Below are 132,417 nucleotides of genomic sequence, written 5' to 3'. Positions count from 1 at the left end.
CAAGGTCAAACAGCAGGGTATCCAGTAGAGGTATCTAACACACAACAACGCTCAGTTGAGTACAAGAAACAAGAAACGATACCTCACGATGAGGCAGTCTTTAAAAAGCTTTTGGCTAATTAGCTAACAATCATCAGGTGTAAGTATTCAGGCGTTAATATTCAGGTTTTAGTAGGCTATTCAGGTGTTAGTATTCAGGCGTAAGTATTCAGGTGTTAGTATTCAGGTGTTAGTATTCAGGTGTTAGTATTCAGGTGTTAGTATTCAGGCGTTAGTATTCAGGTGATAATTCAGACGTTAGTATTCAGACGTTAGTATTCACTATTCAAGCTGGGCAGGACTGGAGTGGGCGTGGTTGTAGTGGCTGATTGGGCAGAGAAAGAGGAGATACTGATCAGTTGTTACAGTACAAAAGTAGCCTACTGACACGAGTTTCTGTCATATCAACAGTAAGAGATATTTAATATTAGCTGTGTCCCCACTTAACAGATGAATTACCACACAAGTCTATTGGAATGGCACATAGACGAGCTGAAGATACAACTTTATGCAATACAATGCAATAAACAAGTATAACGACACATGTGAGTCCATGTGGGTTGGGCAGCACACATCAGTTTTGATTAGTTGGGATCAGGATCTTGAATCTGTTTTGGAAATACTTGTTGCCAAATGTTGCCAAAAGTTGTTGCACCGTCAAATGGAGTTATAGCATATTTGGTGCATTCCACCCTAAGTTGCTAACTTGCTACCTCAACTAATAGCATGTTTCATTTGGTGACCATTGACCAGTGTAATATTAGTCAGATACTGGGCCTACCGATAAAAACCTGTGCACTATACTATCGCAAAGGCGTCTGTTTAATGAATTGCCTGGCTATGTGTACTGTGAACTTAGAAGCCTCGAATAACCTCAGCCAACAAAATAGACAGGGTGCTGGAATCACTGAACTAAGCTAATTAGAGGTCACCAGTGGTTATAATGAGAGATACGTGTAGTCCTTTACCATAGCAAAGCCTGAGATTATTCTTTTTTTATTTATTTTTGTGCCATATTGTCACCTCAGTGTGACTTATTTCCTGCCACCCAAGTGCCATGTTATTGATCATGCCTTATGTATGTTTGTATCTGCTTGCATACTATACTTTAGTAGAGGGGAGGCTTCCTGCAGCGCATACTTCTGCTGAATGGTGAAGCCTGTCTGGAGGTGCATGGAGTCTGACTGGAGGTGCATGGAGCCTGACTGGAGGTGCATGGAGCCTGACTGGAGGTGTATGGCGCCTGACTGGAGGTGCATGGAGCCTGACTGGAGGTGCCTACACAGAGGCTGCTGAGAGGTACCTGCTGCTAATAGTCTGTGCTGTCCACAAGAGGCCATTCAATGTCATCTTAAATATTTATGTTGTTTATGTTTGGGTGTTGTGATTAAACTGAAAGTCCCCCTGAAGACCTACTCACGCTGCCCCTTGACGTGTCCCTCCCCCCTCCTCCCTGGACGTGTACCTCCCCCCCTCTTCCCTGGACGTGTACCTCCCCCCCTCTTCCCTGGACGTGTACCTCCCCCCCTCTTCCCTGGACGTGTACCTCCCCCCCTCTTCCCTGGACGTGTACCTCCCCCCCTCTTCCCTGGACGTGTACCTCCCCCCCTCTTCCCTGGACGTGTACCTCCCCCCCTCTTCCCTGGACGTGTACCTCCCCCCCTCTTCCCTGGACGTGTACCTCCCCCCCTCTTCCCTGGACGTGTACTTCCCCCCTCCTCCCTTGACGTGTACCTACGTCCCTCTTCCCCTTCTCACTGGACGTGTACCTCCACCCCTCACCCCCTCCACCCTGGACTCACTCACTCACTCCCCCCACCACATACCTCACTCACTCACTCACTTCCCCCTAACCCCCCCCCCCCCCACACACTTACCTCACTCACTCACTCCCCCATCCCCCACCACATGCCTCACTCACTCACTCCCCCCTAACCCCCCCCACACACACACACAAATACCTCAATCACTCACTCACTACTGCTGCTATTGCTAATGATCAATAGAGAATTTGTGAATTAAAGCTGAGATTATTATTTTTATTTATTTATGTGCCATATTGTCACCTCAGTGTGACTTATTTCCTGCCACCCTTCTCTCCCTGTCAAGCTTCATGTTATGGCATTTTTATATGGAGCAACATCACTGGAGATAAACACAGAAATATAACCACATAATCACAGTCTGAAACCTGAATCTTTCCTCTTCAGACATAATTTGTCTACCTTTTCCACTTAAATGTGTATCACAGCAAATTCATTTCTGTCTCTGTTTGTATTTGTATTTGTCTTAAATGTGTGAATCACACTGGGTTGGCTCAGACATCTTTTCCATCAAAGATAAGTCTACATACATCACTAACATATCATCATAAGATGATGTTGAGTGTGTATTTTTTCTTTGGTATTCTGTCTTCTTTTCAGAGGTTTGTTCTAAATCATCTTGACCTTTGTTCAACTTTTATGTTGACTAGCTTCATAATATGCCATGTGTTTTACTACAATGCGTTGTCTTTGATACAGATTGAGACCACCTACAACCTCTGTCAATCATTGCACAGTTCCATGCAGCAGTGCCTTCAAAAGAGATTTCACACAGAATTGAAACCTGTATTAGTATTTATAGTATACATTTTTCTCTCACATTCTCCAGCGTTTTCTACAGGCTAATTTGGGCGTGGTATTTCATCCAACACCACCGAAGCCATGCCATCCTCCCTGGCAGCGTTTCATCATAGTACTGTGTAGTTACCACACAATCATTACTCATTGCTCTAGTTTCTCTTTAAAGGACACATTCACTTCATCTTTGGAAAAACACGATTGCATCTATGAAATCTACAGTTAACTAACAAAGATTCGTATTATGTTACATACTGTAACCTTTTTTTTTTCAAATAAAATGTTTATTGGACTCATTATGTTGATTCCTCCAAACAATGATTATTCTACAGTTCATGAGGAAAACATGCAGGCAATTCTGGGGACGGGTGCTTCCATCCTCCTGTGGCAGCCTATGAGGAGTGCACTCCTGAGGCTGCACAGGTTGGAAAAGGACTCTGACTGGGGACTTGTGCTTCTATCCTCCTGTGGCAGCCTATAAGGCGTGCACTCCTGTGTCTCCCTTTTTCCCCATTCACACTTCTTAGTGCCCCTCCCTCAAGTCAAATTATTCCAGATGTTGCGTAACCAAATATTCTTGTTGGATTTTCCATAGTTATTCTTGGGGGCATGAACTCTCACAGGTCTTCTGAGGTTATTCACACATGGAATTCTATATGGAATTCCCTATGGAATTCCCCTTCCCCCCGTCCCACCTTCCTGTCTCCACCCGGCCGACCTTAAGCAGATGGGTCCCCCCCTTATGTGCCGTGGTTCTGCTTAAGGTTTCTTCCTGCCTAACAGGGAGTTTTTCCTTGCCCTTGTTGCCGTTGTGCATGCACTAAGGGGGTTTAGGCTCTGGGCTCTGTTAAGCGCCTAGAGGCAATTGTAATGTTATGGCGCTATACAAATAAAATTTAATTGAATTGAATTGAATTTGAAGCTGGAGTTTTTTTTTACTACACTGCAGGAGGTGATACACTAGAAATTGTGCCAAGATAACATTTTAGGGAAACAAAATTCCCCTAAACTATGTACATGGCCAATAACCTACTGGATATTATGTAAAAGCCTGGCAGCCTTTCATTGTTTGGGGTTTCATCCAGCTTTAATTTAGATGACATCCCAAATTAACTTCTCATTCTGAAGCCTGAAGTAGATGTAGTTTGCCATCAATATTCAATATTTTTTTGACTGACAGATCTATCAATGCCCTTAAGCTTAAGCTTAAGACATCCATAACGTCTGTAAGCTCAAGTTCTTCTTTAAGAGGGAACAAGAAGGTTTAGCTGTGATGATCCACATTTAGTCGTGTTTTTTGGTCAGAATCATCCTACCACATTTGTAAAACGAGCACTTCACGTTAAAAAGCATGAACGCATATGCGGGTCATAAAATGCTTGAGATACTGAATTCACGCCATCAACACAGTCATTTAAACATCTCTTTATCAACAGGCAAAAGTTCTTGCTATGTCATGTTAGCTTGTCACATATTTTGTTTTTTTAAAGTTGTGCTCAAGTCAGTAGCTTGTGGAACAGAACAGCTGTAATGAAATATTCTCAGCAAACCTAATTTGGACACAACCTATACATAAATATGTATATGTGTGATGCACAGCCATCTGTGTTTAGCACTTGAAAAAGCTGTCGTGCTGGGAAAGACTGAGGTGAGCTGACAATACCAATTAACCCCCCCGCCATCTCTTCTGTGAGGAGAACAGGAGGAAACTCATGTCATTATGATGAGCAAACAAAGAGAAATGTGTGCACTCACTCACTTCGTTTCTATCTCAGTGTCTTTCACACTGATTAAACCCCACATAAAAAGCGTTCACAGATTCACAGGTTTTGTGACAACCCCACTGAGTAAAGATCACAAGATGACCTGAGTTTGCTGAGATTTTATTTATTCTTCTGCCATTTCATTGGTGCAGGGACACAGAAGATGAGATTTGACCTGCTGCCACATGTAAATCAGTCATGTCGCCCACCTGACATGACAGTCTGATGTTCTTACTCCATCTACTCGAACTGACATGACTTAGTCTGGTGTTCTTACTTCATCTACTCCAACTGACATGACTTAGTCTGGTGTTCTTACTTCATCTACTCCAACTGACATGACTTAGTCTGGTGTTCTTACTTCATCTACTCCAACTGACATGACTTAGTCTGGTGTTCTTACTTCATCTACTCCAACTGACATGACTTAGTCTGGTGTTCTTACTTCATCTACTCCAACTGACATGACTTAGTCTGGTGTTCTTACTTCATCTACTCCAACTGACATGACTTAGTCTGGTGTTCTTACTTCATCTACTCCAACTGACATGACTTAGTCTGGTGTTCTTACTCCATCTACTCCAACTGACATGACTTAGTCTGGTGTTCTACTCCAACTGACATGACTTAGTGTGGTGTTCTTAATGTACTACTCCACCTGACATGACTTAGTCTGGTGTTCTACTCCAACTGACATGACTTAGTGTGGTGTTCTTAATGTACTACTCCACCTGACATGACTTAGTCTGGTGTTCTACTCCAACTGACATGACTTAGTGTGGTGTTCTTAATGTACTACTCCACCTGACATGACTTAGTCTGGTGTTCTTCTCCATCTACTCCAACTGACATGACTTAGTCTGGTGTTCTTCTCCATCTACTCCACCTGACATGACTTAGTCTGTTCTTACTCCATCTACTCCACCTGACATGACTTAGTCTGTTCTTACTCCATCTACTCCACCTGACATGACTTAGTCTGTTCTTACTCCATCTACTCCACCTGACATGACTTAGTCTGTTCTTACTCCATCTACTCCACCTGACATGACTTAGTCTGTTCTTACTCCATCTACTCCACCTGACATGACTTAGGCCGGGTTCACACTAGACTTCTTTTTTTAGAAAAAAGCGCCGCCTTCTGCGCCTTTTTTACATGCAACTCTATGGGAAAAAGCAAAAAGGCGGACGCCTTTTCAGAAAGGCGCCGCCTTTTATAAACTTCTAAAAAAGCGCAACCTCCAACGCCTTTTTGAGTTCAATTTTCTCAACTTTTCAGAAAGGCGCCGGGTGACGTCAAGCGCCTTTTTGACAGCTGACCTATCAGGACGAGTAGAGTAGGTAGTCGCGTACCTTCCCTAGTAACCTTCTATCTTAGTTTAACCGACCAAACGCCGTAGACCATCGTATTTGAACCTAGAAGTTTCTAGTTTAACTTTTTTTTGCTTAGATTTTTAGAAAGTTACCGAGAAATAGACACTGTACAATTTACAAACCACATTATTGTAACTGAAAAATACGTCTGACGGTGGATGCCCACGGGACACGACATCGTGTCGCTCTCATTGGGATAGAATGGAGGCGACTTGTCGACTGCTGTCACCTGCTGAGGAAAAAGTCGGCTCTGCTGCCTGCTAAAAGTTGGGGATTTTTTAACTCTATGCAAATGAAGGCGACTTGCTGCCTGCTGAGAGCCAATCAGTTCGGCGTGTGTGTGATTTGGAAGTCAACGTAGCTCATAGGGGCGGGAGTACTCAAAAAATTTGAAACAAGATGGCGGACATCGGGACTCATTTACCATGACATACTTTATGTGAATAAAGGTTATCTACACGACTTGTATACGTCTAATCGACTCGGTTTGTTGTTTATATGCTACACGAATACTGTGAGGTCAAACTGAAATATTGTAGGTCTTAAATTAAGCTCTCAACATTTAGTTAGCTTGTCGCTAATACTATGAGCGAAAACCCATTGTAGCATTGTAGCTAGCTAGCTGCTAAATATGTTACATACAACGTTTTCGTGATTGAACTGGCTGATATGGTTTAGATGGTTTGGATAGAATAAGTACACAAATTATAAATTAAAGTAATCAGCACAACATCTAAACTGAACTCTGAACTATTACTGTTAGCTTGCGCTACAACTTTAACCGAAACCCCATTGGAACACAAAGTGGCTAGCTAGCTGGCTGCTAATAAGTTTCATATAACATTACATTGATTGTTGATTACTTTTCATATGAGCAGATTTTGGGGCGAATGATCCACTCCAATATTAGCGATCTCAGTCACTACGTGGAGTTTGAGTTTTTAATTATGTATTTTAATGATGACTTTATTGGCAGCACAAAATAGGCGGTTATAACCTCGGCTACAACACGTACTGTGTTGGGTGCTTCCAAAACCACGAGCGCTCAAAAGCTATCCCTATCTGACCACTCCCCCCAGCCGACTTTTCGCGTACCGATTAAACGCAAGACATATCTACCGTGGGCATCCAGCGTAACGGATAACAGCGTGCTCATATGAAAAGTAAACAACAATCAATGTTATGTTATATGAAACTTAATAGCAGCCAGCTAGCTAGCCACTTTGTGTTCCAATGGGGTTTCGGTTAAATTTGTAGCGGCAAGCTAACAGTAATAGTTCAGTAATAGTTCAGAGTTCAGTTTAGATGTTGTGCTGATTACTTTAATTTATAATTTCTGTACTTATCTAAACCATCTAAACCATATCAGCCAGTTCAATCACGAAAACGTTGTATGTAACATATTTAGCAGCTAGCTAGCTACAATGCGTTTTCAATGGGTTTTCGCTCATAGTATTAGCGACAAGCTAACTTAATGTTGAGAGCTTAATTTAAGACCTACAATATTTTAGTTTGACCTCACAGTATTCGTGTAGCATATAAACAACAAACCGAGCGATTAGACGTATACAAGTCGTGTAGATAACCTTTATTCACATAAAATATGTCACGGTAAATGAGTCCCGATCTCCGCCATATTTTTTCAAAATTTTTGATTACTCCCGCCCCTATGAGCTACGTTGTATTCCAAATCACACACACGCCGAACTGATTGGCTCTCAGCAGGCAGCAAGTCGCCTTCATTTGCATAGAGTTAAAAAATCCCCAACTTTTAGCAGGCAGCAGAGACGACTTTTTCCTCAGCAGGTGACAGCAGTCGACAAGTCGCCTCCATTCTATCCCAATGAGAGCGACACAAAGTCGTGTCCCGTGGGCACCCACCGTAAGAGGATTTGCGAGGTGTCTGAGCTACCTAACTAATGTTAGCATGCTACTAGCCGTTAGCGATTAACTGTGTTTTTGCAAAGCATCTGCCCCAACTTTCTTTTCCCGACATTGACATGTATCTTGTACATAATCCACTCCCATAAACCGGAGATTTCAAGCATACAGAAACTCTTCTGAGCAGGCAAGAGTGCCAATATTGGCTAACGAGTTGTAGCCAAATTCCTGGGGGACGGGCTAAATAGCTGGCTAGCTTCGAAGATGTAGCTTTGATAATACACAGCCATTACTACGACTGTATCAACGTGCTGCGTTTCACTGAACAGGTCAGTCATTCCCTAAATCTTTAGCAATTGTATATTTAGGTTGTCACATTCAACAGCGCAACATATTACCTAGCGTTTTGAACTTTCTGTGAGTTGTGACCGTATGTTATGACCGTAATGTGTTTGCATCAGACACAAATATGGCGGTGCTTAAAAGACAGTGACCACACATAATATCCAATGTGTTTGCATCAGACACAAATATGGCGGTGCTTAAAAGACAGTGACCACACATAATATCCAATGTGTTTGCATCAGACACAAATATGGCGGTGCTTAAAAGACAGTGACGTCACATAATATCCATGAATTCTGAAGCGCTCAAAAGGCGCTGAAGGCTGCGCTTTTTTCTTAAAAAAGAAGTCTAGTGTGAACCCCGCTTTAGTCTGGTGTTCTTACTCTAAGTCTACTCTACATCTACTCCTGGCCATGGAGTCAGACTGGGTTTAGATGACTCAGGCAGTATGGAACTGCACTTATTTTACAGGACAAATCCATAAAATACCCTCAATCTAAACCATCTTGGTCATTAAAGAATAGATCAGCTGCTCCACCCCAGGTTCAGCATTACTCTGTTTTACCAAAGCATGCAAAGAGAAGAGTATAACTGGAGAGGAAGAAGCATGCAGACACTGTAACACTCTCGCTCATCACTGAGGTGAGAACTACCACTTGCACACTATTTTGGGATTCACACTCTCAGGTGGTCCACATGCTAGAGTGTATCACACTGCATTTTAGCTCCTTTTATTATTAGACTTTAACAGTTGGGTGTGTCTGTGGGTGTGGTGCTGAAGTTGGAGAAATGAGCTAGATGTTATGTCTCAGTCAGTGTTGTAGTGGTCCATGGAGAAGTGGGTATGTCGGAAACATCTTATTTTCACAGCATTCTCAAAAAAAGTGAAAGTCACCTTTCTGTTTCAAAATGCACTCTGCTTGAGTTTTTTTCTTTTTTACCATTATACTAGTGGTTGGTGTAATGTGGGGTAATGTTACAACTCATATAAACTGTTTCTGTGGGTGGACTTAATCACTGAGCTGGTTTTCCCCTTAACTGTGTGAACATTTAAACATACTGATCTCCATCATGGCTCAATATTCAGTTAGCTCATTCATATGAAACAGAGGCACAGGGGAATGACCATAAATGGAGAATTTTAAGCAAGACAAGTCAAGTTTTCACACATTCTCACTTATAATGCCGGACCAGTTAGACAGTTAAAGCAAGATATGTAGCTCTACAAAACTATGGGCAGATGAAGACCATTGCATGCTAATCTGACATCAAAGCAAACTAATGAGTATGACTGAAGTAGTGAGGCTGTGTGCCTGAATATTCATCAAGCAGTATGATGCACTGCCTTCCAACGAGCTGACACGTCAGCTGATCTAAGAGAGTTATGGAGACGGTGAGATGCTTCAGTAGAGTGACTGCTCATTGGAGGCCTCCTTTATAAAATGCTCTTACTTATTTTCTTGTGGCAATTTTGGTTAATTAGAGAACAGCAAAATACATTAGTTTAGAATAATCTGATCCTATAAATATTATTCACTGTGTTGAGTTGTCTTGGTAGTAATATGAGGTATCTGGAGAAGTAGTAGTAGTAGTAGTAGTAGTAGTAGTAGTAGTAGTAGTTATCAGCAGCATGATTTGAAGTGGCAGGAGTGGTAGTGGTAGTAGTAGTAGCAGTAGTAGCAGTAGTAGTGGTAGTAGTGGTAGTAGTAATAGAGAGAGCAAGAGAGTACACTGACAATGTACATCATGATCACTATTCAGTCAGACTAGGTATTGTGCTGAGGGACGCATGATTTTTATTTGAGCCTCCCTCTCCTCTGGTGCACAGGCACCTTTGAGTAGGACATCTGAGAGCATCAATGATGTCACCGACGGTGTAACTGATTGCACCCGTATTCCCTTTAACAGACCTTCAACTGAAGGATATTTCTCTCTGTAAATAGTTTTCAATGCAAATATCCAATTCAAAATAGAATATTCAGATTTATAAAAATGTGTTTCAGTTTCTGATGGCTGAACCTCCCCTATAAAGGGGTGGTTGTGGTGGCTCCGACAGGTCATAAAACTTAGTTTAGTTCAAAATGAGAATTAAAGAGAAAGAGCTTGAGAGATATAAAGCTCACTTTGAAGATGTTGAAATATATTTCATGGTTAATTATATGCCAATATTAAATCAATTTGATGCTTGAAGGCATAACAATTGCATTGCAATTGCATGAATACTAGGTGAGAAAAAGAACATTTGCCTGTGACTTGCGGTCTTCTTTCCGAATACAGACACAGGCACAGATGATTTTGTTGGTTGCATATACAGATGGAGATGACATCATGTGCACCTGTAATGCAGAAAACAATGACCAAGACGGTTATTTATGCCTAATGCCTGGCCAGAATGGACTGGGTTGTGGCAGAGGGTGCAGCATGAACTGGTTCTTGACAAGAATAGAGATTGCCTTCCTAAAATACTAACCTAGATGTTATCCACATCTTTCACATACAATTCATGTCAGTGTTTTTCTGCATTAGAATGGACTTAAGATTGGTTATGTTTGATAACTCATGTTCAGGAGAACAGTGTCTCAAGGAAAAGAAATAGTTCCAGAAAGAACACTAGCAACCACTCACTAATTACCTAGAATTCGCTTCGAAATGAGGAGCTTCAGCCGAGGTATACTAATTGTAAGTTAAAGAGAACAAGGCGGTGTGACAGCTGATCGACAGGGTATCTCATTTGGGGGGGAAAGTGCTGCTGGTTGAGCGGAGTGCAGTGTCAGGAGACCCCCAACTGTGTCTGGGAGATAACTTCTGAGACTTAAAGCCTCACAAAGGCTGACACAGCTGAGATGGGCAAAGTAAGTAGAAGGTAAGAACTCCTCTCTGAACTTCAGGTTTCTCAAGTAACATGCCGCTTGTCATTTGTGTCTGAGTTTAAGGTCAGCATGATTAAAAACACTTTCACGTTTTCAAGTTTAAATGGCAAGTGCAAGCTTTGCCATCTGAGTTTTGGTGACAGATCCAGATGGATGTGTTCAAGTGCGTTCACTTAAGAAAGGATCCAAAAATAGGAACTTAATGCCTCTCACAATAAAGTCAGATTCATACACCGTAGGCCATTCCCACAGAAACACAGCAGTGCTCTCCCTGCATATTTGATTCTGTATGTATAGTGCATGCTAATATATGGGCTCTTTAAGCAATAAAAAGATGATTTGGTAAGACTGATACTTCCTGCCTCTGAAAAATACCAATATACCATACTGTAGTCAGTATGATTGAATGGCTCTGCAGCCTATAGGTCCATACTGGAGAAGATTTATGCTGGTGTGTATCTCCTAGTTTAATATTTACTTTCTTCATTTCATAAATACATCATGCTGCAGCCCAGGAAAATATAATTCCCTGTCTTTTTGTATCTTCCTGATGTTGCACTGAATACTGCTTCTACCACACCCAATGAGTAATATGTGTGGTGAAATATATCTTTGTGCCAGATGAATATTGTAACTGGTTCCATAGTGTGAACACCAAACAGGACCTGTTTGGAGAGTAAGAGTGGATGCAGCGCATGTATAGCATGTCTCAGCAGGACAGATACAGACATCACGTACCCCCTTAAGGACCACACATTGGGATTGTATACCTCTGTATACTTCCGTCTCTCTCTCTCTCTCTCTCTCTCTCTCTCTCTCTTTCTCTCTCTCTCTCTCTTTCTCTCTCTCGCTCTCTCTCTCTCTCTCTCTCTCTAAGCCAATGATCCCAGGGATGTGGGGATCCTCAGTGAACCATGCTCACTCTGTAATCTGTGGGCTATCTGTTATAGAGTTAATAATGTTTTGTTTTCTTGTTTTATCTGAATTTATTAAACCAGAGGTTACCTAACTTTTCATACCAGGCCCCCCTTTGACAGTGAAAAAATGCCACAACATTACTCATAAGCTACTATGCTGTAGGAGCCATACTATACAATATAAGTAGCCTACCCTGCTGTAAGAGCCATACCATACAACATTATTTGTGTATTTGGTTGTTTAAGTTTACTTATATACTTAGACTTAATTATACAATAACCAAGGTATATAATTTAAGATGGCCAAATCTGGTTACAGCAGCTTTATGCACAAGTCCAACTAGCGAGTCTCAAACTACTTCTGTAAGAATTACATACTTGCATTTATAGCATTTTAATGTAATAATGTTTTTATTTATACAGTGGCAAAACCATTAAATGGACTCAAGGCACTTGTCAGTAAAGCGCTCAAATGAGTTAAGTTGAGTGGATACCTGTGGCATTTGGCTGGCATTTACAAAGGCTGTGTTTGGACAGGAGAAATGGACAAGAAATAGGACAATTATGGACTTTATCTGGCAACCCCTCCTGGAACAAAACTGTGTTATGCAAGACTGGTTTGTCAATCATTTGCAAATGACTCACATGGAAAACTGTAGAGAACTACTGTCAGTGCCAACCATTGACATTGTGTCTGCTATACACTGCATGAGAAAGACCTTTTTACATGGCAATCCCACTGTTTTTCTTCCGTTTCTAAATTGTTGTACACATTAATGTACAATATATGAATGGAGTAACAGGTGACCATACCAGAATGTCTCATTCCTGGAATACTAAATACCATCCTGGTAAAAGTCCTGGTTGGATCAGAGCCAAGTATACCTCCTATGTAAGAATGCATTATCAATAATTGAGAGAAATGTCTCTCTCTGTTGTCTTTCCACTCAATTTAGGATGCATGTCATGAAAGCAACATTTATGTGTGTCTCCACTCATCATTTCAATTTAAATCTCCGGAGTGGTGCTGACAGAAGACTGAACTCAGCTAGGGTCGGTGTCTGGTAGTAACATGACTCATGATCTGTGCTCTTGTGCTACATTTAAACCGTTGCTAGTGGAGGACCCCCAGAGGTACAGTATACATGCTGTTGTCTATGCTATCGAGGCTTATATCATTGATCTTAGCAGGTCACTACAAATGAGTTATACACAGACCATTTAAACTAAGCAACATAATAGACCGCACTCAAATTACGGTATTAGATTCATCTGGTCAGATATTTTTCCATTCACAAAATGTTGATGAAGGGAGATTTCTCAGATATGAAAACTGAAAGTCTTTTGAAGTAATCTAAATGAGAGTGCTATTTCTGACTGCTGTCCCTAAACTATGCTGTGCTGTCAGGAAAGGACTTAGGTGGAGGTGTTGTCTCTGGTGGCAGGTAAGTGTCATTGTATCCAGTGACAAAGCCGGTGGTGTCATTTTCCCTCTGATGGGCTTGGAGCTCAGTACACAGGCCAGTGACCAATGTCTCCATGGAACAGAGATCCCTTAACAGACACTCAATTCTCCCCTCTGCCTTTTCTCTGAGTAGGTCTGATTTATTTATTGTCATGTGAGAATAGAAACCCAAGTGAAATTCCAAAGCATTAATCTTTTTATAGAGGCATCATTCTCAATAAAAGGGGGAGAAAGAAATTCAGTGGGACTTAGATTTCAAGGATGATTTGATCTCCACCAAAGCCCAATTCACACATCATGACCTCTGAACAAACATTAAAGATGAAAGAAGTGTCAAAGAAATATGTCTATGGAAGCTCTAAACAAACACTCTGAACAGCACTATGAAGCAATTGTACCCTTATCAGCTCTTGCTTTGAAATTGATTTTACATTTTAAACTGTTAGCTATCATGATCCTACCTACAATTCAGCCCATGATCCTGAGGATTGACAATGCCATGGTTTGGCAGTTTAAAAATATATCTTTCGTGGGATATGCATGTTTTAAGAGCTCTTGAGTTTGCTACAAAATATGCAGCTGAAGGCAGGGTTCTTCTGTCTGAAGGAAATAACAGCTTATCAGTTCAAAGCCTTTTAGTTACTGGCTTCCTCCATTCAGTGGCATTCCACTGGTCCAGAGTGTCACAGAAGGACTCTCATTTTACCAATAGGCCTACTGTGAAACTGTATTGCATAGGTGGCTAACATCTTATCCATTATTAATAAACCTTATAATAATCAGGCCAGTGCCACACAGCACCCTGCTGTTGGCAGGTACAGCATGAAGACAGGAGAGCATGTAGACCTCACTCAGTTTTCTGTTGGAGCCACTAGAGGCAAAAGGCATCACTTTCACATTAGCTATTTTCAGCCAATGAATATTTGATGAGATTCCGTTTGAAGATGGGTTGTTAAGGTCATGTTTGATTATCACCACACAAGCATAATATTTCCATAAAATCAAGGACCGACGCTATCACATAAAATCATACGTCATACGAAATGATTATATTCTGAAAATGAACTGGAATAAAATTCCTTCGTCAAATTACAATTATGTCATAAAGTGTCAAGGAATATGTCATATTGTTGTCATTGTTATTCATGTCCATAGGTCTTATAGTAGTAGTACGTTTAATTTATACATAAATAAATACAATTTACTTATTTTGTCTTAATTTAGTTTAATTTCTCATATTTTGATACATACTAAGCAGTTGTAAAATTCAAATAATCCTAAATCACACCAATGCTATAACTGCGAGGAATTCATACCCATTGTCACCTGAGCCCTACTTAATGTTTTGAAGAAGACTTAAAGGTGCATTAAGGATTAATAGCTATTCGCTAAAGGTATGCTAGCAGCTAAAACGAACGAAATCTCTTGAAATGTGCTGACTTTGACATTATGACAAGCTAATTACTCAACGACTGTCCTTACACAGTTAAACATCAATCATGTGCAACACAAGACTAAGCAAGACGGCAAATAAGCTACTAACTAGATCGGCAGAAGGTAATCAAAGTCAGGTCGGCGGGCATCGGCAGGCAAAACTACAGAAGGCAGTTATATAACTATCGACCCTGCTATGCCATTGGCACGGACGCAATTCTCCATATTAAAAGTAATTGTAGCGCCCCAATTTTTTTTAAGCTGTTATGGTCTTTTACAAACCTCAGCCAGGCAAAGTACAACGTTGTCCCGGAAGAAAAACTTGCTTCCTTTTGCTCTGACAATGTTCCCCAACTCTGAGATGTGTTTTTTCCAGCAGGGCAATGCTCCATGCCACACAGCCAGGCCAGTAAAGGTGTGGATGGAGTACCACCAAATCACTCAGGACCCTGTCATGGCCAGCCCAATTTCGAGACCTAAATCCCATAAAAAAACCTCTGAAATGTGATCAAGAGGAAGATGGATGGTCACGAGCCATGAAAAGAAGCCGAGCTGCTTGAATTCTTGCGCCAGGAGTAGCATAAATCACCCAACGGCAATGTGAAAAACTGGTGGAGAGCATGCCAAGACACATGAAAGTTGTGATTTTAAATCAAGGTTATTCCACCAAATTATGATTTCTGAACTCTTCCTAAGTTAAAGCATTAGTATTGTATTGTGTAGTTTAAAAATGAATATGAGGTTGTTTTCTTTGCATTATTCGAGATCTGAAGACACTGCATCTTTTTTGCTATTTTGACCAATTGTCATTTTACTGCAAATAAATTATCTAAATGACAATATTTTTATTTGAAATTTGGTAGGAATGTTGCCAGTAGGTTATAGAATAAAACAAAAACGTACATTTTACTTTAACACATACCAATAAATAGTAAAACCAGAGAAACTGATCATTTTGAAGTGGTCTCTTAATTTTTTCCGCGGCTGTATTAATACATGTAAGTGTATATGAATAAGAATATGTATAGCAATATGTTGACGAGAAAGAATATTGTCCGTTATACTTATACTATTTTGATACAATTTGGTTGTTTTGTCTGTAATTGTCTTATCTGTCATGTTGTATGTTGTGTGTGGACCCCAGGAAGAGTGGCCGATTTTCTGCATCAGCTAATGGGGATCCTAATTAAATCCATAAATCCTAAATCATTGCCATTGTAACAACATTGTCTCTGGTACTCTACATTACATATCCAGGAATGAACATTACTCCCCGGGTCAGTTAACTTGAGCACACCAGAAAGAGTAACATTCCTTAATCGTCTTAATGATGTGACACCTGTAGGAGCTGACAAGCTTCTTACTCTAAGGGCTCAGTGTTATTATCAGTTGAATGGGTTTGCTATGGTTTCCATCTAGCATTCTAAAACAAAAATAAGCAATGATGAAAGACAGATAGGTGGATAGATGGATAAAGGGAAGAAGAACATTCATTATAACACAGTTGGCATTCCCTTGGCTACCTTGGTTACCTTAATACATCTAACTAGTTAACTAATGCCATTTTAAGAATGCAAGTTGGGATACATGCATGGAGTTTTTATTGCTAAGAACGCCTGTGTTTAAATATACAGTCGGTTTTGCAGATCTCTTCTTATATTATACCATTAGTACGCAGTGGGGGATTCTGCATGAGAATGCAAACACATGTGTGTCGATGTCCTGTATTCTTCCCCTTCATTCACCGTAAACATTAAAGCCCTTTGAAATGGAAAAGTTCCACAGAAAACTGGTTTTGGACTTTTTGCATTTTCTGCACAAAAAGATCATGAACAGATAATCTGGTTACATTTTAATGTTCTTAGAGAAGCATTTCCCTTTCATGAAGTCCTTGTATTTTCCTTGCTGACAGTGACTGGTTAATCAGAAGAATATGTCCCTTGAAGTGACACACACACACACACACACACAGACACAGACACACAAACACACACACATACACACACACACACACACACACACACACACACACACACACACACACACACACACACACACACACACACACACACACATGCATATATATATATACTGTATATATATATATATATATATATATATATATAAAATGAAATGCTGCTTTGTACCAGCAAGTTGCATCTTGACATGTTCCTCTTCCACAACGGCCAATTTACCTGTCCTATGTGGAGGGGGCGAGGGGGAGTTCCAAAGCAGTGATGGCTTGTTTTTCATCTTTTCTGCTGGCTTAGCAAAAAAGGGTTTGAGTGGAGAAGCAGACGTGATCTCTCCAGGCTTTGTGAAAGCTGCCACCCTTATTGATGGCATCAGGAAAACCTGTGAATATGTGTACTGACAGCAGAGGCTTATCAGGGCATGGCAGCTCTTGTTAGAAAACTGGCATGGAATCAACTTACAGTATAAGAAAGAGCCCTGTTCATGTATGCACACAGAAGCCAAGGCTTCCCAAATCGAGCGATCTGGGGGGATGGGGAGTGATGCTGTGCATGTATTATCCCACCCTAATGGAGGTGGGCTTTAATTGAACTGTGGTCGTACCTCACTGTGTGCTCAGACGATTAAAGCAGGGTTTGGATCTCATTAGCGGATCCTCCAGAGGGAGGTGGGGCCCAGGGGAGACTGCCTTCAGGGCCTCGTTAATTTTGCATGCAAATCCAGACATCACATTTAGCAGACCTCACAACTCATAGAGACACACTCAAGCTGGAAGTGTGGAGCTGAGAGATCTCCAGCTACACGGACTGGACTGCAGACTGACCAGAGGAGATCTCCAGCCCCGCAGACTGGACTGCAGACTGACCAGAGGAGATCTCCAGCCCCACAGACTGGACTGCAGACTGACCAGAGGAGATCTCCAGCCCCACAGACTGGACTGCACACTGACCAGAGGAGATCTCCAGCCCCACAGACTGGACTGCAGACTGACCAGAGGAGATCTCCAGCTCCACAGACTGGACTGCAGACTGACCAAAGAGCACAGACCGGCCTCAGGGAACTTCCTGCTTAATTGATCAGTGTTACTCACTCTCAAGTTATGCTTTACTCTGATACTGTAGAGCCAATTCTGCATGCTTTGTGAATGATCATCCTCTTGGTTGCTCTGACATGGCTTCTCAACTCTGCTGTACCTACGTACGTATAGCCAACTGCATGATAGATAATCTGCTTAGGCTGGGTGTCCACTCCCATTGCAACACCACTCTCCAGTTGATAGTTGATCATTCCTAGTATTGATGGACAGAACAGATCAGATCAGAGTTTTATCTGTTAAGTTTATTTCCCACGTTACCAGCCTTCTATTTTTGGTAACCATGACAAACACTCAATAATTCATGAGACATGGTGCTGTAGATGAACCCTTTGTCATGGTATGAGATAAGCACCTTCATATTTTTCCTTCTAACACCAATTAAATCTGATTAGGGAAATGTAAGTCTTCAGCAAATGTACTGTAGTGGAAGGGAGATATGGAGTGGTTCAGGCATAATAAGCCCTATACTCAGCACAACCAAACAGCTCTGTGATCATCCTCTCAGTTATACCTCAGACTTCTCCATCTTATGTAACAATAAATGCAGCCTTTACCGCAAGACTTTTCTATTGTGACATAGTACTGTTGAGTAGAGCATATAGTCATCCAGAAAGAGCCAATGCTACGTATATTCCTATCCTTTCTTTGTTGTGAAAGAGGGCAATCTTTTTTTCCTCTGTACATTTCTCAGCGGAGTTCAGCACAACATAGTTCAGCTTAATTACAAATGCCCTGTGGTGTAAATCAATAGAGCACACAGTATTTCAGCAAAAAGCACCATTTTGCTACAGTGCTACCTGGGTATGAAAAGCAATGGTTTCAGGATGGTATCAGATACTGAGCTTAAATATTAACTAGGTAAATATCTGTGGAACTGCATTCCAGTTAGGGCCTCATTGTCATGGAACCATGCTCCTAGTGTCAAGTCAATGTTGTCTCAATCACACAGCAATGAGGAAAACACAAGTATGGATATCAGACCAGCAGTGAGCCATCTCAGGTAACTCGAGATCTAGGGAAAAACAAACCACTCAACTGATGCTGAACACATTAGCAAACAAGCAACATGAATATTTGTAACGATAGCATGAAAGTAATACGCCTTCTTTTGCCAGCTGTCCTTTTCCTCTGTTTTTTTTTAAACACACCCTTGAAGGTAAGGGCATGACAAACTTTTCAAACAAAGTAGAGATGGACAAACACAAAAGTACCCAAGCACCCAAAGAATGAACACAATAGCACTCACCCCAAACAACCGCAGAATATTGGCCACCATGATGGAGACAGAGCTGGTGGCAGCGCCAATCACCCCAACAACCTTGTCCGGCTTGGCAAAGACGGGCGGCTCACCATTGGCACAGTGCACGTCGGACGAGTCCCTCTCAATGAGCGCTTGCACAAATGTTAGGGACTGTTCCAAGGCATATGTGTCACGTGAGCAAGTGTCAAGGATGAGGGCACCCAATGTGACATTTGGCAGCAGCTCTGGGTCTTTGTTAATGAGGTCGATGGCGAACAGCATAGCCTCCAGTCGATGGATGCCCTTCTCCTTCTTCAGCTCCCCGCAGGCCGACCCCTGCTCACCGCGGGCATGCACAGGGAATAGCCCTCCGAGGATGATGTCACCGTCCAGACGGATGGAGTGGGCATACTCCTGTGCCTGGAGTTCAGGCTTCTCTGTAGTGGCCAGGGTCCCCAAACACACACTCACTAACAGATAGAGGTATGTGTGCAGCACTGCACAGCACACTGATGTCCTATGCATGCTGACACTGAGAGGGCTGTTTTTATGTTTATATTTACGTATATGTTTATATGTCTAAGGCAGCAAATAAAATTGTGGTCTAGACAATGGATGGCAAATGAGAGACGGCGATCCTGGTGGTCTGACTTATCAACTCCTTTTCCACAGAAGAAGACCCCCGGCCTGGCAGCCTTTTAGAGAAACTGGATTCATGTGTTCTGCACAAAGAGGAGGTACACAGTGAGTCTGTGGTACTCTGCAGCCAGTTCTCTTTAATTCCACATGCTAGATGATATCTCAGTTGTGAATAAAATGAATCACAGTATTCAGATTCAGAAAGTTCAATATAAAATGTAGTTAACGAGCAACTGAACTAAAAATAGTGGTACAATTCTCATATGCATGTGTACAATACCTGCTTTTACTCCGTGCTGTGACTAGAGCTCTTTGACAATAACTATATTTCAGATCATTGAAATCGACAACCCCCTTCACCTTCAACCGCTAACGTATAGAACTATCAATGTACCTGATATGTTTGGCATCACTGAGTCGTTAAAAAAAGCGAAATTCACAGCATACGCTATAGAATGAGGTTAGCTCTATCAATATAACTCTATCAAACTTCCGTTGACAAGATATAAAGATACAAAAGTTACATTCATTAAGTTATTATTTAAATTCCTACCGATTATTTGCTGCTGATTTAGTAGCCTGTATAGGCTGTAATCATTTGACAAACGAATCCTTTAACAAATGAAATCTCTTCACAATACAGATTGGATCGGATTATTACTGAAAGTCACGAGTAAGACCTAGTTGTCAAACTCTAGTTGTTCCAGAATTTCACCCTGGTTTACAAAATCGTTCCATTCATTTAGGTGTTGTGTAATTGGCCGAGGGGGTGAGTGCTCGAGATCGGGCACCTGTCTGTCAAAGAGCAAAGACGTGGGGTAGCCTAAAATATACATTTTTAAATAAAATAACAAAAACAAAGCGACTAGTTGTCAAATATAGCTTACACTGTCATTGTATCATAAACAGCTGCATTAAGGGCTGTACCTGACAATGGTTGATTTCGTATCTCCTCCACTTTGCCCGTAAATATAAGAAGGTCCGTTGGTGGTGCTGAAAAGGACAGCGATCCAGAGGCGCCAAGATCTGAGAAACCCTCCGAATGGAATCTCAGAAATATGCTCCACTGATACCTCCTGCGCATGGTAGCCTACCACACCTCTAGTCGCTCCGACCCCACGTTTAACCGTCAAACTTTACTCCTTATCTTTTTCTCAGGGATGCCTCTAGTGTGACTATCGCACCAGCAACAGGACAAACGCTATAGCGAATTAAACGATTTACATTCACTTTTAATTAAGAAAATATCTATACAAAGGACATTTGAAAGTGTCTTAGGAAACATCAGATACATAGAAAATATTATATACTTAAATAAATTAAAAACCATGGCAATTTCTATCATGGACTATTTCTACAGTAACCCTCTAACCCTGGTCAGTCACCCTTATTCATTGGTTTGTTGACGCGCCTCCTGTAAAATAAGCACGTTTACGCCACCCTGTGTTGGAAATCCTCAACATGCCATGTGACAGTTTCAGCAAGTGGAAGTCTTGAACTGGACGTGTAGGCCTACATGTGTTCTGCAGAAATGTGGTAGCCTGTAATCAGTCTCTATGTTTATGAACATAGCCTATAACTCAATATGAGAGTCCCGCACATTGCAATATGTAATCATCCAAAACGATTATTAATGAAAAGAAATGGATATTAGGTAGGCTATAAAATATTAAAGACTATATTTTCTTACTGTGGCCAAAAGGTAAGTATAGTGAGTATTTTTTGGAAATATATAAAATAAAATAAAATACATAGTTTCAGCTCATAACATGAAAAGACACTTGACTTATGCTTTCACACATTACACAGGCTACACATTTTCACTGTGGATAGGTTTTGTGACAAAAAATATGTATTTAACTAAATAGGCATTTCAGCTATCAAAAGACGCTGCAGATGATGCTGCAGATTCTCAAAGGCATGTTGCCACGTGACTGCCCTCACACCTATCCCCCTTAATTAAACTATTAATGACCAACAAACACAAAAACACTGCCCTCACACCTATCCCCCTTAATTCAACTATGAATGAACAACAAAACCCTCTAGAGTGGCACATTGTGCAGAAAATTGTGGAAAATGTTTTTTTTTTCCTGTAATTTAATTCAAAAAGTGACACCGGCTTAATATATTCTAGAATCATTACATATAAAGTGGCATGTTTCAAGAATTATTTGTTTTAATCGTGACAATTACGGCTTACATGGCATGGAAATCATAAATCCAGCATCTCAAAATGTTACAGTAAAGAATTTAAAATAAATGTCGACCTGTGAAGAGCTTTAATCAGCAAATGAACTGAAATCCCCCAAAGGTATGATCATTTATGCATCAATACTTGGTTTGGGCTCCTTTTGCCCAAATTACTGCATCAATGTGGCGTGACAATCAGCCTGTGGCACTGCTGAGGTGTTATGGAAGCACAGGTTGCTGTGATAGTGGCCTTCAGCTCGTCTGTATTGTTGGATCTGGTGGATCTCATTTTCCTATTGACAATATCCATATTTTGTATTGGGGGTCAGGTCAGTTGGCTGGCCAATCAAGTTCAGTAATACCATGGGCAAAAAAACAGTTACCAGTCGTTTTGGCACTGTGGGCAGGTTCCAAATCCTGCTAGAAAGGAAATCAGCATCTCCACAAAGCTTGTCAGAAGATGGAAGCATGAAGTGCCCTAAAAGACGGCTGCATTGACTCTGGACTTGATAAAACACAGTGGACCAACACCAGCAAATGACATGGCACCCCAAATCATCACTGACTGTGGAAACTTCACACTGGACTTCAAGCAACTTGGATTTTGTGCCTCTCCACTCTTTCTCCAGACTCTGGGACCTTGATTTCCAAATAAAATGCAACATTTCCACTGAGCAACTGTCCAGTTATTTTTCTCCTTAGCTCAGGTAAGACACTTCTGAAGTTGTCTCTGGTTCAGGAGTGGCTTGACACTAGGAATGTGCCACTTGTAGCCCATTCCTGGAAACATCTGTGTGTGGTGGCTCTTGATGCACTGACTCTAACCTCAGTCCGCTCCTTGTGAAGCTCTCCCAAATTCTTAAAAAGGCTTTGCTTGACAATCCTCTCAAGGCTGCGGTCATCCTATTTGTTTGGGCACCGTTTCCTATCACACTTTTCCCTCCCAGTCAACTTTTCATGAATAACTTTTGATACAGCACTCTGCGAAGAGCCAGCCCTTTCAGCAATGACTTTCTGTGGCTTCCCTCCTCATGGAGGGCGTCATTGAGTGTCTTCTGGACAACTGTCAAGACAGCAGTCTTCCCCATGATTGTGGTTGTGTGTACTGAACCAAACTGAGACATTGAAGGCTCAGAAAACCTTTGTAGGTATTTTGAGTGAATTAGCTGATTAGAGCTCTTCTTCTTTTAAATTCTTTATTCTAATATTTTGAGGTATTGGATTTTTGATTTCCATGAGCTGTAAGCAGTTATCATCAAGATTAAAATATAAAAGGCTTGAAATATGCCGCTTTATGTAAAAATGATTCTAGAGTATATTAAGGTGTCACTTTTTAAATTAAATAACGGGAAAAACATTACTTTTCCACGATGTTCAAATTTGTTAAGATGCACCTGTACATTACAGCTGTCTCTTTGCTGCTTGATGACCCAACACACACTTTTAGTGTTACGCTGACATTTTTTATTATTGTTATCCTCTTCAGGAGTGATTTTGGAACAATTTAGCAACTTCTTTACTTAATCTTAGAGGCCTTTTGTGCCTGCGCTTTGTGCAGCTCATATTAAATCAAATAAAATCAAATAACTTGAAATTAAATCTCTTGGTCTAGAATAAGCATACACAAAATGGTTAAACACACACAAAAAATATTGCAACATATTTCACATGGCACCAAAGATATTAACATGATATTCATTCATATGTGATGCTCCTTTAGTGATAAAATAAAATACCAAATTCAATGTGTCATCCCCAATAATATGGTAGTGTAGGATAGGCTTCCACAGAATGCAGGTGCCCAGGCACATGTGAGAAGATGGCCCACTTAGCCCCCTTTCATCATGTCATTGTGTGCAATGTAGCAGTGGGAAATTACTGAAGAACTTTAAAAAGTGGTGTTCTTCCTATTGCCCTTCACACATAACACAGCCTAAGATGTCAACTTAGAGTCATATCAAGCTCTTGAAATAATGTACATTTTCACAAATTGGTGTAATATACTTTGTAATTTGTTGTCATTTCTTGTTAAACAAAGTTGTAGTATACATACAAAAAAAATCCATTTGAGCAACAAGTCTGTGAAATACAGCTGGATAGAACACCTTCACAGATTGGCCTCAGCAGATTGCTCTTTAACGAATGTGGCTGAGCTTTCAGATAATCCCATTTTCCTGAAGAAAAAAAATCAATAGAAAGGAGCAAGTTAATCTGAACAAAAGCATAATACTAATATATAGGCCTAAACCATGGACGTCACTGTAATTAATTCCATCAGAAATGTTAAATTATTTATTATTAATAAAAGAATATCTAAGGATACAATTTAACTTTGAGAATAAACTTACGCTTCCTTTTTAAATGTCTCTTTGGTGATTTGATCTTTCACAAAGCCATCCGGACAATCATTGATATTCTTTATCCCTAGAGTGGTGAGAGCTTCATGGAAAGCAGATATAATTAACTCTTGCAAGTATAAGTAATGTAGTGGCAGCCTATAGGATTTGTATTTAAGAGGCTCACCTTCTTTGAACTGAGAATAAGTGATGAGACCTTGATTAATAGGATCCAAGATTCCAAAAATGGCTTCCAAGTTGGCATCAGAAAATAGGCAGGGGCTATCCACCGCGGACCCTTTAGATAATTTTAGCTGTTCCAACTGTTCAATCAAGAATTCCCGTGGTCTTTCTGCGGAAAAAGAAACCAACATAGCCTAATCTATCTATAAATCCAGGAATCTCTGTGTGTCTGTCTAGGGCGCATCTCCCTGACGGTAGTTCCGTTAGTTATGAGATTTTGCATGTAGCTTACGCATGTCATGAATAATAAAGTTATACTGTCTTATACAACAACCCACTCAGTCATCCCTTAGAGACTGTCAACCTTCACTGTTGCCGTGTTGTCATCATCTATCATCCATCATCATCTAAGTTAACGATTCTTCATTCTGCCAGAATTAACTTTACATTGGCTTACATTTTCGATTTCGAAAGCAGTGCTCACCTGGCCTGTGAAAGAATACCATGCTTGTTAAATTATCCATAAGCTCGAGTATTTTGTGTATTTTAAGATATTCTGTTGCCTCTTCTTCTTTTGGGGAAGTCATGTTTTAACACGTAGCCTACTTCTACCAAAGGTTTTAGAATACTAACCTTTCTGCTTCTACCTCCCTCTCAAGACCTAACCTTCTCTACTTTGTTTTGGTCGCGTTGCTATGATACCAAAATTGAGACGGCAGAGACGTGAGACCAGAGAGCCGCAAACCTACGACCACTTCCGTGGATGCAGTTCCTTTTAAACACTAGACGTAACGCAAAGCGTTACAAAATATGACCGCCGAACTGTTCAGTATAGGTTTTGGCACAGAATAAGTCATGGTTGTCAGTGTGTTTTTATGTGTTTTGTGTGTGTAAATTGGTTTGTGTTTCATTTTTATGTATAAAGGAATTATTTGTGACAGATTTTGATGATTGTAACCCTTCCGAATAACGAGAAAATCTTATATAACTTTTAGTCGCCCATGGCTGAAGAGTAACCTGACCACATTTCAAGGCATTACCATTAAATTTGTCGGAGGAGTTCGATCAGATGCAAGGTTTGCAAACGCCGTCAAAACGCATCTTCCACTCAAAATGGCCGACTTCCTGTGGACCTGCCACCATGGCGTCAAGAGACTTTTTAGTGCGTCCAAGCATGATGAAGACGTGTACCGAATTCCGTCAAGCTACGCCAAAATAACCCAATGCACAGGTTTTTTTTGCAATGTTCTAGGGGGCGCTACAGAGCCATTTTGCTCCATCCATGGACAAAAACTCTACCGAAGATGGACGGTTACGTCCCTGGCAAATTTGGTAATTTTTTGAGCACTTTGACATATAAGCGATCGAGTTATAAGACACTTTGTGTTTTGTGGCAAGCACTAACAAGTTGGCAAAGTTTGAGGGTCTGCCACGGCCACACCTTCCGACTAATGAGAAAATCCAATATAACTTTTAGTCGCCCATGGCTGAAGAGTAACCTGACCACATTTCAAGGCATTACCATTAAAGCTGTCGGAGGAGTTTGATCAGATGCGAGGTGTGCAAATGCCATCAAAACGCATCTTCCACTCAAAGTGGCCAACTTCCTGTGGACCTGCAACCATGGCGTCGAGATACTTTTTGGTGCGTCCAAGCATGATGAAGACATGTACCGAATTCCGTCAAGCTACGCCAAAATAACCCCAATGCACAGGGTTTTTTGCAATGTTCTAGGGGGCGCTACAGAGCCATTTTGCTCCATCCATGGACAAAATCTCTACCGAAGATGGGTGGTTAAGGCTTGATGTCCCTGGCAAATTTGGTAATTTTTCGAGCACTTTGACATATATTCGATTAAAACACCTCATTTTTTCTTTTTAATTTTTAACTAGGTGGCGCTATACATGTAATGACTGGTTATGGTATGGGTTGACATGGCCCCTTGACACAAACATACAAGAACAATTTGGCCCTGCAAGGCCCTACGGTTCTCGGGATATTCGAGGAAAACTGTGTCGCGCCACCTACAGGCCAGTTGGTGTATAATCATATAAATCAATTTATTGCATGCCCCCACGTGAACGGAATTCCACGAAACTTAACGTGTAGTCAGAAGGTGTCATAATGATCCCACACCTCCGATTTCGTGCAGTTCTGACCTTGTCAACTTACAATTAAAATGTTTTACAAGACAACATTTTGTGGTGTGTTTGCTGTCGCGCGGCGGTCATAATAAAAATAAAAATAACCAGAAAAAACTCTGACTAAACCTATATGACCGCCGCAGCGCTGTCGCACGGCGGTCATAAATAGCCAGCTGACAAACATTTAGCCTAAACAACTATGTTTATATCGCATTTACAGGAGGTCTTTTTAGTGCACACACTGAACAGACAGCTAGAAGAATGTGAGGAGCAATTTTCCGGGGACGGCCCATTGTTCCGAAAGCCCACTATCCCGAAATCTCAATATTCCGAAAAATAGTCCCCCTGGCATAATTTAGAAATATTTTAAGTGGCACAAAACACGGACAGCATTTAATTTGCGCAGCGAAACGGAGACGCTCACCGGGCTATCACGCATATCACTTTTCTATGAAATATTTGTTAATTTAGCCAACTCTGGTTTTGAATATAGGGTATAGGCGGTGGGCCAGAAATCCTATCTTGCAGGTTCGTCGGAGTGATCAGGTGGCAACTTGTTTTTTGCTGATATCAGTACATAATAGTACATAAATCAATATTCTAGGTGTTGCCGTCGTCGAAAGTTGCACATTGATTTAAAAAACAAGGTTGAAATAGCGACATTTGTTAATGTGGGAATTTGACTAAAATTGGCCAGTTCAACCAGAAATGTGCACCAACTCCTTTTGGAGTGCTTCACAAAAGTGAAACTTCACAGGTAACTGTGTATTATGCCTACCAACATTTCTCTGTGTGTGAAATGGCAGTTAGGCATAGCGCCACCATGTGGTAGGTGAATGAACTGCTTGAAATCACTGCAGCTACTGTGTATTTCATATATGAAAAAAATATGAAGTTAATGTGTATATTTTATTAAACATACTTTGTGAAATGTTTGTTGATGTCTTTGCAAAATGACAAAATGGCATGGCAACAAAAGTACCACAGGTTAACAGTGAATTTGAACTCAACATACATTGCTTGACATCACTGATAATTAGCAGATTATGGCTTGTCATAACTATGAGCACATTACCACGTCAGCTATTGCATTTTGTCTTTACGTGACCCTTTGACACAAGAATGATAGACAAGGTGGAATATCCAGTAATTGCCAACTATGGGTCAAAGGTCAATTTTGGTATCAATAGGCCTACATACTGTCAATTTTATCAATATGTCATCATTATTATCCTGTGAAAGTCAGCCTCATGAAGCTCACTGTGTTTGGGGGCAGTGGGCTGGGGCTGAGGGCAGTGCTGGGGGTTAGGGTTAGTGCTGGGCAGTGCTGGGCAGTGCTGGGAGCACTGTGTGTGTCTGTGGGACCCTCAGAGAGCTTTAATAGCAGGCAGGCTTTTTTGGGCCTAAAGGAGGACAAGTGTGAGCCATTGGGGCTTGCTGTGACTTCAAACAGTACACTGGGCAGTGCTGGGAGCACTGTGTGTGTCTGTGGGACCCTCAGAGAGCTTTAATAGCAGGCAGGCTTTTTTGGGCCTAAAGGAGGACAAGTGTGAGCCATTGGGGCTTGCTGTGACTTCAAACAGTACACTGGGCAGTGCTGGGAGCTCTCTGTGTGTCTGGCTGACCTTTGGGGACCTTTAATAGACAGCAGGGTTATTAGGCCTGTCTGGGGAGGTGTTTTGGATGGTTTACCACCAAACAAAGATGCCCTTCAACTGCACACTGCACGAGCATCTTACCAGGCAGCCATACATAGGCGCTGTCTCAAGGCATGGATACAGGCACCCAGTCCAGTAGGCCATGGGTGGCAAATGGAAGGAGAGAGCATCTCATTCCAGTGGACATCAGGTCCTGTGGCTCCTCTGAGTGTGCTGCAGAGTGTCTCTTGCAAGTGTAAGAAGGGGAAGTGCAGTTCACGTACTTGTTCATGTCTTTCTGGTGAACTACCTTGCACTGACCTTTGTCGCTGTGTTGACTGTCAAAACAATGATGCAGAAGAAGATGATGCTGTGAGCAGTGGTGAAGATGACAGCGAAGATGATTTGTAGATGCGTGTAAATATGAAAGTCAGCCTCTTTATCGAATTTACTATTGACTGAGACTACCCACACAATAACTACTGTGTATGCCTTTTTTTGATTGTTCTCCGGTTATGGGTTTTACATACTGTACATGAGTGTTTTGCTTAGTTGTGACTGTTTCTGTATTGATGTCTCAATGTCAAATGAGAGATTATTTGCCCTGATCAAGAGACAAGTTAAGATGGGAACATGTGTGTTCCAATTGAATAAAATTAATAAAACTTTAATTTTCTTTAATCTTTCTTTAATTTTTTAATTAATCTTCCATTCTTCAATCCTTGAGTCTAGATTGTAATGTATATGTATGCTGTTCTACAATATAACAATCAACTGTCATGTTTGGAGAAAAACATGGCTTGAAGTAAAGAAACGGTCCAAAACCAGCATTTGAAGTCAGTTTGAACTAGCCCCCTGCACACCCCCCCCCCCCCCCCCACACACACACACACACACACACACACATACACACAGTTTTCAGTTTCATGGAAAATGTTGTTACAGAGCTATCTGTAAAATGTTATCACTGAACAGGAAAGAAAACTTTAAAACTCTGTTTCTAACCATAAATAAGCAAAAATGAATATAGCGCCCCTTGTGGTGGTCAAACGTGCAGGCTGACGCCGTGGCAACAGCCAGATTTGGATTCAGCACCCCCAAATTGATCAAGAAAACATGTTTTTAAGTTGCCACCAAACGGTCACAACGAAACTCACTTTCCAGATGAGCTATGATTTCTGGCCCGCTGCCTAGTAGGCCTACCGTTTGTGCGAAGGAAATCACCGGCAGATTGTCGCAGGATATTTCAAGCACTGATAAAGCATGCATGCGTTGGCTATCATAAAAGTATTTTTATCATCGCGATGCAAATGCCATGTGTGTATAATAATAATCTGAATTAAAGTTCATGCTTGTGAAATAAATGCATTTATGTTTATGAGTGTTCAATTCATTGGGATGTGCATGTGGGCCTTAGTGGTTCACGTTGCTGTGCTCACAATTTCAGAACAGCGGGCTGTCGGAATAATGGGCTTTCGGAACATTGTCATTGAACCCAATTTCCTGAATTTGACAAAAGTTGTAACGGATTAATTAGCTGATTCTGCCATTAACTCTGCCTCTGCCTTAATGGTAGGCTACATTTTGATTCCAAAAAGACCTGGTATGACTTAAAAAGTGCACAAGTGAAAGGATGACAAATTCTAATATATGCATTCAGCATCAATATGAGTGGTTTTCGAGGTCACTCAAAAGAGCTTTAAAGAAGTTGTCTGAGGCTGCTGAAAAAGCTAGCCAGTGACTGTGGCTGAGTTGCTCACATACTACCCGGGGTAGTGAATTAACCTGTATTAACACTAAGGTACTGTATGTGAAATCTTGTTGAGGTGTATCTTGAGGTGTATCTGTGGTAGTCTCTGGCAGTGGCATGTGTCCTAACTCCTAACCCCACAAGTGGGTGGGTCTGGGACGCCAGACACTACTGTTGAGCCTTCTGGAGGTGTCGTGGGCCTAATTCAACGAAACACTGATGGAGGAAGGTGTCTGCTTGAAACCCCCAGTAAAATGCTCACAAGAGCAACTTATTTCAACTTTTTCTTTTGTTGCATCTAGGGATGCAACGGTACAGTGTGGCCACGGTTCGGTTTGTATCACGGTTTTTGGGCCACGGTTACGGTTCGGTTTCGATATATCAATATTATCCTGCCGCTAACACGCATTAGGTTATATTTGTCTTTTCTATTTCAAGTCAACAAGGTGCTTCTACTCACACTTGCAGAGACAATGCAAGATGCAATTAAATGTAAAAAAGGGCACATATTAAGTAAAATCACAAAATGTATTTTAAACAAGGAACACTATTCTGGCCTTCTGTCAAAAACAGGCAATAATAAATATAGTAAAGTGCAGTATACTGTAAAGTAATGTGAAATGTAAACATTGACATTATTCAATAAACTCAAACAACAAACATTGTCATTCACACACTTAAACCCTAGAAAATACTTAACTGTTATAAATACACCCTTAAAGAACAACAGAACAAACCTTCTCTCTCCTAGTCACTTCGTACAGTTCTGGAATTATTTTGCTGCTGAAATGCGTGCGGGAGGGGATATTAAAACGAGGATCAATGTCAATGGTCTTTAACATGTGACGGAATCCCGTGCCTAAAACTACTGAATAGGGCTGCATGTCTTTCCCTATGAAGACGTCCATTGAGTTGGTTATTGCCTTGTGTTTTTCGGAATTATAAGCATATTGTTGCTGAAATGCTGCAGCAATGGATGGTTGTGTTTTCGGCGACAAACCGTGCTGCTCCACTTAGAGTTACAGCCGGGTGATGACGGGGCAAGTGGCTCAACATGTTGGATGTACCTGTGGAGTAGGCGATCGTAGGAAGCAATGCTTGCACACCGTGCTTTGCTTGCTGACGATCTTTTTCCCTTTGTCATCATACTCCACACTGAACCCAAAATGTTCCCATACAGCTGATTTGTAAGATGACGGTGCCTCTTCAAATTTTCTTTTCTCCGTTTCTTGTTTACTCCCCATGATCGTGCAGCAACAGGGAAAGTTTTGTTCCTCCTCAAATGGATCTCCAGCGTCTGCATTCAGAGCGCTGATTGGCTCTTGGGAAAGTCAGTACAATTCTGATTGGTTGTTGCATGGTTGTGGAGCGCAGAACTCATCCCCTGGGTCCCAAGCAGTCATGCTATCGCCCAATACATGCGTGCATTCATTATAGCCACATATTAAATTAAAAGTTTAATGTCACCCATACCGTAATATCGCGGTTCACCTGGGTCAACCGAACCGAACAGGGCGAACCGAACGGTTCGCTAAAATACCGAAAACCGTTGCATCCCTAGTTGCATCCTACTACTCAGGTTCTATGGATGAGCCATCATGTATGTTGGGACATTCAGGAAGTGGCAAAAAAAAGCTCTGCAGGCCTGTGCTATGAATGCACAGACTGGAGTGTACTGCAAGACACAAAGGGAATAGGGGAGTCACGGAAGTGGACAGGAGGGTTGAATGCTACACTGGCTACATGACATTCTGCAGGGACATGATTGTACCAGATAGGACTGTGCGCTGTTTTTCAAACAATAAACCCTGGATCACCTGTGACATCAAGAGGCTCCTGAATCAGAAAAAGACAGCATACAGAGAGGGTGACAGGGAGAGGCGCAGGCTCGTACAACGAGAGCTGAGAAGGAGCCTGAAGCAGGCCAAGAAGGAATTTAAAAAGAACGTGGAAAAGAAGCTGCAGCACAATAACACCAGAGAGGTGTGGAGGTAAATGAAGACCATCAAGACCCCTGATGTGGCCAAGGCCAATGAGTTCAACCACTTCTACAACAGGTTTGACTCAGCGGTCTCATCATCATCAGCCCTCCCGTTCCCCCTCTCAACCTATCCTCCAGCAGCAGCCTGGCCCCCTTCACCGCCTCGTCCTCACTGCTACAGCCATAACATCACGGTTGAGCCCCCTCCCCCACCAAGCCTCCCCCTGTGCCTCATAGCTGACGAGGTAAAGGTGGAGCTGAAAAAAACTGAACACAGGAAAGGTGGACTGCAAAGTGTGCCCGAGGCTGCTGAAGGTCTGTGCTGACCAACTGGCCAAGCCCCTTCAAGAGCTCTTCAACCTGAGTCTACAGTCAGGCAGGGTCCCAGTTCTGTGGAAAACATCATGTCTCGTGCCGGTACTCAAGACTAGGCACCCGGCTGTCCTCAACGACTACAGACCGGTGGCCCTCAAATCACACGTCATCAAGACACTGGAGCGGCTGGTTCTACGCCGCCTGAGACCTCTGACTGAACATGCAATCAACCCCCTGCAGTTCGGGTACCAGGAGAGTGAAGGGGTGGATAACGCTGTCCTCTACCTGCTCCACGGGGCCTACTCCTACCTGGACGAGCCGGGAAGTCAAGTGAGGATTTTGTTCTTTGACTTTTCGAGCACCTTCAACACCATCCAGCCTCTCTTACTTAGAGAGAAGCTCGAAAGGATGAGGGTGGATTCCTTTTGTACATCCTGGATTATTGACTACCTGACAGGTCGGCCGCAGTTTGTCAGACTGGGAAGCTGTGTCTCTGACAAAGTTGTGAGCAGCACTGGGGACTGTGCTGGCTCCGTTCCTGTTCACCCTCTACACGTCAGACTTTATCTACAACTCTGAGTCCTGTCACGTCCAGATATATTCAGATGACACGGCTATAGTGCCGTGTGTGAGGGAGGAGCAGGAGGGGTAGTACAGGGACCTGGCGAGAGCCTTCTGCGACAGGAGCGAGAGGAACAGCCTTCTTCTGAACACCAGTAAGACCAAGGAGTTGGTCATTGACTACTGCAGGACTAAGCCACATCTGCAGCCTATTAACAAACAGGGCGAGGACATCGCAGTGGTGCAGACCTATAAGTTCCTGGGGGTGCATCTGGATGACAAGCTGAACTGGTCGGCTAACGCAGTCTGGATGACAAGCTGAACTGGTCGGCTCTGTCCTACAAAAAAGGACAGAGCAGGCTGTTCTTCCTGAGGAAACTCAGGTCCTTTGACGTCTTTAAGAGATGCTGCTCATGTTTTACCAATCAGTGATGGCGAGCGTGCTCTTCTATGCTGCAGTCTGCCGGGGAGGCAACATGTCAAAGAGGGACACTGGGCGGCTGGACAAGCTGGTCAGAAAAGCGGGCTCAGTGGTGGGGCAGAACCTAGACTCACAGGGGACTGTGGAGGAGAAGCGGATGCGGGGCAAGCTCTTGGCCATCATGGGCAATGTCCACCACCCCCTCCCCTGGCAGGACAGTCCAGTAGCCTCAGAAGCGGGCGGCTCAACACGCTACGCTGGTCCTTTGTCCCAGCTGTCATAAAACTTTAATATCTACACTGTACATCACCGTATTGTATTGTACTGTATTGTCTGTTTGTATTGTGTCGTATTGTCTGTACATATTGTATGTAATTATTGTAAATTATAATTGAGAATTGAGAGCTGCAAGATACAAGAATTTTCCTACGGGATGAATAAAGTATTTATCTATCTATCTAGGCATGTTGTAATGGGTCTTTAAGGATCCCATGTGGCATGTTGTGTGTCGCAGCTATCACCAGCCAGTTATGCATTGTTGTTGTATCCTGCTGCTCAGGATCTTTGGTTGGTCAGTTGTTATATTGCGTAGGTTAGGTTGTTGGGTATGAATACTTGCATGTGACAGTGAGAGGACTGGCTGCTGTGGGAAGTCCCAAACCAATAGTAGCCTACAAGGAATTTAACATCGTTTCCTGTGTATAGCTAAAAAAAATGGTTCAGTCCTTTTTTGTTTTAGTATTTTTAACACATTTGTATCATTCAGAACTCTATATACAATATGTGTTGTATATTTACTAGTTCCTACCTACAAGATATCCATAGACAGTAAATGAAGAATGACACCCAGACCACAACTGAAGAGCCCAAGTCAGGTGAGCAGCGTCATAATCGAGCGACAAGTTATTTGGTTTCGAGTGCGCAGGCGCGCAACAAAGAGTCCTTGGATGCTCCGTCTGCTCTAGGTTAAGTGGACGAATGTCAAAATGCAGAGTTGGAACCAGTTGTATCGCACCCTTGCCAAGGTAAACGCTGCTTTCATGTAACGAATAGCATGTTCTTAGTGTACATTATCAGTGCATGTAAGTCACAACAACTTACATCCACAATTTGATTATTTTGTCAGTGTTCAAGTGAAGGCCCTTACGTATCATTAGCTAACGTCGGCTAGCGATGTTCCGACTGAAGAGTGTTAATGCTAAACCGACATTTGTGGCTAACAAGGAAGCAAAGTTAGATGATGTTCGACAGCATTGCTGAATGTCATAATGCCACCTTTGGCTACTTGTTTGGTTAGGCTCGCAAATGGACTGTTAGTTGGCGCGCTGTCAAGCAAGTGTATCTCCTTGTAACGTTAACATTTCAAAACCATGAGGGTACATTCTGGTAAATGTAGCTAGCTCGTAAAATAGATGTCGAAACGTTATTCTGCTAATCGACTGTCACACTAGGCCATAACGTCAAAATACATTTTGGCTCGTTAATACAAGGTAGAATACGTTATAAAACTTATATACTGTACGATTTTGCATAGGTAGAAATTGATGGTACAAAGTCGAGGAGACGGCTGGCTCAAAGTGCAAGGGTACTTTCATCAAGTAATCTGAGAAGTGATCCTGAATGGAATTTGTATTGCTAACATGATAATTGCAGCTGCATCGTACATGTCAAACGTTAACATATATGATAATGGTCTGAGGTTATTACAATTTGGTAGGGTGACTGCGATGAAGCTGCCTATTTTGATCAGAAACAGTAGGGGATGTTTGTTAACCGATTTAAGGTCTTGAAGAAATTCGATTTGATGTGCACTTGAAGCATTGCATGGCCTCCTAGGGGTTCATTTGTACAGACTTGGAGCTTTCAGGTCCTATGAAGTGGTCCAATGACAAATAGGTGTTCTGCTTTTCCCATCACTGAGTGAAGTGCGTTGACTTCTACTATAATATCTTTTTTAATCTGCTATTTCACTCTCTTTTACTAATACAGCGGGGCTCACATCTTCCATGCAAACTCCATCCAGCAACTGCATTGTCTGTAAGGACATATGCTGACAAAGCCCAGAGTAAGTCTATTTATCATCAAGTCCCAAGCAGTGAAGTCTGTTATATCAGTGGCATTAGTTCTTTTGCAAAGCCTTTGCTCCAGTTGTTTGTCATTAATTGCTGTTGTGTGGAAACTTATCAGTAGTACAGTTACCTCTTAGTCTGGGAAGTCCCGCCCCTCTTCTCCGGCCAATTTGATTTAGCCTCTGAAGGGGGTCTGGCAAACTTAGGATAGCAGTTCACTTCAAGATTTCCAGAATCCTTGGAGCCAATCACAAACTGGCTTTTGGCTACCTGGCGCGCCATTGGCGGATTTAAAATAACCACGTCTACCGTAACAAAAGCGAAACTTAAGAGAAAAGCACAGTAAACTATATACTGCTCTCGCGGCTGTCTTGGATGATTTCAAAGGCAAGTTTTCTTTGAAAATAGAACAGAAACCTGCTCTGGAACAATTCATACAGAAAAAATATGTGTTTGCTTTATTACCGATCGTTGTATCGTTGTATAGTATCGTTGGTCTGATTGGTTAAAGGCGTGTCCAATTACGTGAGTGAAGTGGACCTCCATTGAGGAGTTGGCCAGACTAACTGAGCAAATGAAATGCAGTGAAGGGGCGGGGAATTCCCAGACAAGTTACCTCTGGCAGTAAAGGGCCCTTTTGACATGACATAGGCTGAGTTTATTCTCTTGCAGTTGAAGCTGATGTAACTGTTGTGGGTTCGGGGCCTGGAGGCTATGTCGCCGCGATTAAGGCAGCACAGCTTGGCTTCAAGGTAAGGAGACATTTCTTTTAGGGAAATATCTCAACTTAAATGATTTGAAGACAATGACATGATGAAATGTGTTCCATCTTTAGACAGTATGTGTGGAGAAGAATGCCACCCTTGGGGGAACCTGCTTGAACGTTGGCTGCATACCATCTAAGGTAGTGCACATCCGTTATAACACAGTTATGATCAAATACCATCTAATGTAGTGCACTTCAGTAATAACACAGTTATGATCAAATACCATCTAATGTAGTGCACTTCAATAATAACACAGTTATGATCAAATACCATCTAATGTAGTGCCCTTCACCCTATAACAAAGTTATGATCAAATACCATATAAGGTAGTGCACTTCACTAATAACACAGTTATGATAACATGTGAAATTAAGTTTAATTTGTTCTTGGACAATATGTAAGCATTTCAAGTGATTTATGTTTAATATTTTGGTTAGTAAGAGCTGTGTCTGTTTTGCATATTTCATTTAGTCTTTCCCGGTCCAGTCCAGATGTATTACTGTTTGACATACAGCAGTAATTGTGGTCCCAAGAATCTGAATTCTTGGCATTGGTGTCATGCTTTACCAACCAAACTCCAAGCACTGTTACACGCTTGGTGTGTCATTGACAGAGTTTGGTTTTGAAATGTAGGCTGTCCCCTGAATATACTTAATGCACACTGCAAGTGGTGTTGTGAAAGTGCCTGTGAAGGGGTTTCATACTTAACCTCTTGTTTTCTGGAAATCTGTATGGTTCTCAGCGCGAGACAAAATAAGGGTCCATCAAACTAACCCTTGAATACATTGCTGAAGAGAGTAAATGTTCATGATCAAATCATTAAGCAGTTATAAGAACAGGACAGATCTGTGTATGGATTCTGAGCCACAGATTGGTGATTGACTTGATTTCATTTCTGGTTCCTTTGTAGGCACTCTTGAACAATTCTTACTTCTATCATCTTGCACATGGAAAGGACTTTGAAAGCAGAGGCATTGAAAGTAAGAATTAAGGTTATGATCTTTTCTCCTTCTAGAGGAAATGTGTTCCTTTTTGTTTTGCACTTGTTCTTCAAAGTATTAATGTCAACAACAAAAAAGCAGGGCCTGCAGCACTACAGGTGTAAAGTAGCCACCAATGGCTAATTTATTTCTAAAGAACATAGACATAAGCATGGCGACCCTTCTTAACTGAACCATCTTTTAAAAAAAAAAATGTCAATAAGTGTGGTGTAATTCCATATCGTCCTGTAGTTTCAGGGTTAACACTTAACCTGGAGAAGATGATGGCCCAGAAGAGTGGAGCAGTCAAAGCCTTGACGGGAGGCATTGCACATTTATTTAAACAGAACAAAGTAAGGTGTCCAATAGGTCTTTTTTTGTGATTTAATGCAGTTTAGACATTCATGCAGTTACGACATGCAAGACAAAAGTATATCAGAACATTAATTACATTTATCATCTGGTGTCCAATAGGTCTTTTAATACAGATATGTCAGTTGTATGTTGGTAATTTCTCATACAGAAATGTCAGTAATTAAGACATACAGTGGGGAAAATAAGTATTTGAACCCCTGCCGATTTCGCAAGTTTGGCCACTTGCAAAGAAATGTGTGATCTAGAATTGTAGTGGTAGGTGTGTTTTAACAGTGAGAAACAGAATATCAACAAAAAAAAATCCAGAAAACTGCATTTTATAAGAATTATGACTTTATTTGCATTTGATGCAAAAAATAAGTATTTGAACCCCCAAGCAAACAGCAAAAATTCTGGCTCCCAATGGCCAGTTATGCGCCCAAGAAGCACACAGATTAGTCCTCATTAGGTCTAACAAGGTATACCTGATCTCAACTGGTGACCTATCCTGTATAAAAGAAACCTATCCAAAGAATCATACTTCACACCTTCAACCTCACCACCATGGGCAAGACCAAAGAGTTGTCCAAGGACGTCAGAGATAAGATTGTAGACCTGCACAAGGCTGGAATGGGCTACAAAACCATTGGCAAGCAGCTTGGTGAGAAGCAGATAACTATTGGTGCGATTATTCATAAATGGAAGCAACACCAAACAACTGTCACCCGCTTTAGGTGTGGGGTTCCATGCAAGATATCCCCTCATGCGGTATCGGTGATCATCCGAAAGGTGCAGAATAACCCCAGAACTACACAGGGGGAGCTTGCGAATGATCTCAAGGCAGCTGGGACCACAGTCACCAAGAAAACCACTGGCAACACACTACGCCGTAATTCTTCGAAGTACTGCAGCATTCGCAAGGTCCCCCTGCTCAAGGAAGCACATGTACAGGGCCATCTGAAGTTTGCCAATGAACACTTGAATGATTCTAAGGAGGATTGGGAGACAGGATGTGTTCAGATGAGACCAAAATCTAGCTCTTTGGCATCAACTAGACTTGCCGCGTTTGGAGGGGGAAGAATGCTGAATATGTCACCATCCCCACCGTCAAGCATGGTGGTGGAAACATTATGCTTTGGGCTGTTTCTCTGCCAAGGGTACAGGACGACTCCACCGCATCGAGGGGACTATGGATGGGGCCATGTAACGTCGAATATTGGCCTCATTCCCTCCCATTGAAACGCAACCCTAAGGATTTGGAGAGGATCTGCAAAGAGGAGTGGACCAAAATCCCTCCTGAGATGTGTGTAAACCTGGTTACCAACTACAAGAAATGTCTGACGTCTGTGCTTGCCAACAAGGGTCATTCCACCAAGTACTAAGTCATGTTTTGCTAGGGGTTCAAATACTTGTTTTTTGCATCAAATGCAAATAAAGTCATAAATCTTATAAAATGCAGTTTTCTGGATTTCTTTTTTTTATATTCTGTTTCACACTGTTAAAATACATCTACCATTACAATTCTAGATCACACATTTCTTTGCGAGTGGCCAAACTTGCAAAATCGGAAGGGGTTCAAATACTTATTTTCCCCCCTGTATCTCTGTCTTTAGGCCAAAACCTTGCCATAGTAATACAGGTGCGGTGACCCAGATGGGTGTAAGGTTTAGGGGCTTGAGTGTCATGGTAGCCAACAAATAAACCTCACTCTGGACACCTTAAGAGACATGCTAGCAACAGACACTAGCACCCATGGGTTTTAGCGTACTTGCCAGCACGCACGTTTCCCATTGCCGAGGTTGCGTGTTTAAGTCTGGTGCGAGACTGTGTTTGCCTGTACAACGCAGGTTACACTGGCATTGGTATAGAATGTTGGCTTTGAACACATGATTTTTCCATATCAGAGTGTGATGTCACTCCATTCTGTGCATATCTCTAAGGACACTTTCAAAGGCTTGGCTCTCCAGGCCAGGCTGATTTCTGTGATTCATTCTGTACAGAGAGGAGAATACTTAGGAATGCAGCTGCAGAAAATTTAGCAATAGCAAGAGACATGTAGTCATTTTGGTGACACGTATGTTGTGTTACAGGTCACACACGTCAATGGCTATGGAACCATCACTGGGAAGAACCAAGTCACAGCAAAAATGGGTGATGGCACTGAGCAAGTCATCAACAGCAAGAACATACTTATTGCCACCGGATCAGAAGTCACCCCTTTCGCTGGGGTTGAGGTATACCATTCCATCATAGCCTGGCAGCAGAAATGAAATCTGGCTAAATGCAATGTCTGTTTGTAAACCACAGTTCTCTGGAACATGAAAATTCTTGTTGGTTCTGAAGAGGCAGTGAACTCTCACATTGCTCTGAGCTGGAATTGTGATGTTATCAAATACATTTGAAATGGTATTGCTAGTAGTGTAAAATTGTTCATGTAAGTTGAAGGCAATACCTCCAGTCGTCAATTTTGTTGTCTTGAGTTGAAAGTAATTTACTTGAGATTGTCAGGTGTTAAGCTTGTTGTGCGACATGCTTGTTTTCAAGAGGGTGGTATGGCATGTTTCATTTGTCCCCCCTCCCAGATTGATGAGGAGACCGTGGTGTCGTCCACTGGAGCTCTCTCGCTGAAGAAGGTCCCAGAGAACCTGATTGTGATTGGAGCAGGAGTCATCGGAGTAGAACTGGTGAGGATGTGCATTACACTAAAGAGCACAGCCATCCTCCTTATAGACTGAAGGCTGTACCTTTTTTCCACAGAATGTTCTTTAGAATTAGTTTGGCACATGACGTCTGTATCTATGTATTTGAGGAACTTTTTCATTCCTTTTAGTTGAGTCTAATCCACATGTCTGTGCACTAGGGATCTGTATGGCAGCGGTTGGGAGCCAAAGTGACAGCCGTTGAGTTCCTGGGCCATGTTGGGGGTATGGGCATCGACATGGAGATGTCAAAGAACTTCCAGCGCATCCTTCAGAAGCAGGGCATGAAGTTCAAACTAGGCACAAAAGTCATGGGAGCGACCAAAAGAGCTGATGGCTTGATTGATGTTGCGTAAGTTTATGTTATTGTTATATATTCTCATTCAGAAGGCAAGGACAGTATTCATTCATGATTTTGCAAGAGCACATTGCTGTCTGCTAATCCTTCAGAAAACAATGACCAAGTGTTGCATAAACACAAGACGAGTTTATGTTATTGTTATATATTCTCATTCAGAAGGCAAGGACAGTATTCATTCATGGTTTTGCAAGAGCACATTGCAGAGCCAGATGTGCAATGACAAATAAATATATTCTATTCTATTCTAGTCTATGTATCAGGCTTGAACAGTAGGAAATTAGTTTGAATTAAAAGACTCCGATGTGAATACTGCAGCAACATTCCATAATGAATTCTTGCGCACGTATTGTTAATTGTGTAGGCCTATTACTGCTGTAACTGAACTGTCAACATGACACTCATGCCAGTTGTATAGGAAGGGAGTTAGTTGACTGTGAATAACTGCAACTGTTTGAAAGGATTTGAATGCTACGTGAACACTGTGTGTAACGGGGTCCATGTGCTCTTCAAGGGTTGAGGCAGCAGCTGGTGGCAAGAACGAGACCATGACCTGCGACATCCTGCTGGTCTGCATCGGCCGGCGCCCTTTCACCAGCAACCTGGGACTGGAGTCTGTGGGCATTGCGCTGGACAACAGAGGCAGGATCCCTGTCAACAACCGCTTCCAGACCACAGTCCCTAGGTGAGCCTCTGACATCAGGGTACCCGCGAGGTCTTAAAAAGAAAAAGTCTTAAATTTAGTATTCATTATTTAAGGCCTTGAAAAGGTATTACATTTTGTCAACAGGTCTTAAATTCCGTTCATCAAGTCTTAATTTTTACCCTCTTTCCTTATTTGATACTGCGCCACAACATTTGTTTATTGTTCGTTGTAACAACGAATCTTAGTACACCCAAACGTTGCATCCAAAATGGTCCGTGAATTTTGTAGGTGTTAAATAAAGCGCTCTCCTTACTGTTGGGTTGCTGCTAACGCTTAGACCAGAAATCCATTGAAACACATAGTAGCTAGCTAGCCTCGCTGCTAATAAGACCGATTATTGTAATCCTGCCTTACTTGGTAACTGTTGCTATGTCACACAAACATCGTGGACATCGTGTCTCAACTGTACCCCTCTGACCACATCACGCTTTTCGCTAAATTATGCATTGACCTTGCATGACATGATAGCATGGAATATGTAGATTTATAGTGCACAGAATAACGTTTGCAATGATGTAAGTTGAGTTTGTTGATGACGTATGGTTAATAAGATATTCAATGTAGAAGGGACATGACAAAAACCAGATCTAAGCTAGGTAAACAAACTTTCGCCGATATCTCCGTACGGGAGATGGGTTAGGTGCTCAAATTTCCTGGGATCAAAGTGGACGTTAGTATGCATGTGCATAGGTACTTTCATTGTGTAAAGGAAACATAAAAAATGTTTAGGTGTATTTTTACCATGCATTATTAGCACACATCTCAGATTGATGAGAATTAAACATATTTCCTCAACTAGGATTTCTTAGGACTTTTAGTATGTTGTTCTGGACACCTCATAGAAATGATCTAAGTCTGCAACGATTACTCGAGTTACTCGAGTAACTCGATTACAAAAAATGATCGAGGATTTTTTTTTGCCTCGAGGGTTCGTTTAGTTCATATCATGCATTATTGACGCGCGCGCGCATTCAAAGATTTACGGTCTCTGCAGACAGCAGCTCCGTCAGTCTAGGTTTCAGTATGGTAGTGACCAGTTTAGTTAAGCACACAAGATACACATACACGTAGAACAATAATGATGTAAGCACTCGAAACTTATTTGTCACAGTATGGTGAAGTACTATTTTAGGCATTGTGTGCCTACCTTATGGTAGTACGTAGTTTCATGAAGTGCAGGGTACGTTATAGTAGCGATAGCGGGCTAAGCGGAAATTTAGCTATGTTCTGCTCTTATGTTGATTCGATGTAGTTCCCAATTCGATGGGTTCATCCTTATAAGTTTATATTTCGACTGTTTAATGTATTATGGATGATATCATGTTGCCTAGTGTGTCCACTATCTATTAATATTAGTTGTGTAATTGTTATCATGTAGCAATAACTCATGTTAATGTAATTCAGTGCAGTGCTGATTTGCCCAGGCTATTCTCATTGAACACACATATTGTACGATCGTACGCATTGTCATGTAATGGAAATTGATGAATTAAATGGAGATAAAGAATACTGCTTTGGTAATCGTGGGTGTTCTAACAGTCACTGCTCGAGCGATACAACCAAGCAACCTAGAACCAGCAAATACAGTTCTTTAACTCATTAACGTTAACAGTTCACCATGCAGAGCCACTTCAATGTAACGTAAATGTTGACGCTAGCTGATTTACGATTGCTAGATACTAGGGACACGAGCGTAAGTTTGAATTTACGGTGTGTGAGGTTATTTGTAGACTATACTATGAGTCATAGTGATGCTAGGCATGATGTTACAGTAAGTAGCAGAGCGAGTACAAATGCACCAAGATCTCATGTCATGCACGTCTCTCCTTCTGCACGCGCGGTCACATACACACAACTGCTGAGATTTGACCCAATTAAAGTGTTGGATTAAAAAATGTTTTCTTTTGTCAGGAATAACAGCCAATTGCTTATTATAACTAAATTATTTCAGGCTGCAACTGTCCCTAAACCCAATGTACTGGTAGCCTACATTGTCTCTATAACGCTCGCATGGTGTTTCCATGGCAGCAGTCTAAAGTTTGCAACGCAAACCAGTGAGCAGCATTTATCATAGCAAGCACACACAGAAACACACACGAACATTAGTTCTATCTATCTCAATCTGTCTGCTAATCCTTCAGAAAACAATGACCAAGTGTTACATAAACACAAGACGTTTATAATTTGAATGCAATGGGGTTAGTTACTTTGATGACATTTTGGAGGTTTTGATAACGCGATCGCGGCAACTGCGCGATGCTAGTCGGTCGGATACGTTAGCATGGCGGCTAATAATGCGAGTCACTTTTGACATGACGTTGTTGAAAACGCAAAATTACTTTAATCCGATTACTCGATGAAATTGTTGATAGAATACTCGATTACAAAAATATTCGATAGTTGCAGCCCTAAAATGATCTATGCTGAAAAAAAATATTTTACAATTAGTCTGTCGTAAAATGCTATTTTGCCTGGACTACTAGCTGCATTGTACAGTACAGTCTTCTGCGCGCGAAACGGAATTCGTCGTCGTTTGCTGTGGGCAGCACTAGGCAGATGCTGAATACCTCAGAGCATATTGTTCATTAAAGTTATTTGATTGATTGATTGAATTTCTATTTTTTTCATTCATACACATATCAGGAAAGGTGCGATGTTGGTCTTAAATTTCATTTAAAGAGGTCTTGAAAAGGTCTGAAAAAGTCTTAAATTTGAGATGAAAAATCCTGGGGGTACCCTGGACATAGCTCTGACAGCTTCTCACCAGCCATGTGTGGATGTACTCCCTTAGCTGTGAGATATGACAAAGCACCAAACAACATTTTTGTAGGATAACCGTGTGACCAAACCTGCTGTACCTGAAGCTATACTCTTGTGCCCTCTCCCAGTATCTACGCCATTGGTGATGTGGTGGCCGGGCCCATGCTGGCACACAAGGCCGAGGACGAGGGCATCATCTGTGTGGAGGGCATGGCAGGTGGAGCGGTCCACATCGATTATAACTGTGTGCCCTCAGTCATCTACACGCATCCTGAGGTGGCATGGGTGGGCAAGACTGAGGAGCAACTCAAAGAGGAGGTGAACAATCAATCAATGGATGAATGGATGGATGGATGGATGCTTTTATTCAACTCAGAAAAGGGAAATGTCATTGAAGTCAAATATTTAAGAGGGCCCAACACTGCAAATCTGTAGTTTCTTACTGTGAAAAAATCTCTTGGTTCAATGATTGAAGTCACCTGGGAGATATAAACAGGTCATTCTTAAGTAAAAATACAAGACCGTGCCTTGTGGGCACTTAATAAAATCTTCCAATCCATATAGTACCTTGCTGCAAGTAGCGTAAAGATGCTAAGATGGAAATCAATTTTGCATTTTTTAAGTTCTATTGATCTCTAAGTTAGTGATGTGTTTTATGATCTTTTCTCTTTCTTAGGGTATACCATATAAAGTTGGCAAATTCCCCTTCGCTGCAAACAGCAGAGCAAAAACCAATAATGACACTGATGGAATGGTGAAGATCTTGAGTCACAAGGAGACGGACAGGATGATGGGCGCTCACATCATAGGATCTGTGAGTCACTCAACCGACCACATGGTTCTTCCCCTCCTTCCTGAAGGGATAGTGACATTCCAATGCAATCCCTAAACCCTGCTCTCTTGTCTTGTTCTGTGATGTGTAGGGGGCAGGAGAGATGATCAATGAAGCTGCGTTAGCAATGGAGTATGGAGCATCATGTGAGGATGTGGCCAGAGTGTGTCACGCTCATCCCGTAAGTGTTCATGAAACTTCACTCTTATTATCAAGGACACTGATCCACACTCATCCCGTAAGTGTTGATGAAACTTCACTCTTATTAGTGTGCTTGCCCGAAGGTTCTTCATAAGTTTTCTTTATTTATTTATTCTCCCCGTTTTTCTTGCGACGAATCAGGCCTCGCCCTATTGGGATAGAGACGCCATTCAAACACCAAAACGTCCGGCCCGATCCAGTGCAACCTGCTATATCTTTTCGTGGCGTTACTCCTTGCCACTCTTTTTTTATTCGTCTTTTTCATCACCTTTTTTTCTCATAGACTAACATGGTGGAATGTTGAGCCATTGTGACGTCACCCACTCTAGCCAACTGAAATTAGATCAGGAAGCCTTCTCCAGTCTCTTTTAAATGCCATAAAAATCATGTAAATCGAAAACCACCATCAAGCTTTCTATCACAGCATATTCAACAGAAATCTGTCTTTCAATCACAGGGATATTCAAGGATATTTAAGTATATTTTGAAGCCATAAAAATCATGTAAATCGTAAATCGTTTTGTGCATTATTTCGTGAGCGGACAAGAGACTTTTTTCTGTAACACGGCGGGGGCATCAAAATAAATAAATGACTCGCTGGGCTGAGAGTTTCAACCTCCTCTTCCACAGACAGTAAGAGACAGGGTTAACACAACACACACAGCCATGGAAATGTAAAAAGCAAGTGAAAGTATACAAGACAGCTTGATCAACAACTCATTCGCGAACACCATTGCTACAATATGCAAAGCAACTAGCCTAGCCCCATAGCAAAACAGTTACAGGTACAGTTTATACACCTGCTGTAACAGTGTTAACCAGTATGTGAGTAACGTGGGTTTTATTAAAGCATAGCGTGTGTAATGTGTAGCTATTTCATTCCGTTTGTTAACCTTTCCGGCTGTCTGTATTTGCTAACCAGCAGCAGACGTAAAGGAAAGGGAATTAACCCCGAAGTTTAAAACATGTTATCTATTTTGGCAGCGGAGCATTTTACTCCCCTGCCATCTCGGAATGAAATAGCTACACAATACACACGCTATGCTTTAATAAAACTCACGTTTTATGAGACACCAACAGAGGCACAACAGACAAGTCTTACCATTGAAGATCTTTTTGCACGCCGACGTTCGTTCTGAAACTACATCCAACCGTCCAGGTTAATCCATGTTGTTGTGGAGAACGAGAGTTGCATCAATCATATTTCATTAAAACTTCACACTCCTTACATTGGACATATCCAACAGCCTAATTAGAATCTACATCGTCCACTAAGCAGAAATATCTCCATACAGTAGATTTCCCCTCGTTTAGTATCATTTTGAACTCTCCAGATGACTGTATTGCCCTCCGCTCGTCAAGTGAAAATCCCCGGAAACAATGCTCCTTCTTGGGGATAGCAAGGGCTAGCAAGACCTAGCATAACTGTCATTCACATCCAATAGTAATGCTACCTAGCTAGGTATGCTAACTGTCGGTATCCATTGTTAACTCATTAATCATTAATACTCATGTCACTAGCTAACGTTAGCTAACTATGAGGTAGCATATCCTAGCTAAGTTATACTAGCTATCGACATTGCAGTATGGACTATAGGACAGGCTACGCACAACATTAATCAAGCAAAAAATAAATGAATATGTGACTGGTTTGAATAGCCTTGTCTATTTGGGCAATTGTTATTATCATTGACACCACTTTCAACTGTCAAAACTATCCGTCTAGCTAAATCAGTTGGTTTTGAGATTTCACAACATTTCATATGTAGGATATGTGGTTGATTTAACTCCAAGGCCAGCTAGGCATAGTAGTTGTATTGTCCCATCACATCATTTGAATTTTCAATACTTAGACGTGATATTCTCATATATTTGAATGACAATTCTGTTAATCAAGTATTGCCTTAAATTATTATTTACATTGATTTAATTGGAATTCAGCTGTAGGCATGAGATCTGTATCTTGGAGACTAATTGACGTAATGCGGAACATTCTTCCGGGGTCCACTAGACAGACGTATCTACTTCCGGCCGTCCGCTGCTGTGGTAATTACAGACGAGCGTATTATGGCGACAGCCGGTGTTTACAGGAGCTACCATGAATGACTATTTCCAATGTACATACTATTGCCAAGCGGACGTCCAGAGCCCCGAGTACTCTGTTAGAAAAGGTTTAAGTTTTACACTTCCTCATTTATTCATAAATATGAGGGTATGTAGCTGTTATGTAGCTTTCGCTAATGGCACCCGTTAGCGTTAGCTAACTATCAGCAGTTGTGTAGACTTGTATGCGATCTGTAGTTTAGCCTTTTATTTTTGATCACAGACGGTTAACACAATCAAATGAAGACTGCATTTTAGCTGTGGCTTTATAGTTCTAACAGTATAATGAATACGATGTCCTGTTAATGCTCGTCTAATGTGTCGACTGTAGTCGCTAAGTCTACTGTCTGCTGTTCTGGCAGGTGTTTCAGATTTCTAAAACATTGCTTTGTATTATGACAAATGTGATGAATAAATGAATGAGAGAATGAATGGATGGATGGATGGATGGATGATGTATCTTCTTTTCCACCAGTGTCAAACAAAGACAGGTTGACAGTACTGTGAGTGTCAGAGCAGCAGCTTGTCACAGGTCCATGCAGAAGAATGAAAAACCCCACAGCTTTAGAGTAGGCTAATGTTCAGGGATGGGTTTGGGTAGTGTTATACTGTGTAATATATTTGTATAGTAGTAGACTTGTAGGAAGTCTTTATTCAGTGGTATCTGTTCTGTTCTGCTGTTCTGACTGTCATCCTTCGGAAAACTGGTGGAAACTTACGATAGAGTTAAATCTCCCCGACACAGAACAGCTCGGCACACAACGAAAGCTGCTGTTCAGATTTCCCCGTTTTTGATATTTTACCATTCGTGACATTTTAATTCAAACAAATGCTCTAAAGTTTGACCAGAAATTTAAAAAATATTATAATAAGCGACACTTAGAAGTTACCTCAGAGGAGATAACCTACCGCTGCTGTAGTCAACCTGAGTAAGGAAGTGAGGAGCGGTAATGAAAACATCTGTCTAAGTCTGTTTTCCGGTTGGAACGTTGATCGTTCCACATAATGTCAATTGCATCCACAATTTAAGTACTGCAAGCTAGACTACTATGCAGTAGACACAACACAGGAGGTCCCTGGGCCTGAGAAGGGAAGGGAAGGAGTTTAATGTGGCTATAATATGGAATTTTAAATGTGCCTAAAACTAGACTAAATTGTAATGAGTTTTCGAAAACTAGACTGAAACTAAGAAGGATAACTATGACTAAATGTGACTAAAACTAATATGCATTTTTGTCTCAAGACTGAATCTAAAAATAGCTGCCAAAATGAACACTGAGATAGGGGACCCCTTAATCTGCAATTCATGGTTGCTAGCTCTAATCAGATGTACTAACTAGGCTTATAAGAGAAGACTAACTTTTTATGCCAACGAACACCAATAACTAGAACTAATTTGACAGACTATAAACCAATGTGATACACGTGCTCTCTAGCTATACAGTAAAAGTGTTGTTTACGTTAGATACTAGACCTACAGTCTAACTCTAACTGCATTAAGTCTAACAAGCTATATCTTACAATAAACTTTAAGTAAAGCTGGCTATGTAACCGCATTCATTCCAATATTGTTGCAGAGATGTTTCCTTTTACCAAGATAACAATTTCAACAATTCACTTAGCTCAGTAAGTCAGTATAACGAAACTCTGGAACTATTATGACCATGACACCTGAAATGTTTGTGCTTAGTAAATATGCAAGTTTCATAATACATCTGATTTCCACCATAGAGAGACAATAAATATATTTACATTTGAAGCACAGACAAGATTTATTGCATCCGCAACCAATACAAAATCAAAACAAGCCCAAGTCTCCCTCAACAAATACCGCACAATTCAGGTGCACTCATTGATTAACACGACCTTTGGAGGAATAATTACACCCCATAAGAGATAATGTCACTTGGAGCCTATTTTAAGACTTCTCCAAGCTAAATGTAACACACTAGACCCTTTCACAATAAACAAGCAAACAAACAAACAAAAACAGAACAACAAATATATCCTCATATGTCTAAACGTCAGTGGAGCCAAAATATAATGGTTGAGCTTGGTTGCTTGCTAAAATATATTGGTTGAAAACAAAAAGGTGTATTCAGTGTCACTCAGGGGCGGAGTGGCCATCGGGAGGACCGGGATTTTTCCCGGTCGGCCGGTCGGCCAATAACCTATCGAGAACCAGCCTGCAGACCGGCCTTCGCAGCCGCCGTGTCAAATTCATGAGCGGCCCATCGAGGTTGCATGTACGTCAAATTATGGTCCCGTGAAAATCTCTAAGTTCTCTGAGAGTTGTACAGGTAGGCAGTCCAACCACTATTTATAGCACTATTTGTCTCTGTACATCACACCTATGGTGTGTGTCAAACTCCCATTAATCCAACCTTCTGATTTTTGTTTAGCCTCCTATATTGATGTAATTCTTTTTTATTCAGACACTCCATTACTTTCATGACCACAAATATAAATTGGCCAGCGATTTAATTCGTTTTTTTGTTGAATGTAGAATGGTCGGAGCAAATTGCCTCATGGGAAATGCGTATCGTTGTGCCTTTATCAAGTGAACCTAGGGAGATAAATTAGCGGCTATCAGGGAGAGAGAGCTGGTGAAGCGGACCTGATGGAAGGACATAAGAGAAAGTAGAAAGGAGGGGGCAAAAAGGCCAGACTGAAAAAGAGGCGGATGCTGGAGGAAAGTGCATCAAAATGTACAAGAATTACGGATTTATTCAACCAGCCGTCAATTAAATGCGAGTGAGTTGACAGGACACATTGTTGCGAATTAGCATAACATTTGAGCCAATACGGGACGCGATTTGTTCCGTATTTCCATAAATGTACATATACAAATACACTGTCACTGTCACTGTCATGTCTGTCACCCACACATCAACACTAAATCTAACAATAATGATCAAAAGCCGCCCGTTTGTTTGTGTAGTTGATATGGGAGGTGGAGGGGATGCGGGTTGGGCCAGTTTTGGGCACGTTGTGGGCCGGTGGTGGGCCGGTGCAGTCAGAATTGTCCCGGTGGATTTTTGTGTCCCACTCCGCCCCTGGTGTCACTGCAGATGGTCACACTGGAAGGCTGGCAGATTCATCCTACAACCTGCATTCAACGTTGTACTGAACACAGAAAACACAGTACTATACAGATTTTGTTCTCAGATATCAGTCTGTGAGGCCCCTCAAAAACATATGCGCACTCGGCCACTGCAGTTGCTTGTGCTTGATGGCCGCAACAGAGCAAGCACACTCTCGCAGTTCGTTCACGAAACGCAGTCTAGTTATCAATGACACTGATCCACACTCATCTCGTAAGTGATCACTTCACTCTTACTATCAATGTCACTGATTGTTTGTCACAGCATGATAAGGTCCATAACCTTCACAATCAGACACTTCCTCATTGGTATGCTCACTGGTGTAAACATGTCGTCTTAGTGACAATAATTCCATTTTGTCTCAAACGCTTTTGATAAAAGAAGCAGATACTTTGATACTTTCTATCCAACCTTTAACAGAGTGTCAATGTGAACTCATCTTACCTTTCTCTCTTCCCCAACTGCAGACTGTGTCAGAGGCCTTCAGAGAAGCCAACCTAGCAGCCTCATTTGGAAAAGCTATCAACTTCTAGGCCCTCATCCGATCCCATGTACTGTACATACAAGTCTGCTGTATAACCATTTTTAGCCTGTCCACACGCACACTCTGTTTACCCTCACCCCTGGGTGGTCAGAACTTTCCCACATTCATACCATGAAGATATACGTTGTATGACTTTTAGTATATTATTTAATAAATGTTTAATAAAGGGGTTTGGGTTTAATCGCTGAGTCTGAGTTTACTTTAAGTTTTAGTTGCCACCATTTCAGTCAAACTACCATCTTAGTTGAAGCAGCATGAAACACTGCTTATAAAAAGACACACCAGCTCAGACTCAAAGACATACCATGGTACCACCTCTGCACTTCAGACAAAATGAAATGTATGTGTGTATTTGTAATAGTGTAATCCTACAGTCAAACCTAGTATCAATGTTAACTTTAAAATTATCCCTCTACTACCTGACTTGTCTCACTCCCATTCAGATAGGAACAAAGAATAAAAAGTAATGTATGAAATAATCGGTAATGTTCCTCTGATCCTGCTAGCACAATGTGTTGAATGAACAGTACATACTGGTAAAATGTGTAACAAAGTATGGACCCTCCACTATTTAAAATACTCATGGGAATTCAGTATTTGCCAGGTCCCTGGTGATAAAATAACTAGTGCTATACACATTACACACACACACTCACTCCAACACAGTTTGCTGGAACACACTGGGACAAACCTGTGAGGGAAGACCCAGAAACATGATGGAAAGCCCTGTGTCATGTGATTATTAGCTTTAACAATATTAAAAGCTGACGGTTTTGGGTCATATTCAATCTGCATATGTAGGAAGAATCTTTATTCCGTTTACATTTGCACAAAACCTAACCATCACCTAAAGATCCTCATGAGTGAAAAAGACCAATTGTGTCAGGCATTTATAATTTAAACATTGACAGATTTTTCACAATTTAAAGTAAAATGTGAAAAACCTTTGGGGCATTGAGAGTTTGCATCCTCTTGCTTAAACCCATTCATATCATTGGGGAACATTTTACTTATACTTTTAAGTAAAAACTTTTTATAGCATCAGAATGAATACGTATTTCTATAAAATTGTACTTTATTTCATAAAATGGCATTCCACAATCAGCCTGTTTATTAGTGAAGGCCCCTCTTGGCGTGGTTGTTAAAACAAACAGGTGCTGTAAACTGTGACTTTATGGCTGATCTCCTGAAGCAGTTCTCGCACAGCCTTCTCTAGGTCCACCAACTGATTGGCCTTGTCCTCCATTGTCTTCTGGTTGTCCTCATAAGACTTTTCCAAGTCTGATGGTACAGAGAGACAAAAGATCACAGATCAACTTTAATACCACCATGGATACGATAAAAAAACATTTTGAAGACCTCTATGACGACATGACATTACTTTTATATTTTGCAATTATTGTTATTTTGCCATTATTCCTTGCGATGCGTCTCTTGGACCAACCTTTGAGGAGCTTCAGCTTGTCGCTAGCTTGTAGCAGCAGGTCTTTGGCCTCCTGCTGCAGCATCTGGGCCCTCTTCTTGGCGTCAGAGATCCCACTGGCTTTCTGTGTTATCAGTCCCTCCACTGTGCTGTACTTATCCTTAACGTCAGAGTCCAGGTCCTAAACAAACACATGTTCAAAAACGTATACTCCCGTGATGGTTCAGAAGTAAGAACATAGAGATTCTAGTGCACTTGGGTCTTGTGCAAGCATAAGGCATTACTCTGTTTAGCAATATACAGTACTGTATCGCTCCAAGAATGGTAAGATGAAAGAATTCCCACTGAGTATTTAACTTACTTTATGATCTACCCTAAATACACAAAATGATACGCGCAGAGCTAACATTCTTACCTTTTTGACCTGGTCGGCCACCTGGTTGATGTCCTTCATATCCTGGTCCGTCTGCTCAGCAGTGCTGCTGGTGTTCTGAGCCTTCTCCTTCAGAAGAGCCACTCCTTTCTCCAGGTGGTGCAGTCTCTGCGTGGCGTTATTCAGCCTGAACTCAGAGTCAGCTGTTTCAGATTCCACCTGGCACAGAAAACACATTACAATTCCTCATCAAGAAAATAACATACGGAACTTGTGCACCAAAAACGTATATATTTAAACTTTAAACAAACCAGTAAATGTGAAGTTCATTATAAAAGCAGTATGTAGAATTGTACTGTTTTTTTTGTATTGTAGCGTGCAAGTGAGTGTCGTGTCAGAGTATAAGACCTGCCACCTGTTTCCTGGTTATGTGTGTGCTCTTTACTATAAATGGAAGTGTCACTCTTTGATGATGACCCCGTTTCTATCCTATGAATGTGTAACAATTAATGTTGTCTTCTGAGTATTAATTTTATGTTCAAAGTTTGGCCTCTGCTTCCTTGGGTGCCCCTGGCCCTGACTGTTTTACTAGCCTACTCACAGAGACGATGAGATCCTGGGTGCCTTTGATGTCACTGGTGGCTTGCTTGATGGCTTCAGTTGCTGCGTTCTGGGCCTTCTCAGCCTGCTCCAGCGCCTCTTTCACTATCACTGCTGTGTCCCGGACATCCATGGCTTCTTTGCTGTGAATATAAGAAACTAACGTAAGTCCTAACTTAACTGCAACCAAAACGCCTACTCAGCTACGACTATTAAACAAGATGCGGTATTTCCTGTAGCAAATGATGATGTGTTCCCCAGCAAATGCAGCAAAAATACAGACGGAGCTTTGATTGGGTTTAAAATTCCAAGTTAAAAGACTCATACAGGGTATTATGTAGTTCCATGTGAGTAAATAAATAGGGACATAAAACTGTACATAGCCAACAAGATGCTTCATATTTGACAGTATTTCAATGGAAATGTGCATATAGGGGTTTAGACAATGTGCTGATCGCAGCTGCAAGTTGGCCTTCATTTGAATGCCTGTGGCCAAATCCAGACTTTGGTATGATATGGTATGGTAAAGCTATGGTATAACTTTTAGTCTGGTGGTATGGTATGGTATAAAGTTAAGATTTGAATCTCCTATCACACTGGCTATGACTCATATCCTCAAGGAAACTATGGGGTTTAACTAAAGAGAATGGGGTGACTGCTGTCCCACAATGAAGGGCGCTTTTAAAGTGTAAAACTATTTTCTGTTAACAACACCAACACCTGGGAGATTGTCTTTATCATAAAAAAACATCTTTACCCCTGCCAGGGTAGCACTGTAACTGCCCTCTAGGTGGCACCAATAGGCTGCTTACACTTTGTTTCACAAGTGCATCTGAATGATCAGATATGCCAAAGAGAGCAGTGAACGCCACACTGGTGCCAAGGCATCTCTGGCCCTGTCTCCCTGAGTCAAACCCCATGCCCTATTCTCACATCTGTCTCCCTGAGTCAAACCCCATGCCCTATTCTCACATCTGTCTCCCTGAGTCAAACCCCATGCCCTATTCTCACATCTGTCTCCCTGAGTCAAACCCCATGCCCTATTCTCACATCTGTCTCCCTGAGTCAAACCCCATGCCCTATTCTCACATCTGTCTCCCTGAGTCAAACCCCATCCCCTATTCTCACATCTGTCTCCCTGAGTCAAACCCCATCCCCTATTCTCACACCTGTTTCACTTAGCGCTACATAAATGTGATGTATTATTATTATTATATTTCTTACCTGGCCTTGCGGGCTTGTGCCAGCAGGCCCTCTGCACGCTGGATGTCGGCAGCGCTGTGGTTGAGGATGTCCTCCACATCCGACAGACTGCCCACGCGCTCACGGATCTCATTAGTCAGATTCTGCAGCTGGGCCGGCGTGGTTGGCATCTGCATCTCCAGGACCTGATTGGCCACGGCCTCAATGCTCTCCAGGTCAGCTCCGTCCTCTGGGGTCACACAGGAGAGACGTGTCATGACCAGGGGGACATAATGCAGCAGGCAGCCTCCAGATACTCTCTACACCACATTATGTACTCCAGCAAGATAATGAATCTGAGGGATGTTAATATCAACCATAACATTGTGGATATTACACCCTAAAGCTACCATGCCATATATGGATATTGGTCTCAAGCCAACATTCCAAACATAATCCCTCCCCAAACAGTCCCTTCAAGGTTGTTTCCTGAGGAGCAGTACACCACCAGACACAGAACAGACATCAACACAGTGCCATCCTCAACACAACACAGAAACACAGAGCTCAACCCCAATCCACACAGGACGAAGCACTGAGATGAAGACAAAAGAGAAGCAACGCACGTGTAAGGAAGTCGCGGATCTGCTTGATGAGGTTGCGAAGCTCCTCATTGCTCTGGTCCACACGCTGTTTGGTCTCATTGGTCTTCAAGAGAACGCCCTGAGCGCTCAGTTTGGCTTGGTCTGCCTTGACCTTCGCCTCGGAGACCTGCACACACAAGTATACCAGCATAAGAGGGCTACTACTGGTGCTTATAGACCCCCACAGACTATATTCAACTTACTTTTCAAATCTATCATGTGAATATGATGCTTATTTGTTCTAATGTAAAGGATGTTTTTAAAATATCCCACGATGTGCAACACTGAATCTGTACTGTTTAAGGAAAAGTCAGTGGAGCTATTACACGGTATTAGACCAGCAGCTGCTAGACTGCATTCGATCAGTCCGTCACTGAGTGAGAAGTTATTAGCGGATTAATAAAACAAAATAATAGCCCTTGTGGCAAACTTTACAGCTGTTTGAATACGTCAGCAACTTACCAGCTTTGAGAGCTTTTCCACCTCCTCCATAGCACTGACAATGTCTTTCTCAAAGTCCTTGGCCTTCTGCCTGGCACCGGAGGCCAGTCCCACCAGGCCATTGCAGCCCTCTCCACCACACTTCCTCTTCCCCTCAGCACCCATGCAGCTGAGACCTCCACAAGGTGAGTCTGCACAGGCCTCGGAGCCAGCAGGGACACCGCACGTCTGAGGGACAACAGTCAACACACATTAGCATGTCACTCTCACCATGGACACTCACAGGAATGAGCTATTACATTTGGAGGAGAATGTTAATTATGTATGCCAAAGAGAGCAAGATGAGGACAACTGGTATAAGATTAGAAGAAAATTTGCATTTGAAAACACTTTTACTGTATCTAATGTCACTCCGTCACCACACACAGACACACCCACTCACACCCTCAGGCAATGATGAGCCACTGCTGCCCAGGGGTGCTGCGTCCTCAGCTTCATAAATGTAGTAGTCCAGAGCAGCCAGATAGTGACCAGGAGCCGGATTACTACAGCTGAGCCCACCATGTTGGGGCGGCAAGGACACTGACCATCAACACTGGAGCACCTATATATAACCACAGGCCAACACACACACACACACCCACACACACATACACACACACACACACACACACACACACACACACACACACACACAATCACACACACACAAACACACACTCACACACACTGATGGAAGGGCAGGACATCTGTTTTCAGATTTCATACCTTTTCGCTAAGCTCTGCTAGACTGAGAGTCTCAAGCTGCCCAGCTAGATTATCCAGCCTGGTGGCGTGTTCCTCTTGCTTGTTTTTAAATTCATCTCCAGTCTCGTTCATCCTCTGCTCTACTGTCTGCCGCAGGGCAGCCGACTGCTCCACAGTGCTGTTTGCATCGCTGCTAGAGGCATTGGCCCGAGCCTCCGCTGACACAGATTGCTTGAAGTATTTGGTGATGCTGTCTGTGGCTCCTACAAAAACATAATTTAGAGTTAATCCTCCACAATCCTTAAAAATGGAAGTTAAATTAATTAGATTAAATTGCGTCAATAAACTTTGACTGAGTTTTTGGGTAGTCACACAAGAAACATCCATTTGTTATTGTTTAATTTAACATGTTTTAATTTAATTGTTCCTATATACCTAAAAATGACTGGCTCATTACTTACCACGGACGTCAGAGTTCTTGACAAACTCAACCTGTTCCAGAAGCTCTTTGGCAGTTAGCTCCAGTTTTTGGGCATCCTCTTTAAGTGCCTCCAGTTTAGTGTCCGTGCCATTGCTATCAAGGGAAATCCTGGACAGAGCCTCTTCAGTCAGGTTCAACTTGTTGGTCATTTCGGTCACCAGATCCCTGTAAATAAAAAAATGTTGGCTGTGAGTTCATTTATTTTTTATGGGCATTGCACTCTGTAAGTCCTCTATAAGAACAATTACTTAATAAAGATATTTTTTCTCCTCGTATTTTCTCCACGTACATGGCTTGCTCCATAAGGTGCTGAATTTCAGTCAGGGGCTGGGTGGCTGGATTCTGCGCCAGGAGGTTTTGGATTGAGCTGGCACTCTTCTCGAAACTGTCTATAGTCTTTTGGTAGGGTCCGGTGATGCCACTGGCCTTGATGGTGTTGACCTTCTGCACCAGCCGGTGAGTTTGGTTAGTGAGCTCGCCGACAATCCCATCCCACTCAGCAAAGCACTGGTGGCAGCGCACACAGTTGGGGAAGTCTCCAGAGAATCCCCGAGCGCAGGTATCACACCTGGGACCTGACACACCCTCCACACACACACAGTGACCTGTGGCCTTGTTGCATTGGGGCTCCGCAATGCCTCTGCGGTCACAGTCACAAGCTGAAACACACACACACACAGTCACACACAAATGGGATCATTACATTACATCACATGCATCGCTTGTTAAACAATTTACACAATTTACCCTGCTAATGTCATAAAAGCAACTACGCTAGATTCAGGGTTTAGTTCTAGCATGCTGGTTGTCTGTACAAAACTAAAGATACATGGTAACCATTCTATTCCACCAGATACATAGTAACCATTCTATTCCACCAGATACATAGTAACCATACTATTCTACCAGATACTTAGTAACCATACTATTCCAACAGATACTTAGTAACCATACCATTCCAAAAGATACTTAAGGCTGATTTATGGTCAGAGATGCGTCTTTTGCACGTCTTGCACGTCGGCCCCTTTTTCGAGACTTGCGCCATTTTTTATTGCATTTTAATTTTTTAAGCCTATTGTTCTGGGTGTGAATTGCTTGCCAACAATTGCTTGGTGTGACACCAACGCAGAACCAAGCAGCTGCCTTCAGTAACCATATTATTCTACCGGATACTTAAGCCTCGTTTACATGGACCCTAGATTGTCAATCTGATACAGATAGCTAATACAGATAGCCCTATCATTTAGACGAGCACTCTATTCGCAACGATCGAAGTCTGGGGTAGAAAGTGAGTAGATTTGAATTGGTACGGGGGCTGGTGTTTGTCTGCACGGATTCACGCGACCTGATGACTTCATTGCTCCAACCAATATATATATCACTTGTTCTCCTTCTACTTCACACTCGTGGTAGGTCTCGAATTCGCTTTTCAGACGTTACATAACTCTCATGACCACAAATATAAATTGGCCAGCGATTTAATTAGCTTTTTTCTTCATATATTAATGTAGAATGGTCAGAGCAAAGCCTCATGGGAAATGCTCAAGCCTCTCAATAAAGCAAAGGCATTTAAACAACTCACAGACATATCACGTTGCACTGTTCCAAACTCTTTATTATTAATAGAAAGTCAAATTCATTTTCACATAACCTATAGTCTGCTCTGACCACCGATTGTATTAAACACCATAATGTATTACTGTGCAGATTAAATGTAGGCTATGTGGTTAGGCTAAACGTTGCTAATTGTAGCTTGTCTACTGGCTGCTTACCCATGTCCTCTTGTCTTCTACGTTTTTTCAGTTGTCTGTGTCAGCGCTAAGGCGCCACCAACAGGCGTGGGGTATGTACTAGGGGTGCAACGGATCAAAAAACTCACGGTTCGGATCGTTACTCGGATCAGAGTCACGGATCGGATCATTTTTCGGATCAGCAAAAAAAAAAAAAAAAAATAGACAAGACAAGACAAATAAACATGTGGAGGAAGGGGCTGCTTAAATGCCGCGGTGATGAGCGGTTGTTGAGCCGCTTTCGGTTTCACTCCTGTCAGTGGAACACCGGGGTGATGTCGCTGTAAATGCGGGCCATGCTCGATGTGTTTCCACTGTTGTATGGCTTTCTTGTGCCACAGTGCCTACACACCGTCACGGTTTTATCCACCAACCTCTTTCCTTCTGCATTCAATTTGACAGGGAAGCCAAAATGCTCCCAAACAGGGGATTTAAATGTGGGGCGTTCAAGTTCTTCTGTTCTTCCGCTCGCCATGACCAGGCTGTGTTGCAGGTTTTTCTTTATGTTAGCAATCGCTATGTCAGCTACGTGTTACGTCTGTGTGGTAACCTAGGCGACAGGTTTGTGTGGCAGCGCGAGTATATGGAAACAGACGTAGCACTAGAGGCAGCAGTTATCGTTACAGTAGTCACCGAAGTCTAGCCTACTTTTCCATGCCCACTGTTTTACATGTTGTACGCTGAGGACAATAAATCACAACGAGCCATAGGACTGTTTGCTTATTGAAAAGGGAACTGTTGCAGACTTTTACCCAGAGCGTGTTAAGTAGCTCTGTCCCTGGAACTAGCAGGAATGGTTACGGCCAGGCACGGCGCCATGGGTGGGCCTGGGTGGGCCTGGGCCCGCCCATTTCTGGCCAGGCCCACCCGAATCTTTCAAAGAAGTAAAAAATATATATACAAGATTATACAATGTATTATATTTTCCAAGTCTACGATCAAAGAAATTGTAAGCATGTACGAATTGTGTGGATATAATTTGTATTAAAAAAAGTGATGCTTATGACGGTTGCGACGTGGACCAAGTCTTGTCATTAGCGTCAGTTGAATGTTTTGCCGCGTTCTACCTCAGAGCAGCAGTCGAGCTTTCGGTAGTTGGTATTTCTCCTGTGTGCAGATTTAGTTCCGTACGGTGTATTTTGATTTCAGTGCCAAACAAGTAGGCCCTATGGCTACTTTATTGCGATACTTTCAAACGCTCAAACCACAAAATGAGCCAAAAGTCAGTGAAGTCAGTGTCACAACCCAGGGTCCATCCGGATCTTCAGGACCAGCTGCTGCTAGCAATGTTAAAATGTGAATAAGTCTTTTAGCCTTCTTGTCTAAATTTGTATTGTATTTGGAATATTCTGAATGAAAAAGAAAACTAATTCATTTCAACAAACTGTATCTGTGTCGTCTTTGATTTTCTGGATAATAATTATCAACTTGCTCTTATTGCTTATTGTGAGAAGCTGCAACCTTTATGTCTCGTAAGGCACCCCGTAGAATTAGCCTGGGGTACGTTACCAAGTTCCAGTTTACTCCCGTGAGATCTGTACTGTAAACAAACAGTTGTGTTAGTTGTCAATTGTGTTAAACCGTGTCTGGATTAAAATGGAATAATCCCAAGAAGTCCTGCTATCAAGACAACGTTTTAAGGTAGGACGTTTGGTTATTAATTTTGCCCACTGCTGTGGCACATTTACCTGGGCTCATATGGTTTTGTTTTGAAACATTGTAGAAGTCTTCAAAGTGATGGAAGAGTCGCGTGATGTTTGAAAATAGATTCGGGCCGCAGTGCCACCTAGACTTGCAGTGACAATCAGACACGTTATTGGGTCAACATGTTTTTGACGACGTTATGTTTATGAAGTGCCACCTAAAAATGTTATGGCCCACCCGAAGCTGAATTTCTGGCGCCGTGCCTGGTTACGGCTGTGTGTGGACTGAACATGCGCACAATTTTTTTTTTTCATAAATCAATTCGCGGATCATGCGTGTGCCGAACCGAAATAGATGATCCGAACGGATCACGGATCAATGATGATCCGTTGCACCCCTAATATGTACTACAGTCAGTTCATCCCAAACTGGTGTGTTAGTCTTTACGCAAATCTCTCGTTACCAGGCTCCATCCTTACGCAATTAAAAGATTCGTTGGTGTGAAAAATGAACCAGATTCAGTGAAGCTAGGCTTCATGTAAAGGGCCCCTTAGTAACCATACTATTCTACCAGAAACATAGTAACCATACTATTCTACCAGATACATAGTAACCATACTCTTCCACCATGGGAGTGTAAGGCCACTGCCAGACTAAGCCGATTTTCATACTTTCCGGAACGAATTCGGGGTTAGTCAATCGCGGCCAGACAAAGCTGTGCTGCGCTGTGCTGCGGCCACACACACCCATTGAAACTGGTGAATCTGCTGTAGTACATATGCAAGGCCTGTTGGTGGCGCTGTGAAGGGTGCTACCGGAAATGGAGAAGAAGACTCGGAGAAGAAGACGACGACAAGTTACAACTAGTTAAGTTAGTGACAGTTCAGTTTGTCGCCAAGTAGTTGACCATACTGTGCCTTATACATTTCCTATGCTTAAATCATCATTGTTCGACCTGTATGTGATGCATTATGTGCATACCTAATGAAAGTAAGGGTTTTCATGAAGTTGCTACTGTGATAGGTCATGTGTATTAAATACCACATTTTGGGCTACCTTCTAGTGCTATTAGTAGTGATTAGCATGCTAAGCGGAGATTTAGCTATGTTCTGTTCTTATGTTGATACGCTGTAATAAAGATGTGTTCAATCCTGCTAAGATTTCGACTGGATGAGATATGAATGAGATCCATGTTGCCTAGTGTAATGTCCACTATTATATGTATCTAGTAATATTAGTTGTGTAATTCAGTGCAGTGCAAATTAGTCCCCATAAAGAAGACTGCTTTGGCAACTCAGTGAATAAAACGTGCCCTTCTTAGATCGTTGTTTGCCAGCCATAAACAGAACAGAAGACTTACATTTTTTGGTTTTTATTGCAATTGGGAAGATGTACGTGACTACTTGACAGCTTCCAGCGTTCACGTGGGATAATTACGTCATCAGATTCGCGAATTCAAACCCGATTTGCGGTCAGACAGGCCCTGATAGCAGGGTAGATTGCAACCTTCCCACTCTGGAGAGGGGATTCTAACCTTGACGGTAAGTGACGCTCCAAATGGCAGATTTGTCTGGCCGGGAGGCCAGTTTGTCAAGGTTACGTTCCGGAAAGTATGAAAATCGGCTTAGTCTGGCAGTGGCCTAAGTGAGTGACAAAGGGAGAGAATGGACCGGAATGTTTGCCCACTTCAAAGCCCTTTGGGCCTCTTCCACTCTTCACTGATGGATAACAAAAGGGGCCTGATTGGCCCAACTTCATGCAGCCAGACTCACAACAAACAAAACCCATTCTAGTGATGACCCACAAATAGCACAATAAGTGTTTATAGACACTGCCACACAGACAAGAGCTCCAACAACACCTCAGGGCCCAGGGGTCTGGAGGTGGGGGCCCAGAACAGGCTTAATCCTTATTGTATGCAGCAGGGACCCCAGGCACCAATGAGGCTCTGTCTAGCTGAAGGTATGCTATGAATGTGACCTTTTGTCTCTGTATTGTGAGGTTGTAGTAGGAGTTTTTTGCCATGACCAAACACACACACACACACACAAACACACACACCTTCCCCCAACTCACTCTTCTGGCAGATAAAAGCCATGTCTTGTTTACACAGAGTTGTTTACACACTGAGCTGCAAACACACTCCATGAAGTGGGGGCCAGGTGTGAAGTTCTGAATGTGTATTTACCATCCTTATCCACACTACACACTCTCCTGCCCCATCAACACAACAGAGCAAGGACACACGACAATTCAACCATTTAGACATCAAAACATACTCATGGGGCGCCAATAACTACAAAAGTAGACACCAATATAGATAATCAGATGGCATTTGCTCAAGATCATCTAGTGAAACTTCACATGTTAATTATGTCATTATTTTCTGGTGATGAATTGAAGTTTAACCTAATCTAACCCTGGGGTATGAAACACGAGAGCTCATTTAGGACGGACTCACTACACACTGCATCACTTTGCATTCACTGCACTGCATTGCAACAAGAGAACCATGGAGGATTACAGTGCATTTTTCCCTTCAGTAACATATCACCATCTGGCTGACATTCCAAGCCCAGTCACCAGCAGAGGGAAGTAAGGCATACTTTATGGCACCCCCAGCTTGATCCCAAAGCCATCTTTGTATGTCTTCTGTTAATGGATGACTGCATGTGGTGATGCCTTTCCCTAATTAAAGTTACTAAATGGCTTTTTGTCTCTGATATTTCAGTTGTTTAACAAAACATTTCTAAATTTTAACCATGTTAGTGGAAGGGATAGGAACATGACTTTGCGAAAGGACTGGTTTTCAGACAATATGAGGGAAACTGAATTCAGCTGTTTCAATACAGCAGACTGTGGCTAACACAAGGCTTTATGCGGGGGAGGCAATCTGATCCTGGAGAAACACAGGGCACTTCCTGCTTGCAGACTATCCAAACAAACAGGCAGAACCCCCGTGAGGTCAGCCAGCCTCTCCGTCAAAGAAAGCAAAAGCCTCTGCTCCCTGCTGAGAGACCCTCGCCATGAGTCCCACAGACGGGCTGAGGACACTCTAGGGTCAGACAGAGAAAGAAACACTTAAGAAAGTATGGGAGTACAGGATGTTAGGCCTGCCTTCACTTCCCAATGTGAGGCCCCTTCAGAGAGAATGTAAAATATGTCCCGGCGTCACCACCCTTTAAGAACTCTATTTTCCTCGTTGAATCAGAGCTGCAGGGGTCTAACAAGCTTTAAGCTCCTAGGTGTCAGAAAGTTCTAGATCAAACTGAAACAATGATTGGTTAATCACCGCCCACAAAAACCAAATGCTTGCTGTTGTGTAAGAATGTTTAAGACGTCACAACTTATTATGGAGGTGATGAGAGTATTCTACAACTGAATTTGGCCAGCGCAGAGACTGAACTCATTGTAGTAAAGGTCTCATACACCCAAAGAAGCCAGTGTCTCACTTTTCATGCAAGAACTTTCCACACAAGTAACCCGTTTACAGAGTCAGCATGCCCTTCAGCCATGACAGTGTTAAAAGAATCAGCCCTTTAGCCCGGGACAAAAGGCCCCTTTCTGTTGGAGGGCCCTGCATGGCCATCCCGGCCTCCTCACTGAGTCTCCATCAGAACAAAGGTGTATTGTAGCTGCACAGGATATTGAGAGGCTTAGACAGATCCCCTGCATGCCTTCTGTGCTGATGCAGTCAGCGTTAGGTGGGAGGAGCACCTCCAACCCCTAATCTGGGCCGCCACTGACAGACAGGCCATCCCAGAACAGAGATCTACAGATGGGGCTCTGCATGATGACCAGGGCTTCCAGGGGTGCAACATCTTAACAGTTCTTCAGAGTAACTCAAAATGGCCAGTGTAAGTGAATGAGTCCCCATAGACTCCATTACCCACAATTCCCTAATCACATTTCAATCCTTATCAACACCAGTGACATCACATTGGTCACATCAAAGTCATAATAAGGGTGACGCATTTTGCCACTTAAAACAGTGATAACCCCCAAAGTCTTTCTCTCTGGCGTGGGTTCACAAACCGTGAACATCATTCAATTAAGAGATACCCTCTCTGCAGAACAAAGGACAACCCACGACATCGTATTGAACTTTTGGCTGAAGTTAAGAAAATACTTTGATTCGTCTAGTTGCAACCAAGTTATACCGGTAGTATATTAATGCAGCCCAGCAGTGTTCTGAGTAGGATAAGGCGACCGGCTTCCCTTATTCATTCTTCACGTCGACAGAACAGAACTGAACATCCTTCTAAACCATCGGACCTCCAGCAAGGCCTCCGCGAGTTCGCCCGACGAGGCGCAGAAAGAAGGACAGACGGATATTCCATGAACCTACGTGCCGCGTTGTTCACGAGGATTCCGCGAAAACACAGTTGAATGCTAAGCAAGAGCGTTCTTCACAGTAAGGCTGACATCTGGGCAGAGATTAGTCTTATATGTGTGTTAATATATGTGTGAAAGTATTGTTGTTTTATTTCATTTATGATTTAAATGCTTACTTTGTAATTCACAGTGCACGGTCTGTAACCGTGCTATATCTTGCGTTTGTTTTACTGCGCTAAATAGCTAGAAACATGCACCTTTTCTCTCTCTCTCTAACTCCCTCAATCACCATCTGAACATATACACGTCACATCGCGAGTTAAGTGTTGTTGAATATCTTGTTTTGAATTAAAGCAGCTTGGATTCAGTCCTTAAGACAAGAATCCCTTTGTTCAGGCATTCTTTACCCTGTTCCCCTTCCCCCTACTAGGGTGGTGCCCTTAAGAAATATACGAGTTTAGGTCTCGGACCCGCAGCCTTATCTCCTGAATTCAGGGCTAGCGCACTCTTCACTCACAGCCTTTATCATCTGTGTGCTCGCACTCTCTCACCCCCCCTCTCTCCACTTAGCGCGTAACCGCGCATACCTGCGCACGCACGCACGCACACACACACACACATACATACACACAGACGAGCAGGCTCTCATGCCCCTCCTCTGTAATCCCAACTCCACTTCGTGCCTTGTTTCATTGTTATACTCAGTTGTTTATGTGATTAGTATTACCCATTAATTACTGTCTGTTACCTTTAATAAATTGTTTATTTAGACTTAAACAATTGTCTTGTCTGTTGTTGTTCCAATATTCCACTGAAAGCCATTTTCCGCCAATCAAGAACTACAATTGCCTTCACTTCTCTGGTTGTTTCATGTAGTGTTATAGACTTTGTAGTGATATTGTAGTATGATAGTATTGTGATACCATACTTAGACTGTAGCATAGTGGTACAACTAGAGCTTTCCATTATTTTAGTAATTTAATTATAAAATATTAAAAAGTATGCAAGCATACACAGAAATTACAGCAGGGCTATTTTGGACAAGATTTGAAGGGGCTGTATGTAATGGATTAAACATGACTAGTTTTAAATCACTTACTGCATTCTTATTAAATGTTTACATACCTCGGGCCCACATGTAAACAGCTCTAATCCAATATCACGATAAATGATGAGTCATAAATGTATACATATATCTGATTAATCTGTAATCATTTAAAAAAATAAAGGGGGCACAGAAAGGACCCTGAACTCACCATGACACTTCATCTCCGGATTTCCCCAAAATAACTCTCTGCACTCGTGACATGTTTTCCCACCAAAGCCAGGCTTGCAGGAACACTGGCCTGTGATCTGTACAGGGCACAAACACATGGGTCAGCCTCCGTATGAACAGACACATAGACCAGGGCACAAACACATGGGTCAGCCTCCGTATGAACAGACACATAGACCAGGGCACAAACACATGGGTCAGCCTCCGTATGAACAGACACATAGACCAGGGCACAAACACATGGGTCAGCCTCCGTATGAACAGACACATAGACCAGGGCACAAACACATGGGTCAGCCTCCGTATGAACAGACACATAGACCAGGGCACAAACACATGGGTCAGCCTCCGTATGAACATACACATAATCAACCCAGACAGAACACATCCATATTCCGCTGTACACAAACACAAACACACCAAACCCAACTACACACAACACACCGCTCTGTTGTCATATACTGTATATGAGATCTCAATGCAGTCAGAGGGTCAGAGACCTCACAGGTTTGTAATTCTCCCACACCACACAGACAAGATATGTACCTCATTACAGGAGGTCCCGTAGGAGTGCTCTGGGCTGCAGTCACAGTCCTCACAGCCTCTCCCGCTGGCCATGTTCCAGGTGTCAGGAGCACACAGGTCACAGTGCTGCCCCACCACGTTGGGTAGACACTGGCACTGCCCACTAGAGAGGTCACAGTGGCAGTCTCCCAATGAGGGGCAGGACTGCTGAGCAGTGCCTTGGTGATTGCAGATGCATTCTGATAAAAGGAAGTTACAAAACCCATTAAGTGACATCGAGGCCAGATATAGCAGGCCACATAATGCTGAAGCTGAATTTAGCATTTATATCACAAATAAATGTTTGATATAATATTTGATTAGCATTCATGAACATAACTCCATACACTCCAAGGGACACTGAATGGATGTGAACAATGCCTCTTGATGGATTTGACCATAATGAACCATGGGAGCTTCATGGGCATGTGGGCATGTCAAAGTGAGACTCACTTCTACAGCTGTGTGTGAGGGCGTTGCCATGGTAACCAAGTTTACAGCGACTGCAGTCTTGGCCCTCGGTGTGATAGAGGCATTTGAGACAGACCCCAGAGCTGGCGTCACAGGAGCCTGGGTCCATCATGTCAATGTTGCTGTTGCACTGGCATGGTAGGCACTGCCCTCCCACCTCGTGAGGGTTACCATAGTAACCAGGGGCACACTCATCGCACCTGGCACCTGAAAGACATGGAAGAGATGAATGAGGAGGCAGGGACCGAGAGAGGAAGAAGAGATGAATGAGGAGGCAGGGACCGAGAGAGGAAGAAGAGATGAATGAGGAGGCAGGGACCGAGAGAGGAAGAAGAGATGAATGAGGAGGGAGGGACCGAGAGAGGTAGAGGAAGCTCTTCTATACAATTCAGACAAGTTCCTACAAATGTCTCTGCAAGCGTTGCCAATGATGGCAGAGGGTTCATCACTCAGTGGGTGTTTTCCCCTACCTCTATATCCAGGACTGCAGACACAGAACACCTGGTAGGCATCAGGGCTCTTGTAGCATCCCCCAGCAAACTGGCGATTACTTCCAGGCCCATCAGGGCACATACATGGGCGGCAATGGTCCCCAGATCCAAGAACGGCATCACCATAGTAACCAGTGAGACACCTGTGGATGAGGAACAAGTTGAATGGGTACTGTATTTCAGAAGAAAAAAAAATGAAAAAGAAAAAAATGTTGCTCAGGTGTTGCACTGCACAGTAACCGGAAACATGTCACAATGCTGGGATCAAGGGCTAAACCAAACAAGCTGTAAACAGAACAAGTTATAAACTGATCAAGTGGTAAGGAAAGATAAGATTAACTTTTATTAATCCCGTGAGGGAAATTCAGTTGTTCTGAACATGTTCAGTTGGTACACAGACCTCTCGCAGTTGTGCCCAGTGGTCTGTTCCCTGCAGCCCAGGCACTCTCCCGTGTGGGCGTCGCACTGGTCAGCGTGGCCGTTACACGTGCAGGGCCGACAGTTGGGGAAGCCCCAGTGTCCAGGCAGGCAGCGGTCACACTGTCGGCCGTAAGCACCAGGCACACACTCACACTGACCAATGGCCTCATGGCAGAAGGAGTGGAGAGAGCCCTGAGGGTTGCACTCACATGCTGAAGCATGGAGGGGACAGACAAACACATAGATCAGCAGTCAGAAAACAACATAGATCAGTCAGATCATACCAGGGACAAACACATAGATCAGCAGTCAGAAAACAACATAGATCAGTCAGATCATACCAGGGACAAACACATAGATCAGCAGTCAGAAAACAACATAGATCAGTCAGATCACACCAGGGACAAACACATAGATCAGCAGTCAGAAAACAACATAGATCAGTCAGATCACACCAGGGACAAACACATAGATCAGCAGTCAGAAAACAACATAGATCAGTCAGATCACACCAGGGACAAACACATAGATCAGCAGTCAGAAAACAACATAGATCAGTCAGATCACACCAGGGACAAACACATAGATCAGCAGTCAGAAAACAACATAGATCAGTCAGATCATACCAGGGACAAACACATAGATCAGTCAGATCACACCAGGGACAAACACATAGATCAGCAGTCAGAAAACAACATAGATCAGTCAGATCACACCAGGGACAAACACATAGATCAGTCAGATCATACCAGGGACAAACACATAGATCAGTCAGATCATACCAGGGACAAAAGTGTCATTAAAGTGGCCACAGTTGTGGAACGCCTCATAATCTCACCTCTGCAGCCAGATGGTCCAAAGAGGAAGGTGGCCGGGGCACATTTCTCACAGTTCCTCCCCATCACGTTGGGACGGCACTGACACTGTCCACCATTGGGGTCACACACTGTGCTGAGCGAGCCCATGGGATCACACTGACATGCTGCGGAGCAGGAAAACAGATCAAAGTCACACAATTACCATTAAGAATCAGTCTGTCTCTGTTTAAATGTGCCAGGATTTCACAGCGTTTAACAAGACGAACATGACATAAGTTTAGGATAAAGGTTTGTTTTCTGTAACTGCCTTGTGTATCTGTATCTGTAGTGTTTGCGGGGACCTTGTCTGTATAAACTTTGGTGAAGAGTACAGGTTGGAGTGTGTTGACTTGTGAAGTCAGATATGAAAGAGAGGGAAAAAAGCTGAGGCTGGCAGGAAGAGCAAGAGCCTCTTCCAAGGAACCAGAGGACCTTCGACCCCTCAGATGTCCCCGTGCACAGAGCAGGTCGGGGCAGGCAGGTGCTTCAGCGAGGCCTCCAGCTCTCTCATACAATGTGGCTGTCTAAACCCACCCACTTTAGCCCCTATGAGGACCACTCCACAGTCTCTCTGAAGTACCCAGGTCTATGTGGAACAAACCATGTAAAGATGTCAGGGGGTGGCTCAAGCCTATGACTTTTAAAAGTTTATTGGCATGTGAAGATAATTATCAAGCTAATTGCCTGCATTTAAGACATTCAAGTTGTAATGGAACATCCAAATTTAGGCAAGAACTGTGAGAACACCCAGGAAGTCTCCTTCTTCTGTAAGCCAAAGTGGTGACAGCTGCTGCTATGGCTGACAGCATTACAAAGAAAGATCCCGACCAACATCCCGATCATATCACATTTCCACACCCATCTAGGTTTAATAGCTCTACCCTGCTCCTCTGAAGCACAGCCTTTGGGGTAAAATCTCACACATCAAACAGGAACAAAGGCACCCACAACAATAAGGTGCCAGGCAGGAACGCCAAGAGCGTCTGGAACTCTGGGCATCTGTCTATGTGGCTGATGCACTTCTGCAGCAGTTCTGCAGATTACTTAGAAATGCAGGATGTTTGACATGTTTGCTTAAGGCCAGTTTGTGACCTGCATTAAAAGATGGGTGGAGGAGTCCTATCCTACCCCAGAGCCCCCTAACACTGCCAGGAGGGCTTTTGGAGATACTTTGGTATGAGGTAGAAGTCATGAATCAGCCAAAAGCACATCTTTGACTAACAAAAATACAATACAAAACTAGTCCAACTTACAAGTTAGACTACTTACCCACAACTATCTACTAAGTCAAACTACTTGCACGCAGTTTTGTTATTGTGCTTTAGTGTGCCTTCTACCATGCTGTTAAGCCCTGTGGTTTGGGCCTCATGAATGAAGCATATTATTATTTGTATCAGACCTGTCCTTTAATGGCAGCTTGTATCCTGTGCCTCTGGGGTACATATAATTCAGTCTGACAATAGCTGGGATTTACAGCTGGCCCGAGAAAGTCTCTAAAGTGACGGAATGCCTGAGAAGCCAAAGCTCTGTAATTAAGCCAGAGGCTCTGGACAGGTTCACACTCGCATCAGAGGCCCAGCGCGGTGATGAGAGACTACAGGATACACACAACACGGAGGAAGGGCTCAGGGCAGATAGGAACACACTCCCCAGTGATAAATGACAAGTGTGTGATCTAGAGGAGTGGATGAACATGAAGTGTGAGGACAGGCCAGATTTACAAGAAGGGCTAAACGCAGTGCCTGTGATTCTGCATTCTTGTGTCTTTGTGTCTTTGTGTGTGTGTGTGTGTGTGTGTGTGTGTGTGTGTGTGTGTCTGTCTGAAAGAGTGTGCTTCAGATTACCTTTAGCTCCTGAGTGTAAGAGTGCAGACACACTGAAGATGTAGTCCTTGCAGATATCAGTCATGGGGGTCTTGACCACACCTTGGCTGTTCTCCAGACACCTGTAGCGCTGGAAGGTGTCCCAGGCATTATTGTTCACCAGGTCTCCTCCCTCGGAGCCGGAGAACATGTCCAGGTTCTTACAGTGAGGCATCAGCACAATCTAACAGGCAGAAAGAGGGTCCATGTTAGGGCTCATACTGCAATGGATTATGGACAGGAAATGATTTTTTAACCAATAATATATTGTGACTGGTGTATGAGATTGACACATGCAACTCACTGAATCTATGAGGGTGTAGGGGGATTGGATGTCACTGAGCGTGGAGTAGAGAGGGAGACTGAGGCGAACGGTGTAGTTCAGCCCAGCTTCTAGGCACACTGGCCTGGGGAGAACCACATACCTGCCAAGACCATAACATCACATGAACTCAGAGTACATTGAGAAATGCTGTTTTTGTAAATGTTCAGATCGGGCTCTGAAGACAAACATAAATACTCACTCACCCTTACAGTCTGTCTTTATTTGGAAGCGAAATAAACTTTAAAAGAGCCCATAACTGTGATCTACAAGACATTAGTGGACTTCAAAAGCACATTAAGAACGTGCTGCTCCTCTGCTGGATAAGAGGGTGAACACCCAAGAAGGTTCTCTTTCTTTGTCTTTCTCACTTCAACACAGAGAGAGAGAGAGAGAGAGAGAGAGAGAGAGAGAGAGAGAGAGAGGGAGAGAGAGAAGAATTAGGGCCCACCTGGACCCAGGATGGAGAGAGGATCGCTGGTTGTCGTCCTCTGGCATTGTGTTTGCACATCTGCTGTCTGCTGTGATCACGCTTGGCCTGATGACAGTCATCAACACCTCTTCCCACTGCTCCGGCAACTACAGGCAGATAGAAATATAAATCATTGTGTCAAATGGAAATGGATCACTCCTTAAGAGATTAACTTCTTCGAATTATCACGTGTAATTAAGTATTGAACAAATTATAGTCAAATAGGTTCTAGTGAATCTCCAATGGTTCAGAATTGTTTGTTAAACTGCTTCTTCCCAAGCGAGTCTGGTAGTGTAATTACCTGTGGTTCATAGCGGATGAGGATGTCATACTCCATGGAATGTGGTAGGTTGTCGATGTTGAACTCCAGGTAGGCCCCCTCAGGGACGTTCACAAACCCAATGCCGGTCCAGGTTGGGTTTCGGTCTAGAGGGTGGGGCCTCTGTACCACCGTCACGCCCTGAAGATAAAGGTCTCACCTCAGTTTATTACCACACTGTCTGGATTGGTGGATATAAACACAGACGAATGGAAAGCCAGACAAACAGGCAGGTAGATCAACAGATGATGTGATCTAAAACTCACAGGCCCAAATTTGGCATCCTCTGCTTCGTAAGTGTAATGGTCCAGACCGATGAAGTAGAATCCCGACTCCACCTGTTCACAGCTCCGGCCAAACATGTGCTCCCGACACTGGCACTGGCCTGTCTCGGCAGAACAACTGGGGGAGGGAGAGAGAGAGAGAGAAAGAGGCATTAGCATTAAGACAAACAGCTTGGACTCCTGCGGCTAGGTGGATATTCAGTGTGAGAACTTAAACAAACAACTGGTTGAGTACTCACTCATTGTTGAGAGCTCCTCCGAGGTCACAGTCACATGGGCGACAGCCATCCATGTCATTGCTGAGACCCCAGTGTTGGGGCTGTGAAACAAACGAAGATGTTAATCCACATCGTAAAAGGCTTGGCAGACCACCCAGAAAACCCTCAGTCAGATGTTTAGGGCCAATTCTAAAAGTCTGTATCGCTTTGAGCAGCCCAGAGGGTAAAACAGGCACAAAAACCAGAAACGGCTCCGATATTTTTTCTAAATTCTTTCTAGGCAAAGGAGTATGTACAGGGAGTATGTATCTATTTCTGTTTGTTTCCCCATACTAGTGTAACTTACCATACACTGGTCACAGTTTCTCCCAGTGACCAGACGCTTGCAGTAACAGCTTCCAGTGTCAGTTTCACAAGGGCTTCCTCCAGGAACTGTCCCAAGAGCATTGCAGGTACAAGCTGTGAAAAGAAAACACATCACACATATTGGGTTTGACTTTAATAACACTACCACCAACACACAGGACATAAAGATTGTGGTATTAAAACTGCTCTGTTTAAAGTGAGGGCTCTTACGTTTGCATCCCAGAGGGTCATCGCTGAGGCCGAAGTGACCTTGTTTGCACTGGTCACAACGCTCTCCCTCCACATTGGGCTTACAGCGGCACTGCCCAGCGATCAACCCAGTAGAGACTTCCGTTAGAGCATCGCAGATCCCTCCATTCAGAGAGCCCACTGGGTCACAGTTACAAGCTGCGGAGAGGCATTTACACCAGGAGGAACATCGGTGGGAGAATATTAACACAGACACAGAGCTGAGGATAACAGGGGGCAGGGACGCGATCACACAATGGTGTGTTCAAGAGGCAGAAAAAGACATCAGAGAGAAGCGATGCACCCCTGTTATCAGCCATCTGGGAGGCTGGGTAGACATGGGGGCTGAGTAGGCACAGGGTAAACAGAATTCAAAGGGAATCTTTCAATACAGAAGGTAGACTAGACTAAAAAGGCCAGAGTATGACATCTAAAGATCAAACGCTACGGAGGAAGACAGAGGTAGAACAAAGTAAGAATACTGAATAGCAGCTCCACTTGATCAAACTATAGTACTTCATGGTATGTGTGTGACATGTTGCACACTATACTGTCCATAACTTCTTCCACAGTGGGCTCTCCTTAGAGCCTAGTTGCTGTATATCAAAAAATCAGTAGAGGCAACATGACATCAAATGTGTTCAATGCATCACGATCACACCAGAATAGCGGATATGATGAACTTACGCTCGCAGATGTTGGGATCACGTATGTCTCGTTCGTGGTGCTGGTAGAAGAAAGGCTTGCACTGTTCACAGTTGTTGCCCATGGTGTTGTGTTGGCACTCGTCGCATACACCTCCGCTCACATTACCGGACGCCAGGAAGACAGCCATGTCAAAGTGGCACGTGTCCGAGTGGTGGTTGCACTTACACTCTGCAGAATAAAACAGTCAGTTGATGCATAATCATACTGATAGTTCACTCTTCTGTTCTGATATGCATAATCATACTGAATTAGTTATCGCTCTTCTGTTCTGATATACATAATCATACTGAATCATAGTTCACTCTTCTGTTCTGATATGCATAATCATACTGAATTGATTTTCACTCTTCTGTTCTGATATACATAATCATACTGAATTAGTTATCGCTCTTCTGTTCTGATATACATAATCATACTGAATCATAGTTCACTCTTCTGTTCTGATATGCATAATCATACTGAATCATAGTTCACTCTTCTGTTCTCATATGCATAATCAAACTGAATCATAGTTCACTCTTCTGTTCTGATATGCATAATCATACTGAATCATAGTTCACTTGTCTGTTCTGATATGCATAATCATACTGAATTGATTATCACTCTTCTGTTCTGATATGCATAATCATACTGAATTGATTATCACTCTTCTGTTCTGATATGCATAATCATACTGAATCAGTTATCACTATTCTGGTCTGATATGCATAATCACACTGAATCATAGTTATCACTTTTTTAATGATTGCTCTTATTCGTATTTTTTAACTGCTGCCTGCTTTTTGATTGTTGCTGTTGCCTTGCCCTTGAGTTTTTGTAACTCTGTGCGTGCTGTGTTTGAGCTGTGATGTGTACTGTGACTGCTGACTGTGTGTACGGTTTCCCCCTCTATATTTCTGCCTTAGATTGGACTGTTCTCTGGTTCTTTAATGTTCCTTGGATTGTCTGCCTGCCATTTTCTGTCCTGTTGTGCTAGGCCTCAGTGGTCATGATAGGTAATGATCTAGGTCAAAGGGTTGGAAAGTATAAAATGCTGAGGGGGAGTTATACTTTTGCAAGCATTGGTGTTGCGTCCTTCAGCAGGCTTCCAGGGCAGGTCATGGTAGAAGTCTTGGCATCGCTCACAGTTCAGCCCCTTGGTGTTGTGATTGCACACACAGTGGCCATGAACCTACAATCCCAAAACAGAAAAAGTCAAGATATTTAAAAAAGACCACTTCTGTTGTCTTCCAAATTGCCCTCTTTTCTATCACCCCTCCCCCTGGCTTTCTTATTGGGTTTGAAGGGATGTTGTTGGGAGAGAATGCAACCACAAACACATGATGCTTTCCTGTACAGTCTGAAAGCCCCCACTCCAAATGGCTGTAAGATGTTTATCCTCTGAAGCCAGTTGCATCTGGTCTGCATTAAAGAAATGCTAGCACACAGTCTGGAATGATCTGGCTAAAGAGGCCATCCTTCCATGGGAAATGAAATGTAAGAGTAGAAACTAGAGAATCAAAGGTCCATGCAACATGCAATATCAAATAGAGGCAGATTTTATGCCTGCTGCCGAGTATAAACAGTTCAAAGTAGACTAAACAGGAAGTCCATCCTGTGCTTTTTCTTTTCAGACATACTCAAAATGGTAGATGTTGTCTACCCCCCCCCCCCCCCCCCCCCCCCCCCCACCCTACACACACACACACACACAGACTTCCACCCAAACCTATGGGTGTATACACCAGGTGCTTCTCCTACCCTACACAAACACAATACCCTTAAACACAGATGAGTCATCAGCTAAAGCTGTAATATCACACAGTTGACATAATTATATCACAAACTATAATTTAACATGGATACAAGCAAAGTACTAACAATTGGGTAAGCTCTATTCCATTTCTCCATGAGAGCAGTATGTCATGTTAATATCTTCTACGAGAATGTCAGACTCACCATGCCCTCGGTCTCTCCGACCCCCTCTACGGGGGCGCACTCAGACGCATGGCCGTAGCAGAAACAGTTTCCCCTGACCACCATGTCGTACAGAGAGTAGTAATACTTTTCCTTGATCTCACTGCGAGAGTCCAGCAGGTTGTCCCCCAGTGTGTGAAGCCTGATGAAGTTCACTCTCAGGTTGGTGATCTTCAGCATATCTAAAAGGAACGGATAGTCCTCTGTGAGTGTGGCTGTAGGGTGGAATATAGGCAGATACACACCACTGACTTTTGTCTTTTTGCCTTCATGGTGTCTACTTACTTTGGATTCGGGGACTGTATGGATCATCAATCCTGAATACAGGATCCAGAACTCGGAAGATGACCTACATGTATGGAGATTCAATTAAAAGACTGGATCTCCTAAATGACAACCGGTCCACAGAAGTAAAACACCAAACCAGGCTATATAGAAGCTTATCTGATTAGCCTAAGCAATCTTTGTTGTTACCACTGAAGTCATAAAAAGAAAGAACAGGGACAAGAGAAAGAGAGCTTGACTTAATTTCTTAAACTTTCATCATTCAGTTATTTATAAAATGATCCCATAAAGAGGGTTTCATAGAACCTCTGTACTAACCTCGCCCTCTGTTGAAGGCTCAATGTCAGAGTAACGGGAATCACAGATGACCTCATCTACTTTCTTCATTGGCCCATTGGAAACGAATGGGAAAGTTGTTTCACAGTCGTAGGCAAAGTAGCGGTATACCTGCCAGGTCCTTCCAAAGTCTGAAGACCGCTCAATTGCCATACCTGCAGGACGGAATGTCTGGGGACAAAAACAACTTTTATTTCACCAACAGCATTTTAACAACTCACAAAATATCAGCATTATACCGATACTCAAAAAGCATTTAAAAGTCTTTTGAAACGGAGTATGGAACAGTAGTTCATATTTACTTAAAATTGTATGATAAGATGTGTAAAGATGTGTAAAGTGAACAGTAGTTCATATTTAGTTTAAAGTTCAAGATAAGATGTGTAAAGTGAACAGTAGCTCATATTTACCCTAAATGTCATGATGAGATGGGTAAAGTGAAACTCGGCTTCCAGATTCAGCTGGATGGTTACATTTTCCACCCCTGAGAGTGAGATAGAGAGAGAGAGAGAGAGAGAGAGAGAGAGAGAGAGAGATAGAGAGAGAGAGACACAGATACAGATATAATTTTGTGTCAGATGGAAAATGTGCATCATCTGAGGAATAAGCTTTATTCTCCACCAATGAACCCCAGAGACTGACTGTCTTGATTATACAAATACCCAATTCTATACTATTACTGTATATGCCATAGGCCTATTCATAAGAATGAAAGCAATCATAAGTCAATTACACTCTACTGCTCCAAACTCAGTCATATTGTTTTGTATTAGACGTTTCTAATGATAAATAATCTATTGAACAGCTGCAACTCACAGCTCCAGTTAGTAACAGCCCAGCACCAACGTCCTGAATGAAAGTGCTCTTTAGCTGCCACAGTTAAAGCTGCCATGAAAAGAATTACTCTGCTTTTCACTGTGACCGTGCACTCTGGGTCAAAGCAGCAGGCAGACACTTCACTACAACCTAAAAACAGCACAGCGTTGCCTCAGCTTCATGTACAGATCCCTGATCCACTAGTGGCCATTCATTCATTCATTAATTCATTTGATGAGTAACCACTTCCTTCCCTCTCGGAGGAGATATGATCCCAATGCCCCCTTTTCCGGCCTCCCTTTCCTGACTGATCACCCCACTCCCATCCCCCTTGGTCACACGCTTCTCTGGTTTCAGCCGTGTCGTGCTTTTTTTCATTACATGTTGAATTGCCAGATTTGGACACCCACAAACCATCCTTATGCTTGACACATTACTCTCAGTCTTGTGGTTTCATGGGTTTGAACAGTAAGACCACAGCATTGGGTCAGATGGAGTCAGGGGGACTCTTGTCTATGAGCTCTCATAATCAGTGCGGGCACATGATGGCAGCACTTCGATCCCATTCAATTCTCTCCATGGGGTCTCCATGGGGGGTTAACTGCTCTATCTCTAAGCACATGGCAGTGACACAACTAGTTCTTGGCCGTGTCAGTTCAAATCAAATGCGGAATGTTTACATCTGCTACCGTTGATTATACAGTAAATACGTTGTGAAATGAAAAAAAAACACACCACAGTTAAATTTGTATTAGTATTGATTGATTCACATCGATATGAAAGGATTACATGACTAACAACTGGTGAAAAAGTAATATGAAAATATTTGTTCACTGAATTAGCGCATTCTGTCCCAAACAGTTGCGTTGCAGTTTATAAGTTTCAGTTTCGCTTTCAGTATTTCAACGTGAATGAGAGGGAGCACAAGAACTGAGCGTCTAGCAGCGATTATCATATCATAGACATATATGATGCATGTATATGTCTGTGGGCACGATCTCAAGCACGTGCAAAAGTTGTTGTTGTCCAATTTCAATCTAGTTTCGAGAGACACATGCGCGCCCAGTCCAATTCCCAGCGGAATCGAATCGTGTGTCCAGGGGTTTACATCGGAGTCCAGTCGGACTCAAGCTGGACACAATGAATCTAGTTCTGGGGAGTCACATGTGTCCAATATCCAATTTAAATCGGACTGAAATCGGAAATTGGACGCATGTGTCCACACTGAGTGATACAGTTGACTACTCACACGCTGAACTGACCAACTCCCACTGCCTGCCTGCTTATCATTCACTGGGGAAACACGGTCCCTCTCAAGTTAAAAGGTAGGTACCTGCCATGTTTGGTCAACAATTACACGTTTGCTTCAAAGCTTTCCACCCTCAGTGATGGCCTGATTACAGGGGGAGGGGACAAAGGAGAGAGTTTCACCTTTAACTCAACCTCATCTTCCTCACCTCCCTTTAACTCAACCTCCTCACCTCACCTCCCTTTTTTCCCATGAGAACTCACCATTCTCTGACTGCCACCAGGTTTTCAGGCGGTTGGGGGCAAAAGTTGTCACCACATTCTCGATCCTGTGACTGGTGGTATGGCGCATCTTCTCGCTGTAGGACTCTGTGGAATCACAGACAAAACACTTCTTCACATCCTAGGGGGAGAAACAGAAGAGGAGGAACAAATGTCAGTAAAATTCCAAAGACAGAAAAGATCACATTCTAATGACCTTCTTGATTCAGGTCAGTTTCTTTGCAGTAGGTAATGATTTTTCCATTGACGTGAAGGCCATATTTAAGAACTTTTGAAGTAAACTGTCTCACGTCGGGTTGAAAACAAACAGCCCACTTTGACCTCACTGTTAGATTAGAAAGATGGTACAGAAAGGATGTAATTTGCCTTCCAGAAGTTCTGCTTGTCTGTGCGGGGGGAGTTATGTGGGGCATAGAAGAAGAGGGACAGAGGAAAAATTTCTCTTCTGTACTCCACTGGACTTCCAGATCTTGTGCTGTCTTCCATGGTCTTCCAACTGGATAACGCTGGGAAAACCCTCACACTTGTAAGGGAGAAGGAAGTGTAACTTGATCTCAGACACTCTTTTTCCAAAGTGTTACAACATGCCTTGCTAATCAAAAGCAGGCGGAGGATACGAGTCTTATAACATTGATCTTAGATGACAGCCATGTCTGCAACGGCACTCTATGTGGTTTTCTGCATACTTTGATGATAGGACTATTGTTTTGCCTTTCAAGTCTGCACAAAGACATGAGTAATTATCTTCAAAGATCATATATCTATGTTTTAATTTAAACATTCAACAATCATATAGAGAGCTGGTGAGGCGTCTTTATCAAAGGAGCACCACCACCCTATAATGACTCATTCAGATCATCTTCTGGAATACAAGAGTTCTTCTGGACACCCCAACTAGTTTTCATACTTCTTAGTGCCTTGCAACAATGAATGCTCAACCACACACATCAATGAGATCAAATCAGTTAAAGGCAAAAGATTTGCACTAATGAGGGGAGCCAAGAGCTTTTGGGAGTGTTCCAATTCTGACTTCCGCTGAAATCAGACATGGGGTAGACTGTGATCACACAGTGGTTATTATGGACTAAACAACTGGCTGCTGCAACATTCCTTCAGCAAGCACTTAATTGAGAGTCGGTTCACCTTTATAGCATGTAGCTAACTGGATGGGAACTCCAAATGTGTTCTTTCCAAGCTAAATAATACTATATTAAATTATAATAATACACTATAGTGTCTAAATAAACACAGTAGCTGTTACAGCATCCAGTCTTACTTTACACAAATGGACTTAGGTTACCTGCAGGTGACTGACGATGCAGAAAGGTTCAGGTTTGACAACGCCGCAAGTAGAGGTGGCTGATAGCTGGTGAGCTCGTCCAATAAGGAGATCTCCGGTGGCTGGGTAGCAGCTCCCCTGTGTGCAGACATCACCCAGCTCCGGCAGTTGGGCCAGGGCTTGGGCGCTGATTACTGCAGGAGAAAAAACACATAGTATGAGACAGTCTCCACATGAATTGCGGATTTTTTGCGGATTTTCATTTTTAATGTGATTTTCAAGTGCAAGGGCTTGGTGGTGTCTAACAACCAACCTATTGTTCCATAGTGCTGAAAGCTTTTGGATCATTTTTAAATTCGCATCACATGAAAAATTATTCAATCGGAACAACATACCTTGAGTATGCCAAAGGAGCACTCTAACTTTAGGAAACTTGGTCAGATAACTATTTCATGAAACACCTCATTTGGAGACATTTTCCAACGCCATCGGTCTTTGATCTCCGAACACATCACATATCACAAATCACAAGAGCCAGCCGTATAATGTGAATCATGAGGACTTAAGTTAACAAGCTCAAGATGTAAAAGTTAAAAGCATGCGCAATTGCCCAACTACCAACATATGCACAGTCCATATCACACCATGTACTTCGGGGATAAACTTTTTTTCTTCCTCAGTTAAAAGGTTTCCGATGTTAGCAGAAGTTTTTTCCTCTGTATGAAATAACCAGCTAAGTTACTGTGGGTATAATAAATACAAACGTAACAAGGTTCCTTTTGTCAAATCTAATGAAAAAGCAAAGGAATATTACAATTTTAAAAACTTACATAAAAGCACCGCTATATGAAACATATTGAAGCAAAACGATGACTTAATAATTCCGTCGTTTTGCCTTAAGGCTTGCCAGTGATGTCTCTTAGCCAAGGTAACGGCGAGCTCCCTTGTCCTCCACTATTCTCCACTCTGTTCACTCCCCAAGCAGTCAATGTACCAACTTTCCTGCAAGACCTTTAAGACATGCGCACAATGCGTAGGTTACCCACCCCCTACAGCGATATTCGATATGACTGAGAAGTCCAGACCGAAGTTCAGCCCAGTCCGAGAATGTAATGCAACTAATCAAGGGTTCAATAATAATAAATTCGAGGTGGGTTATCTTTTCCTTAAAACCACCGTTATCTTTGTTTGTGCGTTCGGATTGAACTGTCAGTCTATCTGAGTTTACAATAGATGTTGCGGTATGTTGATGAGATTGTTTCTGCAGGTAGGCTCCCAACCCCCTACCTCATAGGCTACACTAATAACAAAAGACATTCCGGAGGGCAGGAAACAACTCGCTATGCCTGAAGGAAACTGGATTTAATACACGCTATTCACTGAAAGCAATGTTGCTCTTATTAATTTAGTATCATCAAAAGTCGAACATTCATTAAATAATGCACTTGTGCTTTTCACACTGTTCTAGAAAAAAAATCCAAGTATTGATCTGATCAGGGCACCATAATACCATGACTCCGTTGTACAGCTTCCGTCTGCCGTTAGCCGAGTTTTAACATGTCACCAACATCACCAACATGGAAAGGTCATCCACTCCTGGTCTCTTCCCAGTACACTCATTACTTCCATGGTAGGGGATAGTTTTTTTCAGGGGAGGTAGCTAGGTACAACTGTATGTGAGACAGACTGCTAGATAAAACATGGCGCCAGAATCCCATCATTCCACAAAACGTTGAGAGCTTATCATCCCCTCTCCAATGATCCGTTCAAAGGCCTATCAATTCATCAAAGGCCGACATGGTCATTCTTACCAGCCCCCCCACACCACAATTTACTTTCACCTTTCAGACACTGAAATACGAATACACAAAATACTAAACAGTGATAAAGAACCAGGTTTAACTCTTGGGATGACATCAGAGGTAATCAGTTGCACAGCAACTTGTTTAAACATTAACTAATTGAACATAAAAACATTCATCTCACCCTTACAGTGTCAGCATTTAATCCTCAACCTACTTTTTATAGGTCACTCAACAGTGTGTGTGTGTGTGTGTGTGTGTGTGTGTGTGTGTGTGTGTGTGCGCGCGCGCGCGTGTGTGTGCGCGCGTGTGTGTGTGTGTTGTGCATATACTCACATGTAATCAAGCTCAGATGAGTAATATCTTGAGAAAGTAGATGATCAACACACATTTCTCATCACTTGAACAATTTTATAGGGGTGTTATAGCATGTGTATTTTTGAGCATAACTACAAGTGTGACGAGATTAAAGGCAAAATGCATACTTGCTGGGGGGTCCACAGTCTGGACATTCTTGAACAGAAAAGTTCCCCCAGCCCTCTTTGTACATCACAATGAGGTGTTAACAGCTAGACACATTGTGCATCCCTTAACGTTCACAGGCAAGCCCGTTTTTAACAGAGCACCCGGTATGCTGCCGTTAAGAAGCCCTCTCATTATGCCGCCTAGGCTTGTTCACACTCAACCAAACAGAGGGGGTATAATGCCTCCCCAGTGTGTGTCTTTAGTTATGCTGTCAACAGAGAAGACACAGAGCACACACTATACTAAACATTTTAGATTTAAAAATGTAAAGACCACAAACAAGTTTAAGGTTTACAGAATATATGGACCAACTTTGATACTGCAGTATGAGGATAAAATACTGATGAACCCAAGGGGTCTAGCTGAAAAGGGAAACAGGAGCATGTCAGTAGGTATGACATACCTATTTGAAAGTGTGTGGGCCTATTAACGCCTCACTGTGGCCATCATGGAAACTACCTACAATGGAGGCTCAACCTAGAAAGGCAGTACATTCTAGCACATATTTGAGGTCATAAAACCACAGAGGAAGTTTTAAGTGAGCAATAGAACATCTTTAATAAAACAAGTAAAAGGGAAACATTGCAGGGATAGACTCCATTCCTCATATTCATTAGGAGCAAAACAAATCTCAAAGAAATATACCACCTAAGAAAGGGTTTCATTACAAAAATATAAAACAATATCAGTCAGTAAGAGTTTGATATGCTGCCTTTGGAAATAGATAGCTTAATTTGATAGTGTCTTTTCAGGAATGCCACTGTGCAGTCAATAATGATCTAAGCAGTCTACATTGTAAACAGTGGACAACTGATGGACTGGGCAATAATGAACAACCATTGGCCAAGTAAGTCCATTACCTACACAGAAAAGTGTGTGGAACAACTTCTGAACGTTCTGCATGAAAGGATGTCATATTTTCTTCAGGAGGTGCACTTTAAGTAGGCGTCAGCCCTGTGGCCAATCTCCCTCCTGAGTTCAGCAGCCTCTTCCAACAGCGCAGCAACATCGTTCTCTTTAGCTTCTTTATTTTGGAGGTTTTTCTGGAGTCTGTTTTCCAAGTCTAAACCCACAGAGAAAACCAAATGTGCTACAATGTTAAGTATGCTTGACAATGGCATTATCTCATCATTGCTGATGGGAATGAGGGAGAAGTCTTAAACGAAGGCCACATACAGTATATATACAATATATATATCAAAGATGAATGACTGTCTCCATCATACACCAACCTTCGATTTTCTTCATCTTGTCAGCCACATCTTTGGCCAAGCTTTCCACTTCAGCGGTGAGGTTTTTCACACGCTCGCTTACATCATCATTAACCGTCTGATTTGTGTTTTTGTCCTTTAGTGTTTCAAACAGGTCAATGACTTCCTTAACATCCTGCCAAAACACATAACGGTGCCAAAGATGTTAGGTATTTCACTTAATGCATCAAATGAAGTTAGCGGTAGGATGTGACTGATTCCTCAAGGCCACAGAGGATGGAGGACTGACTGTTCCATACCGTGTCGACATCTGTGGCATTCTTCAAAGCTGCCTCAGCTTCTGCTTTAGCTTCCTCTGCCTGCACTCTGTTCATTTCAGTTTTATTCTTCAAAGCTTCAATGTCGTCCAGCATGTCCTTTACATTTGGTCTCAATAGAGCCTCTATGTTGTCCAGTTTTCTTTCAGTCTGAAACGATACATAAAGGTTCATGGAACTGTGAGCTTTGAATGGCACACACACATAAGATGGACAATAAACAAACTTGAAATGGTGAAACAGTGACGATGATGAAACCTACTAATGAGAGGATGGCAAAAATGATTTGAGGAGGCAGAATCATGCAGATATAGCCAGATAGACCCTTCAAAGTCACCTTTTTCACTTTGTCAGCAGCTTCGTCTGTGTTGGTCTTGGCAACCTCCAGGCCATCCGAGACCTTATCATGTAACTCATCAGCCTCTTGGAGTGTCTTCCGAATGTCACTCACATCAATGTTCTTGGTTCGGTTTCTTGAATAAAAAAATGAAACATGAGCATTTTTGGATGAATATTTTCTGTGTGAATAATATGTTGAGGGAAACATTTGGGTTACTTGACATCCTCGGCTTGTTCACGCAGTTCCTCTGCAGTCTTGGCTTTATCCTTCAGGAGCTCAAGGTCTTCCTTAAAGTCCGTGAAGTTGGCCAGCACGTCCCGGATGTTTTGGATCATGGTCTGGATTTCATCTGGAGTGCTGGGCAACTGAATAGCTAAGACTGCTTTGGCCATTTTCTCAATGTCCTCTGGCTTCACCATCTCATCTGTTAACATAGCATTGATAGATATTAAGACATTAAGCTATGACCTGTGGGAAACATCTTTATATAATATGTGCAATCATGAAAAAATGTATAACCTTACCAGTGAGGTAGTCCTTAACTTTCTTAAGAAGATCCTTGGTGCCATTTTTCTCCTTCTCAAATGTACTCTTACTGTCTGTGATCTTCTGTTTCATCTTCACTGCTTCATCTTTAATGTCTTCATTCATATCTTTGGCCTCATTAATCTGGGGAAGAGAGACAACATTTCAAAGAAGTCATTGGATAGAAACATTTCACAGAAGTCAATGGATAGAAACATTTCAAAGAAATCGATGGATAGAAACATTTCAAAGAAGTTAATGGATAGAAACATTCAAAGAAGTCGATGGATACAAATATTTCACAGAAGTCAATGGATGGAAACATTTCAAAGAAATCGATGGATAGAAACATTTCAAAGAAGTTAATGGATAGAAACATTTCAAAGAAGTCGATGGATAGAAACATTTCACAGAAGTCAATGGATGGAAACATTTCAAAGGAAGCTGAATAAACAGCTTATGATTCTTTCCATACAATAGTTCATACAATTAAATGGCTTTTAACAAATGTCTGTAAGATGAAATGGATGTAAAAGTGAATAAAAGCATGAGAAAGTGAATTAGCAGAGACATACACTGGTCACACTGTGTGCTTTGAGGGTAAGGTGATAAAGAAAAGAGGGGTAATTGCCTTGATCGCTGAATCTCGCAGATTGTGGAGCAAATCAAGGATTTCACTCTCGGCCTTCTCTGCTATCTCCGTGGCGTTTAGGCTCACAGGGACACTTCCCTTGCAGCCGGGGCCTCCACACTTGCGCTTCCGAGCGTCAGTCTTACACAACGCACCACCACACTGGGCCTCAGAGCACTCAGCGTCCCCTGGAGCCCCACACACCTGAGGCACACATTAAACTCACATTCAGAGAAGACTTCTGATACACAACGCATATGGATGACAATTCTAAATAGACCATGATGCCATGATATGAGGAAGAAATCACACTGCCCACATTTTCGTTGAGCTTGGTCACAGTTAAAGCTTTGACTTTCTTCTCGAGTGTGTCCCAGTCTCCAGCGTGGCACTTGCTCAGCTCCAGCTTGGTCTTCTGCCTGAGGTCCCGGGACGAGTCTAGTTTAGGCTCCGCGTCCTTGACCCGCTCCTCATCTTTGATGAAATCATTATAATGCTGTTTAACTTCCTCCAGTGTGTCTGGATGAAGAGAAGGAACTCACATTAGACGTTGGCATCTCAATCACAATTCCAACACCGTCAGATCATTCTGTTGGAGGATAATGCTGCTGGCAATATACAGTATTTTGACAATTAAATGAGATTTAAAACTTTTCAAGCAGTTATGTTAGCTGAACTGAAATTATGTCTTTCAATGAAAGAAAGTAGTCAATTCTATTCTATATCAAATCATTTAATTGATGGGATTTCTGATGGCATTAAGACCCTTTGCTATTTGCAATTCCATTCATTCCTTGGTGCACCATAGCTTTCTGTACCACAATCGCCTGTATCACCTAAATGCGTCAAACCATGTCTTACCATTCAGAGCCTGGGGATCTGTTATTGGGACTTCCTTTGTTTTATCTATTAACTTGTCTATGACTTTCTGGAACTCCAGCTTGATGTTATCTATTTCTGTGTTCAGAAGTGATGTTGGGTCAATGATAATGGCACTGGGATCTATGCTGTCTTTCAACTTCCTAAGGAAAGAAACACAAACAGGAAGAGCAAACATGACATTCAGCCAAATCTCATCCATGCATCAAGTAAGTGCCCAAAGTGGCACAGTAGCAAGAATTACAGTGTAAAGAAAAACAACTACCCCTGCATATATGCATATTTATGTGTACTCATGTGTACACTGAATATATATTCTATGAAAGACAAAATCACAAATTTCGGAAACAAATTTCAACATTGTACAATGGCAACCCCTACGTCATCAGCACCTTATCATACCTTGTCTGAGTACAGCTGCTCTAGTGTCTCTCATTGGACACCATCATACCCTGTCTGAGTACAGCTGCTCTACTGTCCCTTCATTGGACACCATCAGACCCTGTCTGAGTACAGCTGCTCTACTGTCCCTTCATTGGACACCATCAGACCCTGTCTGAGTACAGCTGCTCTAGTGTCCCTTCATTGGACACCATCGGACCCTGGCTGAGTACATCTGCTCTAAGTCCCCTGATTAGACCCCATCAGAGCCTGGCTGAGTACATCTGCTCTAAGTCCCCTGATTAGACCCCATCAGAGCCTGGCTGAGTACATCTGCTCTAAGTCCCCTGATTAGACCCTATCAGAGCCTGGCTGAGTACAGCTGCTCTAAGTCCCCTGATTAGACCCCATCAGAGCCTGGCTGAGTACAGCTGCTCTAGCGGCCCTTCACTGGACACGATCTGCCTGGAGACACTACCCACCACCCTCAAGCATGTGGAACCCCAATAGACCTGGTCATTGATCAGAGAGAGCCCATGAGACATCAGCTACGTCTTCAGATAGTGCTTGGCAGGCTATGAACTATAACAAGTACACTTGCATCCCTTTGACTTATCACTCATGCCATCCATGGTTCCCCTGTATCCTTCAGGAAGTCTTGACTGGTCAAATCTGGTGACCGCCGATTCTAACTCCACCGTATGAGGACATTCTGCACGGCACATTTACACACTTTTGTTTCCCAAGGAGGGGTCTTAGCATGAGTGGCAGTTGGACTGTAGAATGAAGGCACAGATACACCAGCACTGTCATATACAGTAAGCAAGGCGTGACCTTACAGGATACGGGAGAGGAGATCCTCTGCTGCATCAAGTTCTGCCTGGGCGTCTCCTGACATGTTCAGAGCTGCCTCCAGCTGGGTCTGCATGTCCAGGACGCGCTGCCACCGCTGACCGTGAGCGGGATGCTTATCGTCACCAGGCTTAGGGGCGAGGGTTCGCATCTTCTCCGCTGCTCTCTTGACATCAGTGACATTCTCAGCCCAGAGCAAGGAGCAGGTGTGGCACGGTTGGCACTCAGGGAACATGGACTCGTGGCCTGGGGCACACTCATCACAGAGGATGCCCATCACTCCAGGGCGGCACCGACACTCACCCGTGTCCATGTCACAGGCAGGCCGCAGGGTCCCCTCCATGTTACAGTCACAGTCTGAGGGACAGAGGGACAGAAACAGAGGTCCATTCAGGGGGCACATACTTTCAATGGAGATCAGAGGCAAGTCATTCTGAAGCCTGCCATTCACATGTTCCACAAGCACAAATCATGCACAATCATTAGAAAGAATTAAACATTTAACAAAAGAACATTTGATCTTGTATTTGTAGCACATACAAAGGCACTGTACGTCTGGGTCTCCAAAGTAATTCTCTGCACACTCGTAACACTGTTGTCCCCCATACTCCGGCAGGCAGGGGCACTGGCCTGTGATCTGCACATACATGGTGAGGGAAAATATGGCATATTACAGCGTGCAGATGTGCAGAATGAGAGTGCAAACACATTGCCAAACATAGTAGTGGAACCTATCCTAAAATACTAATTGAATTGGCATTCACAACTAGCATACTGGGACTGATCTGGAATCAGCATGACCTTACCTTGTCACAGGTATTGTTGAGCGAGTGATCCCGTTCACATTTGCAAGGTTGGCACCCTGAATCACCATCCAGGTTCCAGTAGCCATCGTCACACTCGTTACAGAGAGGGCCTATGACACCTCCGCGGCAGGGGCACTGCCCAGTCTCCTCGTCACAGAAACATGGGCTGTCCAGCGGGCATAGGGTCACCTCAGTGCCACGCCGGTCACAGGAGCACTCTATGGACCACACACGGTTATGAGTAGGAGTAACCCCTAAAGAGCTGCACACCGCAAGTACTGTTACACCCTTGAGTGTAAAGCGTAGCAATGTCAGTTATTGGACCGTGTCAAACATCGGCCATTCTGTTAAACAATCAAACTTTGGACATTTCACAGTACTGTGACTGTCTAAACTACAACGGTATCTTTACAGCACTACATGTATTACAATTAACTGAGCTGATAAAAGTAATTTATATTTCACCATTACATTTACTTATTTTCATGCTATTTAAGCATTACTGTAATGCCATGTACCTTTACAGTCTTGAACCAGAGCGTCGCCATAGTACCCTGGTCTGCAGCGCTCACAGGAGGAGCCCTGGGTGTGGTGTAGGCAGCGCAGACACTCGCCAGTCACTGTGTCACAGGCATCAGCGTCCTGAGGGTCGGTGTTGTTGTTGCAGTCACACTCCTCGCATTGGGCGCCAGGCAACGTCAGGTCTCCATAGAAACCAGGCGTGCAGCTGTCACAGCGAGCTCCTGTTGCAGTTAGCAAGAGATCATTGTAGGTCATTAGTTTTAACTGTATACATAGGTGTGTATGTCTTGACAGTTAAACATGGGAAGATGAACTGACGAATCTAAAAAGAGGCTGAAAAGAGGCTAAGAGACCTTCGTGGCCCCTGAGGCAATCACAGGTGAGGCTGCCGGTGTCGTCATTCTTGCTGCAGGACAGGGCGAAGAAACGGCCACTCTCCTCCACATCTGGGCACGTGCACGGCTCACAGGGTTCTCTGAAGACTGGGTCTCCATAGTAACCAGGAATACACCTGGAGATGGACCCACAGTGCACATTGCCTTTACATCTGACATGCTACAGACCTTTGCCTTTACATCTTATAATAATAATAATTAATTTTATTTTGAACGCACTTTTCATTCAAAAGAATCTCAGAGTGCCTCTGGCATGCCACAGACCTTTGCCTTGACATCTGACATGCTACAGACCTATGGTGGATAAGTTACATTGCTTTTGGAACTGAAATTGGCAGTTTTTCTGCACCTGTCACAGGTGGGTCCAGTGGAGTGCCCCTGGCAGTCCAAACATGCCCCAGTGACGGGGTCACAAAGGTCAGCTAGTCCATTGCACTGGCAGGGGGAGCATTGAGGGAAGCCATAATGGCCAGGCAGACACTGGTCACAGTGCCGACCGGTGACTTCTGCACGACAGGGACACTGGCCCGTAGTCTCCTCACAGAGCTCAGCTGTTGAGCCACGGGAGTCACATTCACAGGCTGAGAGAACAGGAATCAAACAGATATTAGGATGGAAAGAATTAGAAATCCAAAGTAATGTAGAAGACAATGTTTTATTAGTAGAAACAGGGATTGATTTCAGAGCCCTGTAAGCATTGTGCAGCATTATTAGCACAGACTTTAGCACAGATCCTGAGTAGCATACCTGTGCATCCATTGGGTCCAAAGCCATATGTCAGTGGGGCACATGAGTCACAGCAGCGGCCAATCACATTTGGCTTACACTCACACTGACCCCCAAACCTAGCGCAGGTTTCTCTGTAGGCTCCCTCAGAATCACAGTTACAGGCTGGGGACATGGACACACACACACACACACACACACACACACACACACACACACACACACACACACACACACACACACACACACACACACACACACAAACTGATTATTGGTAGCAGATGGCCACGGATATAATATTTCAAAGGTGGGTCACAGTGATTCAATGTGTAATGATCAGAGTCAAGCTACACTTTGTGAGAGAAATGTCTGTTTGAGGTGGCATTCAATCAAATGTTTCTAGGACCATTGGAAGCCTTGCCCTTCTGCAAATCTTTTTTTACACTTCTGGTTAGATTCCAACTGTATTTCATTGGCTGTGTGCCTGTACTCTGCACAATGACAATAAAGTAGAATCAAAACTATCTCATTTCATGTAATAATGTTCTCCACACAGATCCTTCGCTATATAGTATAGTATATACTCACGAATGGCCCCATTGTGGACGAGGGCAGACACGCTGCTGATGAGGCCTTTGCACTGCTCTGGAGAAGTTCCAGCCTGCAGCTCCACACAGCGGTACTGCTGCAGCTCAGTGGCCTCCAGGCACCGGGGGGAGTCCACCTGAGGGACCAGGCCCAACTATGGAGAAGAGAGAGAACATGACCTGTTTAAACATCTGCCACCAACACCATGCAATCCTCATGACTTTACCTCTTAGATGTCCAGTCATCAGAATGCAATCATGTCCGTTAAAGATTTGATTATACACAAAAGAATGTATGGAAATAGGCTGGGAAAAGCAGGAGTGTTTGCATGTCATAGTATGAAAACCCTTACCGAGTCAATAAGGATGTGTTTGCTGGACTGTGAGTCTGGACTGGACAGCCTTCTTAGAGTCACATCCACAGAATATTCCACACCAGCTTCCAAACAGACTGTGGAGTCCAAAAGAGCCAACCTGAATAGATAAGACAATGACAGTCTTAGCACAAGTGGAGTGCATTTTTTTGAGGACCCACAGCGAAGACCATAGTTCCATCTTGCCTCACCTGTTGGTAGCTGACAGCGTAAGGTCCATATCTATGGATGGGACGTTTTGGCACCTTTCATAGTCTAGAGGCCCTGAAGGCACAACTCTGATAGTGGCAATCCAGTCATCTGAGGACTAAAAATGACATTGCATGAGTAAGTAAGATACTAACCTATCAACCCCACCAGGCCCAGTGATGAGGAGCATATACCTCTGGTTCATAGTGGAGAAGCAGGTGGTACTGGAGGGAGGCTGGGATGTTGGGAACGGTGAACCTGAGGACCACTCCATGTTGCGCTTGCATGAATCCAGGTCCAGTCCATGTGACAGGGAAATCAGGACGGCGCTCTCTGGGGATGACCTGCGTGGCTTGATCAGGCTCTGGTGCTCCATACTGAGGCAGAACAAGAATATACAGTTTGAATGAGACATGAATATGTGCATTGGTTTAAATGGCAGTAAAGATGACTTTGGCATGTATTGCTATCAGACCTGTCCAATTGTAGACCCACTTAGATCAAAATGGACACTCATCCAGTAGAAATGATGTTTGACTTGTTAAATGACATCGTCACTACTACTTTATCAAATCTATCTGATGCTGATGCATCTCTCATGTCCATGAAGAAGGATCTGCTCATCATGAATTCATCTCAAACTCAATAAACCAAAACAGTCCTGTTCAATAATTTCATGCAGTTATTGTAAAATAAAATAATTTCCAACGTCATCACCTGGTCCTGCCTTCGTTGCCGTTTGCTCCTCTTCTGTCTCTTAGTCAGGACATACTGTCCCTCACTGAGTATGAAGTCATAGCCCTGCTCACGGTAATATTGCTCACATTTGGGCAGTTCTGGATCTCTGGGAGTGAGAGGGTTAACCTTCAAAGACAGTGCTCTAATTAGTTATGCAACGTTATTAACCTTGAAAGACAGTGCTCTTATTAGTTATGAAGCGTTAGTAACCTTGAAAGATAGTGCTCTAATTAGTTATGCTGCGTTATTAACCTTCAAAGATAGTGCTCATCGTGGAGTTCTTTGCCCCGCAGCGTCCATTACCTTTGTAGAACTGTACAGCTCGTCGGCCGTTATCCCTTACATATTCACTCCCTCAATGTCAGGGTTATGTTTTGAAGAAGGGTTGTTTTCACCTTTGTAAGGCACTCAATACAAGTTTGGACTATTTTCCAGGTGTGTTTTTGTAGGTAACTACTTTTTAGATCTTCAAATGAATTTGTATAGCATATGGTCATGTGAAAAACGACATGGCCTGAAACCTTGCAAATAATGTAAAAAAAATGTGCTTTTATAGCAGAATGTCACCAAATGTATTGCCAAACATACATTAGTTAGAAAGCCTGCTAGCTTTTATCAATGCTTACTGCGCGGTTGTTGGTGTTTACAAGGCAAGTGTGCTTTATACGAAAACTCCTTACTGCTGCTTCAATAATTCTTATATCATCTATGGAAACAATGTTGGTAGTTGCTATGATTGCAGAGGTAGTGTCCTCTCACCAAAGATGAGCTGTCTGATTCAGGGGTGCTGTCCAGATTTTCTGCGTCCTCAAAATCACTGGTGTCCAGGGGTGCTGGGTACTCAGAGTCACTGGTGTCCAGGGGTGCTGGGTCCTCATATGAGCCACTGTTGTCCAGGGGTGCTGTGTCCTCAGGCAATGATGAGCCACTTCTGCCCAGGGGTGCTGCGTCCTCAGCTTCATAAATGTAGTAGTCCAGAGCAGCCAGATAGTGACCAGGAGCCGGATTACTACAGCTGAGGCCCACCATGTTGGGGCGGCAAGGACACTGACCATCAACACTGGAGCACCTATATATAACCACAGGCCAACACAAACACACAAACACACAAAGACACACACACACACACACACACACACACACACACACACACACACACACACACACACACACACACACACACACACACACACACGCACACGCACACACACACTCATCATACACACACACACACACACACACACACACACACACACACACACACACAGGATGTATCGGGGGTTGTACTGGGTTTGGTTATATTAACTATACCAAATGATAATGCACAATCCCAAAGATAATGGACAATCCCAAATGATAATGCACACTCCCAAATGATAATGCACAATCCCAAATGATAATGAACAATCCCAAATACACAAATGATAATGCACAATCCCAAATAAAAATGCAAAATCCCAAATGATAATGAACAATCCCAAATGATAATGCACAATCCCAAATGATAATGCACACTCACAAACTGCTGGTGGATCCACCTATGTCACAGTCACAAGGCAGGCAGCTGTACACAGTGTTTCCCAGACCCCAATAGCCTGACTACAGATAGAAACACCTTTGAAATTGAAATTGAAAAACTTTGACCATATTATATACAGTATGAGTATGACACATAATTAAGTGTGGCTAAATGAGGCCTACCACACACTGGTCACAGTAGGGTCCGGTGGCAAAATGCTGACAGAAACACTGTCCTGTGACCTGGTCACATGAATGGGGTGCTGTGATACTACCTAGTAGGTTACACTGACAAACTGGGAAGAAAGAAAACAAGTGGAGAAATAATAAGAGAGTATAGTGTTGACATTTGACATGTCAAACAGTCACAAGAGAAATAAGCTTAGCATTTAAATAATTTTGTAATTGCTACAACACCTGCCAGGCTGTGCCATACAGTTCTACATTTAGTTTTAAGGACTGCAAAACAATGGAATTGAGTGGAGTCTTGGAATAGAGTTCTAAGGCATGCAATACTACCATGTTATCATCACAGTAGAACTCAGTAGTTCAGTTAGGATGTAAGTATTCTCACACTGGCAGCCGCTGGGGTCATCTTGGCGTAAACCGTAGAAGGCGTATTTACAGCGGTCACATCTCTCCCCCTCCACATTCTCTTTGCACACACACCGGCCCGTTACGGCATCACAGAGCCCATTGTCCAGAGAGCCGGCAGGGTCACAGTCACATGCTGCATCAAGTCAAAAGCCAAAGATACACATCTCACATAGCAGGATAGAGCAGGTCACAGCGGGCAGGGAGCTTCCCAGGCTCAGACTCAGACTCCCACCATCAGTCTGTTCATGAAACACTCATTTGGCAGATGCCCCTACAATGGTGTTTCTGTGAGCCCAGCTAGAAGTACATGCTAGGCAGTACCTCTGTTTTATTTATTTAAATTTCTTCAAAGATGGAGTTCATTTGAAGTGTTGTAATGACATTTTATATAGTTATGTCACCATCTTTTCTTACTGTTTCTGTTAAACTTTCCAGAGCTGTAACTATGGTGGTGACATTTATATGGAGCGTTGATTTACTGTAAATTTGAGCACAGGAAATCCTGACTGACATTTTCCCCAAGGGTCTGGAAACTCACAAAAACACAATAAGATCCTGAGAAAGAAATGACACAGTGCAAGTCTGAACTCGCTGAGTCCACTCACCGATGCATGCCTCTGGGTCCTCCACGGATCTGCTGGGATCCTGATAGAAGAAGGTCTGGCACTGTTCACACTGGGCGCCCACACGGTTGTTCCTGCAGTCTTCACAGACACCTCCGCTGACCTCCCCACTGGCCAGAAACCGGCCCATATCAAAGTGACACCTCTCAGAGTGGCCGTGACAGTTGCATTCTAGAGAGGTCAGGTGAAGAGGGGTGAATTTTATAGTGTTTTGGCCATGTGAAATGGTACAAATGCTATACATTAACGTCACAAAGCATCAGTGACACAGTACTTCTGCAGACTTGATATATATTAATGTCAAAGGATCAGTAACACAGTACTTCAGCAGACTTGATATATATTACAGTAATGTCAAAGGATCAGGGACACAGTACTTCTGCAGACTTGTGGATTTGCAGTCCCAGCTGGCCTCCAGGGGGCATCATTGTAAAAGTCTTCACATCTCTCACAGTTGTAGCCCACCGTGTGGTGCTGACACACACATCGACCATGTACCTGGTGAAAAAACACACACATGCACCTGGTGAAAACATCAAGTTATTTCATCTGCCATTTCAGTATTACATGTACTTAGTAAACACATCATGGTACTTCATCTGCCATTTCAGTATTTAGACTGAAAAACAGTCAGCTCTTTTCAACCTAAAGGTTTTTGCTTAAAATCGTACTCTTCTTCAGTACAAAATGAATAATAAAACATGTTGAGAACACACAAGCATAATACAATAACACCAAATAATTTTAAATAGGAAATGGAGAAAACCTAAATAGAGTTTAAAACAAGGGTAGTTAAAGATAGACTTAAAAGCAATGACAGATAGCACAGAACTAATAATATGAGGTAGGCTGTTCTAGTGTAAAACTATTGATAGCGAGAGAGTACTACTTATTCTATCTGTGAAAGACAAACAAATGGCTTCTCAGGCTACGTGCTCCTGGACTTGCACTCAACACCTTGTCATCAACCAAGGAAGGTGAGTTTGTTTTAATTTGGATTTTAAAAGCACAAAAATTACTTCACCAGTGGAGTTTAACAGGCTTAAGCAAGTTCCAAGAAAAAGCTCTGAGTTGAACAGTGGAGAAAGTAGTTAAGTAAGAGTAAAATAAAACTGGATGTGTTTACTCATTGTATATGTACAGTGCCACTTGAAAGTATGTGAACCCCTTGAGCACTTAAGCGTTTTCTGTTGTTTTACCATGATTTTTCATTTTTTTATCACCAATTTTCCATAGATGAAATGTCAGGTTTATGTTTATCATTTGCATGTACTTGTTTAGAGGAAATTGTTTGAGAAGCTGAAAAACTACATGAAACATGGAATTAGTCCATTTCAAAAGTAAGTGAACCCCCAGCTGAATTGGTAAAGTCAAGCAGGTAACAGATTCAGTGAAACTTATTTGGGTGAATAATTAGTCAATTGAGCAAACCGATCATCTGAGACATCCTTAGGGAAAGGTTTGGGCAACACAGATTAAAAGAGAGAGGAAACCAACCAAACTACTGTAGTGCCAAGGTGTACCCACACAGATCAACAATGCCGAGAGGAAACGAGATATCCGAGAACATCAGGAAGAAGGTACTGACAGCCCATCAGTCTTGGGAAAGCTATAAGACCATCTCCAAAAGATTCCAGCTCCATCCATCCATCCAAGACAAATAATTTTGAAATGGAGGGCATTCAACATGACCACATCTCTGCCTAGAAGTGGACGCCCATCAAGACCATCACCAAGAAGCACCAGAAGAAGAATAAATCAGGTAAAAGTCAACCCACATATCACCTCTAAAGAGTTTCGGACCTCTCTGGCAGCATCTGGGGTAAATGTACATGGGTCTACAATCAGACGAAAATTGTTGGTTTTGATCGTGACAAAATAATTCTATCTCGGACTCATCTGTTTAAAAAAGGGACTTCCAGAAGGCCTTTGGTTTATCCAAGTGCTCTCGGGCAAAGTTGAAACGGGCAGTTTTGTTCTTTCTTGAGAGCAGAGGCTTCCTTCTAGCAACCCGATCATGAATGTCATGTCTATTCAATTTTCGTCTGATTGTAGACCCATGTACATTTACCCCAGATGCTGCCAGAGAGGTCTGAAACTCTTTAGAGGTGATGTGTGGGTTGACTTTTACCTGATTTATTCTTCTTCTGGTGCTTCTTGGTGATGGTCTTGATGGGCGTCCACTTCTAGGCAGAGATGCGGTCATGTTGAATGCCCTCCATTTCAAAATGATTTGTCTTGGATGGATGGAGCTGGAATCTTTTGGAGATGGTCTTATAGCTTTCCCAAGACTGATGGGCTGTCAGAACCTTCTTCCTGATGTTCTCGGATATCTCGTTTCCTTTCGGCATTGTTGATCTGTGTGGGTACACCTTGGCACTACAGTAGTTTGGTTGGTTTCCTCCCTCTTTTAATCTGTGTTGCCCTAACCTTTCCCTAAGGATGTCTCAGATGATCAGTTTGCTTAATTGACTAATTAAGCACCCAAATAAGTTTCACTGAATCTGTTACCTGCTTGACTTTACCAACTCAGCTGGGGGTTCACTTACTTTTGAAATGGACTAATTCCATGTTTCATGTAGTCTTTTGGCTACTCAAACAATTCCCTCTAAAAAAAGTACATGCAAATGATAAACATAAACCTGACATTCCTTCTATGGAAAATTGGTGATGAAAAAAATAAAAAATCATGGTAAAACAACAGAAAACTCCTAAGTGGTCAAGGGGTTCACATACTTTAAAGTGGCACTGTATACCTCAAGAAGATAGGAAATGAGAGAAAAAAGATCAACATCATATATGCACAGGGGTGTAATTATATTAAAAGATCAACATTATATATGTACAGGGGTGTAATTATAGTAAAAGATCAACATTTTATATTCACTGGGGTAATTATATTAAAAGATCAACATTATATATGCACTGGGGTTATTATATTAAAAGATCAACATGATATATTCACAGGGGGTAATAATATTAAAAATAGGACCATTGTTATTAATGGGACTTAGCCTGGATACCAGCCTGAACTCCGCCCACAACATTTTTGGTCTAGGAGATTCAGTCTGGCTTTGAGCTAGTTGGGAGAGATTCAAGTTTTCGGAAAAGTGATCTGACCAATCAAATTGTAAGGGCGAGCTTTATACGTTGATGGACAGATGACCAACCAACGCTTGAGTTGATTAGATAGATAGATTATACATCGAACAAAGATGGCGCCGTCTCGGGAGCTTAGTGGGACATATTTTATATGATTTAAGCTATCTACAGGACTTTTTTATGTCTACAATGACTCGGTTAGTTGTGTATGCTCAACACGAATGTTGCCGAGGATTGTAGGTCTTAACTGAAGCGCTCTAGACCATTATTGATAGGTTATTGCTAACGCTTGGACAAAAAATCCATTGAAACAAATAGTAGCTAGCTATAGAGCTGCTAATAAGTACGTGAGCAGGCATATCTCACAGATATTGACAGCGCATTAATTTTGAAAGAGGAACAGAGAAACGCGATCAAGGCATTTGTCGATCGAAAAATATATTTTTGCCGTCCTTCTTACGGGATCCGGTAAAAGTTTTAATGTATCAGATGGTCATACTATGTTGCTCTGATTAGTTCTAGGTATCCAATTGAGCGAAGAGGCATTTTTTTTCCTGGTTCGTTAAAAAAAAAAAACATAATCACTCCCCAATGGCTCAGCATCAGACTCATATTCTGACTAGAATTATGAGTATGAAATCGTCAGGCTAAATGGGACTGGACACAATGAACACAATTCAAGGAAGAAATTATAAGGCAACACTATGCGACAATTTGCCAATTTTACCAGTTTGGTATCATTAGTTTTGGTATCATCTTAAAATGAATGTTGATGGTATATGGTGATGTGAAGGACAGATAAACATATCTGTCATTCCCACCCCTCCCACCTCTGACAAAAGACAGCCACAGCCTCACTGAGTGCCTATAAGAAGCACACTTAACAGTTACAGTCACACTTTACAGTTTACAGTTAACATAGCATGCTGTGCTCACAAAAGTTGAACCAAGTCTCTATCATAAGTAAAATGTCAAGCAGCCATTTTCCTTGGCTCACCATGCCTGGCTCATTGAAGACATCCCCTCGGGCGTTATCCACAGGCCTGCACTGGCTGGCGTGGCCATTGCAGAAGCAGCTCCCTCGCACCACCATCTCATACAGGGCATAGTAGTACTTGTCCTGTGGATTCCTCCGCCGCCGGCTCAGCAGCGTGTCGCCCAGAGTGAGAAGACGTGTGAAATTCACCCTCAAGTTCGTCACGGTGATGAGCTCTTAAACGACACAATGCCAAGTTGGTTACGGTGATGAGCTCTTAAACGACAAAATGCCACATAAAGTTCACCCTCAAGTAAGTTACGGTGAGGAGCCAAGAAAGGAACACTGTTTTGTTCAACCATTGTTTTTACTGGTCCTTCTCAAAGGTTTGAATACACAACAAAGGACCCAAATCACCCTCCTCTCACCTTGTATTTTAGGATCATACGGGTCATCTATTTCAAACCTGGGATCCAAGGCTTTAAGCACAACCTACACAAAGGAATGGTTTTTATTTATTAATTATGAAGTCATTTTTGTCATTTCTTAGTACATTGAAGATCTCCATTGGCGTTTCTACCTCTCCATCTGTGGAGGGCTCCAGGCCTGAGTAGCGGCTGTCACAGATGATATCATCTAAACTCTCTGCTGGCTCCTCTGACACTCCAGGGAAGGAGGCTTGACAGTCCTCAGCAAAGTAACGGAAAACCTTCCAAGTCTGTCCAAAATCCTTGGACCTCTCCACCAGCATGGCAGCAGGCCGGAAGCTCTACACATCGAGGGAAGAGAGTGCAGTAGAATGATAGCTGAGTGAGTGAGAGAGTGCAGTAGAATGATAGCTGTGGCGTTGAAAATGCTCTTAGTTTCGGTGCTAATCCAGTTAAGGTAACCATGACAAAAATAAAACCAATAACCTTAAAAGTTAGAACGAGGTGGCTAAACTGGAACACGGTCTCCAGGTCCAGTTTTATGCTCACACGGTGAACACCTTAGATGAAGAACAAACTCCAAATTACTGTTTGGTGCTGCGAACATTTGACATTTTTCCCAGGTCATTTGTCATTTGCCTAGATTTGGAAAGTACTGTAAACTAGTTAGATACCATTTTCAGACTGCCACCACTTCATCTTGCGCTCTGACCCTTCGAAGGCTGTGATCACGTTCTCAATGCGATGGCTACTGGGATTGTGATAACTGTTGTAAGGGGTCCTGGAGTCACAGAGGAAGCATTTCTGCTCATCCTGCAGATACACAAAGGAAGGAAGGTATGTGGAAAAAAAGGTAAAACACATTTACTTTGGCTAATACAACACTTGACAACCTACCTGCAGTTAGACAGTATGCTAACGACCAATGCATTTTGTATGTTTCAAGCTTTAGTATGAAAAGAAATATATCATGGGAATGTATAGAATATAAAAGGCTCTGGAAATCCTCATCTAAATGCAGAAACTTGTGCAAGCAAGACTGCCTGAAGGCAAACTGATCCTACGGAAAGGTCTGACAAAAAAGGTGGAGGATTTTCCTTTTGCGTTGAGTTGTTTGCCAACAAAAACTACTCATCACCATTCCCTGATGCCAAGGAAAATATGGCAAACATGCCTGATGAATGAATTTTCTTGCTCCGAGCCACACCTACATACCTAAATAACATGTGTGAGGTTGGGTGGGGGGCAAAGTAAAGAAAGCAGTGGGCGTAAATGAGTATTGAGCTCAAGCAGTGAGAGGGAGAGTAATGACCTATAAGTGTGGCAGATCAGGACATGTCTCTAGAATGTATCACGCTACAGGGCTAGCCAGAAACTTGTTGAAGGGAACCAGCTCAACCCAGAGATTTTTAATTTGCGCGCTTTCAGCTGTTGAGCTGGTTTAAATGGCACAGTGTATAGTAAACACTGTTGCAAGCACCTAAAACTGGCCAACATTTAAATTCCAGTACTGCAGCTCTCTGGACCACTGGTCTTATGGTACAGTGTGAAGTCATCTGTCATGGCACATACATTTGGACATACGTGACGTGACTGCTTCATGGTATCTCTAGAGCTGAGGGCACCAGACCCAAATGAAATGATTGATTTCTCCACACGTCTGTAGATTTGCACAGACGGGAGTCAAACACTGGCTATTGATTCCTCAACGAATCAAGACACATCACAGTTCTGATTTTGTTGTAAATGTAAACATATCCCATACTTTATGATACGTAAATAGCAAATTAACACTACAAAACAGGAAGGTTTGAGGTTTGCTTTATACACCACATCATTCCCATCCAAGACAACAAAAAGGGAAAACCGAATGAAAGAGGAACAAAGCCGGTGAGCTCCCTGTATTCCTCCTGTTCATGACCTGAGCATTCCTTAGGCATTGAACAGTGTTCACCATGGAAGTCCTGAGTGACAGAGTGCTTTATCCAATTTGAGTGATAAGTGGAAAGTTTCCCCTCAGGTATCTTCTAACCTCCAAGTATCCCAAGATGCAGTAGTTCTGAGGTCCCTGGAGTCCACAGGTGGAGGAGGCTGAGAGCTGTGCAGAGCGGCCCACCATCAGGTCTCCCAGCTGTGGGTGACACGAGTTGTCATCACACTCATCTTGACAGAGTAGAGGGGCGGCGAAATCTGAACACAAGCAGTAAAGGAGAGGAACTTGGCTGTCATAAGAATGAAATACTACAAATTCTCCAGAGCACAAACACCTACGGTGCCAGGAAAGAGCCAATAAAGTTTTACTTCCAAATCATAATTTCAAAGATGAGAGGGAGAAGAGAAAACATTATAGGCCTCTTTCATGTTATAATGATGCCTGGATGCCTGCATTATGTGATTATCAGAGGGACCGCAAATGACCATGTCTCCTCCATGCAGTTATCAGACACTCTAGATTACTGGAGCTGAGCTAAATGATCAATTACATTGTAATCATTGCAGCCCGTGAAATGAAATCTCTAAAAAGTTAAATCATCTAACAGGGGAAATCTTTGTTAGAGGCATCTGACAATTACAAGCAAATATGCAAATAAAACAGTGAGCTAGTGTTAGCACGTTAAAATGCAGTTACTACAACAAGTAAGTGCATGTCCTAACAGTCAGGACAATGTGGAGGTTAATTCCAGAGACACCCCGGTATCAGCCGAACCTAAATGCAAATTCTTCTACACATTATTGCAAATACCAAAAATCTGACCATTTCAAATGATGTATACAGTACATATACACGTACACTAAATGATGTTTACATATACAAGTACACTAAATGAAGTATATCCAAGTACACTAAATGATGTATACATATCCAAGTACACTAAATGATGTCTACATATACAAGTACACTAAATTATGTAAATGTATACAAATACAATAAATTATGTAAATGTATACAAATACAATAAATGATGTATACATATACAAGTACACTAAATGATGTATACATATCCAAGTACTGATGTATACATATCCAAGTACCATGTAATGATGTAAACGTATTCAAGTACACTAAATGATGTATACATATTCAAGTACACTAAATGATGTATAGGTATACACAGGGTGCGATTTGCCGGGGGGGATGGGGGGGGATTTACCCCCCCTCTGGTTTTTACATCCCCACCTCAGCTGGATGAATTTCATACATGGGGGGGATAACCCTCAATTATTAAAAAAACTATGAAAAAACAGACACGTTGTGACAGCGTTTTCTTACACTTGCTTACGTCGCTGGCACTAACGTTCACCTTACCCGAACTGTCGGCATTCATATTTGTTCACTGAATTAGCGAGTTCTGTCCAAAACAGTTGCATTTCAGTTTCAAAGTTTCAGTTTCGGTTTCAGTATTTCAACGTGAATGAGAGGGAGCACAAGAACTGAGCGTCTAGCAGCGATTATCATATCATGATAGACATATATGATGCATGTATATGAAGAGAATTAGGCCTATGTATTGCTTGTTTTTTTTTCATGATAAAAAAAAAAACATCCCCCCTCTGGTTTTTGGACAAATCGCACCCTGCATATACAAGTACATTTAATGATGTACGTATACATATCCAAGTACACTAAATGATGTATACATATACAAGTACACTAAATGATGTCTACATATACAAGTACACTAAATGATGTAAATGTATACAAATACAATACATTATGTATACATATACAAGTACACTAAATGATGTATACATACCCAACTACACTAAATGATGTTTACATATCCAAGTACAATGTAATGATGTAAATGTATTCAAGTACACTAAATGATGTATACATATTCAAGTACACTATACGTATACAAGAACACTAAATGACGTATACATATACAAGTACACTAAATGATGTATACGTATACAAGTACACTAAATGATGTACAAGTACACTAAATGATGAATACATATACAAGTACGCTAAATGACTCACATGTGAGCAGGAACAGTGTGGGACCCAGTGCCATCATAGTGGAACTAAGTAAAGAAAAGAAATAGGGGAAGAAAGATGCCGAAAAAAGAAAGAACATCGCTATAAAACATAAACAATATAGTGGTTTCTCAATGGCAACCATAGTAATTATTTTCTTCCTCATAATTCCCATTGTTGCCATCTGTAGTGTGAATAGAGTCATTCTAACCCAAAACCAAACTGATTTAGAAAGGAATGTATTCAGCTTTGACCCGCATACGTCTTTAATTAGGCACAACTATAATCATAATGTTGTGGGTAACAACACCTTTACAAAAAACAGTAGCTTGGACATTTTTCAGCTACTACACAGCCTTGCAAAACATACATATTGTTTTGTAAAGACAGATCTTTCAATGGATCAAGTTTAAAGCCAAAAACATCTTGGTGGAAACATTTGGCACTGATATTAATCAACAAGGGCAGGAGGACCCTTCATCAAAATACCCATAGGCATCATTATCACCATACATAGGCATCTACACTAAGCATGTACACTAGGCATCTGCACTGTGACTCACAAATACAAATGTTCTTATAACATCTGCAAGAATATACAGGATGGATATCTGACATACAGAACAATGCAAAAGTTTAGCTGTCATATTCCATTATTGTCAAATTTTCAGACCCCAATCTTCAAAGGCCTGAAAGATTAACTCTACACCTTCATTTTGTTAGGAGTCGAAAACCAAATCCCACTGAACTGCCCTCTGATTTTCATAGTATGCACAGTCGAATAAGTGAGAAAATGCTTGTTCTTCACAACAGTGAGAGACACTGTAACCTGACCTCTGCCTACACAACCTATCTGCATTGTGCCTCATTGAGCAAACCCTAACACTCCGGGGAGTTCCTGAAACATAGAATGCAACCTGTCCAATACTCCTGAGGCCCTCTGCTACATGCTAATAAAACAATAGAGTATTTCTTTATCTTTACATCAAAACAAGCACATTATGTGGGACAAAAACCTCCACGGGCATTTAAGTATCAGAAACACCCATATGAGTGGTAGCAAAGCCACAACTATTCTCTTATCAGTGCCAGCGGTCTTCCCTCATGATGGATTCACTCATTAAACCCTCTAAAACAACCACCACCTCTATCAGTACATCAAATCTTTATCTGATGGAAGCAAATAATCATCGGACATCATCAACCCAATGTCACCAACATCTCAAAGACAGTTGTCAGCCATTTAAAAAAGGAATATGAATGTTTTATTAGATTAAACCAAGATTACTCACAGTCTGAGCGGAATCAAAGATTATACTGAGATTACTTAAAGCCTGAGTGGAGTCAAAGTTGGGATTCACGGAGCTCCTGCCCTGCATTGGTGGAAAAGTGGGTTTCTCCACAGAATGGCAGCTCTGCTGTGTACACACCAGCGGTCCCCTGCAGCACTGTGCGATAATGGAGCTGAGTGTTTCAGCATGTAAAGACACACCTGAGACTCACAGAGCGAGGGGGAAAAGCGGTGCCCTGGGGTGTTTGGAAAATGAGGATTAGGTTTCATCCAGGACTGATTTATGCTTGTCATGCCACAGTGAAAGAGGCATGGGTGAAGGCACAGGGATATTTGCTTGCGGACAGGTACGGCTGCTCCAAGATTTCCTTGGAAATGTGCCCAAGGTAACAGAGATGATTACCTAAATACGCAGTGTGAATGCACACACAGAACCTCCAGAACCACAACTGAATGGGACTCTTTTGAACATTATATAAGCACACATCCTTGAAAAAAAATGGTGGATTCCAAATTCTTCTTCACCATAACATTCCATTGCAAGTGCAAGTGCAATTCTGAAACTTGCTTTGTGCAAACTTGAAGGTCACAAATAGTTCTAGTTCATTGGCAAGGCAGATGTTGTAGAACTGATAACTAAAATGACAGAGAGAAACTTCCTAAAACTCTTTAGTTCATGCATGAGGTCAAAAGGATACATGCTGTTCACCACTGTTCACAGGGAAACAGTTTTGACAATTGTCATCTTGTATTTGAACAGATATCTACATGAATAAACATGGTCATTCCCCAACAGGCATGTGGAATGCCTCGCTCAAGGGCAAAATCTGGAATGCTTTCAAGGATTCATAAAATATTACTAGATTTGAATGTCCTATAGGAAACAAACTTCATATGTAAATGAATAAGTGTTTATTTATTAATTCACTTGCAGACTTTCAATACTTCAATCAAATATAATAAATAAACAAATACATTTAATAATTGTAATTATTTAGCTGGCTTACACAAGCACTGTAATTACTGTAAGCAGTGACTGAGCTGGTCATTAGTAGATCACAGAAATCTTTATTTTAGTTTATTTCTGTACAAGTGTACTATTTCTTTCTGGATTCTCTTCTAAATACATTTTTATATACAGTATATTTATGTTTGAAACAACAAGTTGAAATTATTAAAATCATTCAAATTAATCATTTATGTTTCTGTCCTCACTGTGAATGTTTTTTGATGGCAGGAATGTTTCTAAAAGGCACATGATCTAGAATTTCAAAGGCATATGAGCGTAAACAAGCTAAATAATGAGCAAGAAATGTGGAATATAACCATCTACGCACAAACGTGGGCCTATCTGTTCTATTCAATGTTGGGTTGTAGGGGATAGTGTCCTTGATGACCTATCAAAACAAAAAAATAATAAGCAAACAATCACTATCTGGTACATGTTTTCATGACTTATCTTTAGGTTGTATTTCCATTCAGGATCACATTGGATTATCTGGTTGCCATTCCAGATTAGTTTGGGTTGATTGAAGGCCACATACTTACCAGTGATTAGGACATAACCAGCAAATGTTTTATTTTATTGAAAAACAACATTGCCAAACAGGGCGGTACAAAATCAAATTATAAAGTGCATATTTCAGGTGATCAAGGATTCAGCCTATAGTGCAGTTAAACCATGGCTTAATATTTTCTTTTTTTCAAGTTTGCTGGGAACATAGCAGTCAGGCCTCTTATTTCAGAAACAATGAATGGTAACAGTTAGGTTACCAATAAAAGGTAGGCCTACTACTTCTTCGCTTTCAGCCAGCTGCCTGTTGACATTTTCAGACAACAGTGAAGATCGTTGTGTTTGCACAACACAACTTTTAAAAGTAAAATTTCCATTCAAAGCTTAAAAAAAAAAAATTGCGATAAAAAAATTGACGGCGTTAAATGGGTTTGCGTCTCAGCACTATTGTTAACCCAAAAGAATGGTGCTAAATAGAGAGAACCAGTACTACTCAAAAAGTAGTGTTTTATTGAGCTTAGGAATTTCATAAGAAGTATCATTATTTAATGAAATGACATAAACTGCACTGACAAACTGTTGATTGGTGTGGTTTCAATTCGCTGGCATTATCATCTCTGTGTTTAAAGTTACCATTGAATAGTGACATGGCTGGTAACTGTAGAGCAGGACCATGACTTTCACCCCTTTCCCTATTTGAAGGCCTTAGCTTGACAATCATCTGTGTTTGATGCCATAGAGATGATCCTCCAGAAACACCAAGGTCTTCTGCCAGGCATCCTCTTGTGCCTTAGAGTGAGGCACAGTCTGCCCTCCCCACAGAACAATCACTGAAATACAAACCAGAAGAGTGATGCCCATCACAATCTATTTCCAGAATCCTACAATGTCTACTTTATTGGGTAAAAGCTGAACAGAACATGAATCTGACATTTCAGCAGAGGTAAAATGCTTGCTTCTTATAACTAGAGCCCCCTCTAGAGGATAATTGCTGTTCTCAACAACCTAAACAAACTTGTATTTATGGACACATTAAGCAGGTTTTTCCTGTTTTTGTAGCTGACAAGTTTTTGCATCATCCTAAAATCCATTCTATTGGTATATGGTCAATGTGCAGAACGCATCACACTTCCCACTAGCCACCTAAGCTAATCACTACATGTTTTGGGGAGAAATGTGTGGAAAAAATAAACTTGAGATATGATATTATGGGAATGGTTACACAAAGCTTACCCTTTGTCCTTGACTGAGCCACCATGAAATTGCTGGCACGGATGTGTGGACTATAGGGGGGCTCAATCAGGTGGCCGGTCCCGGGGTAGGATGCTATAGTGAGGAGGTGGCTGTTTCCAGCTTTCTCCATCATCTGCCTCATCTAGATGTACCATTTTCAAATGAGGAAATCACCATCAACAAAAGAAAAGGCATCCTTATTAGTTACACTTATTTACACTTCCAGTGTGTACACTACAACTAGTTTTGACACTGTTACACATCTTTGGCAACAAAAGGAATTGCCTCTGAGGATGTAAAGTAAAGACAGTAGAGTAGACAATGTGAACGTACGTCCTCTGCAGACTCTGAGGCTGGCCAGTTCTGGTCATCCTCTCCCACTAGAAGCAAGACAGGACACTGAATCTGACCAACCTGGGAGTCAGAATGGATAATAATAACAGACACATCAGTGCATAAACATTGGAGATGTAAATCATAACCACTCAAGTGAGCATTACTGCACCTTATTTATTCTTCATTTGTGGTGTGTATGTACTCTGTATTTATATATGTGTGTATGCATTGTAATGTATATACAAGGATGTCTGTACATCCCACTTCAAACTGTGGCAGCAGTAGAAGGGAAAGCAATGGTTTAACCATCATTCTTTTTCTGTGAAGACAATAAATGCGTCTTTAAGCTGATTTTTGGACCTTTGTGTCTGGTTTGACTTGATTTTTGCATGGTTATAGCTTGAAGGTGCAGTATGTAGGATTGAATGGCATCGGTGGTGAGCGGTGAGGCTGCAGATTGCAACCAACTGAATACATCTCCCTTTCCAAGCATGCAGGACAGGTGATGGTGGCCGTCAGGCCATCAGGTAAAAATGTGGCAGACCTGGATGTAGAGGATCAGCTCCCTATGTAGATACTGTTAAGCCCTGTCCTGTTTCTAGTTTGCTTTCCTTGTGTTTGGTTTTGTGTTTGTTTACCTCTGTCTCCTCGTGTCAGACTCCTCTCGCCCTGCCCTCGTGTCCCCTGCCTTGTTGATTATCTGCCCCGCCTTGATTGTTTTCACCTGTCCCTCATTATCTGTTGCATTTTGTTTTCTCGCTGCGTTCACGTCATTGCTTTTTTATTGGTTTCTCCGTGTTCCTTGTGTTTCTAGCGCTCGTTAATATCATTGTAATTTACGATGTTATTCCCTTGCCTTCGTTTGATAGTTCCTTGTCTATTAATTAACTTGTTGCCAACCTCTGCCTGAACAACAGATTACTCTTTTGCCTATGCCCTCTTGACTTGTTTGCTTGCTATTGGACTGACCACCTGTGTACCGAACCCTGTTTCAGTAAAGGTTTATTCTCTCCTTACTCCTGAGTCCGAGTTGTGCGTTTGAGTTCAGCACATTATCTCTCCGCTGTGTAAGATAGGAATGGCTCATTCTAAGCTAATGAAAACACGATTTCATGGTTACAGGTGATAATACAGTAATGAACAATTATGAATACTATATTCAATTTCTGCTAATAGATCACCCCATATCCTCCATACTGCACCTTTAAGTGAAGATGAATTTTGGTGTTAACAAAGAATTGTGATTTCAACTCACATCAACTTTCTTGGAGGGGTCATCAGGAATGGGTAAAAGCAAATCCCGCCATATTATTCTATTCTCCTCATCATGGCGAGTGTTATGGGCATTTCTACATTAAGATTTCAGAAACAACAGTAGCTTGAGAGGTGGGTGCAATTCCCTGCTTGAGTGTAGCAGCTGTTATAAATGTATAAATTAAAGTGTCAGTTACGGTATAGAAATGCTGGAGTTCTTTAAATGAATGCATTTGTGTTGTCACAATCTACACTTGACAAAAGAAAAAGCCTGACATCATGGTAATAAATGGTTAGATGGTAACACGTACTTTTTGATCTCTGCAAAGACATCTGACAGGGAGCCATTAACAGGCATGACATGGCTCCCACTCACGGACACCAAACATTTGGGCTGGCAAAGAGACACGGGAAGACAGCCAGAGGTTACTAAACTTAAAAGTTCTACAAAGTAAATACCCCACAAAAACCCCACAGACAAATTTTTTTTTAACACATAGAACTTTTCATTCAATATTTATATTACTTTAGCTGCCAAATTGTGATGACATATTATTTTTCATGCCATGGTGTCAAAACTGGGTCAAACTCAGGGCCTGATTTACTAACATTAACGCACTGTGTTTTTCCGCATTTTCCGTGGTATTTATCAAACCAGATCCGAACTGGGCAATCTGTGCTTACTCAGCCCTTTAGGTCCTAATTTACTAACATTGCGACCGCAGCTTAATCTGCGCCTTTGCCAGGCGCATATTAACGAACTGGGTTTTCCCGCATTTTTTGTGGTATTTATCAAACCAGATCCGCGCTGGGCAATCATTATTTAGCGCACCGTTAAAAGACGGGAGAAATTGCCTGCAAGTTACTGCCACCATGGAGATTCGAGGAAGAAAAAACTAAGGTTCAGCGAAGAGGAGATAGATATATTGGTTCACGTTCACTCAATCACTGAACCTGATTCAATCTGCAAGCGGTTATATTGTTGTTCTGCCCGCCATCACCTACAGCGAGATGTTTAAAAGAACACGATTATAAAGAATATGCTATTGGTGGCATTAATGCAGTACTGTCTATTATAACAATATAGATGTGTACATGGCGAGATTAATAAGTTCTACAAGGGACATGGGTTCACGTCAATATATCCCCACTGAAACAAATACATTTACCAAGTAGCCGGGCCTCTCCAAAATCACTTTTGCTCAATCATGGATAGATTGCACTATTCCGGAAGATAAAACTGTCATGGACAGATCCAGGGTATTTGGCTACCTACCACGTTAGTAATGGTCATGTTGGAATCACATATGACCTGGACATTCATTGAATATGTGTGGTTTCTGTTTCGGTAAATGTGTTCGTGGATTGAAGGTGGGACTGTTTGCATGTGGGTGCAATCAATGACTCCAATTACGTTCGGAAAGTTTAATTTCAGCTATCGTAGTGGGGAAATGTATATTGACCAGTGCGCCGTAGCAATGCATCGAGAACCTGGGTGAATATTTGGTGAAGTGAAGGCTGAGATATACCAACTGCAGATGCTATAACTGTTTGAAATTATCCGGAGGCCAATATTTGCAAATGTTGCCAGGAGTTTAACAACTGATGGAATGGAATGTGATCGCTGGGTGGAGGGTTCGATGTCGTTCGATGCGCCTCACACCCACAAAGCGTAAAAATGCGCCTCTACTCAAATGCGCCTCCTTTGTAAATACCGTTTTATGTTTACGACCACTATTTTACGCCTGAAATGGGCGCAATTCTGTTAGTAAATCAGGCCCTCAGTGTACAAGCAAGCTGTCTTGCTCACTATGAAAAGTGTTTCATAGCGTTTACTGGCGGTCTGTGACCTCTGTGTAAAAGGTTGGTTTTGAGTACCTTTATTACTGGGGAATAAACAGCCATGCCCAGAGCCACAGAGGTGCCAAACGACAGGCCCAACAAGGCAATCCTGTCAGCACACACCTGAGGGTGCTCCTGGAGCAATCTGAACGCTGCCTGAAACATTCAAAGACAAACATAAATAAGTATAGCTTACTTAACTAAATTAGTAGCTTCATTTATTTCACTGTTTAAGTCAATGTCCATCTTGCCATCATCAATGTGTGTCATTTCCTTCCAAATGTTATCTAAGCAAGATATGGGTCAAAATGAGAGTTCACTGGAGTTTGAACCCAGTGGGGTTTTTTAGACAAGCAGACGGGTGTTTGGTAACATACAATAATAGCGAGACCAAGGTCATGGACTGGGTGTTGCTTTATGAAAAGAAAAAATGTAAGGTGATCTGTTTTACAGCCTGCTCTGGACCTTTTATTGCTTACTTTTTGAAATCATGGCACATGAAAGTTGTATCATGGTTGTATCACAGACAGCAACAAAATCTGTAGTGTAGAAACTATTGTGATATGTGTAGAAACTATTACCTCAAAGTAGTCATTGCCAACATGCTGCGTGTTGTTGCCAGAGGTCTTAGGGGTCATGTAGTCCAGTGCTAAAGACACATACCCATGGGAGGCCAGCAGGGCAGAGCGGTACTCCACTAAGCCCCCTCCACCTCCCCACAGATCCAGCAGACCAGGGAAAGGTCCAGCACCTACAAATTCATTTCACATATGATTTATATCAGAATCATGTTTATTATTGGCCAAGTACATTTTCATATACAAGGATTGTTTTCTGGGTTAAGTTGCTCTCAATATACTTCAACTGAAAATATGCAGTATTACACAGCAGTTTAGGATAAAATAAATAAATATAATATATAATATAATAATAAAATATAATATCATTTGTTAATGCAATTTGTCAAATGACAGATGTTTAGATTAATTTGCTTCTACCTTTGCTATGTTTTAATTCACCTGTATGATAGCTCTGCACTGATAATTCACCTGTATGATAGCTCTGCACTTGCTACCATGAAATAGAAACGCAATAAAAACACTACCTGGAGGTAAGAACAGAGTCCCTTTGAGTCCGTTTGTGGTGATGCCGACCCTCTGAACACCAGGACCCTTGTACCAGCGCTCAGCCACAGCACACGCCAGAGCAGGTGTGTCTTTAAACCTTTCATTCATGTGGCCTTGGTAAACTGAAATGTTGACAACCAATGGAGTGTGCACATCCTTCTTCCGTAACCTGACATAGGTCAACCAAACAACTTCAAGTACAATGACAATTGCTGAGCATATAGAAGCAAATTTATCAACAGTAGACCTATTACACTTCACCTGAGACCTGGTCTACTTCCAGGGATTGGTTTCATGCTCCATAAAAGACCCATTGGCTTGACACCGTCATAAGACCCTCCAATACTTCCATCCTTGGCAACTAGGAACCAAGTGTTTAGAGCACAATAATTTTATAATAATAATAATGGATTTTATTTGTATAGCACACTTTAAAATACAAAGATTTCTCAAGGTGCTTAACATGGTATAGACAATCACAACAACAATAATACAAAGTAGTAGAAGTGCAGAAGATAGGATATAGAATAAAAAAAAAAAAAGATAAAACATCTGAAATAGATAATACAATTTGAATAATATGTGCATTTGGAGGGCAGCACTCAAAACACTTTCATTACTGAACCACTTTACCAGCAAAGACAACTGTGAAATCTGAAGAATTTAAAATTAGTGCTAAAAGCCTACCATTAACACATCCCCTGTCATCACTGATGTAATGACCAAACGCCTCCCAAAAGTCATCATCTTCTGAATGAATTAAGGCATGTACAGTAACCGCCAGTCCAGGAGGCAAATTCTGAACAAGCACTACGAACTTCTCATCAACGATACCACGCGATGGACGAACAACAACCAAAGGGCATGGTTCCTTCCCTGACATTCTGTACTGTCGTACTCGTTACTGTCATACAAACGACTTTTACATTTGTGATAAACCAAACTTACTAACTTTACTTTAGGTGACAAACATGGACAGCCTCTAGCCCTCTACCCGTTTCTTTCCTGCTGCCCTGTCAAAATAAAAGTCAGATTGCTATACGTAATATGCGGCGGTGGATTTTATTGTCGTTACATAATCCTTTCCTTTCGCAAAGGATGGTCCAGTGTACTCTATGCTAAAGGAGATACGAAAGGGAAGCACTGAAGCACCATTCCGAAGCATTTAGAGAATTGGACCAGTCATGGTTTCCTCATGGTCGATATGCCTATGTGCTTGTTCACTCACGCATCGCCTTTAAAGAAAGATTATGTAACAATTTTAACTCAAAATCATTCCAGAGGTACACTGACTTGTAATACGGAAAATGGTGTCTGGTATTGCACTAGGTGTTTCTCAAAGTCAAGAAATAGTCTTTAACAGATCCTTGACGGCTGCGTTTGAAGGATGCTATGTCATCGAATCCCATCTTAAGGACTAAAATTTTGTTCAGAGAATTTTCAAGGATGAAGTTGCATCCACCATCCAGACGTACCACAGCCTTTAAAAAAACAGTAGCGCAGAATTTGAAGGTGGGGACCTTTCAATAACACACACCTCCACACTCGCTGGCGAGACTGTTACATTCAGAGCCGGTTCAGACCTCCATAGGGCCCTAGGCAAAATTCTGCCAAGGGGCCCTCCTAACTGAACCCCCAAAATGTTCACAAAAACACAAAGACCTAAAAATCTTTAAAAGGCAGCCTATTTACAATCAACAGTTAATTTACCAGCTCCCATGCTAACATGAAAACACACACATTGGTTGTAACTTTCAAATCTTCAATGGTCCAGTAAAAAATATGCCAAGGTTCTCAGAAGCAACTATTTGTTATAGAAAGACTACAAACTCTGAATCACTTGTGTTGGAATTAAAACCATTTTATTTAGCAGATCCATATTGTCCGTTTTCTGTTGAAGTGGTTGCTAGGCAAACAAATTGAGTCGTGAGAAGACTTGAGCTTAACAAAACGGCATGTTTTTGATTTACAATGACCGTGTCTTTATAAAATGAAAGGAGAGTAAAATGCCATAATAAACAACGTACTAACCTCGAAACATCAAACCAATACTTCAAGCAACAGTTTGATGTTTCTCGGTATGATCTCACTCTATTAATAAGTGTTTATTATTGTCATAATATTTCACGAAATAAATCGTATCTGCGTCTATATTTGCCTGTGGGCTATCCAAGCAAACAAACTTCAATCTTAGTCAATATGTATCCATTACTTTCCATTTTGTTAAGTGCAATTGTAACTATACAAGGCTACAACTAAAATTATAGAAGCTAGCAAGACGCACACAGAGACCGGGGATCCCCAAGGGCTCACCGCCCTGTTGATGTAGGTCTAACACGGACTGTCCCTCCCTCTCTCCCACCAGGAGAGGAGAGTTAAAGGCTTTACCTGACTGCTGGTCCCGCAGTTCATTTTCAAGTTCCTTCCTCTTCCTTTTTTTCATTCCCCGAGGGATAGCGCCGCTTCATCTTTCTACACTGATGATGCAATGATGCGCATGGCTATCTGACGTCCGCGACGGACAGTTACGTTGTCACGTTTTTTTTTTTCCCCACGGGGCCTTTATTAAATAATAAATTTGCGGGGCCCTACGCAACGTGCGTAGTGTGCGTGTTGAAAGAACCGGTACTGGTTACATTCATAGATGTATACAAATGACATCACCTCACACAACAACTTGACTCTAGCTATAAGAAGAAGCTATAGCGCAGTAATCTCTTCATGGACATTATGGCAGAGGCGACAGAAGAATTTATTTTTTTAAGATTTATTTTTCAGCAATGACCGGCAGACTATGCATTATGCCTGGCTAGCATGGTTTGTACCTTTTTCTAATTTAAAGGCACCCAGTGCAACTTTTGAGGCTTAAAAATAAACATTACATTTCTAGTCTTTTTTACATGTAGTAGGCCTACGTTTCAATAACTCCATACCATTACATATCGACATTCAAGGAGCAAAGATGAGACTTCGTTGTGTGTGGGAACTGATAGAAAATCGTAAACAACAACAATCGCCGCCATTTTCCCCCCAAATCTTTATTTATTGGTGCCACCAATAAATAAAGCAGGTTTCCAGTCAATGGAAAAATGGCCTCTCCCCACCGGCGATTGTTGTTGTTTACGATTTTCTATCAGTTCTCACCACACAACGACGTCTCATCTTTGCTCCTTGAATGTAGATATGTAATGGTATGGAGTTATTGAAACTTACTACGTGTAAAAAAGACTAGAAATTGAATGTTTATTTTTCGAGTCTCAAGCCTCGAAAGTTGCACTGGGTACCTTTAACACATGTGTAATCTCCTTATGTCCGGTTAGTGGCAACAGTGTCTGGTAACAGCAGAAACTTTTATTGTGGCATAATATAATACATTTTGACCCGGTAGTCAAAACAAAGGACGATTCTCGTCACCTGATCAGCACAGCCGCATTGTGTGTTGTTTTGAGGAAGAAAGTGCTAGCTAGCGAGTCAGCCAGCCTGCTAGCAAAAAGCCGCTGCTATTATTGTGGGGATTTTTTGCAGAGAAGACCCCAATTAATTGATGCTTTTGATGAAATTTCAAACGTCGGAAACTGGCTGAAATTAGAATCTTATAGGTTGTCTTGGATACTTCTCTGTATCCTTCAAACTTTTGTCTCAAAGCACGAGCTGCTCCCGTTGGATGCGACTATTCAGAAGGAAATCGCTGCTGTTTTGGAGGCCTTAGCTACAATATAGTAGCTAGTGGTAGCTAGCTTCGCCTGCTTCAGCCATTGGAGCGGAAGGTCTCGAAGTACTAAGGTGTGGATATTTCGATTCACTTCTGGTGTGTCCTTTCATCCATCGACTGTTGTTTCAATTGAGTACTTTAAGTCGTACATGCATTATTGTTGATGTATTGGAACACTATTATGTGCATAACAAACGTTATAGCTTGGAGCTAGCAACGGCTATGCGGAACCCACTTGTTAGCTATTGCTCGCTGGGATAGACATAAAACGTTAACCTAATCTAATGTTAGATATGTCTTGGACCCATTTGACGCCATGTTGCTGGGATTTTAAGTGAATTCAGCTGACTAACGTTAAACGGCTGGCGATATATTACGGGCTGAACCCATTTTAAGTATTGGTTTTATCTATTTATCTAGACGGGTGGCCGATTGTTGTCAATTAACGTTAGCTTTGTCAACGTTTCTGGTTGTGATTTAGAGCACGGAAGTGCATTCCTTGTGTGAAGTGGGTTTAACATAGACATATGGGGTTTAATATAACATATAGCTATCTAGCTAGCTACGTAAACTGCGACTCTCCAATCGCTATTTGTTACTCCGCTCTCCAGCGACAACTAGCTTTAACTAACTATCCTATGTTAGCTAGCTACTGGGTAGTCAGCTAGCACCTGGCTTCAGAAATTCTCTGCTACAGGACATACATCGAGGTTAACCACGCCCTATTGCAGGCTTTAAACACGCCCTTGTTGACCGATTTTCATGTGCCAACTTGAAGCCTTTCTAATGTTGCTTTTTCTAAAACCACATTGAAGCATTGCTGCATATTAGGATGTGATGACCGCTTCTAAAACGTCGTTTGTTCGAAGTCTTTCCATAGTTGTGTTTTGATTAGGAACTCTATATCGTTGCAGCAGTCAACTGTTGTTCTGTGGCAAAGATACAAGTTAAATGCTGATTTAGATCGTTGTCTTATCTTATTAGTCAATGTGACAAAATAAAGAGAACATTTAGTAAAAACGCTATGAATCAAAATTAAGAGGATGTTCGCACGTTTCACGCATGTTAAACCTCCTCTTTTCTGCTGTATGGTAGTTTAGCGAAAAACAATATGACTGATATAGCCTACTTGTAGCTTTAATACATGGTCTAAGTATTTTCTATATTTGCTGTTATGGTTTTGGAGGGAATGTCACAATGATCATTATAATACAACATACATTGTATCTGTCTCTTTCTTGTTGTAGAAATCTCAGGTGCTAAAAATGAAGAAAAAGACTCGGCATCATAGAACCTCTGAGGAGAGACCGTCATCGCCCATCAAACCATCTCGTAATCGGGAAACTCTGACATATGCACAGGCTCAACGCATGGTGGATCTGGAGGTTGATGGCAGAGTTCAGAGGATCAGCATCTATGACAAGCTTGATGTGATTAATGATGATGACCCTGTAGCACAAGAGATCAATGAGTGTAACAGCAATAAGGAGAACAGCGAGAAGCCACAGCAGGTCTTGGTTCGTTCAGCACGCCTTAAAATCAACCAAGAGAAAAAGACTGCTGCCTTGACTACTGCACATGGGGCAGCTGTGCAGGGACACGCATTGCCTGAGCCCAAGATTCGCACTGTGGAATACAATCTCCCGCTGGTCCCCCGAAGGCCCTCAAACTACTACACCTATGTGGAGAAGACCTCAGAGGAGCTGGATGAGGAGGTGGAGTACGACATGGATGAGGAAGACTACGCCTGGTTAGAGCTGATCAATGAAAAGAGAAGGAGCGAGGGCTTCAGCCCAGTCTCCCAAAATGTCTTTGAATTCCTTATGGACCGATTCGAGAAGGAGTCCTTCATCGAGACCCAGGGAAAAGCGGATCCTCACTCACTGATTGATGAGGATGCCGTTTGCTGCATCTGCATGGATGGTGAATGTCAAAACAGCAATGTCATTCTCTTCTGTGACATGTGCAATCTAGCAGTACACCAGGAGTGCTATGGCGTGCCCTATATTCCAGAAGGCCAGTGGCTTTGCCGTCACTGTATGCAATCCCCCTCCCAGCCAGGAGAGTGTGTCTTCTGCCCCAACAAAGGTGGTGCACTCAAGAAGACAGATGATGACCGCTGGGGTCATGTGGTGTGTGCTCTGTGGTTACCTGAGGTGGGCTTCACCAACACAGTCTTCATCGAGCCCATCGACGGAGTGGCCAACATCCCCCCGGCCCGCTGGAAACTGACGTGCTACCTCTGCAAAGAGAAGAGTGTGGGAGCTTGTATTCAGTGTCACAGGGCCAACTGCTACACTGCCTTTCATGTGAGTTGTGCACAGAAGGCAGGGCTCTACATGAAAATGGAGTTGGTGAAAGAGGAGGCTAAGGAAGGCTCTTCTTCGTTCTCAGTGAAGAAGACTGCTTTCTGTGGAACACACACCCCCAGCAGCTGCACCAGGAGGCCTCTTGGCATCTATGACGAGGCATCCTCCAAACATGACCTCAAAAATGATCTCAAAGGTACAAGGAAATTGAAACACATGCAAAAGAAGATCAAGAAAACTGTCCCTGAACCTGAACCTGTAGTTCCAGCCGTGTCCGAGCCTAGTTTAACTCAAGCAAGGTAATTTTGACATTGTTTTTGCTTTGAAGCTATTAACGCACTGTGCCCTAGATAGACTCATGGTCATCAAGATTGTTGTGTTTCTTTGTAATAAGCATAAGTAAAGGTTATTTTGGTTGATGTTCTTTACCGGCCTACAGAAGATTTTTTTCCTAATAGCTGCAAGACATCTTTTTTTTTCCAGCTTTGAAAGTTGAGCTGCTAAAATGCTCTTCTGCCTTCCATAACTCACCTGTCACGTCTCCTTCCTTCATATTTCAGCTTCAACACAATCTTAAATCAAGTGTCAGTCCAGAGGAAGCGGTTGTTTGTGGAGCGCGTTCTTAGTTACTGGATGCTGAAGAGACAAGCAAGGAATGGTGTACCCCTCATTAGACGGCTACACACAACCCCAGCCGTCCTGCTTCTTAAACCCCCGGAGCCGGTGAGTTGAAATCATTTGAGATGTCCGTGTGCCACATGCTGTGTTGTGTATATGCCTGTTTTGGACAGGGCTCTTGACACATCCGGTGCTTCTGTGTCCTGACTGTATTCAGCAGGAGCAGCAGCGTGAGAAGGATTGCCACAGCCGCAAGGAGCAGCTGAAGGAATGGCACCGCTTGCGTCACGACCTGGAGCGCGCTCGCTTACTGTTGGAGCTGATCCGCAAGAGGGAGAAACTCAAGAGAGAGGAGGTAATGGCGTCGGGTCTCAAAGGGATCTGTGGCATTTCAGTGGGACCAGAAGAAAAAGCTAATATGAAATGACTGTGCACGTTTTGCCTCACTTTGCCACAGGCCTTGCAGGGCTATTACAAGTGCTGTCTCCATATTATTGACCTGGATGTTGCTTCCTCTTTAATCATGATCTCATTCCATTCTGCAGATGAGGCTTCAGCAGTCTGTGCTTGAGATGCAGCTCACGCCGTTCACCATTCTTCTGAGAGCAGTTCTGGAGCAGCTCAGGGAGAAGGACCAGGCCAAGATCTTTGCTCAACCTGTCTGTGTCACAGAGGTAGGTTATTGCAACAACATGGGTATTCATATGCCTCTGGCTCGCTTAGCACAATGATCTGTTTTTAGGTCAATAATTAACTCCTGGAGACTGATTGATGGTTTCGAAATTCACACATTTCCTCAGTAGAATAACCCTCACAATACTCATCGGCTCAAAGCGAAGCACATTTCAGTAGAAACCGTTTGACTTGCTGATGCTAGTTGTTTGATTATGCTTGTGAAGTACTGTGCAGTACTCTGGTTTGGGAATAACATGAAATTTCATCAGAATAACAAATTGCATCCATTTCCATTCCCATGGAATACATATAGCAAGATGTCAGGACATTTGCTTTGCAGTGTGGCTAGTCGCTTTTTTGTGCAGCACAGTTCATAGATTTTGAGAATACATTAAATACATACACTCCTGCTTCTGGTTTGGAAAGGACTTTTTATTATTGTTGACATTTGTAACCTTAATGTGAGATAAGTAGCTATGTTTACTTGGGTAATGCTAGCCACAGTTAGCTATCCATAAATGTTAATTTGTAAACCGATATCAAATCTATATGTTGAATCCACGTCTATCTCCTTTATCATGCTAGCCTCCATAGAATGTTTGGTCATTGAATCTTCAGTATCACGTCCACTCATGTCATGTCTGCCCTGTAGACTAGCTGCTCCAACACCGTGTTCCTTCTCAGACGTTTTGGGTCTGCTCTCCTGATCTATGGCATAGTGCCGTACCTAGGTGCTTCTGGTGATGTGCTCAGTATCTGTTTGCAATGGATTCATATCTTAAATCATTTAGCTCTTTAGTCGGCCATTACATTTGTAGTTGATGTTAAGGCATCTTTAAGGGCCGGATAAGTCGATCCACGACTGATTAGTATTACCATCACAACATTCTCAGCTGTGTATATTTAACTGTGGGCCTCAGTGAAGTGTCTTGTAGGCTGGTCATGGGACGAAGTGGGCTTGCCTTTAGCTTTGTGGTTAGCTTGCTTCTACTGTGGTCATCGTCAAGGTTTGAGCCCTGAGGGGTTTTGTGACCCAGATGGGGAGTAAAGAATGGAGGAATTAATGGAACAGGTCACTGCGTTGCTTCTCATATGGCTGCACAAGTTACGAGAACAGCAGCCAGGGCTTTGAGTCTTGTGGTATGCCTGTCTGGCATGTCCAAGGTCCCAGTTTTCTGCCACATTGTGGACCAACTAGAGGAGGACCCTAGCCCATGTTGCTGCGTACGTGCGGAGTGTAAAGGGGTAGTGGTGTGGTGTGTAATCTTCACTTCCTGAGGCCACACTGAACATGTGACTAACTGTAACCACTTTAAGCCTTGTGGTTCGCATGCCTGTCTCCCACGGGCCAGGTTCAATTCCCAAAGGCAGACTAGTAATATATAAGCTTCCTTTTTTAGGCCTGAAGGGGTGCCAACCTTGCAGAATGTTTGTGTTGTGTCTGTTTATAGAGATAAACAAGTCCCTGTAACTTGCTGATGACATCTGTGATGGTGTGCAGTGTGTATTTGTGAGAGGTTCTGAGAAGGCAAGAAAAACAAGAAGAAGAAAGATTGTGTGACTGGGCTCAGAAATATGACCCTGATGCCTCATTTACTTTCACTTTACTTCAGCCAGTACTGCTGTAATAATATAATTAGATCAATTCAAATGACAGCCCAGAGTGGCACAAGTGATTGAAAGTTGAAGAATGACTATGTGATGTGTATTTGATTCAACTTCAGGTTCCAGATTATTTGGATGTCATCAAACACCCAATGGACTTCTCTACCGTTAGGAAACGTATAGACGCTCACGGTTACAGAAACCTTGACGAGTTTGAAGATGACTTCAACCTCATCATTGCTAACTGCATGAAATACAACGCCAAGGACAACTTCTTCTACCGCGCTGCTGTCCGCATGCGGGACCTCGGCGGGGTTATCCTGAGGAAGGCGCGTCGAGACGCAGAGAGGATTGGCTTTGATTTCCCCAGCGGAATGCATCTTCCTGAGCCCCCCAAGATGGAGCCCCCCCCCACCTTCTCCTGGGATGATGGTAAGAGACATTCCAAAAGCTGCTTAACTAAGCTGTTATTATTGCCGTTTGTCTCCCACTCCTATGGCTCACATCTTCTGTCTCGGCCCCTGTCAGTCGACCGCCTGTTGAACCCAGTGAGCCGCAGACACCTGGCCCAGGAGGAGCAGCTGAAACAGCTACTGGACCACCTGGACCTGCTCAGCAGTATGAAGTCCAGCCCGTCACGAAACAAACGGCTCAAGTTGCTTAAGAAAACAATCAACGATGTCCGGAGTGAGATGAGCGTGAGCACGAGCAGCCAGCGTCTTCCCACTGACAGCATGAAACCTGTGGAGGAGGTCAAGGAGTCCCCCGTGGAACCAGTCTCACGTGAAGAGCGTGCGTATCTCCAGGCCTTTTTGCTTCACACTGTTGTAGTGTTGCTGTGATTTTTCAGGTTAAGCAATATCAGTTAACACTGAGTTCATATTAGGATGCTTTCTCAGATATGGTCGGTAACACTATAGCTTTCATGCTTTTCCTGACCTGTTAACAAAAATAGGGAAGCTAAAAATATTTGCAATTTTTTGTGACTTCCTTTGTTTGGTGATTTTTGTCCTTCTAGAACACCATCCTTTACTTCCAAAACTGGAGTCTACTGAGCGCTTACCTGAAATCCAGATCTCAGTGTGTCAATCAGAACCCCCAACATTGAATCAGGAAGAAGCCACTCCTGAGGAAGGTTCCAAGGCAGACCCACTGGATGGAGAAGAGGCCTCAGTGCCCAGCGGCACCAGCCCAGACCTGCTGCTCCCCACTAACGGTCTGAGTCTACTTGCCACATCCACACTTGCTGAAACCTCCACGTCTGTCAACCGCCGCACTGCTGTCCTCTTCCGCAAATCCAAGAGCGTCAGCCCCCAGAAGCCCCCAAAGAGCCCCATCAGAGGCCCTCAGCTGGGCACCACCACCTTCCTGTCTGTGGTCATCCCCAGACTAGAGACGCTCCTCCAGCCCAGGAAGAGGACCCACAGTGCCAGTAGTGATGGGCTGGCTGACGACGAGGAGTCTCCCATCAAGCGCTTGGACACGGGTACGTCATGACATTACATATTACAGGGTATTACATAATGCCATGTTTTTTATCTGAAAATGTTTCTATGAATTTAGATCCTGTGTTACTTCAAGGGATGTATGTGATTTAAATAATCTTAAAAAATCTAAACTTTCATTGGATTTTATTCCATTATTAATTTGGACTTCTGTGTCCAAAATGAATGAGATATCAAAACCTGCTTGCCTGTTCTAACACATTCCTTCAACCCAGAATATGTTAAACACATTTTAACATGTTGCTGTGATTCTCTTGTTTTTAATTCATTGTAGGTCTATATAATGGCTTTGTGATCAAGCAGGAGCTGGGTGTCACTAGGTCACTGGAGCCTCGTCGGCGCTGTGTCTCCGAGTCCAGCATATCATCTAATAGCAGCGCACACAGCACAGCAAGGTAGTGCCACAGGTCTGGGATCAGGCGTCGGAGTAGCCTGTAGTGATGAGTGCATGAACCCCTTTTTTTTTTTTTTTTTTTAATCTAGCTAGAATGCATATTTCATATCACATCAGTCATGTAGCAATCTGTCTCAAGTAAACGGGTGCATTTTGACGGGCAGTCCTGACACATTCCCACTGTTTCCCCCCGAATGACATGATCTTTAACATGGGGTTAAACCTCTCCCCTGTGACGTAACCAAGGCTACGCTTGGCTGAGTTTTGACAGACGTAATGAGCAGCGTGTGCGTGAGGGAACACCTAAAGACTGCTCCAGATGTTTGGTTTGATTGGCCAAGTCAGGGTCCAAATACAAAACACTGTTTATTTTCCCCCTCATGCACACGCAGCACCAGCATTGCACCCAAATGTGGACGAGAGAAGCCAGCTTTAGCGCGGAGAAACACTGTTGATGATAAAAACGAGTTAATTTCACCCAAGGAGACTGAATCCAAAGCTAACGGTTCAATAGGTGAGTTTGGATGGGTCTTTTTCTGTTATACAGGACCGCAATAGTTTGCTAAAGTTGGTTTACTCCACTGATATTGAGTGTGTAGTATTTGTCTGATGTGACCATTTTACGTGTGCCGTTTGTGACAGAATATAACCTCAAATTTTGTGTGCAACATGTTTGTAGCAAAATAGTATATTTTCTGTTTACAAGGAACACTTGGCCTAAATACTGCATAAATGTGTTGAACATGTTTTCCCATTTGTCCAGGGTCTTGTAAATGTATGTGTTGAACTATTGCCCTCTGCGTGTGTACTGTTTCAGTGGATGAGTGTGTTGCTGTGTGTTGTGCAGATCACAGGTTGCAGGACGCTCCATGCGGTCGAGCGCCCTCACAGCGGCGTGCTCATCACGCGGCCCCTGGGCGAGCTGCAGGGCGGAGAGGCGACGGCGTGCAGGTCCACGGAGAAACCCTCCCTCGCCCCCTCCTGCGGCAGCAAGCCCAACTGGTGAGAGCTGCCGCCACACGTCCACAGCTGGATGCTACACACATTCTTCATGGTTATTGAAGTCTAGTATAACAATAACCAGGATCAAATAAAGGTGATGGGTTGAATGGTGTCTCAAAAGTGTGTGGTTTTATTTTCCTATAGGCAATGGCATCCTAACTCTCAGAAGATCCTAATCCTTAGCATGGACAAGACCTTTGAGAAGATGGCCACTGCATTGCCATGCTGTCCGGCTCTGTGTCCTCGTCCACAAGAGCTGGGTTGTGGATGAGCCTTTATGCAACTTCAGTGACAGATGAGACTTCTGTGTGCCTCTCTTGTAGGATCTCTCAGGCATCCCAATCCCAGCAGCCCAGGACTAGTGGCCCGGAGGCAGGCCGGTCGTGGGCCGGTCGTGGGCCTTAAGCATCTTGAATGGTTTTCTCTCTGATCTGCTGGGAGTCAGCTGCAGAACAGAACAGAACATAGCAGTCCCCCTCTCTCATGTGCTGCAAAGGCTGCTGCAAACCCCTCTGCCATCATGCCATGCACTCCACTCCCATCATCATCTTTCCTGCAGTAGCTGAGTATTTAACTAATCTGTACATAGTCTGTAAGTCTACCAACACTAATTTATTTTCCTCATTGCTGGTACTCAATGTGACCTCTCTTAGTATGTATACTGTACGCAAATGTGAGTCCCTCACATCAATGTGGTGTGTCTTTACTGGTGCTACGACCTGTGCAATGTTTTGGCCACAAAAGCATAACTCTAATAGGGCTAACAAATACTGTATGGAGTGTTTCTCAATAGATTTCCCATTTCTTTAAGTTATTACAACAGAAGCAAGTTTGCAACTGGCATTACAAATACTTTTCGTTTCCATGGTGCAAATCATTTTGTGTGTGTGTGTGTGTGTGCGTGCGTGCGTGCCTGCGTGCGTGCGTGTGTTTTATCACTCTTATGGTCATGACTTTTAAAGAAGATGTTTAACTTTTTGTTATAAATACTAATCACCACTATAGTTATAAAACAAAACAAGAGTGCATCTTTCACAAGTAACCAAAAAAAATGTGTTTTAAATTTTCTTCCATGTCTGGATAAAAGTAGTAGACCAGCTGATATTACAGCTACCAGAGATATTAGGCTAGATGGACCAGATCTGATCTATAGAAACGACCTTCCACAGTGGCCTGCTTCCCAAATGTTTGTATTTATCTCTCTAGATATATAAATATATATGTCAAAGTCTGTGTAGTTTTTCCATAATGAGTATCTTTTTACAGAATTTTTAATTTTCAGGGATGTGTACATTTAAATGTAGGATAATATACCTGATACAAAAAAAGCATTGAAAATAGTATATGTATGGTTTATTATTGAGATAATGATGGCGCCTGTTGTGATGTGGTCGCCAGTCACTGCTCTGTTGTTTTATACTGATCTGGACGGTTGAACTTTTGGAATCTGTAACTTTCCGCATCAAGATATTCATCTTGAAATGCAATGGGTATACTTTCAAATACATTTTGTACAAAAATGCCTTCATAGACTGTGTGTTTTGTTTCCCCCCCCCCTCCTTTTCAACATAAGATGGTACTGTTTAGGTATGGGCTACGACGAGAGTTGTGTGGGGAGGTGGGAGCCTGAATGCGGATGACTGGGTTTTGTCTTGACCTTCTCAGATGTCCTTTGTGGCTAGTAGGTCACTCAGGGCTTTACTGGGCTTATGTTGTTACCCTCTGGTGTGCCATGTGTTTGAGCATGGAACAGCTGCTCAGCCAGACACGTCCCTCACCCTGGATCCACTTCACACTCACCCTGCCGCCATGTTTTATGGCATTCATAAGAATGTATCATTTTCACAACACTTTAAAACAAAACAAAAATCTAGCTTAACTGTATGAATGAGGTTTGTGGTCACTCATGGCACCCTCCAGCTTCTATTTTGATGCAGAGCAAAACTGACTTCCTCAAACTGTACAACCTCAACTGTAAAATCTCCAACTATGCGACCCCACCCCAGAAGCGTGAAGCCCACGTGGGCCAGAGTGTTCAGTGCACAATCACCTCATTGCAATGAATCAAAAGCCTGAGTGTTCAGTGCACAATCATCTCATTGCAATGAATCAAAAGCCAGAAATACCAAACTGACGACGACAGTGTCTTTTTATGACTTCCTTTTTAGATGAAAGATAATCCCTTGGGACCTTATCCTACTGGTGTCTAATCTGTCACTCGGCTACTAAGTACCATCATCACTGTTTCCGTGTAATGCCGGGGTTGTGTGATAAATATATAGGGACTTGGAATTATTTCAGTTTTTGTGTTACAGTTTAATGAAGTACTGATAGGATATATGTTATTGCATCACAGGCTATATGGAGTCAGATTTATATAAATCAATAGTCCATGTCTAAGCTAGCAAGAAAGCCAGTAGAATTTTGAGGTCATGTACACATTGCTGAAAGGTTAAATGAACAGTTTTGTCTCACACAAGTAAGTTCTTTGCTAAGTTCTTTCATTTCATTTGTGGTATCTCCGGACTGAAAAGCCAGTATGCAGTGAACATGTAAAGAACAAAGCAAGCCATAAAGTCATAATAGTAAGCTGTCACCATGAATATCACAAACAACAGCATGCACACGAACACCTTTGACACGTTTTCAAAAGTCAAGCGCTCTGTCCACTCAGTCCAGTTCACTCCAGTGGTGTCAGCATCATCATGGGCAGACACCGGGGCTGGGTTTCTGACCGGCTGTTGGTTTATAGTTTTTGTCAGTGCAGCAGTGAGTCGATCGTCTTCATCAACAGATTCAGTGATGGATGGCAGCGCACTGCCTACCTTACTCACAGATGACCTTTTGAAAGCAGAAAGGCCTGCATCTCTCTTTCCAGGGCCAGTGGAGTCTTTGAGTTGAGATCTTTGAGCTGCTCTCAGAGCGTGCATGTAGAGCTCCATCTCGTCATCGGACACAGATTCTGTTGAGTTATCACCTGAGACTGACCCCCCCTCTTCAACTATCAAGGAGCTTTCCTCTATTCCTGATGTGTCATCTTCAGCTTTAGTCCCATTTTCTAATTCCCGGAGCCCGTCTCCCAACTCTGAGAAGCTATCCGTGAGCTGGCTCCTTGTTTCCTCCACACCACCAGCCAGGGGTTTGACAGGTATTTCCATTGATTGGTCATTTCCTAGCAGCTTATTCCTTTCTTCACTTCCTTTAACAGAATCACTTTCTTCTGCTTCTCCAACTGGTTCTCCCTCTTTAACGTATTCCTGGGCCATTAATGTCTCGGAGACATAGTTGACCTCATTTACCACCCAATGAGAATCAGGACTGAAATAACTGTATTCCCCATCACCATGTTTTGCATTGTCATGGTACGCTTCATGTTCACTTTCTTTTAACTCACAATCCTGAGTTACTTTCTCCATACTTTCAAATTCTCCTTCATCTACCTTATTCTGAATGTGGCAGTCCACCATGAGCAAGTCTTTGTTCAAATCTCTCTCCTGTTTCCATGTTGAACCCATAATGGAATCAGTGCTAATGTTAGCCTCATCACTCCTGATCTCAGTGCTGCCTGTACTGCTACCAACTGCAGGAGAAACTCTGGGGTCATCTGCATCAGTCCACTCAGGTGACATCACATCAGCCCATGGCTCTGCCTGTTCTTCCCCGTCATACACCTCTTCACCCACAGATGTCTGTTCCGTTGATCCTTTAGCACAGCATTCTTTGTTTGAATCTTTCAGTGTCTCAATCTTTTCACTCTCTTCTTTCATATTAGCATTTCCCAACTCGGCTGGTGCTGTACTTACCTGAAGTTGGGTTGGAGTTGGGTCAAAGGAATCTGTAGTGTGCATTTTGGTGTCTTTTAATATTAGAAATGACTGCTGCATTAAATCATCCAGAATGTCTGCCTGTCCTTCAGAAATACCTCTATCTGTGACTGTCTGTTCGTTGGCTTCATCTGTTAAACTGCCACCCTTGTGTGATCCATTCACTGAATCAGTTTCTGTATTGGTAGTATCTTCTTTTGCTTCAGCATTATGCCCTTTATTTTGGTTGATTGTAGATTCTGTGGAGAAGAGTGATGTTCTGTGCTGTTCAGGTGTGATGCTTAGAATGTCTTTTTCTGTGTTGGATGGAACTGATATGTTTTGCTCAGGCCTTTGTCCAAGTTCAGTGTGTTTAAAAGTGTCATATTGTGGCACTACCTTACAGATTTCTAGTATATGGAGATGATTTGACTGCTCTGTATCCCTTGGTTGCAGTAGAGTGTTTTCTTCATCAGTTTGGATTACATTCTTGTTAGGTGTGTTTGTGGTATCTAATATTTGGGCCAGGGTAAGTCGAGTGTCCTGACAATTGTCTGGTATAAAGATGTCAGGATTAGTGACTGGCTGAGCAAATTCCTCTCGTCTTTCAGTGAATGTGGCTCTGCTGTTTTGGGCCAGTAGTGTGGACTCTTCTTCAGCTTCAGCCTGGACACATGTGGTATCCAGGCAGCCTCTACTTTGCATACATTTGATGTCAGGTTCTGAGATGAGGTCATTTTCGGCTTGCTCTTGGCTCTTATCCATTGTCTTCTTTAAGTGTGAGGTATTTAATAGTTGGGTATCTGTTGTCCCTGGGTTTTGGGCTGATATTTCATCTTTATTTGAGGTCTGTGTCAGAGTTGGGTCCTCTTGGCTTTGAGTGTCAATAGAAACTGAGCTCTCCTGTTCCAGCTTCATATCACACCAATCATTATGATTTTGTCCTTCAAAAGACTGTCTACCCTCATCAGGGATTGCCAGATGAGTTTGCTCACTGGCACAGCTGTCACACTTGTGTGATTCATTCAGTATTTCAGTTTCTCCATCATTATTCTCATTGAATTCAACTCGATCCAGATCACCTTGGCTGTCTTTACACTCAGTGGAGATTGGGGATGTTGTAAAAGTGGTGTTCTCAGTCACTTCATGGGGGGAAGATGACTCCAGAAAGGCTGGAGAGGATCCATGTTGTACTCCCATTTCTTCACTCACGAAAAGGCATGGCTCCTTATGGTCATGGTCTTCTGCCTTATCACAATCTGGTGCTGTTCCACTTCCACCTTCATTGAGGTTTAGAGAGTTTTCTGCAATTCCAGATGTCTTCTGCAGGATTTCTTTAGAACTTTGGCCCAGCTTTTTGTCAAAAGTCAGTGTAGGTTTGAGGTCTGAAGTTTGTTCTTTGGTAAGATCCGTGTTTTGCAGAGTTACTAACGTGTCATGAGTGTCTGGAGAGTTGGGCTCACGATCAAAGGCGCTGAGTGTGTCCTCTCTAGTTTGAGTTTGAACTTCCCTTGAATCTTCTTTGGTTTGCGTCTGGATATGTATAGTGTCCAGGAAAGTACTTTTAATGTCACGCGTAACTCTAAAGTTGTCTGACTGTGCTAGTAAAAGGACAGGATCGTCTTCAGTTCCATCATCAGTCCTTGTGCACTCTGGACATACATCTGGACCTTGGGTTGTTCTGGGGGAATGAGGAGCCTCCGGAAGTATATCATCCATGGGCACAGAAAGCTGCTCCTCTGAATCTTGTGAATTGTGTGGCTGAACCTCCATTCTCGTTTCTACCTCATAATCTACATTCCCTAAAGGGCTTACAGAAAGGCAGTATGCTATGTTCATGTGAGGCTGAATATGATCTATGTCTATATCTGCTTTGGTAGAATTCACTGGTAGGGAACTTTGACCCAGGGTGGAGTCAGCTGGAGGTTGTTCCACTACTTCCTGGTGACATTGAGGTGACTGGGTATGTTTCTGCTCATCTTGAACGTTTTGGGTTCCATAAAGAGGATATTTTGGTTGGTTGCTACCATCAGTGTTTGCAGTGTCTTGGGGTCGTTCTGTGTTTTGTGCATGGAATAATGTTAATGTTTTTTCACAAACTAGCTGTTCCTGTTTGGTGTTAGGTCTTTGACAGATTAAATAATCATTTGCCGCTAAATCAGAGTGTTCCTTTTCATCAATTTTAGGCAGTAATTTGTTTATGATTTTATGTTCTGAGGTATTTGACACAGTTTTCTTCATAAGGGGACATTGGCTTGTCTGTGTGCCGGCTAGGGGGGTTATTTCATCCACTTGGTCATGTTTTGAGTCATTTTTCAATTCCTTCTCAGTCACCTCTTTTCTTTTAGTGTCCATCCTGATAAATACTTCATGGTACAATGGGGCCACAACAGTCTCAAAAGTAAAGACACTGACATTTGGACAGTCTTTTTTGCTATTTTCCTTGAATGTTTCTGCAAAGCTCTCTCCAAGTGATCTATTCATATTACCTTCATTCTCTGATTTATTGTTCTTCTTTTTGTCAGATTTGCGGTCAGTTTCCCTGAATTCTGAATATCCTGCAGCACTTTTCTTTATTTTTATCTCATCCAGGTCTTTGCGATCTGTAATGGCCCAATCCATATGGCAGGTTTGACCAAGAGGACCAACATTAGAGCACGTTTTACTTGTCGAGTCTTTGTGGGAACCAGATGTAGTATTGCTGCACATTTCGGCATCTGGTTCATGTGTTGGCGTGCTTCCTCTATGTGCTGTAGATGATACTGATGCTGTTGGAATGTGAGTTTCATGATCACGTGATGATTCATTCTGAAGTGGAGGATTGTCACCATGTAATGTCTGCTGCCTTCTCGCCTCCTCATTTTCTATTCCTGTATCTTTGTTGAGAAAGTAGTCTTGTACCAAGGCCAATTTTGCAGCCCTTCGTTGTCGTCTTCGTCTAGAGTTCTGTTTCTTTGCCTCCTATCCATCATCAAAAATATCAGCATGAATCTTTGTTTTTATTTAAAAATGAAAATAGTTGTGGATGTGATATAAGAAGCAAAGCCATATTACAGGATAAGTGTGATCTCAGAAAATGTACAGAACAGGGCTGTTCGATCAAACGTGTGCCCAGTGTTGTCATGAGACTAGTACTACCCATACTAAGCACTAAATCAGTTTGAGCTCATTTTACCACTTAACAGTGAAGAAGGCAATGCATGTCATGAATGTATTGTGTTTGTCATAATACATTTTAACACTTTAAAAAAAAAGAATATAATAAAAATATAATCATATGTCCTTTTCATGGCCGTAATATTGTAATCCATTGTATTGTTATGCACAGGAGAACCAAGAGTAGGAGCCATCTCACCGATAACTTCTCCTTCTGTTCTGCTGTGTTTTGTGTTACTGTTGGTGTCTCCAGAGGCGCTTTGACAGAGGAGTTATCCCCAGGGCTGAGATCATCTGGAAATAAAAATGTGACATGCGAGATCTTGCCAACACATGTTTTAAAATGAATGAACAAAATAATACTTTCATTTTCAATTCAACAACATAATGCAGAGATATTTTCACATAGAAATTGAATTATGTTACTGATCTGGGATCAATATTTACTTAACAAGCTATTTACAGTATTTGACGTCGCTGGTGATTTATTAAAAATGACAATCATGTTTTTTTGTGTGTAGTGGTTTCGTTTTAGAAACCCTTAATGTCAAATATCAGCAATTGTACTGCATGTATTATACAATCATTACCTGGGATTTCGTTTGAGCTTGGATTCATGCTGGAGGATTTGCTTTGGCTAGGAAAGAAGATGGAGCACGTCCATTACAACAGCACATTGTTAAAGCCAGTGAAGAATAAACCATATTCAAATAAACCTAAATCAGATACAATTCTTCGAGAGGTTTCCATGCATGAAAGCATCCATACCTGTGCAAGAGCCACACCATCATAAAGAGTGTACTAGGACCTATTTTGAAGAGGTACCTGAAACTACATTTGATAATAAATAGATATACTATAATAAAACTTAACTGATATGTGCAACTAGCATATCTGATATAAATGTTTTAAAGAGCACACTTCAGTGTCCCACACCGTGGATGATTGCTTTCTCAGCTTACATTGATTTTTAAGATTATTTCCCAAACCAGCTGTGTATATTAACCTTGCTTCTAAGTATTGTATTTCCAAAGTGAATTTTATGTAGACCATTATGTAGATGTAAACCAAATGATTATTAGACAAATACAAGTACTCCTGTAACTACTAAGTACCTCATCTAATGTAGGCTTCTGTCATGCAATTAAGGAACTATTGGATCTGTCCTCAGTCTGTTACATTGACCAATGCGCATTTATACATACACACGTACGTACAGTGGTGTAGTGGTCCCTGGAAAAGTGGGTATACTCTTATTTTTTTAAGCAGCCCATACAACACAGGATAAAGGCCATGTTTTGAGAAGTGGGTATATGCAATGCTGACTGAAAAAAAATGTGGGTATACTCCGTATACCTGTGTATACCCTGGACTACACCACTGCGTACATACACACATAGACGGACGTACGTACATGCTTGAATTTCATACTCCGACAGTGATCACACTTCAAATAGAATATTTGTATAGAATAATATCTCTGAACCAGCGTGTCTGATGAATACATTAGACTCCTGCTGTGGGAGATTATAATGACTTCATACCTTGCAGCTTTCAGGCAGCTTTTCTTCTTTATGCAAATATCCTTTTGTTCAGCCACTTCTGTTTTTTTGTGGCAAAATACTACATAATTATGTCCACCATTGTTTGCCCAAAAGACTCCCAGGTCTGTCTCGTATCGCAGACAGAAGTCCAGTCGGGCCTCGTCGTCGCTGGACCGTGGCACTAACGTGTGCTTGAATGAAAAGCAGTCTGTCGTCTCCTTAACGGATCCAGGGATGTACTCAGTCAGCAAATCAAAGTGGCTTTTCCACAGATCTAGAGACATACGCACATACACCATCTTTCCGTAACACATGTTTAAGACTCGTACCACCCCCCTCAGAGTTGTGGTTCCCGGGAGTAACGTGAGACTCTCCAGCTCCAGCTTCTGCTCCTTAACCCTCCTCTGAAGCTCCTCAGTGGGGAGTGGGGTGGAGAACGGGGAGGACAGGACATATTTGTCTGGTTCTCCAGTGTCCCCCATAAGAAAGCCTCCTGGAGGATCAGTCACATCCCACCCCCTGAACTCCTTCACAGACACCAGACTCAGACCATAGGCGTCAGCAAATGACACCCTTCTGGTGTTGGAGGGTGGGGGTTGCAGATCACAACTATCCAAGGACTCTGAGCTCCTTCTCTTGGGCAGAGGGGAGCTCTTTGGTCTGATCCCAGTGATCTCCGCATCCTCCTCCTCCTCGTCGTCGTCTAAGACACAGGGCCCTGGAGGGAGCAGCCAGTGGGTGGCTGGTGAAGGTCCCTGTGCTCCAGCAGACTCCATCAGCCTGTCTCTGACACAGTCAAAGGGGGAAAGATGGACTCTCCTTTAACTTCCAGCGAGCTGTGACTTGCAATTGGAATCAAGTTACAGCGGACATTGTAGCAGTCACCCCTATAAATAGTCTCCAAAAAAGACTTCAGCTATGCAGGCTAATTCGAGAACTAAATATCATCCTAAAGCCTCTGTGAGAAAGGTTTGGTGACAATAGTAAAAGAGATAAAGTAAACCTGGCAACAGTTGTAGAGATAGTCAAATATTCTGAGGTAATAACAGAAAATGGAATGAAATGTACACAGGTTTTCCAGTCACTGCAAATGCTA

At 42.5% G+C, this 132,417-nt stretch overlaps 7 protein-coding genes across 7 annotated transcripts; 2 read left to right on the top strand and 5 right to left on the bottom strand.

The window, feature by feature from the left end:
* Window positions 1–24,195: 24,195 nt before the first annotated feature.
* efcab10 (EF-hand calcium binding domain 10) lies at window positions 24,196–24,957 on the bottom strand (the record flags this gene model as incomplete). The annotated part of the gene is made up of 3 exons (XM_080841814.1): window positions 24,196–24,290; window positions 24,375–24,539; window positions 24,855–24,957. 3 exons carry the CDS (start codon window positions 24,955–24,957, stop codon window positions 24,196–24,198), a joined length of 363 nt encoding a protein of 120 aa, XP_080697940.1.
* A 9,123-nt stretch (window positions 24,958–34,080) lies between these two features.
* dld (deltaD) lies at window positions 34,081–50,837 on the top strand. Its single transcript, XM_080842743.1, has 14 exons — window positions 34,081–34,204; window positions 35,169–35,244; window positions 35,921–36,000; window positions 36,084–36,152; window positions 36,926–36,995; window positions 37,248–37,348; window positions 39,440–39,583; window positions 39,932–40,033; window positions 40,210–40,400; window positions 40,921–41,091; window positions 44,001–44,190; window positions 44,549–44,686; window positions 44,796–44,885; window positions 50,580–50,837. Exons 1-14 carry the CDS (start codon window positions 34,166–34,168, stop codon window positions 50,643–50,645), a joined length of 1,527 nt encoding a protein of 508 aa, XP_080698869.1. The 5' UTR covers window positions 34,081–34,165; the 3' UTR covers window positions 50,646–50,837.
* Window positions 50,838–51,670: 833 nt separating this feature from the next.
* On the bottom strand, window positions 51,671–80,323 carry lamb1a (laminin, beta 1a). The gene is made up of 33 exons (XM_080841470.1): window positions 80,207–80,323; window positions 79,398–79,570; window positions 78,080–78,218; window positions 76,162–76,235; window positions 75,734–75,922; window positions 75,416–75,479; window positions 75,113–75,312; window positions 74,225–74,345; window positions 73,154–73,342; window positions 72,449–72,625; window positions 72,219–72,331; window positions 71,894–71,973; window positions 71,637–71,772; window positions 71,353–71,511; window positions 71,031–71,158; window positions 70,562–70,682; window positions 70,240–70,441; window positions 68,377–68,520; window positions 67,519–67,750; window positions 67,098–67,261; window positions 66,610–66,834; window positions 66,139–66,356; window positions 65,573–65,669; window positions 56,837–57,206; window positions 56,528–56,712; window positions 56,088–56,329; window positions 55,341–55,547; window positions 54,861–55,005; window positions 54,277–54,484; window positions 53,054–53,195; window positions 52,495–52,671; window positions 52,101–52,260; window positions 51,671–51,937 (listed from the first exon to the last, which is right to left on the bottom strand). The coding sequence occupies exons 1-33, from the start codon at window positions 80,229–80,231 to the stop codon at window positions 51,798–51,800; spliced, it is 5,346 nt and encodes a 1,781-aa protein (XP_080697596.1). The 5' UTR covers window positions 80,232–80,323; the 3' UTR covers window positions 51,671–51,797.
* A 2,303-nt stretch (window positions 80,324–82,626) lies between these two features.
* On the bottom strand, window positions 82,627–102,439 carry lamb4 (laminin, beta 4; the record flags this gene model as incomplete). Its single annotated transcript, XM_080841813.1, has 34 exons — window positions 82,627–82,766; window positions 82,936–83,089; window positions 83,214–83,381; window positions 83,569–83,704; window positions 83,788–83,995; window positions 84,096–84,240; window positions 84,728–84,931; window positions 85,047–85,246; window positions 85,589–85,749; window positions 86,827–87,196; window positions 87,380–87,476; window positions 87,646–87,863; window positions 88,164–88,388; window positions 88,521–88,678; window positions 88,912–89,143; window positions 89,310–89,429; window positions 89,877–90,030; window positions 90,229–90,349; window positions 90,441–90,556; window positions 90,633–90,815; window positions 91,156–91,239; window positions 91,936–92,245; window positions 92,696–92,775; window positions 92,878–92,990; window positions 93,269–93,424; window positions 93,897–94,085; window positions 94,292–94,412; window positions 98,014–98,228; window positions 98,421–98,484; window positions 98,573–98,761; window positions 98,907–98,980; window positions 99,095–99,233; window positions 100,453–100,610; window positions 102,406–102,439. 34 exons carry the CDS (start codon window positions 102,437–102,439, stop codon window positions 82,627–82,629), a joined length of 5,436 nt encoding a protein of 1,811 aa, XP_080697939.1.
* A 3,202-nt stretch (window positions 102,440–105,641) lies between these two features.
* Window positions 105,642–111,881, bottom strand: acot19 (acyl-CoA thioesterase 19; the record flags this gene model as incomplete). The annotated part of the gene is made up of 10 exons (XM_080841518.1): window positions 105,642–106,036; window positions 106,440–106,581; window positions 106,773–106,853; window positions 108,031–108,124; window positions 108,341–108,423; window positions 109,908–110,027; window positions 110,453–110,622; window positions 110,977–111,167; window positions 111,260–111,359; window positions 111,686–111,881. 10 exons carry the CDS (start codon window positions 111,879–111,881, stop codon window positions 105,924–105,926), a joined length of 1,290 nt encoding a protein of 429 aa, XP_080697644.1. The 3' UTR covers window positions 105,642–105,923.
* Window positions 111,882–114,453: 2,572 nt separating this feature from the next.
* On the top strand, window positions 114,454–124,320 carry LOC308368139 (bromodomain-containing protein 1-like). The gene is made up of 12 exons (XM_080842228.1): window positions 114,454–114,781; window positions 115,958–117,318; window positions 117,580–117,742; window positions 117,855–117,992; window positions 118,183–118,311; window positions 120,037–120,349; window positions 120,446–120,709; window positions 120,936–121,403; window positions 121,697–121,817; window positions 122,209–122,330; window positions 122,664–122,818; window positions 122,963–124,320. Exons 2-12 carry the CDS (start codon window positions 115,976–115,978, stop codon window positions 122,975–122,977), a joined length of 3,231 nt encoding a protein of 1,076 aa, XP_080698354.1. The 5' UTR covers window positions 114,454–114,781; window positions 115,958–115,975; the 3' UTR covers window positions 122,978–124,320.
* Window positions 124,321–125,124: 804 nt separating this feature from the next.
* LOC308368263 (uncharacterized protein) lies at window positions 125,125–132,120 on the bottom strand. The gene is made up of 4 exons (XM_080842408.1): window positions 131,322–132,120; window positions 130,368–130,414; window positions 129,977–130,071; window positions 125,125–129,582 (listed from the first exon to the last, which is right to left on the bottom strand). Exons 1-4 carry the CDS (start codon window positions 132,095–132,097, stop codon window positions 125,320–125,322), a joined length of 5,181 nt encoding a protein of 1,726 aa, XP_080698534.1. The 5' UTR covers window positions 132,098–132,120; the 3' UTR covers window positions 125,125–125,319.
* Between the last annotated feature and the right edge of the window lie 297 nt (window positions 132,121–132,417).

This window comes from Sprattus sprattus (genome assembly GCF_963457725.1).
Source record: "Sprattus sprattus genome assembly, chromosome: 7".
In the NCBI taxonomy this organism is placed as follows: domain Eukaryota; kingdom Metazoa; phylum Chordata; class Actinopteri; order Clupeiformes; family Clupeidae; genus Sprattus; species Sprattus sprattus.
This window is presented reverse-complemented; position numbering and strand designations above follow the sequence as displayed.

Coding starts and splice junctions, on each gene's coding strand:
- dld (XM_080842743.1), top strand. CDS start 34,166: ATGCAGAGTTGGAACCAGTTGTATCGCACCCTTGCCAAG. Junction 36,153..36,925: donor TTGGCTGCATACCATCTAAG/GTAGTGCACATC, acceptor GTTCCTTTGTAG/GCACTCTTGAACAATTCTTA. Junction 41,092..44,000: donor TTCCAGACCACAGTCCCTAG/GTGAGCCTCTGA, acceptor GCCCTCTCCCAG/TATCTACGCCATTGGTGATG.
- lamb1a (XM_080841470.1), bottom strand. CDS start 80,231: ATGTTTCATATAGCGGTGCTTTTAT. Junction 72,626..73,153: donor TGATCCCAACATCTGCGAGC/GTAAGTTCATCA, acceptor GCCTCTCCGCAG/CTTGTAACTGTGACCCAGTG. Junction 55,548..56,087: donor TAGCAGAGCTTAGCGAAAAG/GTATGAAATCTG, acceptor GTTGTCCCTCAG/ACGTGCGGTGTCCCTGCTGG.
- LOC308368139 (XM_080842228.1), top strand. CDS start 115,976: ATGAAGAAAAAGACTCGGCATCATAGAACCTCTGAGGAGAGACCGTCA. Junction 120,710..120,935: donor ACCAGTCTCACGTGAAGAGC/GTGCGTATCTCC, acceptor TTGTCCTTCTAG/AACACCATCCTTTACTTCCA. Junction 122,331..122,663: donor CAAAGCTAACGGTTCAATAG/GTGAGTTTGGAT, acceptor TGTGTTGTGCAG/ATCACAGGTTGCAGGACGCT.
- LOC308368263 (XM_080842408.1), bottom strand. CDS start 132,097: ATGGAGTCTGCTGGAGCACAGGGACCTTCACCAGCCACCCACTGGCTG. Junction 130,072..130,367: donor AAGCTCAAACGAAATCCCAG/GTAATGATTGTA, acceptor TTTTATTTCCAG/ATGATCTCAGCCCTGGGGAT. Junction 129,583..129,976: donor AACAGAAGGAGAAGTTATCG/GTGAGATGGCTC, acceptor GATGATGGATAG/GAGGCAAAGAAACAGAACTC.